The 144,179-nt window shown below is 46.4% G+C and overlaps 1 protein-coding gene across 1 annotated transcript; it reads left to right on the forward strand.

The window, feature by feature from the left end:
- Positions 1–13,737: 13,737 nt before the first annotated feature.
- Positions 13,738–96,726, forward strand: apaf1 (apoptotic peptidase activating factor 1). Its single transcript, XM_056276509.1, has 27 exons — positions 13,738–13,872; positions 15,080–15,296; positions 16,693–16,897; positions 17,114–17,311; positions 17,761–17,950; positions 19,894–20,006; positions 20,739–20,870; positions 21,454–21,692; positions 21,795–21,962; positions 23,530–23,661; positions 23,793–23,906; positions 24,375–24,559; positions 25,349–25,475; positions 26,500–26,625; positions 26,805–26,945; positions 27,247–27,372; positions 27,733–27,885; positions 34,380–34,508; positions 44,056–44,181; positions 47,817–47,936; positions 49,775–49,900; positions 57,494–57,619; positions 60,734–60,865; positions 61,213–61,338; positions 63,677–63,802; positions 66,626–66,772; positions 94,914–96,726. The coding sequence occupies exons 2-27, from the start codon at positions 15,153–15,155 to the stop codon at positions 95,058–95,060; spliced, it is 3,798 nt and encodes a 1,265-aa protein (XP_056132484.1). The 5' UTR covers positions 13,738–13,872; positions 15,080–15,152; the 3' UTR covers positions 95,061–96,726.
- The last annotated feature ends 47,453 nt before the right edge of the window (positions 96,727–144,179 follow it).

Genomic DNA, 144,179 nt, shown 5'->3' on the forward strand with positions numbered 1-144,179 from the left:
AGCTGCTCATTTAGCGCATGCAGCTTGGCTCGGTTGACTGCGAATCACGTGACGCCGTGGGACTCGTTGAAAAGAGGGGCTCGTAAATGACAACAACACCACTAAGGACAACTTCTGGACATCTGAACACTGCAAAATCAACTCGATGTATGATCAACTTTTAAATCATCATGCACATTTTTAATAAGCCACTTTCTTATCGTGAACTCGCGCGTCTTAAACACTCTCGGTGCATTCTCATACACGCGACACAAGGCAGCCTGGGCGCAACTCTGAGGGTGCAGGCTGCTTGCTCACTTACATTTCCTTCAGCCCACAAATTAACAACTGACACACTGTTAACATGCAGGACAACGGAGTGTCTTTGTTTGGCTTTATTTCCTCTACTGATAAAATAGGTCGCTTGCAAGCCATTACTTGACTTCATCTGCACTTCCAAGTTGCTCTTCCCCACGGCGCCGATCAACTGCTCCGACCAACTGCCCCTGCCCCTGCCCCCTCTGACGGCGTTGCAAGTTGTGGTCACTCACATATGGACGCCCTGAGAGGGGCGCTCAGCAATACGCCCATTTCACGCCGCGGCCATCTTGGATTTAAAAAAAACCAAGCGGTGGGAATTTAGCCACGCCCCCTTCTTACTTAATTGAAAACGCTGCTGGAAGCAACATGTCGTACTGCTGTGTGTACCATCCTGCAACTCCTATCAAAGAAGGGAAAGAGATAAATCCTTGACGTTTCACCGCTTCCCCAAACGCCTGCACACCCATAAGGCATGGGTGGTGAAAATTAAGAGGGATACAGGGCCACATTTTCAGGTAACTACCAATACCTTCACCTAGCAACGTTGTTAGCTAGCTTTCTGGTCTAACTACAACCATAACAGTTAACATGTTGCTGACAGTAACGTCAGATATCATTTGTCATTATAGATCACAGACAACACCAGGGTGTGCTCAAAGCACTTCACCGAGGACTGTTTTCGCAAGATGTTTCTTGGGCTGACAAAACTGAAACCGGGAACTCTACCGACCATTTTCCCATGGTCAAAGCAACCTACGCCGAGGAGGTAGCTAAGTGTACTAACTTTACTAGCAGACAGACATCACGGTAGGTCATGCAGAGCTATAATAACGTTAGCTGGATGTTGTCATGAAAATGATTTTAGGATGTTGATGAAATGAAACATAATACCTGCCATTAATAGCTTGTATTTTTAGGGTTCCTGTTCGTGGTGGTCAACCTGCTGGGGAGGTGACACCCGAGTCAGCAGATGAGTGAGTAACGTTTACAGTTGTGCACTCATGTTTACAACTAAATTCCACATTAAGATGCCATATGGCTAAATGTTTACTCCTCCTGCTAGTATTACAACAGACATTATGTACATGTAGGCCTACTGTATGCATTGAGCTGCAGAAGTTGCATGTACATTTAACGTTACTGTATGCATTGAGCTGCAGAGGTTGCACCATGTACAGCCAGTTAAATAATATTGGGGTGACCAGTTTCACTGTGACTACAACATTAGAAGGGAGACAGAAGTTTGACGTTGAAAAACGTTTGCTCCTGTTTGTAGTCGCATTGGTGACTTAATAGCGGATGAAGAGGAACATGAGGGAGATAGGTGAGTTGTTACTGTCGGTACAATACAATTTTTCAAACATGTACATTACTGCATTGTATAATATGTATATACACTACCGTTCAAAAGTTTGGGATCACCCAAACAATTTTGTGTTTTCCATGAAAAGTCACACTTATTCACCACCATATGTTGTGAAATGAATAGAAAATAGAGTCAAGACATTGACAAGGTTAGAAATAATGATTTGTATTTGAAATAAGATTTTTTTTACATCAAACTTTGCTTTCGTCAAAGAATCCTCCATTTGCAGCAATTACAGCATTGCAGACCTTTGGCATTCTAGCTGTTAATTTGTTGAGGTAATCTGGAGAAATTGCACCCCACGCTTCCAGAAGCAGCTCCCACAAGTTGGATTGGTTGGATGGGCACTTCTTTGAGCAGATTGAGTTTCTGGAGCATCACATTTGTGGGGTCAATTAAACGCCCAAAATGGCCAGAAAAAGAGAACTTTCATCTGAAACTCGACAGTCTATTCTTGTTCTTAGAAATGAAGGCTATTCCATGCGAGAAATTGCTAAGAAATTGAAGATTTCCTACACCGGTGTGTACTACTCCCTTCAGAGGACAGCACAAACAGGCTCTAACCAGAGTAGAAAAAGAAGTGGGAGGCCGCGTTGCACAACTGAGCAAGAAGATAAGTACATTAGAGTCTCTAGTTTGAGAAACAGACGCCTCACAGGTCCCCAACTGGCATCTTCATTAAATAGTACCTGTTAGAGCCTGTTTGTGCTGTCCTCTGAAGGGAGTAGTACACACCGGTGTAGGAAATCTTCAATTTCTTAGCAATTTCTCGCATGGAATAGCCTTCATTTCTAAGAACAAGAATAGACTGTCGAGTTTCAGATGAAAGTTCTCTTTTTCTGGCCATTTTGAGCGTTTAATTGACCCCACAAATGTGATGCTCCAGAAACTCAATCTGCTCAAAGAAGTGCCCATCCAACCAATCCAACTTGTGGGAGCTGCTTCTGGAAGCGTGGGGTGCAATTTCTCCAGATTACCTCAACAAATTAACAGCTAGAATGCCAAAGGTCTGCAATGCTGTAATTGCTGCAAATGGAGGATTCTTTGACGAAAGCAAAGTTTGATGTAAAAAAAATCTTATTTCAAATACAAATCATTATTTCTAACCTTGTCAATGTCTTGACTCTATTTTCTATTCATTTCACAACATATGGTGGTGAATAAGTGTGACTTTTCATGGAAAACACGAAATTTTTTGGGTGATCCCAAACTTTTGAACGGTAGTGTATATATTTTTTTTCAATAGTGGATAACTCTGTTCTGACACATCATCTTGATAACAGGAAAATGTGTGGATTTATATTGCTTCCCACATGTATGACATATCCTCATGCGTCCAGTGAGGTTTGGGCGACTCTACCTGATCATGACTACGATGTGAAGCCCCTTTCTGTGGAAGACCAGCTTGACGCAGTAAAGAAACGCATCGCTTTCCTGGAGGACGAAAATAAAAAGCTGAAAAGTGAGCGTTTTGGTCTAGAACGCTTCCAGTGTGCGCCCAATCTGATCAGGTTTTACACTGGTTTTAAGGATTACCACACCCTCAAAGCACTCTTCGTAGCTTTACAGCCTACTGCGGAGTCCATGGTGCGATGGACTCAAATGCAAAGGAACAGCCATAACCTAGAACACATTTCTGTGTCTGGCTTACATGCAGAGCATTTATCGCTGATTGATCAGTTTTTCCTGTTCTTGTGCCGTGTGAGGCAGGGCTTTTTTGCTCTGGATTTATCTGTACGATTCAATGTGTCACCGGCCACAGTCAGCAGGAACTGTACGACGCGGGCCAACTATTTGCTCTTTATGTTAGGGACCCTCCCAATATGGCCTAGTAGAGCAGCAGTAGATGAGCTAATGCCACCAGTATTCAGGGAATTCTACCCAAACACAAGAGTGATACTAGACTGCACAGAAATCTGCATCGAGACAGCTAGTTTGAAGGTTTTGAACACCATGACATACTCCCATTATAAAAGTAACACTACACTGAAATCCCTAATTGGGATCACTCCCTCAGGGTCAGTTAGCCTGGTAAGTAACCTATACACAGGATGTATTTCTGATAAGGAGGTAACTAAGAGGTCAGGTGTTCTGGACCTCTTAGAGTCAGGTAATGAGGTCATGGCCGATAAGGGCTTCCTTATCAAAGACCTGCTCGATGAAATAGATGTAAAACTTGTCATCCCTGCATTTTTAGGCCAAAGTGGACAGTTTAGCTGTGATGAGCTCACAGACACACAGAGTATTGCTGGCTTGAGAATACACGTCGAACGGTCAATAAGACGCATAAAGGAGTACCACATTTTTGATGGAGTCATACCCCTTTCACTAAGTTGAACAGTCAACCAACTGTGGACTGTGTGTGCTCTCTTAACAAATTTTCAGGGACCACTGTTTTAAACCTTTGTTAAATTCAGCCGACAAGAAAATAGTGCACACAAACCTTAGATAGATTGAAACATATTTAACTTCATTTCAGTACAGTCCCATTTTTAGCCCACACCTTGAGATGAGCCATCACTATCTTAGTTTAGTAAACAATTGATGATTTGAGTTGGTAGCCAGTTCCAGTTTATTGCTACAACAGAATGACAGTTGACCGAACATATTTTAGTTTAAAATGAACCAACAGTGTTGTTAAAGGACAAAGAATTAAAATATTGAAGATGGGACAGTCTAATGTATAAATATTGAATGTACAGTATAAAAATGAAATGTATCTTATTTTTTATTTTATTGTGATTAAACAGCTTCTTTGAATACAGCCCTGTGTGTGTGTCTCTCCTCACTGGCACAGGAGAGGCAGAAAGTACTGGAAAAAGAAAAGATCCAGCTTAGTTTTCATATTGTGGTAAATGACGGTAGGTGCTCGAGGTTGGTAGTCCAAACCATGTTTGCTGCTGCCTGCCCCGGCTGCATTGATTCCCGATTGAGTAAGAAGGGGGCGTGGCTAAGTTCCCACCACTTGTTTTTTTTAACCCAAGATGGCCGCGGCGTGAAATGGGCGTATATCCGCTCCTCGTGAACGCGCGGTCGTTCCTCTGGTATATTAACTATGTGCATTTCAATATGTCCCGGAATAATCATAATCTAACTAAAAGCTTCTGTATTATGAAATGCTCCGCCTGCACGGCACAGCACAGGTGCGCCGTGCATGTGGATGGTTTCTTCCGTGCTTGTTTAAGAAACAGGCGACAAAGAAAACACAAATGAGATCCGACACGTGAAAACTCAGTCGATAGATTTGCCTCGTCGGCACTGACCCGTCTTTCTTCGGAAAGTCCCATTTTCCCACACTTGAACTGTTGTAGACGTGCTACACTTCAGGCCGTCGGTGGCTTAGTTTTGACTCTGTCTGTTCTCCCACTTTTTACAGTCCTGCTCTGAGCTGAATACAGAGGACAGTCCTGCTCTGAGCTGAATACAGAGGACAGTCCTGCTCTGAGCTGAGGAAAGAGGACAGTCCTGCTCTGACCTGAATACAGAGGACAGGCCTGCTCTGAGCTGAGGACAGAGGACAGTCCTGCTCTGAGCTGAATACAGAGGAAAGGCCTGCTCTGAGCTGAATACAGAGGCCAGTCCTGCTCTGAGCTGAATACAGAGGACAAGCCTGCTCTGAGCTGAGGACAGAGGACAGTCCTGCTCTGAGCTGAATACAGAGGACAGTCCTGCTCTGAGCTGAGGACAGAGGACAGAGGCAGTTCAGATGAACAGATGTTTGCGTCTCTGTCATGCACATGAAACTACAGAGTGCTGTAGCGTAGTCACATTTTACCACAATGCACAATGCTCTATGGAAAACAAACCCAAGCGTCATAGAGTCACATACTGGCACAACTCTCGGCAAAAACGCATAGTAAAACTTTTTTTTGGGGGGGGGGTCCTCGCGCCTACTTGGGGGGGGGGGGGTTATTGATTTATTCTTAATTTATGCCCGTCTGCCATTTTATAGGCTTTGCCACTGCCACTTTTTTTCACGCCATCGGAATAATGTGTGTGTGTGTGTGTGTGTGTGTGTGTGTGTGTGTGTGTGTGTGTGTCTGCAGCACTACTTGGTCCACTGAGTTTAAAAAAAATGTGTGTCAATGTGTGTCAGTGTCTTCTGGAGGTTTTACAGTTTAGACATTTAACTCACTCACTCACCCAAAGGGTACAGCAATTGAAGATTTATTTCCTAGATCAGAAACTTAAGCCACCAACAGGGCGGGGGTGAAAGTTATAACCCGTTCATCATATTCCTGGGACATCACAGCTCTTTTATTAAATGAGGGCACACTGAAAATACTCAAGCATTCAAGTTAAAGGGTGTTTTACCTCAGGAAAATAAAACGGTACAGCAAGTAGATGAGGAAGAGGAAGATTTATTTCTGTTATGCCCTTTCTATGCCAAGCCAGTCCTTGTGCCTTTTTACTGTCTCCCTCTGTGGCAGGTGGGACAGACAGTGAAGGAGAAAGGTGACCAGATACAGAGCAGACTGGAGAGGATCTGGACCAGCCTCTGTCTGCCTGATGCCCACAGATTAGACATGGCCGTCAAGTACAGCCTGCAAGCACACAGAGACGAGCTGGAGGAGGTAGGCTGGCTCGTCTTATATGGTGATGAAAATGTTTTCCGTGAATCCTCACTTTTTAAAAGCCTAAATGTAAGGGGCGTCCGGGTGGCATGGCGATCTATTCCGTTGCCTACCAACATGGGGATCGCCAGTTCGAATCCCCTAGTTACCTCTGGCTTGGTTGGGCATCCCTACAGACACAACTGGCTGTGTCTGCGGGTGGGAAGCCGGATGTGGGTATGTGTCCTGGTCACTGCACTAGCGCCTTCTCTCATCAGTTGGGGCGCCTCTTCGGGGGGAGGGGGAACTGGGGGAATAGCGTGATCCTCCCACGCGCTATGTCCCCCTGGCAAAACTCCTCACTGTCAGGTGAAAAGAAGAGGCTGGCGACTCCACATGTATCGAAGGAGGCATGTGGTAGTCTGCAGCCCTCCCCGGATCAGCAGAGGGGGTGGAGCAGCGACTGGGACGGCGCGGAAGAGTGGGGGTAATTGGCCGGATACGATTGGGGAGAAAACATTAATAAATACATAAATAAACAACCTAAATGTAATCAGGCACGGACGCTATGAGCACATTATTACTTGCAGAAATGCCCTGGCAAGAAATTCACATCTAGGAAACTACCCAACACGATGATCTTAATGCTGTTTGGCCCTCTGGCTCTAAGTCGTGTGCTCTAACTTGTGAGGCACTGCTTCCCTACGCAAGTTAACCTGCCAGTGCTCCCCCTCACACTACAATGTGCTGTTAACGCAGAATTATCACAGTCTCTTCTTATATTTTTTTGTTTTTTACATGAAACATCAGCTGTGTATGTGTGTGTGTACTTCAAGGCCACAGCAGCCTGGGAGCATGCTGCACATCTGATCCAGCAGAGGGAGACACTAATGGCTTGCCTGGAGCTGTTTGAGCGAGAAGCCTCTGACCCTGACAGGTTCTTCCAACATGGTATGCCACACTCATAAATGACAAGATGGAGCAGAGCACGACAACTTGTTATGTGGGTATACTGTCATTCCCTTCGAGTGGACACCCAGCGAAATTGCACCTAAGATGAAGTGTTTATAGACTGTTGGTTCATCACGCAGTTGTATCCGTCTAAGTGTCGATGGTAAGATACCAAGAATTTGTGTAGGACAGATAACAAGGCTAGTGATGCTGCCAGGTTGCTACAATATCTCCATGTATCTGAGTCCAAGACATTTTGTTAGCTTGTTTCGTTTCAGTGATTTCATTTGTAGTCTGTCAACTTCCTGTTTGGTTACATTTTATGCCTGTGCAGAAAGAATGCAAACAAAAAGGCATATGAATGCCATTTATAACTGCAAAAGTCGTTTTCCTATCATTCATTACTAATATTGTGTATTTCAAACAGTTTGTTTTTTAATATGTTTAAATGACATCTCCTTCTCCTGTTTTCCCTTCTCTCTCATTCACACCATACCCAACCCTGTGTTTTCTCAGGCTTTAAAGGCTCCTCTGCAGCCAGGATGGAAGAGTCTCGAAAGAGGAGTAAGCTGGACTCTCAGATCCGCTCTGTGGAGGAGAATTTGTCCCAGATCATCAGGGACATCGCTGAGTGCTTCCATGACGTCGTGTCATACAAAGTGAGCAGGAAATAGAATCAGCAGCACTTGTTCCATATTCAATGGACAGTATTTGGGAAAGTACTTTCAATGTTTTAATTTTACTAGCTATTAGATACTTCCCATTGGAGGACAGGGAACTACAACAAAGCTACCGTTATCACATCTACACCTACAATGCAATGTGATACAAAATCGCATGCATACAAGTTGCAGGTTTTCTTGGTGAAGCTCAGTGGATGTAGATTTAGAGGGCTATGGAAGTTAGTAACTCACAAGGGAATCAAATCTTTTTATGACATGTTAATAGCAACACTCAAAATCTAATGCAAGAACACCAGGAGTTGAGAGACACTGGGCAATCTAATCTCAGTGGGTTAGGCTGAGCACAGTGTGTTGTCTGGACATGCCTTCACAGCTGTCAAGCTGCCAAAAAATGGTGTGGGGGTGGGAAGTTCGAAAGAATCAAGAGGAGAGACACAATTGATTTTAATATATAAAAAACGGGGGGGGGTGTCTAGGTGGCATAGCAGGCTATTCCATTGCCTACCAACACAGGGATCGCCAGTTCGAATCCCCGTGATACCTCCGGCTTGGTCGGGCGTCCCTACAGACACAATTGACCATGTCTGTGAGTGGGAAGCCGGATGTGGGTATGTGTCCTGGTCACTGCTGTGGTTGGTCGGGGCGCCTGTCTGGGGGGGAGGGGAAACTGGGGGGAATAGCGTGATCCTCTCATGTGCTACGTCCCCCTGACAAAACTCCTGACTGTCAGGTGAGAAGAAGCAGCTGGCGACTCCACATGTATCGGAGGAGGCATGTGGTAGCCTGCAGCCCTTCCCGGATCAGCAGAGGGGGTGGAGCAGAGATCAGGATGGCTCGGAAGAGTGGGGTAATTGGCCGGATACAATTGGGGATAAAGGGAGGGGGGGGAATAAAAAAAGACAAGAAAAAAAGACAAGGAACAATAGAATAAATGGACAAAAAAGGAATTTTCATATTTATGGCAAAAAAGTAATATCCTCCCAATTTTGAATTTAGATTGGCACCAAGCTAGTACTTTACAAGTTTCACAAACTGAAACTGCTACTTTGCATTGACAGTGGCACTGCTGCAATCCACCTTACAAAGGAGAAAATGGCACTTTCAAAGTACAGTGGTTTGAACAAACACAGAGCACGGCTCGAGTGTTCTTATCATTTTAACCTTTATTTATCCAGGCATGGCTAACTGGCCACGCATTTCTGAGCAGCAGTCAGTCTCACACACAAGCAATGCAGTTGGCATCACAACGGGGTACAGCCCAGTGCAACCACAGACCTCTATGACTGGCCACTGATTTGCTCCATAACCTTCAGTGGGATCTTTACACCAGTTTCTCCTACATCCGCTGTCTTTCACTCCACAGGGCAGGCCATACGTGGATAAGATGCGCAGAGATCGTATTGAAATGCTCCAGGGCCTCCGGCAAGAGAAGAGGACTTGGAAAATACTCGAGCATTCAAGTTAAAGTGTGTTTTGCCCCAGGAAAATAAAATGTTACAAGTCGAAGAGGAAGATTTATTTCTATTATGCCTTTTCTATGCAAAACCAGTCCTTGTGCCTTTTTACTGTCTCCTTCTGTGGCAGGTAGGACAGACGGTGAAGGAGAAAGGTGACCAGGTACAGAGCAGACTGGAGAAGATGTGGACCAGCCTCTATCTGCCTGATGCGCACAGATCACAGTCTGTGGTCACACAGTCCTCCATGGCTAGCCACTGGTTTACTCCATAACCTTCAGTGGGATCTTTACACTGGTTTCCCCTACATCCGCTGTCTTTCGCTCCACAGGGCAGGCCATACATAGATCAGATGCGCAGAGATCGTATCGAAATGCTCCAGGGGCTCCGGCAAGAGAAGGAGAAGAGGGTTCAGAATCTGGAGAAAATGGTAAAGGGTGGTGTGGCCCAACCATTCAGACTGCCCCCCCCTGCAACCCTGCCATATGGAAAACTCAACCTCCCACTCCAGCCTACAGGGACTCACTGCCTCTCTGAGCCAGCATACACAAGAACACATCAATACTCCTAATGCCTTGTCTGTATCCAGCATTTCTCTACAGGCTGTTTAGAAATGAAGGAAACACTCTTTATCTTTATACTAATGCATTATATCGTAAAAGGAGTGGCACCTAATCAATCAATCAGTCAATCAAATCTTACTTTATTCAGACACAGGTCCATATTTAAAAAAACAACAACAACAAAATACAACACAGGACAACAACACAAAAATATAGCTAAAACAGCAGTTCACAAATCCACAATGATTAAAACCTATACAGACATTTGTTCCATGTTTCCAGAAACAAGAGGAGCACCTTGTGTCTCTTTGTGTAGGCTCAGTTAAGAGCATTGTAATTACATTCTTGGAATCAATTAATTGACACATAAATTTGTACATAAAATTCCTCAACACAGCATGGAAAGTGGGAACAATACCAGTCACAAACGGATGACTTGCACTTGTCAATCTTGGAAACTTGAGCAAGATTCTGAATGCATCATACAGTGGTGTGAAAAAGTGTTTGCCCCCTTCCTGATTTCTTATTTTTTTGCATGTTTGTCACACTTAAATGTTTCAGATCATCAAACAAATTTAAATATTAGACAAAGATTACACAAGTTAACACAAAATGCAGTTTTCAAATGAAGGTTTTTATTATTAAGGGGGAAAAAAATCCAAAGCTACATGGTCCTGTGTGAAAAAGTGATTGCCCCCTAAACCTAACAACTGGTTGGGCCACCCTTAGCAGCAACAACTGCAATCAAGCATTTGCGATAACTGGCAATGAGTCTTTTACAGCGCTGTGGAGGAATTTTGGCCCACTCATCTTTGCAGAATTGTTGTAATTCAGCCACATTGGAGGGTTTTTGAGCATGAACCGCCTTTTTAAGGTCATGCCACAGCATCTCAATCGGATTCAGGTCAGGACTTTGACTAGGCCACTCCAAAGTCTTTATTTTGTTTTTCTTAAGCCATTCAGAGGTGGACTTGCTGATGTGTTTTGGATCATTGTCCTGCTGCAGAACCCAAGTGCGCTTCAGCTTGAGGTCACGAACAGATGGCCGGACATTCTCCTTCAGGATTTTTTGGTAGACAGCAGAATTCATGGTTCCATTTACCACAGCAAGTCTTCCAGGTCCTGAAGCAGCAAAACAGCCCCAGACCATCACACTACCACCACCATATTTTACTGTTGGTATGATGTTCCTTTTCTGAAATGCGGTGTTATTTTTACGCCAGATGTAATGGGACACACACCTTCCAAAAAAAGTTCAACTTTTGTCTCGTCAGTCCACAGAGTATTTTCCCAAAAGTCTTGGGGATCATCAGGATGTTTTCTGGCAAAACTGAGATGAGCCTTTATGTTCTTTTTGCTCGGCAGTGGTTTTCGTCTTGGAACTCTGCCATGCAGGCCATTTTTGCCCAGTCTCTTTCTTATGGTGGAGTCATGAACACTGACCTTAACTAAGGCAAGTGAGGCCTGCAGTTCTTTGGATGTTGTTGTGGGGTCTTTTGTGACCTCTTGGATGAGTCGTCGCTGCGCTCTTGGGGTAAATTGGTCGGCCGGCCACTCCTGGGAAGGTTCACCACTGTTCCATGTTTTCGCCATTTGTGGATAATGGCTCTCACTGTGGTTCGCTGGAGTCCCAAAGCTTTAGAAATGGCTTTATAACCTTTTCCAGACTGATAGATTTCAATTACTTTGTTTCTCATTTGTTCCTGAATTTCTTTGGATTGCAGCATGATGTCTAGCTTTTGAGAATCTTTTGGTCTACTTCACTTTGTCAGGCAGGTCCTATTTAAGTGATTTCTTGACTGAGAAGAGATGTGGCAGTAATCAGGCCTGGGTATGGCTAGAGAAATTGAACTCAGCTTTCCAAAGATGTGATAAACCACACTTAATTTATATTTTAACAGGGGGGGGGGCAATCACTTTTTCACACAGGGCCATGTAGGTTTGGATTTTTCTTTTCCCTTAATAAAAACCTTCATTAAAAAACTGCATTTTGTGTTTACTTGTGTTATCTTTGTCTAATATTTAAATTAGTTTGATGATCTGAAACATTTAAGTGTGACAAACATGCAAAAAAATAAGAAATCCGGAAGGGGGCAAACACTTTCACACCACTGTATATACTACCTGCAGCTTTTTAATTTTTGCTTTGCTATAATTGCACCACAGGTGGGCTGTATAGAGTGGAGTACAGTAGTTCCTACAAAGAGCAGTTTTAACATCATCCATACACGTGAAATTTGCATGCCAGCATATCAGCTTGTGCATATAGTTTGCAACACTGGTGCTGCACATCATCGTCATCACATTAATCATTCCTGATGATGGGACCCAGACATCTTACTTTGTTCATCACATTTAGTGCTTGGCCTGCCAAGAAGAATGAAGGTAAAATTTGCTTCTGATCCTCCTTGGTTTTAGCAATCATGACAACACTATTTTTAGAGTTAGATTTAATGTCATGCTGCACACCATGACTTGAGCAGACTCTCAGCAGTTGCTGTAAGCCAACACTATAAGGGAACAGTATGACTAAGTCATCCGCGTACATCAGATGGTTAATAAGACTATCCCCCACCATACAGTCAGTCTTACACTCTTAACTTTTTGGAAAGATCATCCATATACACATTGAAGAGAACAGGTGACAGTATTCCACCTTGTCAGACCCCATTGGTCACTGAGAAGGGTACAGATATACTCTTAGGCCATCTAACTTGCATGGTTTGATATGAATACCAAAAAGGCAAGATCTTTATCAGATTAGAGGGGACCCCTCGGTCTTGTAGTTTAACAAACAATTTTACCATGATTAATGCGGTCAAACGCTTTTGATGCATCCAGGAAACACAAATACTGTAGTATTACATCTTCTATACTTATTAACAACTTCCTTCAGTGCATATATGCACAAATCTGTGCCGTGTTTATTTTCAAAACCAAATTGATTGTCAGTAGTTGATATGTATTCTTGAAGCCTATCCAAGAGAATTGGTTCTCATACTTTGGAAAGTATGCTAGCCAGAGCAACTGGCCTGTCATTTTCTATACTGGATATTTTATCGGTTTTGTCTTTGATTACTGGCACTAACAGGACAGACAACATAGAGTCAGGTAGTATAATAAATAAATAGATAGAAAAAAGAGATGGTGTTTGAATTTGTTTTTCATTTCAGAATGACATATCTACCATTTCCTAAAACATATTTTCAGTGTTCGCTCATGTTGCATAAAGTGGATGTTATTAAGCATTAAGAGACTTATTATTATGCTTAAGATATAGTGTGGCAGGAATGAGGAAAAACACAGGAGACCAAGGCGAGTTTGATGTTTATTCCTCAACTCCAAAAACCAACTGCAGCAGGAACAACCCTGCACCGGCGAGCCCGGGAACGTAAACCACGCCCCCAGCTCACAGTCCTGCTGGGTGAGAGGCATAGCCTCTAGTGTCCGCCACAATAATAGCATTATTAAGGGTGAAATTGTATTTCTGAAACTGACCAATTTAGGATTTTTTTTCTTTTATGTGTGATGATTTGGAAATAAATCCTACACGCTTGTACAGAGTCTTTTATTTGTACTTTTTCCATTTACCTGCTCTTTATTCCCTTAATTGGCGTCACATTGTAGGTCGCGTTAACAGGTTGGCTTCGAGCCACCGTAGACGGTGAGCGCATTAACCACCGCCGCCAATGCAAACAGCACGCTCTCACCTGTCGCTGGGCAGCATGCTCCCTTTGCCCAGTGACAGCCCAACGCGTCTTAGCTCAGCCCGTCACATGGTTGAAAAATCGCCATCGGATTGGCTAGTCCCCGCCGGGGGAACTTGTTTTTGTTGTAACCAGGAAGCTAGCTGCCTTACTACGAAATTGCCCATCTGGGCGTGTAGTTCCGCGCGGCGCTGGCAGATCTGTTTCATTCAATTAACCCTCGTCGAAATGAGGTCGTCTTGTCACTGTTGACAGCTTGGTACCAGGCTCCGTCACTGAGGACGAGGAGATATTTGTAAGTGTTCGACTTTTGGTTACTTCCTTTGTTTGCTTTTTTTCGCGCAGTGTCTCAGCTTGCCCGGCAACACTAGTGTCGTTATCGTGATGTTGCTGTAAACGCTGCGAAGTGTGTAAATGTAACAGTCGCATTTTAAACCGACTACATGATCTGGTCATTTTCGTTCATGGCAGTGGCAAGTATGTACTGCCCTGCTGTCAGAGAGTACTGTAGCTAGTTACACAACATATTGCTCGAAGCAGCCGCTTGATTGGGTCAAGTTTACAGAGAAGTAAGTCGTCTGATATTTAACTGTTTTGTCAAGTCATTTTCGTTGACTAAAGCGAATGTTTGTTAAACAACAAACAAGATGTGATTCTTGGACGTGTAAGTTGAGCAGTATCTAATAGTTCTGGTGAGAACTCCCAAATAGCGGTGCCATTACAAACTCAGTGCTGTCTTTAACTAACTCCAAAATAAGCTTTCATTTCACTTTCTCAAGCGAGAATATGGGATAGTCCTTCGGCGTCATTAAGGAACGTTACTGTTGTTTTTAAACACACCATGACTTGTGTCACTTTATTTAAATCCCTTTCAGTTCAAGTTTACTGTGCGCCAGGTGAGTACAGACGAGTCAGTGACGAACATAAAGCCACAGGGCATGTACTGTGCATAACGTTTTGAATTTTGAGAAAAGCTAAAAAACATCCAACCGCCAAATAACATTATATAGAGATACTGAACTATCTAATTTGCATGTAAAGCACGGGGCGAGTAATTTAGCAGCACATAATGCAGATGTTTAGCACGTGTGGTAGACATATTGTAGTGATATGAAAACGTCTTAACGTTTATACAAAGGAGAAATTACCTAGTTGTCTTTGAAAAGGGCTTTTAAAATGTAATTCTTTGTACAAGTACAGAGCAAGAGATACTGAGTATTTACACAGCCTGTAATTATACTAGTTATGCTAATTATTTTTAATAGTGAAATATGTTGGTGGATGCTGGGAACCTGCAATAGGAAGTAAATGTCCTTTAATGTCCGTTAGTGTTTGTGCTGGTGAAGAGCAGTTTGGTGTGTGTGTGTGTGTGTGTGTGTGTGTGTGTGTGTGTGTGTGTGTGTGTGTGTGTGTGTGTGTGTGTGTGTGTGTGTGTGTGTGTGTGTGTGTGTGTGTGAAAATGGGAAAGCAGGCTGTTTAATCTTTACATTTCCACTGCACAGCAACAGAATCCAGTTGGAAGCATCTCCTCTGCACACTTTTCCAGAGGCCGCATGATAGTTGTGTCTTGTTGCCATGGCAATGGAGGAAGGGGCACTAAGCTGTCTGCTACGCTCTCGTGCCATCCTGGAGCAGGACATCAAGGCTGCCTACCTGATGGACCACATGATCACCGATGGCGTGCTGACCGTGGATGAGGAGGAGAGAATTAAGAATCAGGTGAGAGTGTAAAGATACTGTGAAACCCAAAGTGGTGCTTTTTTCATTCAGCCAACTAAATCTTGATACCATCACTGTATCAAACTCTTCAGGAGATGTGGAAAGAATCTAACTGTGTGATCTTGTCCTGCTTTCCCCATTTATTTGTTTTTCACTGGGCTCCAACTCTCTGACTCCATCTGTCCACTGAGTAATTTTTTCTCTGTCTTCCTACGTCTTACACTTATCATAAGCAAGTGTGTTTTTATATCAAGCAAATCAGGAGTATTTTAGTGACAGCACTCCTTCCTATTTCTGCTTTCTGAATTTTTATTTCTGCTCTTTTTCTGGCCCTCTGTAATTACAAGGCAATGAGAACCTGGTGGTTCTCATTGTAAGCACCAGGTATAAATGCAAAGGTTGTGATCAGATCACTCATTATCAAGATAATGTAATTTCAGATTGTATGTTAAAACCAGGGCGGCATGGTGGCGCAGTGGTTAGTGCTGTCGTCTTAGAGCAAGAAGGTCCTGGGTTTGAACCCCAGGGTTGTCCAACCTTGGGGGTCATCCCAGGTCATCCTCTGTGTGGAGTTTGCATGTTCTCCCCGTGTCTGCGTGGGTTTCCTCCAGGTGCTCCGGTTTCCTCTCACCGTCCAAAGACATATAGGTCAGGTGAATAGGATTTACTAAATTGTCCCTAGGTGTGAATATGTCTGCCCTGCGATGAACTGGCGACCTGTCCAGGATGTTTCCCCGCCTTCCGCCCAATGACTGCTGGGATAGGCTCCAGCATCCCGCGACCCTAATTAGGATAAGCAGGTTGGGAAATGGATGGATGGATGTTAAAACCAGGTATAAATGAGGTCATAGGGTAGCTGCTGAGGTAATAGGGTATCAGTGCCCCAGAGTGGGGCACTGATACCCATTGACACACCAGGCTACTCTTCAACATTTTTTTTAAAATTTATTTCTGATTTTTCTCCCAATTTAGTGGCTAATCGATCCCTATTTTAATTCAAACACCCACCCTCATACTGCATGCGTCCGCCAACTGCATCTCTCCGGCCGGCAGTCTCGAAGGAGACGCCTCGCCACTTCCGTGACAAGGCGACTCCAGGCCGAACCACTTTTTTTTCTGACACACCCAGAGACGCATTCATGTGATGAACACAAGCTGACTCCGCCCCCCTCCCGAAGACAGCGTTGCCAATATTGCTGCTTCATCGAGTCCGGCCATAGTCGGATCTGACGAGACCGGGGCGCGAACCCCAGTCCCCAGTGGGCAACTGCCTCTTCAACATTTTTGTTATGTCGATTATAGTGTTGCTTATTCTAATGTGACAGTTACTGTAAGCTGTATGAAACAAATTTTCCGCAAAATGGCTATGTTTAAAGTTAATGATGCTTCTCTCTAGCCCACCAGAAGGGATCAGGCTGTGGCCCTGCTGGAACTGCTGCTGAAGAAAGACAACAGGGCATACATCTCCTTCTACAACGCTTTGGTGAGGGAGAGCTATGGAGACCTGGCTGGCCTTCTCCACAACAACCTACCCCTCATGTCCCCTGAGGGCCACAAGAGCTTCTCTGATGGGGGCACACCCTATGGTGAGGAGGGTATGGGTAAGCCGTGAGTGCTTTGAGGAAAAGAAGGAGGGTGAAAAACCTAGAGGCCAAAATGTTCAGTGACTGCTGGCTGACTTATGGACATTTGTTGTTTTCACCTGAATGAAATGGTTTTGATATTTTTTGTGTCTGTGTCTACTGTGTGGTTAGACACTGCTTTTAACCTAAATTGTCTCCCTCTATCTTTGTCAATCTCATTCTTTTGTCCAACAGTGCAGACAGTTCTGAGCGAGGGTGGCGTGCCTCAAAGGCCTGTGGTGTTTGTCAGTAGACCGGAGCTGGTGAACCGTATCAGGGAGAGGCTCTACCGGCTCCAGAAACAGCCCGGTTGGGTCACAGTCTTTGGCATGGCTGGCTCGGGAAAATCTGTCTTAGCAGCTGAGGCTGTACGGAATCATGCTCTCATTGAAGGTGAATGGTGGTTTATGCCATGGACACTGACCACAGACACACAAGGGAGTGTGGTTATACTGATAGGGTTGCTTCCCAGTTGTGGAGAAATCAATCCAGAGAAGTTTGGGAGGAAGTTGTTCGGTGTTGATTATGCATACAGACAGATCTAATGTACTGTCTTTCCATTTTGATTTAACATATTATGAAAATTGGATCATGTGGCCTATGACAGAAAATAGTAGAACTGAACTTTGAAATAGAAAATGGTTAGAAACATTGAATTGACACACATCCTCAATGTGTTCATGGCTGAGCTTTCTAGATGCAAACAGGCTTTATTACATTTGAGGCTAGTTTTGCATAGCTAAAATCATTAAAATGTGTACATGTTAATAGAATACATTCACTGGCATATGTAAAGATTGCTCAGAACACCTTTTCCTCACTACTCCTTGTTCTGTCCACAGAGTGTTTCCCTGGAGGTGTCCATTGGTTGTCTATCGGCCAGCTGGACAAGCCAGACCTGCTGGGGAAGATCCAGTCCCTGTGTTTCCGTTTGGAGCAGAGCCAGGACCCCCAATCTCTCCACAGGCCCCCCAACTCACTTGATGAGGCCAAGGAATGCCTGCGCTTCCTCATACTGCGCAGGTATCCCCGGTGAGTGACTGGCTTGTTCTCCATTAGCCCACTTGTCATCCAGCCACACATAACAGTTGTAAATTGGCTGCGGGCTGTAACTGTACATTTCTAGGTTTTGTACTTGATGCAAAGTGCATGGGAATTTAGTTTGTTGAGTACAATAATAACTAGAGGAGTGCACTCATTAGAGTGCAAATCTCTGCAGGGCGTACGTATCTCCCTTTCTTTGGTGCTCAGACTTGGCGACAAACCACCCTTTTTTCCTCTACCGGGAGAAGGAACACACAGACAGACAAACCAGCATTTTTCCTGCCATTATAAGAATTTTATGCAGCGCCCAAGTCAATTGAACAGGAAGTATGGAGAAAGAAAAACTTAATATGCAGCGCTCAAGGTAAAAAAAATCTACCTAATAAAAACGTTTTGCTTGTCAAGTCTGTTGGTGCACAGCCTCCTTAGTGAACCCTCGTATGAAAGCAACCAAGTCTGACATGAAATCAGAGATCAGGCTATCATAATTTGAAAGCCCTTATTGAAAGACTTCAAATGGTTTAACCATCATGGTTTTCATGATATAAAATGAATGAAGCAGTAAGTCATTCTAAAGCAGTAAAACAACTATAAGAAAATACTTCAAATGTGTTAAACCTTTGCGGTTTTCATGTTAAATCAAGGCAAAAGGCTGCTCTGCTGATTGACTTTCATTCATGGAACAACGGTAAGAAAACATAGCTCAGCCCAGTGTTGTAGTACTCAAGTCCTGATTTTCAGGACTCGTGACTCGACTTGGACTTGAGCACTGATGACTCGGGCTTGGACTTGGACTCGAGCATTGACTGCATTCAGACCCGGAAGATGAGGACTCGGACTTGTTAATTGATAAAGACTGTTTTTTTGTTTTTGTTAGTTTTTTTTGTAATAGGCCCTAATAATTTGGTATAAGATATTGATAGCTATATTAATACCGTAACATTGATCACCACGTTCTAATAGAATGTGGTGATCAATAGTACGGTGCCAGAGTGGAGCACTGGACCCCATCTTGGAACTCGACTCAGACTCAACCTTGATGACTCAGACTCGGACTCAGGTAATGGGGACTTGACTCGGACTCGACTCGGACTCTTCTTTGGGGACTCGGACTCGAACACCGGGGACTCGAGACTCGACTCGGACTCGAGGTTTAGTGACTCAACTACAACACTGGCTCAGCCATGGGAAATGTTTTGTTGTGGCTACTGAGATGATTTCCTGCTGTGAGTGTAATTAATCCTACTCTTTGAAATTGAACATTGGAGACTATGTCACTTCCATGTGGTGGGGAGGTGAACAAGGTGAATTATTTTTGGTTCATCCATAGTTCCTCTAGTTCTCCTGTGCTGAGATCAGCAGTGAATGATCTGCTAGCTTGCAAAATTTGATTGACTTCTCGTTAACTGTCAAGACTCATACCCGATCCACCTTAACTGTAGATGTGAGTAGCACATGCACACAGTTGACTTAGATCGGGCAGCGGCGGAGAGCAGCGTTGGTCGAGCGAGCTAGAGAGTGAATGGAGAGAGGGGACGTGGATGGCGAGAACAAACGTTTTTCGAAGGTTTTGAATCACCGCAACCATGAGAGATTCTTTATCATACACTCGTAACTGTTCACAAAAATTTTAGACTGATAGAGCCAGTAGTTTGCGAGATTAGGCGCAGACAGACACAACACACACACACACACATACACACTACCAAACACATAATCCCCTCCGGGCTACTGCCTGGCGGAGGTAAACATTCATGACTTTAGTCGGAACAGATTTGTGTTCAGATTGCTCATAGTCTTTTGGAAGATACTGCTGCAGAACCTTGTTGTTCTGGTTTGATTGGTACCCAGCTACTAGATGTATTGGTTTGCTTGGCGACTGTGATGCTTAATAGGTTTTCTGACAGTTTATTTCTGTGTGTGATTGCCAGGTCTCTGCTGATTCTCGATGACATCTGGGACAGCACAGTTCTCAAGTCCTTTGACATTCATTGTCGCATCCTTCTGACCACCAGAGACAGAAGCCTTACTGATTCTGTTAGTGGTATGTTTGCGTTAGTTCACATAGTGTTTGTTTTTTCCTGTATCTCTTAAGTATTTGTTCACAAATTCCTTTTGTAAATTTGAATAAAGACATTAAAATAAGCCTCAGGGGCGTCCGGGTGGCGTGGCGGTCTATTCCATTGCCTGCTAACATGGGGATTGCTGGTTTGAATCCCCGTGTTACCTTCGGCTTGGTTGGGCGTTCCTACAGACACAATTGGCTGTGTTTGCGGGTGGGAAGTCTGATGTGGGTATGTGTCCTGGTCACTGCACTAGCGCCTCCTCTGGTCAGTCGGGGTGTCTGTTAAGGGGGGAGGGGGAATAGCGTGATCCTCCCATGCGCTACGTCCTCCTAGCAAAACTCCTCATTGTCAGGTGAAAAGAAGCAGCTGGCGACTCCACATGTATTGGAGGAGGCATGTGTAGTGTGCAGCCCTCCCCGGATCGGCAGAGTGGGTGGAGCAGATACCGGGACGACTCGGAAGAGTAGGGTAATTGGCCAATTACAGTTGGAGAGAAAAAGGGGGGGGAAATCCACAAAAAAAAGCCTCAAGTTTTTATTTCATTCATTTCATTATTGTGTAGCAGATTAAGTGCAGCACATGTAAAAAAAATCCTGTAACTGATTAATTTAGTCTTATGTAGCTTTTCGACTAAGAGTCAAGTAAAGACTATTTGATCTGCAAAATTGGTACGTAGGTTTATGAAGCGGGGGGGGGGGGTTGTCTTGCAGGTGGTAAGTATGAGGTGGCGGTGGAGAGCGGACTGGATGAAGACAAGGCATTAGAAATCCTAGCTCTGTACACCAACAGCAAACCCCTGAATCTACCAGAGCAGGCTCGAAGCATCATCAGAGAGTGCAAAGGTAGAGAAACACACACACACACACACATGCTACGAGTAGTGGAAATCAATCAACCATTGTTGGCTAGATTAGATGCAAACAGGCATAAATAAATTATAAATTGATAAACAAGCACATAATGATAAATTCACAACTAAACTGAATAAATCCTTTGCAGCGTAATACAATATAATAATGTATCTTCAATATGATAAATTTTTGATTTGAAATGTATTTATTCTCTTGCACTGTTCTCGCTTCCGTACACCGCGGTTCAATTCACCATCACTTCTATTGAAATGAGGACACGGTCCTCTTCTGAAGATGTCGTGTCCCATGTGTCTACTTCACTGCGCTTGTCTTTTGGATTGTCCAACCATCTACAACGTTGCTCTAAATGAGCACAGAAAGTAAATAACATGATAATTTCTGCATCCAATTCTCATTGGTTTGACAATACAGCTTCTCTCAACAGTCAGCATCAAAATCCCCTTGTACTGAAATGAGAATTTATTCATAATGTTGAAATGAAGCTGGATCTGTTTAATTTGATGTTAACGCTTCAACTCCACCCTCCTCTCTGGTGTTCTCTCGTGTGCACCAGGCTCTCCTCTGGTGGTCTCTCTAATCGGGGCTCTGCTCAGGGAGTTCCCCAACCGCTGGTCCTACTACCTGCAGCAGCTGCAACAGAAGCAGTTCAAGCGCATCAGAAAGTCGTCGTCCTATGACTATGATGCCCTGGACCAGGCCATGGACGCCAGTATCCAAGTCCTCCATGCTGAACACAGAGAGCTCTACAAGGACCTCACTGTGCTGGAGAAGGACGTTAAAGTACCCGCCAAGGTTCGGCTTTGCGTCCAGAGCACGAAGCAGAGAACCCCATATTCATGAATAGAACATTGTTGAGTTGGTTTGGCCATATGTTGATGTCCTTCTTCCCCTCAGGTGCTGGCAATTCTGTGGAACTTTGAGCCGGAGCAGGTGGAAGACGTCCTCCAGGAGTTTGTCAACAAGTCGCTGCTGTTCAGGGACTGTCACCACCGGCCTTACCTCTACTACCTCCATGACCTTCAGGTGGACTTTCTGGCTGAACAGAACCGCTCCCAGCTAGAGGTTGGACAGGATGCAATGTACCCCACACACACACTGCAGATTGGACCCAGGGAATCTAAATGTATTGTCACAAGGACCTCAATATTGACAACCAAATTTCCTAAGAAAGCATGTCTGAAAGCGTAGGCTGTACTATGAAAGCATGTACTGACTTGACTTAAAATGGACTATTTAGAAAACCTACCAATATTATTTTTAATCTGTGTGCCTTAAGCTGCAGGGAACTGGAAAAGCTTTGGCAACGTGTCATGACAAATAACGGAAGTTTGTTTTCATCCAATTCCTGTCTAACCACAACTCAGTCTTTCGTTTTGACTTACTTTGGGGGAAAAACGGTGGGTTAGACTTAAACAGCCAAGAACCACTTTCAGTTTGACATCAGAATAAGTGAATCTATTCATAGCTTGAAGTTGCACAGACAGTCAGACATCATCACTTATCCAGGCAAGAGCATTTAGTTGACTATGATGTATTACATTGCAGCCTAGCAAATCTCCCAACTTGCCTGTCTGATATTAAATCCTGGATGTCCCAACATTTTCTTAGATTTAATGATGATAAGTCTGAGGTCATTCTGTTCAGTCCCCCAAATTCCATCAGCCCTTTTGGTGCTAATTTTGGTGGGCTGTCCAATAGTATTAAGCAGGGCTGCTAGGACTCTAGGGGTAATAGTCAGTGCTAACCTCGGTTTTGATAATCAAGTCAAACATGTTGTTCGGTCATTTTTCTTCCAGCTCAAGGTAATCTCTAAAATTAGGTCATTTTTAATAGTTGCTAATCTACAAAAAGTTGTACATGCTTTTATATATTCTTGGCTCGATTATTTTAACGCACTTTTTTCTGGTATCAGCCAGAGCTCCCTCCACTGTCTCCAGTTGGTACAAAACGCCGCTGCTCGGCTCATTACCGGGACAAAGAGGCATGATCACATCACCCCTGTGCTTGCCTCCCTACACTGGCTCCCTGTTAGATTTCGAATTGATTTTAAAAGTTTATTGCTCACCTTTAAAGCCTTAAATGGTCTTGCTCCTAAATACATCTGATTTATTGACCTGGTATATATCCCCTCCACCATTAAGATCCGCAGATGGAGCCCTGCTGGTTATTCCCAGGTCTCGGTTTGTTACAAAGGAAATTGTTGATTAAAAAAGGACAGGTAAACTCACCAGTATGGCAATTTTGTTTGTTTTTTTTAAGCCTGACCTATTATCAAACCACCGTGGTGGTTAAATTCAAAACAAAGTGGTTAAATTCAACCGGTTTTCTGCTGGTCCTTGTTAAGACTAGGTCATTAAAAATGTGCGCCTCCTCTGGTCAGACGAGGCGCCTGTTCGGGGGGGGGGGGTAGCGTGATCCTCCCATGCACTATGTCCCCCTGGTGAAACTCCTCACTGTCAGGTGAAAGGAAGCAGCTGGTGACGCCACATGTATCGGAGGAGGCATGTGGTAGTCAAAAAAAATTAGCAGTATCAACCAAAATGAAGCATTTTATGGTGATACATTTTTCAGCGATTTCGCCCGGCCCTAGAAGGAACTGGTTTTGTGGGAATATGTTTGTGTGTTTCAGAGCCTCCACACCAAGGTGGTGCGTCAGTATCAACACTACTATAGAGAGGGCCCACCCACCTCAGGAGACCAGGAGTGTCTCTACTGGATCAGATTCCTTACCTACCACATGGCCAAAGCCAACCTCTCCCAGGTAACACACACACATACACACACACACACACGTCATCTTTCACTTTTTACTCCCTCATTCTTTCTTACCTTTATATCTGTTTTTTGCTTTTTCTCTTCCTCCTTTCCTCTATTTGCCCCCCGCCCCCCCAGGAGCTGTATTCTCTCATGTTTTGTCTGGACTGGATCAGAACCAAGGCTCAGATAATGGGTCCAGTTCACCTCATCAATGACTATGTGGAGTACGGAGCCATTCTGGACAAAGAGGTCAGGAGGCATCAAAACCTCTTCTATAATTAATTCAAACCTTTAATGTGCTTTAGTAGGAATACCTCTGGGAAACAGTAGGCTGAGAAGTGTGTCTGTTTTTACCGTCCCGCTTTTAAATACAGAGGGAACCTGTCTATTGGGTTTAAGTTATAAACCTGTTGCTGGTTCTTCCCGTGACAGAATTTCAGCACACCATATTGTTATTGTTTTCCAGTTCCCTTTCCCGTTTTCCGAGTTGTAGATGTGCTGGTTTGGCGCTCGGCAGACATGGTAAAGCCGGGGGCTAGTTAGTTTGGTGACAACTGGAACATCTGTGATGCACAGTACAAAGAAAGCTGGTGTATAATTGTCACTAGGAGCAGCAAGCTATTATTTTATTGAGATATTTAAGAGGCGTGCGTTGTGTTTGTCAGTCTGAATACATTGGTTTTCATGAAGTGTGTCTGTAATTTTCTGCGCCCTCAGAACAGCGACGTACGCAGCCAGTTCCAGGAGTTTCTGTCTGTGAATGGCTACCAGCTGGAGCAGGATCCATTCCCTGACGTGGTGCAGCTGGCCCTGTCTCAGCCCCACTCATCCGAGGTCTACAGACAGGCTCTTCAGCAGGCCCAGGACAGAGCCAGCAGGGGGGAACTCTACTTCGACTGGCTGTATGCAACCAAGCATTTGTCCCATGTGCTGCTTTATTTCTGGGCTTTGTAGAGGAGAAGAGATAATCAAGTTTTGTGTGTAACAATTTTCTGAGCTGTCCCGGTCGCTGCTCCACCCCCTCTGCCGATCTGGGAAGGGCTGCAGACTACCACATGCCTCCTCCGATACATGTGGAGTCGCCAGCCGCTTCTTTTCACCTGACAGTGAGGAGTTTCACCAGGGGGATGTAGCGCATGGGAGGATCACGCTATTCCCCCCCAGTTCCCCCTCCCCCCTGGACAGGCGTCCCGACCAACCAGAGGAGATGCTAGTGCAGTGACCAGGACACACACTCACATCCGGCTTCCCACCCGCAGACATGGCCAATTGTGTCTGTAGGGACGCCCGACCAAGCCGGAGGTAACACGGGCATTCGAGCCAATCCCCTTGTTGGTAGGCAACAGAATAGACCGCTACGCTACCCGGATGCCCTGTTATTGGAATTTCTGATGTCTCTTTGCCTCTCTCCCATCCTTTTCTCCCTGTAGGGGAATTATAATGTCTGATTAATTACCAATGCAGCACAATTGTAGCTAATCACTCAACCCCCATCAGGTGTGCTGCTGGTGGGATAGAGCCACTCCCCATTCTCCACATCCAGCTTACATATAAATCACACCGCGCTGCCACAAGCATTTAGCCTTATTTTAAGGTTTTTGGCCCTACAAAATAGTCAGAAAATAGTGGTTAAAATCACTTTAGTCTTTTGCATTCTGGTTCACACTGGTCTTTGTGTGTGTTTAATCCAGAAATAAGACCAGTCTGGAGAGTCAGTCTCGTCTGGTGGTCCAGCCCCACCAGGGGTGCATATACTTTGCCTGTTTCTCCCATGATGGAGCCAAGATCGCCTCCTGTGGAGCCAGCAAGACACTCATGGTAAGATAATAGGTGTCTCTGTGTATGTCTTTGAGTCTATTTGTTAGATGCTATACCTGCTGGTAGTCATCTGGTGCAGACAGCTGTCAGTCGCAGCCCTGACGGTCGACAGAGAAACAGGGCAGCCATTGAGGTTCTGAAGTCCTTATACGTGGCGTTCAAGACTGCCAGAAAATAACTGGTGGGCATTTTAATTTCTTTGTCCTCACAAGCTCACAAGAAGAAACACTTAAGCACCATAATTGTGAGGTTTAAGTCAAACCTGCAACCTTGAAGGTCTTATTGTTGTTTAACTTTATTGAATGTTGGTGATTTGAGGTAATTGCATCAGTGTTTGACCACTCCTTATCCCAGAGATTTGTTCAAAATAAATTACAGTCTCCAGCACCGTCATGTCCTCACTTTTCCAACCAGCACACAAAAAAACACAATATTGAGCCTGGATTTTAGTTGTTGATGTTATATTTTCTGTTGGTAAACGGAAACAACAACTTTGTTCCCTGAAACTCACTGTGACTCTCCATGTCCCCATTTCCCCCTCCCTATTTCCTATTTGTTATGAGTTCATGAAGCTGTCAAACACAATGTACAGTATTTTTTGTTTTCCCCAGGAGAATCCTGACATTAATTATTTATATGATCTGTCAGTAGGGTGAGATAATTCACTTTTTTATGAAGCAAATCAACCATCCTTGAGAATTTTCCTGAATGAAGTTACAGTATTGTACAAGTTACAGTACAAGTGGTACAGTCAATACTATTTCAGGAACTTGCCACTAATTTTTCCTGGAAACAAGTAAAAGTATCTCACTTCATTTGCAAGTTGTTTTTCAACTGTCATGGGGGAAATTAGATTTTATGACTCAATGCTGGGCTTAATTATTTGTTAAGGTGATTATTTCTTCATAGTAACTTTCCCCTGTATCCAGTTGGTTCATAATTCCACTGCAAGAGGAGGTAGTACAGATATTTAACACTGAATGTAGCGGTGTTTTCGTGTCTTAATTTTTATCTCCGTGGTCAGGTGTTTAAGACCACTTCAGGTGCGAAACTGTTGGAGATCCAGGCCCATGAGGACGAGATACTCTGTTGTGCCTTCTCCCCTGATGACCGTCTCCTAGCAACATGCTCCAGCGACAGGAAAATCAAGGTAACCCGACAATAGATGGCTAGTAAGCACAGCGAGTAGTGACTTCTCAGCTTTGCCAACGTTATACTCGAAACCTCTGAAAATGTGTGGTACTCTAAATCTTCCATTTGTGTGTGTGTGTGTGTGTGTGTGTGTGTGTGTGCATGCATGCATACGTGTGTGTGTGTGTGTGTGCTCAGGTGTGGAATGCTGAGCGTGGCACCCTTCTGAGGGTGTTTGAAGAGGAGCATGAGGAACAGGTCAACCACTGTCAGTTCACCAACACTACTCGTCGCCTCTTACTGGCCACCTGCTCTAATGACAAGTTCATGAATGCAAAGGTGTGTTTGTATGCTTGTGCATCGTTTTGTAAACCGACTTATCTGTGTGTCCATTCTCAAGAAACGTGGTTGTAAAAAAGTGGTTTATAATAGAGGACGTTACATGAAGATCATATTGGTTCATGCAAATGATCAGGCTACTAACTGCTGTGAAACAGTTATCCCTCTGTCCTTTCTCACGCTTTCTTTTTTTTTCTTTTAATGTAGTCTTTCTGTTTTAATCTAACATTTTTTTCTGCCTTTGTTCCCAATTCTGTCTGTCTGTCTGTCTGTCTTTCTGTCTCTCTCTCTCTCTCTGTAGTTGTGGAATCTCAACAAGCCGTCCTCCCAAAACACTATGTTTGGTCATCTGGAGCCTGTCAACCACTGTTGTTTCTCCCCTGATGACACCTATGTCTCCACCTCCTCCACTGATGGCACCCTGAAGGTGGCTGGCCAGAGGAACCTGGCTGCTTTGGCCAGCTTTTAGCTATTTAATGTTTATCAAGGCTGTTTACCTCAAACTGTAAACATTTTACTCGGTACAGTTGGTGTTACCTTGACATATGCTAGATGTGCATATGTATGTTTACAGCATGATACAACATGGATACCTATATAAGGTTTAAAGTCCCTTGTGTCAGGGCTGGGTACATTCTATTTTATAAGCCCAGTCCCAGTTCCCATAACTTAATAGTAACACAACACCCGCTTTAAACCAAATGAGACCTTGCATAATAAAAGTGTCGATAGATTAGTGGAGAGGTTGTGTACATTTATCTGTTTTTGTGCGGCTGTGTCTCTCCAGCTGTTTGAAGTCTCATCAGCTAATGAGTGGAAGACCATTGACGTTAAGGGCCTGTTCCAGGAGGGTGGTGAAGAAACCGAGGTCCAGGTCAAATGTAGCACCTGGTCAGCAGATGGCAAACTTGTTATGTGTGCCGCAAGGAACGCTGTTTTTGTGAGTACTTGTATTTGGGTAAATGTGTGTGTGCATGTTATTTGAAAATGTGTTTTTTATGTCAAACGACTGGTAATGACACTATTTGCTATACTGTGTTGGACTGTGCAAAGAGGGGCCTTTTGGGTGGCGCAAAATCTGGGATCGAGTCAGCCTGTATAGCTGTTTTGGATGTTGATACATTACCATTAATTTATCCGAAGAAGAACGCACACACCTGCACCGCACCCCCCCCCCCCAAAAAAAGGGTTACACGATATGCTCACTGAATTTCTGAGGCTGGCTGATAAAATCAAACTGACACGAAAGTTTATGATGCCAATCCCTGTTGGACAAAAACTGATTTATTTCTAAGTCCACGTGATATGAATATTAATGCTAATGAGGAGAAAAAAATATTTTTTTTTACTTATTTGCAAAAAAAAAGCGTATTTAGCACCTAAACCTTCTCATGTATGAGTCAGAGACCCAAGCAGGGAGATGTTATTTAACTACAGCCAACCCTAGCCCTAAAGGATAAAATTCTTTTTAAACATTGGTTAAAAAGCATAGAGAAAAGGGTGTCCGGGTAGCATAGCAGTCTATTCCATTGCCTACCAACATGGAGATCACCGGTTCGAATCCCTGTGTTACCTCCAGCTTGGTCAGGCGTCACTACAGACACAATTGGCTGAGTCTGCGGGTGGGAAGCCGGATGTGGGTATGAGTCCTGGTCACTGCACTAGCACCTCCTCGGGTCAGCCGGGGGCACCTGTTCAGGGGGGAGGGGGAACTAGGGGAATAGTGTGATCCTCCCATGTGCTATGTCCCCCTGGTGGAACTCCTCACTGTCAGGTGAAAAGAAGCAGCTGGTGACTCCACATGTATCGGAAGAGGTATGTGGTAGTCTGCAGCCCTCCCCAGATCGGCCGGGATGGCCCGGAAGAGTGGGGTAATTGGCCAGATACAATTGGGGAGAAAAATGGGGGGGAAATCCTAAACAAAAACAAACAAAAAAAAAAGTATAGGCAAAAGTGTTTCACAGACAGCATACCAATTTGTTTTGTGGTCAACATCTAGCAACTTCCTTCAGCGCCATCATTTAGCGTATGAGACTTTTACAGCAAAAATTCCAAGATTTTTAGCTTAAGGAGGAGGTCAGAAAACACTAGCTGAATTAAGTTTAAATGATTGAATTTGTGACTTTTTAAACCAAGCCACACCAAAACGAAAACTTAGATGGAGCATGTGTCAAGTGTGGATGGTAAAAGACAGATGAACTCCTGATGGAAATGAGATGTTGAACTGTAGAGCATCTTCAAGCAGTTCCAGCAAATCAAACAACCACTCATAGAAACCACCTCAGCATCATGTTTCCCTACCTCCCCTTTCTCCTCCTTGACCTTTTTTTGGACTTCATCCTGAAGAGGCTTCTCGGCCTCTTCTAGGAAGAGACCTGGGTCTGCTCAAGGTCCTTCTCAGGGACTTTGTTTATGGATGTGATGGTGATGGATGTGATGGACACATTTGACCTGCCAGCACTGGGTTTTCTTCCTGCCTTGGCTCTTAAGCAGTTTATGAGAGTCTCCTCTCCATACACATATTGCTAGTGATTGGGAAAATGGCATTGGATTCATCATGGGAGGACCAGCTGTCTCAGGCTCCTCATTCTCCTCAGCTCCCTTCTCTAAGGGGACCCATTAGCATCACTGAATTATGCTATTAAGGGATGGTGTTATGTGAGATGGGCTTATTTTAATTCCAATATCTCACTCAATGCCACAAGAGGCAAATTTGTCACAAATACTGTTATTAAGGATATTAATTTACCAGTGTAGGTGGGAAAAAAATGTCTCATCCTTGATTAAAATTTACAGTCACAATTGGTTTTGGTTTCAACTTTAATTTTCTACAAGATTTATCTTTTAAATTCATTAAGATTAAATTTAAAATGACATCCCTATTGAAAACCATATAAAACACAGGCTTCTATATATACACTACCGTTCAAAAGTTTGGGATCACCCAAACAATTTTGTGTTTTCCATGAAAAGTCACACTTATTCACCACCATATGTTGTGAAATGAATAGAAAATAGAGTCAAGACATTGACAAGGTTAGAAATAATGATTTGTATTTGAAATAAGATTTTTTTTACATCAAACTTTGCTTTCGTCAAAGAATCCTCCATTTGCAGCAATTACAGCATTGCAGACCTTTGGCATTCTAGCTGTTAATTTGTTGAGGTAATCTGGAGAAATTGCACCCCACGCTTCCAGAAGCAGCTCCCACAAGTTGGATTGGTTGGATGGGCACTTCTTTGAGCAGATTGAGTTTCTGGAGCATCACATTTGTGGGGTCAATTAAACGCTCAAAATGGCCAGAAAAAGAGAACTTTCATCTGAAACTCGACAGTCTATTCTTGTTCTTAGAAATGAAGGCTATTCCATGCGAGAAATTGCTAAGAAATTGAAGATTTCCTACACCGGTGTGTACTACTCCCTTCAGAGGACAGCACAAACAGGCTCTAACCAGAGTAGAAAAAGAAGTGGGAGGCCGCGTTGCACAACTGAGCAAGAAGATAAGTACATTAGAGTCTCTAGTTTGAGAAACAGACGCCTCACAGGTCCCCAACTGGCATCTTCATTAAATAGTACCTGTTAGAGCCTGTTTGTGCTGTCCTCTGAAGGGAGTAGTACACACCGGTGTAGGAAATCTTCAATTTCCTAGCAATTTCTCGCATGGAATAGCCTTCATTTCTAAGAACAAGAATAGACTGTCGAGTTTCAGATGAAAGTTCTCTTTTTCTGGCCATTTTGAGCGTTTAATTGACCCCACAAATGTGATGCTCCAGAAACTCAATCTGCTCAAAGAAGTGCCCATCCAACCAATCCAACTTGTGGGAGCTGCTTCTGGAAGCGTGGGGTGCAATTTCTCCAGATTACCTCAACAAATTAACAGCTAGAATGCCAAAGGTCTGCAATGCTGTAATTGCTGCAAATGGAGGATTCTTTGACGAAAGCAAAGTTTGATGTAAAAAAAATCTTATTTCAAATACAAATCATTATTTCTAACCTTGTCAATGTCTTGACTCTATTTTCTATTCATTTCACAACATATGGTGGTGAATAAGTGTGACTTTTCATGGAAAACACAAAATTGTTTGGGTGATCTCAAACTTTTGAACGGTAGTGTATATATATATATATATGTATATATATATATATATATATATATATATCGCGTTTTTTTCCGAAACCGTCAATGGTGTTGAGTGCTCGACTAACGAGGAGCGAAATATCAACGTGGATACAGGAAAAAAAAATGTTTTAATGCATGGCAGTACAGGCCTGTTTCGTGCATCTCGCACTCATCAGCTGCTAATGTTTTTTTTCACAAAGAATCGTACAGTCACATTGCCCAGCGTCACGCCCCTAATTTCGGTTGGACAGTGACCAATCAGATGGGGAAACATTCAAATTATAACGGCCAATGGGGTAGGAACTTATGATGCACAGCAACCAATGGAGGGGTAGAAAACATTACAACCAATGGGACTGGGGTTTGTTTTGATAAGCATTTAGGGGCCAGGGCACTGCTGAAATGGTGTACATAAAAAATATAACAAGGTAACTTATGTGAATTATGTATTGGGGTGGTATTGGGGCACAGTTGGGAGGACAGGTAGTTAAAAAAACCCAACCATATTTAAAAAAATAAAATTTTATGTACACTACCGTTCAAAAGTTTGGGATCACCCAAACAATTTTGTGTTTTCCATGAAAAGTCACACTTATTCACCACCATATGTTGTGAAATGAATAGAAAATAGAGTCAAGACATTGACAAGGTTAGAAATAATGATTTGTATTTGAAATAAGATTTTTTTTACATCAAACTTTGCTTTCGTCAAAGAATCCTCCATTTGCAGCAATTACAGCATTGCAGACCTTTGGCATTCTAGCTGTTAATTTGTTGAGGTAATCTGGAGAAATTGCACCCCACGCTTCCAGAAGCAGCTCCCACAAGTTGGATTGGTTGGATGGGCACTTCTTTGAGCAGATTGAGTTTCTGGAGCATCACATTTGTGGGGTCAATTAAACGCTCAAAATGGCCAGAAAAAGAGAACTTTCATCTGAAACTCGACAGTCTATTCTTGTTCTTAGAAATGAAGGCTATTCCATGCGAGAAATTGCTAAGAAATTGAAGATTTCCTACACCGGTGTGTACTACTCCCTTCAGAGGACAGCACAAACAGGCTCTAACCAGAGTAGAAAAAGAAGTGGGAGGCCGCGTTGCACAACTGAGCAAGAAGATAAGTACATTAGAGTCTCTAGTTTGAGAAACAGACGCCTCACAGGTCCCCAACTGGCATCTTCATTAAATAGTACCTGTTAGAGCCTGTTTGTGCTGTCCTCTGAAGGGAGTAGTACACACCGGTGTAGGAAATCTTCAATTTCTTAGCAATTTCTCGCATGGAATAGCCTTCATTTCTAAGAACAAGAATAGACTGTCGAGTTTCAGATGAAAGTTCTCTTTTTCTGGCCATTTTGAGCGTTTAATTGACCCCACAAATGTGATGCTCCAGAAACTCAATCTGCTCAAAGAAGTGCCCATCCAACCAATCCAACTTGTGGGAGCTGCTTCTGGAAGCGTGGGGTGCAATTTCTCCAGATTACCTCAACAAATTAACAGCTAGAATGCCAAAGGTCTGCAATGCTGTAATTGCTGCAAATGGAGGATTCTTTGACGAAAGCAAAGTTTGATGTAAAAAAAATCTTATTTCAAATACAAATAATTATTTCTAACCTTGTCAATGTCTTGACTCTATTTTCTATTCATTTCACAACATATGGTGGTGAATAAGTGTGACTTTTCATGGAAAACACAAAATTGTTTGGGTGATCCCAAACTTTTGAACGGTAGTGTATATGTATCAGTCAATCAGATTTTATTTGTATAGCACTTTTCATACAAACAAATGTAACACAAAGTGCTTCACACAATGAAACAATGAAATCAATAAAATCTCTCCCCCTCACAAAAAATAAATAAATACAAGTACAGGCAAATTCTAAAAAAGTACAAACAATTTTAAAACTGAGTTAGTGAAATAAATAAATAAAAGTACCATAAACACTGATTAATTAAAAGTAACAACAGAGCAGAATATATAAAAATAGCAAAATATATAAAACACACACACACTCACACACACACACTATGACTTTAGCTGTAGGCTGTTTTGAAAAGTAAGGTTTTTAACCTGCTATTAAATGTGTCCAGTGTGGGGGGCCTCTCTCAGGTCCTCATGCAGGGCGTTCCATCTACTTGGGGCGTGATTAGAAAATGCAGCTTTCCCTGCTCTAGACCTAGCATGAGGGATGGTTAAAAGACCACTGCCGTTGGCGGTTTTTTTCCGAAAACGTCAACGGTGTTATAAGTGCTCAACTAATGAGGAGCGGAATATCAACACAGATGTATTGCAGTACATTGCACTGCAGTACTGCAATGTACTGCAATGTATTAAAACTTTTTCTCCTGTATCTGTGTTGATAAAGTATATATATAAACATAAGAGTAATGGAATACATACATATGTGTGAATGAGAGGGAGTACAGTGGGGAGATGAGGATGCAAGGAGTAGAGGTGACGAAGGCGTGTGAGTTTAAATACTTGGGCTCAGCTGTTCAAAGTAACGGGGAGTGCAGAAGAGAGGTGAAGAAGAGAGTGCAGGCAGGGTGGAGTGGGTGGAGAAGAGTGTCAGGAGTGATTTGCGACAGAAGGGTACCAGCAAGAGTGGAAGGGAAAGTTTACAAGATGGTAGTGAGACCAGCTATGTTTTATGGCTTGGAGACAGTTGCACTGATGGAAAGACAGGAGGTGGAGCTGGAGGTTGCAGAGTTGAAGATGCTAAGATTTTCATTGGGATTGATGAAGAAGGACAGGATTAGCAACGAGTATATTAGAGGGACAGCTCAGGTTGGATGGTTTTGGAGAATAAACAAGAGAGGCAAGATTGAGATGGTTTGGACATGTGTGGAGGAGAGATGCTGGGTATATTGGGGGAAGGATGCTGAATATGGAGCTGCCAGGGAAGCGAAAAAGAGGAAGACCAAAGAGGAGGTTTGTGGATGTGGTGAGAGAGGACATGCAGGTGGCTGGCGTGACAGAGGAAGAGACAGAGGACAGGAAGAGATGGAAACGGATGATCCACTGTGGCGGCCCCTAACGAGAGCAGCCGAAAGTAGTAGTAGTAGGTTGAACATTAAGAGTAAACTACTGTGTGTATCTCTGTTTTGGGATTAGTTAGATTTCCACTTCATCAATAACCAATGTCTATCTTTAATGATGGAGTAGCATTTTAGCTGTCCCAATAGTCTCCACTTTTCCTTGCTTTCTCCTCTCCTCCCTTCCCACACTTCCATTCCTCCGGCCTGGAAGTGACTTGGAGGAGACAAGTGGTAGTCTAAAAGAGGAGGATGATAATGTTTCCCCCATATTTTTCCCCAGGGGTTTGCGGTGGAGACGACAGACATGCTGCTGGAGATCAGGACCAATCGTCTGAGCACAGTGCAGTACTGCCATGCCTGCCCCACCAGCAACCTGCTGGCTATTGCTGTCTCACACTACAATGTGGAGGTAACACACACACGCACGCATGCGCGTTTTTTTGTGTGAATGGTAAACGTAAGGAATGGAGTTTTGAAGCGCTGCCTTTATGCTGGCTCTATTCAGACTCTCTCGATATTACCCTCACAGTAAAAAGAAGAATTTTATGGGCGTCCAGGTAGCATGGTGGTCTATTCCATTGCCTACCAACACGGGGATCGCTGGTTCGAATCCCCGTTTTACCCCTGGCTTGGTCGGGCGTCCCTACAGACAACTGTGTCTGCAGGTGGGAAGCCGGATGTGGGTATGTGTCCTGGTCGCTGCACTAGCGCCTCCTCTGGTCGGTCGGGGTGCCTGTTTAGGGGGGAGGGGGAACTGGGGGGAAGAGCGTGATCCTCCCATGCGTTCCATCCCCCTGGTGAAACTCCTTACTGTCAGGTGAAAAGGAGCAGCTGGCGGCGACTCATGTATCGGAGGAGGCATGTGGTAGTCTGCAGCCCTCCCCGGATCGGCAGAGGGGGTGGAGCAGCGACCGGGACGGCTCGGAAGAGTGGGGTAATTGGCCAAGTACAAGTGAGGAGAAAAGGGGAGGGGGGAATATATATATATATATATATATATATATAAAACGGGAGTATATAGCATTGTATATGGACATGATGGGTTGTGGAGTTGTGGTAGTATAGTGTATGGGCAATATAGTATATAAGCAATGGTATAATATATGGGCATAGGTTGTTGATTACTCAACCATAATCAAACTCTGTATAATAGTGACATACCTGTTGTGCATACATGCTTGCCTCCAATGTACTGTTGTTATTCCATTTATTTCTCCTTTCTTTTTGTTTGTTTTTAGGGGTCCAAGCAGCGAAGCTGGTGGAACCCTATTGTATTTGTTAGAATTATTATTATTTTTCTCCGCTAAAAGTGTGTGAGGCTCAGCAACCGTAAGTCCTAGACCAGGGGTCTCCAACACGTCGCTCGCGAGCTACCGGTAGCTCGCGGCCCCTTTTCAAGTAGCTCGCCAAAGGGTTAATGAATCTTTCATAAATTTGAAAACTTTTTTTTTTATTATTTCTGATTTTCTCCCAATTTAGTGGCCAATCGCTCCCTATTTTAGTTCCAACACCCATCCTCGTACTACATGCGTTCGCCAACTGCATCTCTCCGGCCGGTAGTCTGGAAGGAGACGCCTCGCCACTTCCGTTACAAGGCGAATCCATGCCGAACCATCCCACCCCACACCACACACAGAGACGCGTTCATGTGACAAACACAAGCCGACTCCGTCCCCCTCCCGAAGACAGCGCTGCCAATTTTTGCTGCTTCATCGAGTCCGGCCATAGTCGGATCTGTCGAGACCGAAGCGCGAACCCCTGTCCCCAGTGGACAACTGCATCGACACAAAACCGACCGACGCTTAGACCGCTACACCACCGCGGACTATAAATTTGAAAACTTGATGAGTCAAATTTGTTTGGTCACTTGGAAAACCTGCTTACATTTCTAGCCAATCAAATTCACAGGTGTCCCGCCCCCTCCTTACACAAAATTATTATTGGCCAATTAGTTGTCAATCAAACAGTTGCGCTGCTGTCAAGCTTGATGAGTCAGTGGTGATGTGAGACGGACAGTAACCATGACCGCGGCAGCTGCCCATACCAGTAGGAGGCTAAAAACTTACTGTAGCGAATTCGGGGGACAACGCAACCACAGGAACTGCCGCGGCCGGGAAGCGAACCCGTATCGCCCGCACCGCAGGAGACATCGCTAACCGCTCGACTAAAGGGTCAGACCCACCAGCCAGCGGCCAGCTTGTGTACTAATCCATGCACGTTACACTACCCCCCCTCCTTCGGGAAGCGCGTCCCCGCGTTTAAGCATATCAGCTCCTTCACGCCTCAGGGCGAATACGCTTCCGATGGCCTTACGGTCGCTCCATCCCACTTCTGACACCCATGTAGCGAATTCGGGGGACAACGCAACCACAGGAACTGCCGCGGCCGGGAAGCGAACCCGTATCGCCCGCACCGCAGGAGACATCGCTAACTGCTCGGCTAAAGGGTCAGACCCGCCAGCCAGCGGCCAGCGTGTTGTCGTATTGTCTTACATGCCTTATCATTCCAGTAGGTGGCAGTAGCGCCTAGCACTACAGACTGTACGTGTTGATATGTGCATGTCCCTGAAGAAGAGTTCCGAGTACAAGAAGTTGAAACTACACCCTGCGTTGTCCGTCTGCTCTTTTCATGCTAACGGTACTACTCAACATATTGGCGACGAGGATGGGATAATTATGGCCCTGCTAGGTATTTCGCCACCTCCGGCATTTTTACACAGCCCGGGTGTGCCCACTGTCCACTTTGATACGTGGATTCGTATGTTTGATAACTACGTGATGGCTCTTGCTGACAAGATGGAAGACAAGAGGAAGCACGCCCTGCTAATTCATACAATCGGTGCGGAGGCACAATGCATTTTTTATACACTGCCAGTCGATAGTGACTCTTATGCAGATGCTTTGAAAGCATTGAAAACTTATTTTGTCCCGAAGTTGAATGTCGTGGCAGAGAGAAATAAGTTTCGACAGAGATCTCAGAGGACTGGTGAGTCTACTGCAGAGTTTGCTGCTGCCCTGCATGAACTCGTTGCTACATGTGAGTTTGGCGGGCTTGCTGACGATATGATGAGAGATCAGATTGTTGAAAAGACGAACAATGCTAGGATTAGAGAACGTATGCTGCTTGAGGGAAATCTGACTCTGTAGAAAGCCATTACAATTTCATGCCAGATAGAACATGCAGTAGCTGGGGCTAAAGCGATGACCACTACACACCATGGAGCGTCAGCAGAAGTCGGCATGGTGCGTGGGGGGTCTACGTTCCGAGGCGGGAAACACAGACGTCCACAGAAGCCTTCGCCCTCCGCTTCCCGCCCTCCTTCCAACGCGGCTGCTGCTGGTAAGAGTTGCTACCGGTATGGCTCCACAAACCACCTAGCAAATGACCCCAAGTGCCCAGCTAAATCAGCCATTTGTCGACAATGTAACAAGAATGGACATTATGCCAGATTCTGTAAAAGCAAGTCTGCGTCACAAAATGTGAGGGAAGTGTCCACTGCTTCCACTGAGAGTGTTGACACTGTGACAGTGCTACACATTGATGAGAATGACGTGACACAGTGCAATAAGCTGATGTGCTGTGTCTCCCTGGAGGCTTCCAGCGGCCCCACAATTACTACTGATTTGATAGTAGATACTGGGTCTGGCGTTTCCACCCTTTCTGAGCACATATACAGAAATCACTTCAGTCATGTGACCCTTTCAAAGCCCGAAAGAAGACTTACCACTTACACACAGAAACCCATACAGGTGCTTGGTTGCATGGAGCTGAAAGTGACTTACGAGACAAACAGTGCATCTACACGCATTCATGTGGTGCCAGCGGGAACGCCCATATTGGGCATGGACCTCTTCAATGCGCTATGGCTACAAATTTCAGATGGTAAAGTGTCTTAGTAAAACCCTACCTGTTACAAACCCTACTGTTCCCGTACACTACACTACTGTCAACATGGAGCCAACTGTCAATGCAGAGAGTACTGGGACAGTTAGAGGCTTCGTCCACAAAATGAAGGTGAGATCTGATGTGCAGCCTGTGCAGATGAAGCTGTCGCGCCTGCCCCTGCCTGTCCTTGACCAACTGGAGTTGGAGGAGGACACTATAGCGCTAGTAACTGTTGATCTTACCTCTCTTACAGCTGACCAATTACGCACTGCCTACACAGACTGCCCTGTTTTGCAGCAGGTCACCAAGCACGTTCGCCAGCGGTGGCCACGCACTTCTAAGGGCCTGGACCCGGCCCTGTTGCCCTATTATCGTGTACGCACTGAGTTGGCTGAGCTGGATGGCTACCTGATACGTGGCACTCACCGTGTGGTGATTCCCCCGGCTCTTCAGTCACAACTCATACAGCTGGCTCACAATACTCACCAAGGCATCGTCAGGACCAAACAGAGGCTGAGAGACCTCTACTGGTGGCCTGGAATGGACTCTGATGTTGAAACTGCCATCAAGTCGTGTGCTACCTGCTCCCAGCATGACAAAACAGCCAAAACACGAGCTGCTCCCCTGCAACCTGTTGCCTTTCCCAATGCTGCCTGGGAAAAGCTCGCTATGGATATAGTGGGTCCGTTTCACTCTGCTTCCCCTGACTGCCGGTTTGCTATCACATTAGTGGACTATTACAGCAAATGGCCAGAAGTGGCTTTCACATCAGATGTGACGTTTGCCACTGTCATAACCTTCCTGTCCACCGTCTTCAGCCGTGAGGGCAACCCCCTCGAACTAGTCACTGACAATGGCTCCTCCTTTGTGTCTGCTGAGTTTGAGGCTTACTTGGCAGCCCAAGGCATTACACACTGCCGCAGCTCTATCTACTACCCTCAGAGTAATGGAGAGGTTGAGAGGTGGAACAGAGTATTCAAAGACTGTCTCCAGACGGCTGACATCGAGGGCAAGCCCTGGAAGCCCTTTGTCACTGATTTTCTTCTGACGTACCGTGCCACTCCCCATGCAGTGACTCAAATCTCTCCTGCCGAGCTGCTACGCCGTCGTCCTTTCCGCACCATCCTGAACATCGAAGGTCTCTCACCCCCTCCTGCCTCTACTCGGCGTGACACCGTGGCGCTGAAGCAAGCCAAAGTGAAGAAATACACCGATGAGCGTCGAGGTGCACGGTCTCCTACATTCCAGTGTGGATCGTATGTGCGGGTTAGGAAGCCCAGGATCACAAAGAAAGGACACTTCATGTTCACACAGCCCTTCCAGGTGGTGGCTCAGAGAGGCCCTGCAACCTATGAATTGTCTGACGGTAGGGTGTGGAATGCCATGCACCTGTCACCTGCCTCTGTCCCAGCCTCTGCTGCACACTCACAGCCCACTGTCCAGCCAGAGGATGTTTACATGCCCCCTCCTGCTGCCCCGCCTCCTCGAGCATCTCCTGTTCCCCAGCGAGGCCGCAGGCAAGTTCGCCCTCCTGCTTGGTTGGAGGACTATGTACCCTAAGCTTTTCAGAGGGGCAGGTTGGGTGTGTAATGGACTGTGTTATGGACTGTTACACTTAATATGTTTTCACCTTAAAAAAGGACTGTTGCACTTTCATATGTTTGTAATATCAGCAACAAAAGAAGAAAAAGTAATTGGTATTGAAAAGGGAAAGTAAGCAAATATACTGTCTTGTATAAGGTGAATTTGAAAAAATAAGAAAGGACACCTGTCTTGTCTGTTTGTTGGTTGGTAAATACACTGTTCATGTGTTATCACGAAGTAATCTATGGCAAATGCACTGACATTCTGATAAGATGTTTTAGTTACAGTGATGACTGCACTTTCAGTTTAAAATTGATATGCAATATTTTTGACATATATTTGATATGCTATATAAGCTACTTTCAGTTACAAATGGTTTACAAGTCAGAGTCGTTTACTTAGTGTTCATTCAAAACACGGTTTATTGCAGGAACGTTATTCTTAAAAGAGAGGGATATGTGGTATTGTCTTACATGCCTTATCATTCCAGTAGGTGGCAGTAGCGCCTAGCACTACAGACTGTACGTGTTGATATGTGCATGTCCCTGAAGAAGAGTTCCGAGTAAAAGAAGTTGAAACTACACCCTGCGTTGTCCGTCTGCTCTTTTCATGCTAACGGTACTACTCAACACGTGTCTACTTATCCATGCACGTTACAATACTATTCTCACGAAGAGCGGGAAACAGAGTTTTGTTTCACGAATGTAAACGACAAGTGTGTGTGTCTGATGTGCGGAGCTAGCGTGTCAGTGGGTAAAAGATGTAACGTGGAGCGCCATTTCACCGAAGTCCACAGCAAGTTTTCACGGGACTTTGCTGCAGGTAGCAGCGTACGAAAAGAGAAGATAAAGGAGCTGAAAACTACGCTTCACAGACAACAGTCTCTGTTCACAAGACCAATGAAGAAGAAGGCCAGAGCAGCAACGGAGGCTTCGTTTAAAGTGGCGCACATCTTAACCAAGCACAAAAAGCCCTTCACCGATGGCGGGGTTGTAAAGGAGGCTATGACTGCGGTGGCTGACACGTTATTCAGGGACCATAAAAGTAAGACAGGAATGTTGTCTGCTATTGCCCATGTACAACTTGGTGCTAATACTGTGGCAAGGAGCGCGTCTGCGCTGTCTGTGGATGCGGGAAAACAGCTGGACTCGGACACGAACAGGTGCAAATGGTTTTCAATTCAGTGTGATGAGTCTGTCGACTCCAGCGATGCAGCCCAGCTAGCTGTTTTCTTTCGGATGGTGTTTGATGACTTTTCCACCAAAGAAGAGTTTTTGACCTTACTTCCACTGAAAACCACAACCAGGGGAGTTGATATTTACCATGCAGTGAAGGACTACTTTGTACGAAAAAAGATCCCTATTGAAAAGCTGGTGTCTGTAACAGCTGATGGAGCCCCTGCTATGACAGGTCGTCACTCAGGATTTATTGCGCACTGCAAAGCGGACCCGGACTTTCCAAAGTTTCTGAACTATCACTGCATCATTCACCAACAGGCTATATGCGCAAAAGTTATGGAATTTGACCGTGTGATGGCGCCTGTTGTTAAGATCATCAACTCCATTCGAGCAAAGGCTAAGCAACACCGGAGCTTCAAGCTGCTGCTGGAGGAATGCTCTGCGGAGTATGGGGATCTCCTCCTCCACTCTGAAGTCAGGTGGCTAAGTCAGGGTAAGATACTACAGCGCTATCTTTGCTTGCTGGGTGAAATCAAGGCATTTATGGAAACGAGGGAGGAGCATACCACCTTATTATCTGATGCAGAATGGCTACTTGATCTTGCTTTCCTGACAGATGTAACTGAAAATGAATGACCTGAACCTACAGTTACAAGGCAAAGATAAAAACATATCTGATATGATCAGTGCTGTCAATGCGTTCAGTGCAAACTGTCATTGTACATTCAGCAAGTGAAAAACAAAAGGTTTTAGCACTTCCCCTGTGTCTCAAAGATGTTGGAAAGTCACACAGGTGCAGCCAGCGTTTTAAAGGTTTCCAAGTATTGTGACCTCTTGTCAAGGCTTGGACAGGAGTTTGCAGACAGATTCAGTGACTTTGAGAAACTGGAGCCCTGTGTGACATTTATGGCCAACCCCTTCATTGATGTGGACATAAGGGAGATTTCAGGACAGATTGCTGAACTTTTCTGTGTTGATCCTGTAGAAATGGAAACTGAGGTAATAAACTTTCAAAATAATGTGCAGTTAAAGGCTCAACAGCATTTCTGGAGCTTAGTAGAGCCAGATAACTAACTATAAGAATCTTCACCAAGCAGCTCTGAAAATGTCTGCTTTGTTTGGGGCTACATACCTCTGTGAGTCGGCCTTTTCTGACATTAATGTCATGAAATCAAAATTCAGAACAAGACTGACAGATGAACATTTAAATGACTCCATAAGAGTGAACCTGAGTGGATACACTCCCGCATACGCCTCTCTTGTTGACTCCATGCAGTGCCAGTTATCTCACTAACTACAAGACTGAATACACATCACACATACAACTGTACATGCGAATACTCTTGTGAAGTGATACAGTGACATGTGGACAGATATAACAAAATGACAAGTGAGTAAGTAATAATATCTGTGTATTTGTAATTGGATTTTGTTTTGACAGCATTCATATTTTAATTTGATAGTGTGCCATAGACTAGAAAGAAATGCATGCAGAAATACAAAACGCACATGCAGGTGAATTAAATACTTTTTGTGATGTTTTAATACAAAATGTGAGTTGTGGAAACCAACATTTTGTGAATGTTCAGGCAAAACAAGCTTATTCAGTTTGTTTGGGTTGAAATAAGCTATGAGAATAAATGTTACAAAACACGAGTAGCTCTCGGCCATTTTCTTTTTGTAAAAGTAGCTCTCGGAGGAAAAAAGGTTGGAGACCCCTGTCCTAGACCAACCAACTTTGGTACGTGGATTCCTATGGCCCCCCACTACTCAGGCACCACAAATCACCTATGTCAGCCAGATGGTGGCGCTATAACAAAGGGTCATGCGTAATTCCCACACCATAAGTCAGATCAACACAAAACTGCACAGACCTATGCATCTGAATGTGCTCTACAACTTTGTTATGGGGACCACATATGTCAGCCATATAGTTTGCCCGCCATTTTGACTTGTATTAGTTTGGGCGCGGTTTCTCAGCTAAAAGTGTCTGAGGCTCAGCAACCGTAAGTCCTAGACCAACCAAATTTGGTAGGTGCATTCATACGGCCCCCACTACTCTGGCACTACAAATCACCCATGTCAGCCAGATGGTGGCGCTATAACAAAGGGTCATGCTTAAAAGGCCATAACTCCCACAGCATAAGTAAGATCAACACAAAACTTAATCGACCCATGCATCTCAATGTGCTCAACAACTTTACTATTGGGAACACCTATGTCAGTCATATATTTTGCCCACTATTTTGACTTATTTGGTGTGGAAGCGCTGCAGCTCTACATACCACATGCCAGGACACCTGGGTTTAACAACATACTTTTTCTTTTTACGGCAGTCGGCTAGGACACAAGAAATCAGACACCGTCTGGTCCAGTTTTGGAAACTCTGGCACATGTTTCTGAAGCAATGGAAGTGTTACGACATTTTAAAAAATTACGGTAATCGTCTAGGACACAGGCGACCCAAGTAATCCAACATTGTCATATCTAGTTGGAAACTCGGGTAGGCTACTGTTTCTGAAGCAAGATTCTTCAATCTTTATTACATTACCAACAGCGGTTTAGTTTCATGTTGAAACGGTAGTCTATTACAGGCTAGGTGTATAAAAGGCCCTACGTATCATAGCGTTAATTATTTACGTTGGGTGAAGGTATATGATCATGAGGACAAAACCATTCAAATTGCTCCATAGGGGGCGCAACAGTGCCAATGCTTGGACCCCTCCCAACGCCGCTTGCGGCTTTAATCTATTTTTTTGTTGTTGTGTGAGTCTGCAAGTGCTGGAAACTGCTGTGAACCAGAGTCAAATGTCCTCATGTGCATAGGCACACTTGGCCAATAAAGCTGATTCTGATTTTTTTGACCACAGCGTGAGCCTGTCTGCACTCATATCTGGTTCCTGGTGATCCAGTGGCACTGTGAGCAAAATGCAGATTTGAATTGACCAGATTTTAATTGACCAGACTTTTGAGCAAACACATCTAGATTCAAATGGCTTGCAAGATGTAATCCATGTGATTCTATTCTCTGATATGCTGCGTAGAAGATATCAGTACACTAGAGGATAATTGTGTGTGTATGTATGTATGTGTCTTCAGAGGAGAGATCCTTCCTCTGCTGCTCTCCCTGAGGTTTCTGTCTATTTTTTTTCTCCTGTTAAAGGTTTTTTTTTTTATTAGGGAGTTGTTCCTTATCTGATGCGAGGGTCTAAGTACAGGATGGTGTATTGCTGTAAAGCCAAGCCCCCTGAGGGAAATTTTTAATTTGTGATATTGGGCTAACTAAATAAAATTTACTTGACTTGACAGTTATGGGACTTAGAGGCCGATAAGAAGCTGGCTGACTTGACCGGTCACCTGAGTTGGGTTCATGGAGTTCAATTCTCTCCTGATGGCTCTCTGTTGCTCTCCTGCTCTGATGACCAAACAGTCAGGGTAAGTGTGTGTGTGTGTGTGTGTGTGTGTGTGTGTGTGTGTGTGTGTGTGTGTGTGTGTGTGTGTGTGTGTGTGTGTGTGTGTTTATACCTAGATTGGTTTAGAAGTACTATGCACTATGTTTCATTCTGTAATGAAAATTGGAACCGATTGGAATTGGTTTTAGCTTTGGATTCAAACATTTCAATTGATTTGATTTTAACTGAACAGGTTGTGGATTAGCCGTTACCACCTAATTATTCTCTCCGTTCAGCTCATCTTTTTTGGCAAGTGTTTACTGAATGGAAAGTTGGCATTATCATACAGTGCTGTATGTGTACATTTGTTGGTGACAATTGTGGATCTACTGAGTATTGCCATAGGTGCAGTGACACGTGCATCTGTAATACATGGAAACAAAACCCCCACATCTGTGAAAACACCATATTAAAATGTCTCCAATATGCAAATGCTCTCTAAAATCACTTTACCGTTCAGCCATTGAGGAAGATTCTCCATTATTGTCCTCGGTGACTTCAACAAAGAGAATCTCAGCCATGAACTACCTAAATACTGTCACCTGATTAAATACCTGACAAGGAAGGAGAACACTTTAGATCACTGGTACACTATAGACAGTGCCTATAACGCAGTCCCCGTGCTGTACCGGGACACTGACCACATCATGGTCAACCTTATTCCTGCACACAAGCAGAAATGAAAACTCTCTAAACTGTTGTGAGGACATTCAAGAAGTGGACCAGTGACACTAGGGAGGATTGTCGCGCTTGCTTGGACTGTACTGATTGGGATGTTTTCAGGTCTGCCGCCAACAGTCTGTATGAGTACACTGAGGCTGTGACGTCTTATATGAGCTTCTGTGAGGACAGCTGTGTACCAGTTACAACAACGACAAACCCTGGTTTACAGCTAAACTCAGACAGCTTAAGTTGGAAAGGAGGAAGCATTTAGGAGTGGGGACAAGGTCTGATTTAAAGAGTCTAAATACAGGTTTAGCAAGGTGGTGAGAGATGCTAAATGACTACTCTGAGAGACTTTGACAGCAGTTCTTAGAAAACAACTCAGCCTCTGTCTGGAAGGACCTCAGACAGATCACTAACTACAAACTGAAAGCCCCCCACTCCACAAATGATTTGCACCTGGCCAATGATCTGAAATAGTTGTATTGCCAATTTGAAAGACAACGGGACAGTCCTGACGCATCTCCCAATACTCCATCCACCAGCTTCTGACCACCAGCTCCTCCTCCCCCACCTCAGCAGGGGCCTGGGCATTTCTACAAGGATGACTCTCTCCATCCTTGAGGTGGACATTAACAGGCTGTTCAAGAGACGGAACCCTGTAAAGCTGCTAGACCAGACTTTCTCTCCCTCCACCCTGAAGCACTGTGCCGATCAGCTGTCCCCAGTGTTCAGACATTTTTAACACCTTACTGGACACATGCCATGTACCAGCCTGCTTCAAAACCTCTACCATCATCCCCATTCCCTAAAAAACCAAGGACCACAGGACTCGATGACTACAGACCCATCACCCTGACCTCTGTAGTAATGAAGTCTTTTGAGCACCTTGTTCTGTCCCACCTTAAAACGATCACTCACCCACACCTGGACTTCCTGCAGTTTGCCTACAGAGCAAACAGGTCTGTGGACGATGCAGTAAATATGGCGCTCCACTTCATCCTCCAGGACCTTGACTCTGCATGAACCTACACCAGGATCCTGTTTGTGGATTTCAGCTCTGCCTTCAACACCATTATCCCAGATCTGCTGCAGGACAAGCTCTCCCAGCTGCACATGCCTGTCTTCACCTGCAGGTGGATCATCGACTTACTACCTGACAGGAAGCAGCACGTGAAGCTGGAGAAAGACGTCTCTGACTCCTGAACCATCAGCACTGGTTCCCCTCAAGGCTGTGTCCTTTCCCCTCTACTCTTCTCCCTGTATATGAAGAGCTGCACGTCCAGTCACCAGTCAGTCAAGTTCCTGAAGTTTGCTGACGACATCACCCTTATTGGGCTCATCTCTGGTGGGGATGAGTCCACCTACATGTGGGAGATTGACCATTTGGTGTCCTGGTTCGACCAAAACAAGTTGGAGCTCACCGGTCTAAAGACAGTGGAGATGGTTGTGGACTTCAGAAAGTACTCAGCCTCATGCGCCCCCATCACCCTGTGTGGCTCCGCAGTCGACAATGTAGAATGCTTTTGCTTCCTGGGCACCATCATCACCCAGGATCTCAAATGGGAGCTGCAGCTCCTCCACCAAGAAGGCACAGCAGAGGATGTAATGTCTTAATGCATGCTCAGTAATCCAGGTAAGGAAATCCCAGAAAGTTGAATCAGTTCATCTGGACACAACAAGTATCCCCCAACCTTATAAACAAAACAGTTGCATAACAACAACAATTTAGTTTTGTTTAACCAATGATCAATTACATACACAAATTGCCGTGACCATTAACTAGAGTTACAGTGGCCATTGTAACTCTAGTTAATGGTCATGGCCATTTGCTTATGAACCCAATTGTTGGTTTCGGTCATTATTCAACTGTGCTGTTGTAAGGTTGGGGGATACTTGCAGTCAGTAGAGACAGACGCAGTCACTTGGATGAGTGATGAAACGTTTCTCCCACTAAACATTGTATCCAGATGAACTGATTCAACTTTCTAGAAGCAGAGGGGGTACTTCCTGCGGCAGCTGAAAAAGTTAAAGCCAATGGTGCATTTTTACACTGCCATCATTCAGTCCATCCTCACCTCCTCCATCACTAACTGGTACGCTGCTGCCACTGCCAAGGATAAAGGGCGTATCATTCGCTCTGCAGAGTATAATTCGCTCTGCAGACAGGGTGATTGGCTGCAACCTGCCATCCCTCTATGACCTTTGCGCCTCCAGGATACTGAGGCGAGCAGGAAAGATCATGGCCGACCCTTCTCACACAGGCCATGGTCTCTTGAAAACACTCCCTTCTGGCAAGAGGCTAAGGTCTATAAAAACCAGGACCTCACACCACAAGAACAGCTTCTACCCTGCAGCAGTAGGCCTTTTTTACAAGCCCCCAGACACCCACAGATCCCGACATTGCCGTCTACTCACCCCCCACCCCCTTTTACCTTCCCTTCCCTGCTCTCTGTATATGGTCACCCTGCATAAAACCTGCACTACCCTGTAAAAACTCTAATTCTGTAAATAACTTCTTAAAATTTTAATTTAACTTTTTGCAAATACAGCTCCTGCCCCCTGGTGTCGGGTATCAGAGGCTGTCATGTGGTCTCATGTTCAACTCTGAACCAGTGTTGATTGTACCTTATTGCACCTTACTTTCACTTTTATTTGATCTTGTGTATATATATATTATTCTTTTTAACTGATCTTTACCTCACCAACATACCAAGACAAATTCCTTGTATGTTCTTGTACTTTGCAATAAATCTGATTCTCATTGTTATTTTCCTTCGTTGATATTATCTCACCAAACCGTTATTACACGCTCGACATCACCTGCATGTTTTACTGAAGGTTTTGTCAACACTGAGTGCACATTCAGGCTAAGCACACATGCTACATTGGCTGTTTCTTCTTGTGTAATGTGCCCTATCAGAGCCTATGTGTTGACGTGTTGTGGTCCTTTAGGTATGGGAGACTAAAAAAGTGCACACCTCCTCAGCTGTGTCTCTCAAGAGAGACTGTGACGTGCTCTTCAACGGCGATGGCATCACTGTAGCAGCTGCCGACAACTGTAACAGACTTCAGGTGAGAGAGAGGGACAGGAAGAGAGGTGGACAGGTAGAGTAAAGAGGAGAATTAAAGGGAAACAATCACGATTTTCAAAATTATCTCTGTATAAGTTGTTGGGAGATCTCGCCATTAGCAGCCATAATGCTGAACAGTCTTCTGGTTGTCTCTGAAAGTGTGGAAATTGTGCAGAAAAGTGTCTGCCAATGACATCACTGGTGGACAATTTATGAATGTGAAAATCAAGCATACCTCCTGGTTTGCTTCTACCTTTAGTGGGCTACCCTGAAGTAAGCTACTCTGTATGAGGAAAATACAAATAATGCTACATATAGTAGTGTAGGCGGCACGGTGGCACAGTGGTTAATGCGGTCACCTCACAGCAAGAAGGTCCTGGGTTCAAACCCTGGGGTTGTCCAACCTTGGGGGTCATCCCAGGTCGTCCTCTGTGTGGAGTTTGCATGTTCTCCCCGTGTCTGCGTGGGTTTCTGCCAGGTGCCCCGGTTCCCTCCCACAGTCCAAAGACATGTCGGTCAGGTGAATTGGCCATACTAAATTGTCCCGAGGTGTGAATGGGTCGGCCCTGTGATGGACTGGCGGCCTGTCCAGGGTGTCTCCCCGCCTTCCGCCCAATGACTGCTGGGATAGGCTCCAGCATCCTGCGATCCTACTTCGGATAAGCAGCTTGGATAATGGATGGATGGATGGATGGTAGTGTAGTGAATGACATCTAATTCACCTATTGTCTTCCTGCAATGCCACTAGTGGACACTTTTCTGTGCCACTTTGGCAGCATTTCAGAGACACACAGAAGACTGCTTAGTAATGTGGTTGCTAATGGAATGTTATCCCTACATCTTTATGTATAGAGACAATGTTGAAAATAGTGATTGATTCCCTTTAAGGAGGAAGGAACCTTTAAAGTGCTTTTCCTTAAGTGTTTTATTTCTAAATCTATTACCGCATTGTCTACCTTGCTCAATCGACACCTCTTCCATGCTTATTACAATGTCTCCTCCATTTTATTTCTGGAAAGGTTTTTTTTTCCTTCGTCAAAATTGAGGGTCTTAGGATACAGGGTGTCATCCATTGCTGTCCACACTATTGACCGTTTTTGCTGCATGAATAAAAAGCTCTCTGAAACTGCATGATCTAGGGCTAAACAAATAAAGTTAAGGCGTCCGGGGGGTGTGGCGGTCTATTCTGTTGCCTACCAACATGGAGATCGCTGGTTCGAATCCCTGTGTTACCTCCAGCTTGGTCGGGCGTCCCTACAGACATAATTGGCCGTGTCTGCGGGTGGGAAGCCGGATGTGGGTATGTGTCCTGGTCGCTGCACTAGCGCCTCCTCTGGCCGGTCGGGGCACCTGTTCAGGGGGGAGGGGGGACTAGCGTGAGCCTTCCACGCGCTACGTCCCCCTGGCGAAACACCTCACTGTCAGGTGAAAAGAAGCGGCTGGTGACTCCGCATGTATCGGAGGAGGCATGTGGTAGTCTGCAGCCCTCCCTGCATCGACAGTGGGGGTGGCGCAGCAACCAGGATGGCTCAGAAGAGTGGGGTAATTGGCCAAGTACAATTGGGAGGGGAAAAAGGGGGGTGGGGGATAAAAAAGAGTTAATTTGACTTGAAGGAGTCCTAAGCTGCTGGGTCAGCCAGCCACATGTGGCAGATTTTAGCAGTGATGTGTTTGTGAGGCTGTGCTGCTGGCAGCAGGTGTGCGTTCGTCTGAATGTGCTGATGAGCATGAATGTAAGAGACAGGCTTGTACATAAATCACACCATCTTGGAAAGTGACTGTGTGTGTATGTGTGTGTGTGTGTGTGTGTGTGCGTGCGTGTGCGTGTGCGTGTGTCAGGTACATAATGGTCGGACAGGAGAGTTGATGTTCCAGTCGGAGGAACAGTCATCAAGGATCCGTTGCACCTGTATCTGTAGACAGCCTTCAGCCGTGGCCCTGGGCCAAGATGACGGGACTGTAAAGGTAGCACACACACACACACACACACACACACACACACACACACACACACACACACACACACACACACTGTTTTAACTACTAATTACATAGGCATCTTACATGGGCGTCTGTGTTTGTGTACTGCCGTGTTTGTTTGTGCGTATGCAGTTGGTGTGTGCACGCTTGTGTATGTTTGTCAAAGCTGGAACGTGTCAGTACGCTAAGCTTTGTGGCACATAAATGAGCTAATTTACTAGCCGCTGCCACTATTTCAACCATCCTACCAGGTTTTTAAGATAGGATAGCACAAGTTAGCTATCAGCTAGAGTAGTTGGTAGCCACAGGCGTAACATATTTATTATGGGCCCTGGTGCAAGCAACCCCCCCCCCCCCCGTCTCTTTCTCACTCGCTCACACACACACACACACACCACCACCACCATAGGTGGGTTTAGTAAGTAATTTTAGTAATTTATTTGTATAGCACCTTTCACAGATATACAATCACGAAGTGCTTCACAGCATAAAATATAACAAATAAAATAGAAATATCCAAGTAACAGACAAAGTTTACACAGATTAGTTATTGTAAAGGTCGGTACGTCAACGATTGGCTACACTTCAGAGCCACGGAGAGCGGACGCACCACGGACAGAGTTCGGAAACCTAAACAGACGGTCCCTAAATCAAATCAGTCGACAAGGCAATGAAACAAGTCAACAAAGCAACTAGGCTGTAATATAGCTAATAGCCTGGTCATTTGACAGTAACAGGGGAGCACACATCAGACTCAAAACCTGGTAGATTGCATGGTTTGGCACGCACGCAGCACACATTGCAGCTTTCCTTTTTTTCCTTGCTCTCCTTCCTCTTTTTACATCCACTTTTATGTGTGTAACTCATGCTTGCTTGCTTGATTTTATTTTTCTAATGTTACTTAGGTAGGCTAGATAGGTAAATGATATTGCGCGCGTTAAACAAGCTATCATCACATGCTCAAAACAGACACGTAACATTGGACTAGGACAATGCATGCAGAAATATTGACGGGCCCCCCCCTAGTGATGGGCCCTGGTGCCACTGCACCGGCTGCAACACCTATATTTACGCCAGTGTTGGTAGCTCAAATAACCAGCAACAACCAAGTCCAGTCGACATTTGGCAGGTGGAAGATGGTGAATTCCCACCGTGTGTGTGTGTGTGTGTGTGTGTGTGTGTGTGTGTGTGTGTGTGTGTGTGTGTAACACTCTCACCTTGCTGTTTGAGGTGCTCGATTGCCACATGCAGTAATAGGAGGTGATTGTGCTAACAGCCTCTGTATAGTCAACTCTCATCTACCTCTCTTTAATAATCTCGTTTTATTTGTCTTTTTTTTTTTTTACCATTTTTATCTTGACACTTAATTTTAGTTCTCAAATCTTTGCGCCTTTGTTTTTCTCTTTTGTGCATGTAGCAATTTACTCCTGTCTTTGTTTTTCATTTTAGTTATTTTCCCTCTTTTGTCACATCCTGTCTGTCCCTCTGGTCCCCTTCAACCGTCGCTGTTTGTCTTGCTGGTTGATAATCAATTGTTTCTTGACAGAGAAAGACGTCCTCGGTCCTCTTCATTATGCTCTTCTTGTATGTCTTCTTTCCTCTCTCTTGAAAACCTAAAGATATGTGAAGGAAGTATGAGTGCTTGAGAACATTAGAAAGTGGGAAAATGGGTGTTTATTCTGTGGCCTACCAACACAGGGATCGCCAGTTTGAATCCCCGCGTTACCTCCGGCTTGGTTGGACGTCCCTGCAGGCACAGTTGGCTGTGTCTGTGGATGGGAAGCTGGATGTGGGTATATGTCCTGGTCACTGCACTAGCGCCTCCTCTGGTCAGTCGGGACACCTGTTCAGGGGGGAGGGGGAACTGGGGGGAATAGCATGATCCTCCCATGCGCTACATCCCCCGGGCAAAACTCCTCACTGTCAAGTGAAAAGAAGCGGCTGACAACTCCACATGTATCAGAGGAGGCATGTGGTAGTCTGCAGCCCTCCCCGGATTGGCAGAGGGGGTGGAGCAGCGACTGGGACGGCTTGGAAGAGTGGGGTAATTGGCCAAGTACAAGTGGAAAGAAATAGGGGGTAAAATCCACACCAAAAAAAAAAAAAATCAAATATTTGAACCTCTGATGAAATAGACAGTCATATATCGATTCCCGTTTTCCTGAAACAAGGTGTTCTTTTCTGCGCAAAGCTTTCCATGCTGTGAACAACGACGCTCATCAGAAGTGACCAGAAAGTTGTCCTCGGTATCACATTGACTCTACAGCAGGGAGCTCCTGGCCTTTATTTTTCTGCAGTCATACATTAGATTTTTGCCTGGTGACTACAGGTGCAGGGTCAGTAGAGTCCCATTGAGAGGTGGGACACTGCAGAGACCAGGAAGCAGGACTAGTAGATGTGACAGTGCCGGTTGGTTGTTGTTGGACAATTACGTCCATGAATGCTGCAACCAAGAAATTAGAAGATGAACGTCCTGTAGTTTTCTCTCATGGGAGAAAATGACGACTGCCATCCATGTACTCCACACATCTTTGTAGCTGTTTACCAAAGAAGCCTGCGATGGTGAATAATGTTTTAGACGTTCAGGTTGTTAGAATTACTCTATGTTATTACCAGCAAATACAAATGTCATTAATTTCTTCGTAATGAAATAAGTCAAAATTGTACGGCTTGTCATGCAAACTCGTTTTCATTTATTTGTGTGTGTAGAAACAGAGATTTAATATAAGTTATTAGTCGGAAAAGTAACTCATTATGAAATCTGTGTTGTCAGGGTAAGTAGTTGCCAGCAAAGCGCTGTGTGAGTTGGACTGGAACACTACCTATTAATCACCGTCATTTGCTTGCACTTACAGACTGCTACACTGGAAACCTCTTGTGTAAGGTATTGGGTAAGCAATAGCCGATGACTGGGGTCATTTAAGAAAAAAAATTAAGATGTCAACAACTGTTTAGCATTTTAGGCATTTTGATGGCTCAGTTATGCAGAGCGACTTGAAATGAGGCGTTAAGTGTCATGCTCAAACGTATTTATGACTGGGATTGTATATGAGACCTTTGGGTCAGTCTGACCACCCCGTTAAACTAATCTGTCAGACTAATTTATCTTATTAGTGAAGCATTTGTGGTATTGTATGTTTTGCTAATTTTTACGAGCCAAATTTCACCAATTCATGCGCTCACTGCAAGAATCCTCTCGCCCCCCCATACAAAGCACGCTCAGCCCTTATCGCTGTTGTTCGCCCAGCTAACAGCAGGGGGAGCCCCTAACATTGTGTTTTACGTGCTGGAGACTGCAGTGGTGGACACTCAGCCTCCCTCTAACCTCGTCAGGACTTCTGCTCAGTAAAAACCACTCAGGGGAAAAAAAAGTTCCAAGTAATTCATCAACTTCAGTTCAGTACCCAGCTCGCATCGACCGTGTGTTTGGCATGCCAATTTTGTTTTTGTTCTCCATGTTCTCTGCAGATGTCAAACTGCTTTTCTGTCACAAAGAGAAGGATGGAGAGGCACAGGAGAGGAAAGAGAGTAAATGTGTGTGTTTGTGTGTGTGTGTGTGTGTGTGTGTGTGTGTGTGTGTGTGTGTGTGTGTGTGTGTGTGTGTGTGTGTGTGTGTGTGTGTGTGTGTGTGTGTGTATATTCACGTGTCTGAATATGTATGTGTGTGTTTTGTAACAGGCATTAGGGCAGCAGGCTAGGTGGGTAATGAAGACCTTGAGCTGGAAGATCCTGCAGCTGTTGAAATGCTACAGGGGTCTGGTGGTGACGATAGGGCTGGATGCAGGCAGTGTTAAGGTATGGTAGGGAAAGTGTTAGCATGTGTTTGAGTAGCGCACTCTAGTGTGTGTGTGTGCATGCGTCCATGTGTCCATTTTTTGTTTATTTTTGATTTTTTTGGTTTTGATATATTTTATTCATCTCCATCGGGAAATTTTTCTCTGCGTTTAACCCGTGCTAGCTGTGTAGCTAGGAGCAGTGGGCAGCCGCTGTGCAGAACCCAGGGACTAACTCCAGTTTGTCTTGCCATGCCTTGCTCAGGGGCACAGACGGGAGTATTAACCCTAACATGCATGTCTTTTTGATGGTTGGATAACCGGAGCACCCGGAGAAAACCCACGCAGGCACGGGGAGAACATGCAAACTCCACACAGAGGACGACCTGGGATGACCCCCAAGGTTGGACAACCCCAGGGTTTGAACCCAGGACCTTTTTGCTGTGAGGCGACAGCACTAGCCACTGGGCCACCATTCCGCCCATTATTAAAGTTGGACCAAAATTGAAACATTAATATTTTGTAAAAACATTTATTACTTTAATCGTCATACATTTTGTACTGTCCCTTCCTACTGAAATATAATCCAGTTTGAAAAAGAGGGATTCAGGTTTTCTATTTTTCATTTTCTGAAAGTACCCCCCCGATTCAGCTTCTCTCAACCGCTGTTTACTGATACTCAGGACCAAATGATTAAAATATGAAACCCCACCCACCCTTACCACCAACCTGTCACTCAAATATTACATCATGAATATTAATTAATGAGGACTTAACCACTCCCTCACAGTTCTCAAAACAAATGAGAACCGTTATGGATACAAGTATAAGAAATACAGTGTTAGGTGTCTACAAATAAAAGATTGTTGCTGACTATTTGAATATTATGTCGTGTTCAAGATTTTTAGACATGAAAAGTCGTATCTGATCACTGAGTCCGGTGTGACTCTAATTGGCACTTGATCACTGACGGAACAAGGGGCAGTTTAGCGACTGCTGTTATGTATTATTGAAGTCAAATCAAACAGCTTCGGACGTGGACCGTATCAAACCTAGACTGTTCTCATCCGTCTCTGTTTGATTTCAGAGAAGTTCAGCGCCACTTCAGTGACTTGTTTACTCCAGACCCCTTCAAACAGGATTTTAAATAAGCAACCGTCCATCCTTTCCTTTTTTATTTTTTATTTTATTTATTTTTTTACCGTACGGCCTTGGGGGCTCTCACCACAACATCCCATAATCCTTGAGTTGGGCGTGTGCAGCGCTCACCCGATTGCTCTCTCAGGCTTTGAAATGTGCGTCTCGAAACGGGAGTTCGACAAATGTGGTCGGTGCACCCCAAGGCTTGTTCACCCCTCTCCTCAGAGGTGTAAATATTGCAGCAGGCACCGAAGTCCCAAATGTGCCTGGATGGAAGATAATGTGCGAGGCAATTTATTTTTATTTATACTGCGTAGTAAGAGGTAAAAGTTTTTTTTTTGTCTCTTCCCAAGAGGGTTTTAACTTTTTTTTAATTTGTTTATTTTTCGTTGATTGCAATTCTTTCTAGCACTCCCTACAAGTCATTCATAACCAAGTATGACTTAATATTTTTCTCACTTTCTCAAGCCTAAATTATCATTATTATTATTTGTTTTTCCCCCCCTCTTTTTCTCCCCAATTGTATCCAGCCAATTACCCCACTCTCCCGAGCTGTCCCGGTCGCTGCTCCACCCCCTCTGCCGATCCGGGGAGGGCTACAGACTACCACATGCCTCCTCCAATACATGTGGAGTCGCCAGCCGCTTCTTTTCACCTGACAGTGAGCAGTTTTGCCAGGGGAGGATCACGCTATTCCCCCCAGTTCGCCCTCCCCCCCAAACAGGCACCCCGACCGACCAGAGGAGGCGCTAGTGCAGCGACCAGGACACATACCCACATCCGGCTTTCCACCCACAGACATGGCCAGTTGTGTCTGTAGGGACACCCAACCAAGCCGGAGGTAACACGGGGATTCGAACCGGTGATCCCTGTGTTGGTAGGCAATGGAATAGACCGCCATGATACCCAGACGCCTTAGCATAAATTATTGGGGGTGTTTGCAAGTTCCAATCATTAGTGGAGCTCAATTCGAATCGTTTTGATCATTATAGGACAGCTATATCAGGGGTTTATTAGGAAAAAGGAAGGTTTTGTTTAGTTCCTCGACATTACTATTTATAACACTTTCATAACTGCAGTATTCATCCATATCAATGTTTCATAACACAACAAAAATACAACTCTCTTACTAATCCCTCCCTTTACTGTTGACAGTCGGAAGATTTTTGGGTCGGGATTTTCTTTTTGTTGTTTATTTTGGTCCCTGGTGATTGTTTACAAAAATACACAATTCTTCTCTAGTTGGTGGTGGGATCTTTGATCAAATTAGCAATCCAACTATATTCCATTATTGTGCTGTCTTCTGGGTAATGTAACACTAGTGGAAAAATAAGCCTTGGTAAAACTGGATTCATCCTATGCTGTGGTGGTACATACAGTTCCTCAAGCCCCCTTGGCTATTCAGAGACCCTACTCTGAAAACCACCAATTGGGGTAACTTTTTTGTTTTTTTGACCCCCCCCCCCCGCCTTTTTCTCCCCAATTGCGTCCAGCCAATTACCCCACTCTTCCGAGTCGTCCTGGTCGCTGCTCCACCCCCTCTGCCAATCAAGGGAGGACTGCAGACTACCACATGTGTTCTCTGATACATGTGGAGTCGCCAGCCGCTTCTTTTCACCTGACAGTGAGGAGTTTCGCCAGGGGGATGTAGCACGTGGGGGGATCATACTACCCCCCCCGAACAGGTGCCCCGACCGACCAGAGGAGGTGCTAGTGCAGCGACCAGGACACATACCCACATCCGGCTTCCCACCCGCAGACACAGCCAATTGTGTCTGTAGGGACGCCCAACCAAGCCGGAGATAAAACGGGGATTCGAACCGACGATCCCTGTGATGGTAGGCAACGGAATAGACCGCCACACTTCCCGGGCACCGTGGGGTAACATTTTTGAGGATGTTCGCAATGTTATCTCTCTATCCTTCTGTTTTTTTCTCTGTCTTGCTGTCCCTTTCCCTCTCTGGGATGATCTCATTTGAAACCAGCACCACACAGTCCATCAAAGATTTCCATCCCAAGAACTTACTTATTAAAATTTGTTTTTTTACAGAGGTAGTGTTTCCTGAGTGAGAGCACACTGAAGTCCATGACCCAGGTCGAATCTTAAAAGCATCAAAGCGGTTTCAATTTTGGTGTCTGCCAGTAATGTCTTGGCGGGCCTTCACACGAGGCTGCCTAACCCCTGTCAGCTGTCCACGGTCTTCGCTGGACTGATCAATCGCAGTCTGCACCTGCTATGTTTTTTCCCCCACCTCGGTTCTTGTGTCTTTTAGATGTGCTTATCACCGTAAACCCGACATTAGCGTTAGAAGCTGTCTTGCTCTCATTCTCTCTCAAATCTGCTTCCTCGAACGTCATTCAAAGCTATTTATCCAGGGTCAGGGTGTGGTGTTCTTGCTCTCCTGCTGGAATATGTTGTTAGCGTTCCTTTCAGGTATTTTCTAAGACACCACATGTCAGCCTTGTGTGTGCATAGGAGTCAAATCATGCTTCTGCATGCACGGTATATGCATCTTTTCTTGCTGTGACTGCTGTCCATCCCTTACATGTACACACACACACACACACACACACACACACACACACACACACTGATCTGTCCCCTCTCTGACATTACTCCTACTCCGTAGAAGTTGATGATGGATGATGTTGTCTTGTTCTTCAGGTGTTGGAGGTACCGTCTGGGATAACCCTGGCCACCCTGCAGGGCCATACCAAAACGGTGCTGCACTGCCACTTCAGCCAGGACGGACTGACGCTTATCTCCTCCTCAGAGGACACCACCATCAGGGTGGGTGAACACTCTCTCTTTACACTTCTCTATCTGTTTATATGGACTCTCTTTTTGTTTCTCTCCATCTCCCTGTTACAATTCCCACTCTCTCCATACTTCTTTCCATACCTCCCTCTATGCCTCTCCATACCTTCTTCTATGCTTCCCTCTATGCTTCCTTTCTCTATACCTCGCTCAAGAGCTCTCTATACCTTCTCTCTATACCTTCTCCTGTAACTGTCTATATTTCCTTGTCTGTCTGTAATGAGAGGTTTACATTTCTCTCTCTCCCCCTCTGCCTTCTTTGTCACTTAATACATGGTGTAGGACCGCCCCTCCTCTTTTTCTTCCTATTGATTGTTCTCTTTTCCCTCCTCATTCATCACAGCGAAACTTCCTGCCGCTGAACCACTCACCCACATACAGTTCTGCTCGCTCAGGTGTTTCTACCCCCACCTGTTACACTCTACCACCTTTTTTTCTTCCCTTTTTCACCCCATCATCATTCACCCCCTCCCACCACCACACCATCCCTCCTCTCTTTGACTTTGGCCTCCCTTTTTACATTTAGCTTTCTATCTCCCTCTTGCTCTGGTGTTGACAGAAAAGTGTGTGTATGTGTGTGTGTGTTCCAGGCAGTTCTGCTCTGTTGCCCACCCTCACCGCTCTCCAGCATGCGTTCATGCCCCACTGCTCATTTCCCCATCTCCTCTCCTTTCATCTCCCCCCCCCCCTCCTCCACCTCCTCCACCTTTCTCCTTGCCGACAGCCCTGTCCGCTGCAACTCTCGGCTTCCTGCTCAGCAGCCCAGCCCTTGTTGAGTATTCACACGAGCACTTGCCGACGCCGTCACTATTCACGGCCCATGCACAGCTTATTCATGAGCTATTCAAATGCACACTGTTTGACACATGCTCTAAGGGAAATGGCGGCGCATTATTTAGATGTATATTGGGGAAATTTGCAGACACGGAGAGAATGTAAAGAGCTCTCCTGGTGTTGCCAGCAACCCGTGATGGATGCTAACCTTTCGGAATGGTGACGGATACTATTCAGAGAGAGAGGTTCGAACATGCACTGCGTGGCTGTGATTAATAGGATGATCTCATTCTCTTAGTCTCACCTCTCTCACCTGAACTCAGTTGAACCACTCCTCCGGCTAGTGTGACCATGTACACATTTCTGTAAACCCCAAAACCTGATGCTGAATGTAATCTATTTTTAAGTAGCCAGACCAGAGCTTTAAGGTTATCCCCACAAAGGGATACATGATTATATGCTCTGTGATTATATATAAACTGTAGCAGGGATGGGATTACCAACACAAACAAGCAGGGAGTTTTAGGTTGAAAATGCCAGACCTAGAAAATGAAATCAAAAATCACGTGTCGCTTCGGTGGCTGGCTGAAGAAAAACTTGCTCTGTGGAAGTATGGATGGCGCAAGACCACCACAGCTGCGTCTGCGCCCGCACCAAAAAAGAAGCCATTCATTACACATCACATCTTTCACATGATAATTTTGGAATGGGACATTTAACTGCCACTCAAAGGGTTTTTTTTTAATTTCATTTGTCACATTATTCAATTTTTGTCTTGCTGCTGTTATAGTTTCATTGGTAACCCGGGCCTTGACTGATCCAGTATGGAGATCTGATTTATGATCTGCATCTGATTTGGCAAAGGTTTTGCACCAGACGCCCTTCCTGACGTAACCCTCCCCATTTATCCGGGCCTGGGACCACTACTAAGAATGCACTGGCTTGTGCATCCTCAGTGGCTGAGTTGAAACCAGATTGTTTAACACAATCTTGGATAGTGAGAGGATGCCTGAGGAGTGGAGAAGAAGTACACTGGTACCGATTTTTAAGAATAGGTGTGATGTGCAGAACTGTAGCAACTACAGAGGTATAAAGTTGATCAACCACAGCATGAAGATATGGGAACAAGTAGGGGAAGCTAGGTTAAGAGGAGAGGTGATGATTAGCGAGCAGCACTATGGTTTCATGCCAGGAAAGAGCACTACAGGTGTGATGTTTGCTTTGAGAATGTTAATGGAGAAGTATAGAGAAGGTCAGAGGAGTTACACTGTGTCTTTTTAGGTGTGGTATTGTATGAGGGAGTTGGGAGTGGCAGTGGTGAGGTGTGCAGTAGGAATGACTTATGGGTTGAAGGTGGAGGTGGGATTACATCAAGGATCAGCTTTGAGCCCTTTCTTGTTTGCAATGGTGTTGGACAGGTTGACAGATGAGATCAGGCAGGAGTCTCTGTGGACTATGATGTTCGTGGATGACATTGTGATCTGTAGTGAGAGTAGGGCGCAGGTTGAGGAAAGCCTGGAGAGGTGGAGGTATGCACTGGAGAAAAGAGGAATGAAAGTCAGTAGGAGCAAGACAGAATACAGATGTGTTAACCAGAGGGAGGAGAGCAGAATGGTGAGGATGCAAGGGGTGTAGAAGTGATGAAGGTGGATGAGTTTAAATATTTGGGGTCAACTGTTCAAAGTAATGGGGAGTGCGGAAGAGAGGTGAAGAAGAGAGTGCAGGCAGGGTGGAGTGGGTGGAGAAGAGTGTCAGGAGTGATTTGCGACAGAAGGGTACCAGCAAGAGTGAAAGGGAAGGTTTACAAGATGGTAGTGAGACCAGCTATGTTGTATGGTTTTGAGACGGTGGCACTGATGAAAAGACGGGGTGGAGCTGGAGGTGGCAGAGTTGAAGATGATAAGATTTTCATGTGGAGTGACGGAAATTGACCAGGTTAAGAATGAGTATATTAGAAGGACAGCTCAGGTTGGACGGTTTAGAGACAAAGCAAGAGAGGCAAGATTGAGATGGTTTGGACATGTGTGGAGGAGAGATGCTGAGTATATTGGGAGAAGGATGCTGAATATGGAGCTGCCAGGGAAGAGGAAAAAAGGAAGGCCAAAGAGGAGGTTTATGGCTGTGGTGAGGGAGGACATGCAGGTGGTGGGTGTGACAGAGGAAGATGCAGAGGACAGGAAGAGATGGAAACGGATGATCTGCTGTGGCGACCCCTAACAGGAACAGCCGAAAGTAGTGTAGTATTAGTGCTGTTACAGTTTTGATAAACTGATAGTCAGAGGGTTGTCTTTGTGTCTCTGCTGCCCCCTGTAGGTTTGGAGGTGGAGGACTGGGGAGTGTAAGGTACTACAAGGCCACAAGGAGCAGGTTCGACGCTTCTCCCTTATGTCCAACTCTTCCAGCAATACCCATCTACTGTCCTGGTCCTTCGATGGCACACTCAAGGTACAGAAAAAACATACATATATGCACAGACAGAAGAGACTCCAGAGTGGCATACCATCAGTAAAAATATGGAAATAAATGATGATAGTAATGATGATATAAACAAAATATTAAAAAAAAAAGAAGAAACTTGCTACATAACATTGAAAGACATAGGAGAGAAAAGTATTTTGAGAAGGTTAGACCTCAGGATATGGTGGTATATATTTGAAGCCAGAGGTCCCAGAGGTATATGACTCAGGTATTCTGCTGAAGTCTTAGCTTGTTGATATTTCCTTTCCTTCCTTCCTTTCTGTTATGTTACCTCTGGGTCTCCTTTTTTCACTCTTCATCTCTCTGGTAAACAGGTGTGGGACATGGAGAGTGGTGAAAAGTTGCATGATATAGAAGGTCACCAGGAAGCCATCCTGGGTTGTCACATCTCACCAGATGGACGCCTCTTTGCCACCACTTCTGCTGACAGGACCGCTAAGGTCACACACACACACACACACACACACACACACACACACACACACACACACACACACACACACACACACACACACACACACACACACACACACGGGATTGCACATGTGATCTTGTGTAGCCAGTAAAAACACATGACCTCTTAACACAACGATGTATTGCCAGGATTTCCCCAGGTCTTCCTCATTCTCTAGAGCGCAATACACTTCAGTGGATGCTGCCTCCACCAAGTATCGTCATTGCTCTGGGCCATATCTCAGGTTAACCATCTTCAGCAGAGAGCTCATGGATCTTAGTGATCAGTGTGCAGCAGATGGTTCCTGGCATGGAGTCAAGATTTTGAGCTACATTGGGCCTTTAGGTCGCTCTGTCCTCGTACACCCACCCCCAGAGATGATTAAGTCTGACCGCAGCATATAGACCTGTTAACCTGCCTGCCCAGCTGTATGACCCACAACCCACCCACCTTGCTGGCTGGATATGGTGCATGGTCACATGGGTCTTGACAAGGTAGGCCTAGACCAACACTGCTGTGTTTGACTTTGGTCTGTCTTTCACAGACTCAGTTGGCTAGAGCAGTGTTTTCCTACCCTTGCCAAGTGTAAACCCCCAAAATTTAGCCAGTGCCAACTCATGGCCCTCAATTGTAGGTGTAGATGTGCTGATTGGTGAAGCTTTTCCATCAAAATTGAAAAATTTTAATGTCTTTTTTTAATTAATTATTGAAAAAAGCCTCAAGCTTGCAAGAGAAAGGTATTTGTCATACATATTAAAAAGATGATAAACGAACTAACAAGGTTAGTTCTGGGCTGTAGAGCGGGTTTAAGTTAATCCTTTTTTTTTAATTGATTCTGATACTTTCAGAGCCATTCTCTTTAATGATACTTGGTTAAAAAAAAAACTGTGGTTTTAGTGTCTGATATAAACTTCTTTGTGCCATATCCATCCACTGATGACAATGGGCACTCCTAAGTGTCCAGTCGTAAGACAATGGCAAGGTGGTCACTTGGTTTTAGAGCTGCATCCACTGAGTTTCACATGGGAGTACCGAGTTGGACGGCAGGCACCATGTCAACATCTGAACTGGCATCCGTGAATAGGACAGCAGCGAGAGAGCGTTAAATGGATTTGGCAAACCGGATAATTGAGCTGTGTGTGTGTTTGTTTAAGGCTGTGGTGGTGGGGAAGTAATTTAGCAGCCAGTTCTTCCCCTTCTCAGAACAGTTTTGAGGCCTTGTTTGAAAAACATGCAAAAATACACACACATGCGCACACACACACACACAAAAATCCCCACTCTTTGTATCTTTGGAGGTCGAATCAAAAAGCCTAGCCCCGAGTGTGTTTTGTCGAACACCATAAAAAGAACGAGGACGTTCTGTTCCACCCCCCACCCCCGTATTTCTCTGTATCTCCTGACCTTCAGATGAATGAATGAGACTTTGTGTCTGTCTGGACAGTCAATCACTTGCCAAATGAGGTCTCTAATTATGAGCCATGTTATTTGTTATTTTCTCTGCAGTGCAGGATGAGAGAGAGACAGAGAGAGAGAGACAAGAGACAGACAGAGAGAGAGCTCTTCTGATGTGGTACTCCAACAGCACTGACAGTGCATTCATAATGGAAAAGGGCGATTATTTGTCCTCATGTGACCCATTATTGGATGATCAGTGGTTTGAAGAAGAGAGCAAAATTCTGTGTTAGGATTATAATGATGATGAAGAATGATATTAACAACAAAAATATACCCTGGTTCACATTCCTCTGTTGAGCATAAACATCAGTGTATAATTGCATTTCATCCTGGTATGAGTAGCACTTACTAGGAGCCACGATACTGAAGATTTGCATGCAAAGCATGCAGCAAAAATGATACAGCACACATTGTTTTATAGAGTTTGAAGAAGACGCAACATTGTTGTGACAAACAAGAAGAGAAGATCTTAACCTCCAGATATTCTGTCAATAAAACCCATGTTTATTTGGTTGGGGGGTAGTACATATGATGGTGAATCAGTGGCACTGACCAATGTTTCATTTCAAATGGATGTCTGGGATTTGGTATGATCCAACACCAATATCATGACCAGTATCACCATGGGTGCTAGTTAATTCAACAAAAATGTTTTTCAGGAGTGTAGCATCAAGCACTTTATTGTCATAGCAATTTTTGGACTGAAACAAAGAGGTTTGAGGTACACATATCTGTTTCCGTCTGTTCATCTTTTGTTCATTTGTTTGTTTTTTGACAGTTTACCTCCCTTTTCTCGTTTTGTTTTATAAGACATTTTCTACTTTTTTTGTGTTGTGCTGATGCCATGTCCTGCTTTGGGCCCTCAGGTGTGGCGCTGTGAGTCGCGGCAGTGTGTCCACCTGCTCAGCGGTCACCAGGCTTGTGTCCGGAGCTGCCGATTCTCCTGGGACAGCAGGCGGCTTGCCACGGGGGACGACAATGGAGAGATACGGGTGTGTATAGAGGGATAGAGCGATAACAGGCAGAGAGATGGGAGGGAAAGAAACATTTAACCCCTGTTGCCTGGTCCTTATAGTATCTTAACCCAGCACTTCCTTATCACAGGCGTTGGTTTAAACAGCCCAGGACTGTTTGCTGAAATATATCGCCAAAGAGCTTTTTCTTCAGGTGAGCTGTTGTAAATGACTAAATGTACAAAAAAAAAAAAAGGAAGTGAAGAGGATAAAAGAGCAAAGAAGAGCAGATGAGTGTGGATGAAGGAGCAGACATGACATCCAGGTGGCGTGGCGATCTATTCTGTTGCCTACCAACATGGGGATCGCCGATTTGAATCCCCGTTACCTCCGCCTTGGTCGGGCATCCCTACAGACACAATTGGCTGTGTCTGCAGGTGGGAAGCCGGATGTGGGTATGTGTCCTGGTCGCTGCACTAGCGCCTCCTCTGGTCGGTTGGGGCGCCTGTTCGGGGGGAAGGGGAATTTGGGGGAATAGCACGATCCTCCCACACACTACATCCCCCTGGTGAAACTCCTCACTGTCAGGTGAAAAGAAGCGGCTGGCGACTCCACATATATCGGAGAAGGCATGTGGTAGTCTGCAGCCCTCCCTGGATTGGTAGAGGGGGTGGAGCAGCGACAGCGAGTGGGACGGCTTGGAAGAGTGGGGTAATTGGCCATGTACAATTCAGGAGAAGGAGGGGGGGGGATCCAAAAGAAAAAGAAAAAGGAGCAGGCATTTCGAAGGAGAGCATAGAAGAATATAGAGGGAAGCAGCAGTGCACAGGGTTTGAACGACTGGGTTGCTTTTAGTTTGGAGGGTGAAAGTTTACAGAGGAAAACAATAGAAGGAAAGATAAGTGAAGGAGAGGATGAAGAAGAAGAAGCAGGGAGGCTGAAAAGGAGAGATGAGGGGATAGAGACTGGGGGTCCTGCTCGGCTTGGCGGACCGAGCCGACCACAGTGTTGGGGATACTGTTCCCATGGGGGCCATCCATGCTGTGTAAGCAGCTCTGGTACTGTTAGGTATTTTGGATAAAAGCTTCTACCAGAAGGCATTATTATATTACCAGAGGGAGCATGTGCAGTAATGGGGTCCTCAATTAGGTCATTTGTTTTGCACCAAAAAAAACAAAACAAAACAACACAGTAAAAGCAGTCACTATTTACACCAGAAATCCCTCCATAATTACATCTCACCACTAATTAAGATGAAGTGCTTATTAATATGGCTAAATTGCACTGAGCGGAGATGGAATGAAAGGAGTGAATAACTGCTGAAAGAAGAGGAAAAGGAGAGATGGCTGCTGCTTCTCGGGAGGGGTGCAGGAATTGGGGCAGGTGTAGGGAGATGCTGGAGGGAGCGAGTGGAGGGGGAAGAGGTGGAGATGTATATTAAAGTGGGAGGCGAGGGAAAGCAGAGGGCTCGGCCCGTCTGATTGGATCCCTAAAGCCTTAGAAACTGCACCTCCCTGGGCACACTCACATATGAACACACAGCGAAAGTTACTGAGGACATGAGAGGGGAAGAAGGGGGGTGTTTCAGTTGCATGGGCTGATTGAGATAACGGCCCGAGAACAGGACAGGAGGCAGAAGTCACTGAGCATCGTCTGCTGTGCAGTGACAAACAGCTTTGCCGCACCAGTCAAAAACGGGTTAATCCCCTTTGGTGGACCCCACAGCTAAACTGCTCCATTTCCATTATCCAGAAATGGCAGAATCCATCAGATTCGCTTGCATAAACCACAATGAAAACACAGCTTTGTTTCTATGGAAACCAATGTGAGTCATTTTTTTCCTGTGAAGAATGCCAAGTTTTAAATATAGCAGGATGTGTGATGTGTCACTGTCAGTTGTAGATGGCATGTGCACGGTTGCATAATGAATGCGCTAGATGTATTTCACAGCATTTAGATTGTTTGCGACTCTTTTGTTGTTGTTGATGAATTACAACATATATAAGGACTGCTGGTTTACTCTGACATTGTTTATCATATAATCCTTTATTTACGGCGCCTTGTATTTACGAGTGAGAACAGAACCCTGAGCCAATTTATCTTTGCATCGTTTAACTGTGCGTTTCATATCTCTCACATATCCCAGATACTTTTCATGTCTCCATTTTCTCTGGTTTGGATATGAAGTTGTTTTCCTCCCCTGCGCCATTTTTCAAAGTATTAATTTGGTGATGAATAAAGATAGATAGAAACCATGCAAGTACTTGCAGGGCACATCTGATGTTCTAGTAATGACGCCTTTCTTGCTCCATGCCCATTGACATTGTAAACTAACTTAGAAGTCAATGTGGCTGACAACTGGGTGGCACGGTGGCCCAGTGGTTAGCACTGTTGCCTCACAGCAAGAAGGTCCTGGGTTCGAACCCCAGGCCGTCCCAGGTCCTTTCTGTGTGGCGTTTTCATGTTCTCCCTGTGTCTGCGTGGGTTTCCTCCGGTTGCTCCGGTTTCCTCCCACCATCAAAAAGACATGCATGTTAGGGTTATTACCCCTTTCTGTGCCCCTGAGCAAGGCAATGGAAAGAAGAACTGGAGTTGGTCCCCGGGCGCTGCAGCTGCCCACTGCTCTTGTACAATAGGATGGGTTGAATGCAGAGAACAAATTCATTTTAAGAATACAATTCCTTGTAAGAATACAGTGTCAAATAAAATGGCTTTCACTTCAACTTGACAGGCCTAAAACAAAGACAGAAGAGCTAGTGTCAGGTTCACGACAGTAAAAAAGCAGCATGTTCATCAAACATGGCCCCATCTCGTAGTGTTTCATGGCCACTGACTCTGAGTGTTCTTGGCTGTCTGTCTCAGCTGTGGAATGTCAGGGATGGCTCCTTGCTGAAGATCTGTTCCCGTGACACCAAGGATGCAATGGACTCACTCCACGGAGGCTGGGTGACTGACCTGCACTTCTCCCCAGACGACTCCCTTCTGGTCTCCACCGGCGGGTACATTAAGGTACTATGAGACATGCATTTTCAAATGGTTTGCTCATGGGTGCATTAGTTCTGACAAATCACAGACATAAGCGCTCCTAGTGTTTAAAGACAAAGAAACTCAAGGGAGAAATACAGTTGGGAAGATAATTATGATGTAAATTAACAATTTCATGCAAACGATTGAATATCAAGCGGTCGTACATCTAAGACAGCAGCTCAGAAAATCAGTTTTTAAGCAGCATTCTCTCATCTGCGATTTCATAAACGATACCATTTAAACCAATTCTACCCAATCGGTGAAATTTCTGGCTCACTTGTGTAAATGCTCTGATGTCATGTTGGCTCCGTACACGTCAAATAAGACGAAGCAATAGGGTTGCAGGCTATTGCATAACCATTTCCCTGAGCTGTTAGCCTAACACCTTGTCCTAACTGGGTGCTTATGAGCGGGCATCAAATGGAAAAACATGAGACTGTCATAAGTGTCAAAATGTAAAGCGACCACCTCTTTTCCCAGACGCCTTGGCCGTCTCTATTTTTTTAAAGCTCACCTCAGTGCATTGCTATGGTAATAAGGCAGTGATCTCCAGCGGAGGACAATCTGATTGGTCTGTGATTTGTTTACAGTTTGACTTCACCTGCCACCTCAACGGTTTTAGCGCAGACGGCCTAGTTGCACTGCGACTCAAAATTTTGATGAACGCATGCAGTTGTGGAAAGGTGTAATGTGTACGAGCTGCTTTCCGAGTCACTTCCTGCTCTCTTGTCTGTGGCTGTTGACTTTGGCTTACCAGTTTTGCCCCTTCTATATTGACTAATGATGCCGGTGGAGTTTCTCAGCATACGCACAGTTCTTCCAGCAGACAGTGTGGCACCTCTTAGTGGCATATGAACAGCTGGGCAAAAACGCTCACCACTCTCTCATGAATGGTTAAACATGCCTGAAAATTTTCTTACGGGTTCTCAAATTTAAAAGCTACTTGCGGGGGCGTCTGGGTGGCTTGGCGGTTTATAACGTTGCCTACTAACACAGGGATCACCAGTTCGAATTCCTGTGTTACCTCTGGCTTGGTCGGGCGTCCCTACAGACACAACTGGCTGTGCCGTGTCTGCGGTTGGGAAGCCGGATGTGGGTATGGGTCCTGGTTGCCGCACTAGCGCTTCCTCTCATTGGTCGGGGTGCCTGTTCGGGGGGGGGAATGGGGGGAATAGCGTGATCCTCCCACACCCTACACCCCCCTGGCGAAACTCCTCACTGTCAGGTGAAAAGCAGCTGGCGACTCCACATGTATCGGAGGAGGCATGTGGTAGTTTGCATCTCTCCCCGGATCAGCAGAGGGGGTGGAGCAGTGACTGGAATGGCTCGGAGGAGTGGGGTAATTGGCCGGATACAGCTGGGGAGAAAAAGGGAGGAAAAATCCCCCTCCCCCTCCAAAAAAAAGCTACTCGCACACAGTCATGCAGCATGACACTGTCCTTTCGATCAGTTAACCTTTAACCTCCAGCTCAATTTAATAACAGGTTAAAGAAAGCGAGGGGGTGAAATGCCAACTGCACAGGGGTATGTTTTACAAGAGGATGTAGGGAGACTCAGATAGGTGCAGTTTTACGTGTGACACACCCAGCACAGTATATGTGTAAGCAAGCGAATGATACATGATTTCAAAGCCTCCACTGGACATGATTGGAATTGTTTGTGTGAGAGTGTGTGTATGTATGCGTGTGTGTGTGCATGTGTGCCCCTGCTTGCTATCGGTCTGTATCACTGATAGCCTGGGTGTGTACCCATCCTCTCTCTTATTGCTTTCAGTTTTACAGGAGATGGGGTCACAAAGGGGGCAGCCTCAGCTGGGCTCCAATTGGCTGCTTACCATGTGATGATGATGTAATTCCTAGGGGACAGCCCTACTGATCGATGAGGCTTTATATCTCAGATGTCTCACATTAGTGTGTGTGTGTGTGTGGGTGGGAGCATTCATGTATGCATACATGCATGCCTGCCTGTGTGTTTACCTGTGTGTTTTGCTTAGAGAGTAGGCGTTAGTTTCAGCAAAGATATCACTCGCCAATGGTTGCTGTTGTTTTAGCTTTTCTCAACGGATACCTGAGTGTACTGCTGTCCATTCTCTCATTATATATCTCTCATTATACAACCAAATGCCAAGAATGTGATACAGTTTATCCACAGAAAACTTTTTTGTTTCTCAGGTCACCACATTTTCTTATCCATCCATTTGCTGTAGTCCTTTGCCTCAGCATTTACCTCAGTTGGGGCAGCCAGTTTTAAGGGCAAATTAAAAGTCTCAAGTACACTACTGCTACTTCTTTCAGCTGCTCCTGTTAGGGGTCACCACAGCAGATCATCCGTTTCCATCGCTTCCTGTCCTCTGCATCTTCCTCTGTCACGCCAGCCACCTGCATGTCCTCCCTCACCACATCCATAAACCTCCTCTTTGGTCTTCCTCTTTTCCTCTTGCCTGGCAGCTCCATCTTCAGCATCCTCCCTCCAATATACCCAATATCTCTCCTCCACACATGTCCAAGCCATCTCAATTTTGCCTCTCTTGCTTTGTCACCAAAACCGTCCAACCTGAGCTGTCCCTCTAATATACTTGTTCCTAATCCTTTACTTCTTCACTCCCAACGAAAATCTTAGCATCTTCAACTCTGCCACCTCCAGCTCTACCTCCTGTCTTTTCATCAGTGCTACCGCCTCCAAACCATACAACATAGCTGGTCTCATCACCATCTTGTAAACCTTTCCATTCACTCTTGCTGGTACCCTTCTGTCACAAATCACTCCTGACACTCTTCTCCACCCACTCCACCCTGCCTGCACTCTCTTCTTCACCTCTCTTCCACACTCCCTGTTACTTTGATCACCTGACCCCAAGTATTTAAACTCATCCATCTTTGTTACCTCTACTTGCATGCTCACCATTCCGCTGTCTTCTCTCTCGTTCATGCATACATAATTATGTATTCTGTCTTGCTCCTACTGACTTTCATTCTTCTCTGCAGTGCATACCTCCACCTCTCCAGTCTCTCCTCAACCTGCTCCCTACTCTCACTACAGATTACAATGTCATCCACAAACATCATAGTCCACAGAGACTCCTGCCTGAACTCGTTTATCAACCTGTCTGTTACCATTGCAAACAAGAAAAGGCTCAGAGCCGATCCTTGATGTAATCTCACCTCCACCTTCAACCCATCCGTCATTCCTATCGCACACCTCACCACTGTCACACTGCCCTCATATATATCCTGTACCCCTCTTACATAGTACTTCTCTTTCCCGACTTCCTCATACAATACCACACCTCCTCTCTCGGCACCCTGTCATATGCTTTCTCTAAATCTACAAAGACACAGTGTAACTCCTTCTGGCCTTCTCTATACTTCTCCATCAACTCTGAAAGCAAACGTCACATCTGTAGTGCTCTTTCATGGCAAGAAACCATACTGCTGCTTGCTAATAATCACCTCTCCTCTCAATCTAGCTTTTATTACTCTTTCCTATATCTTCATGCTGTGGCTGATCAACTTTATACCTCTGTAGTTGCTACAGCTCTGTACATCACCCTTATTCTTGAAAATCGGTAGCAGTACACTTCTTCTTCACTCCTCAGGCATCCTCTCACTTTTCAAGATTGTGTTAAACAATCTTGTTAAAAACTCCACTGCCATCTCCCCTAAACACCTCTATGCCTCTACAAGTATATCATCTGGACCAACCACCTTTCCACTTCTCATCATCTTCATAGCTGCCCTCACTTCATCCTTGCTAATCCACTGCACTTCCTGATTCACTATCCCCACATCATCCAACCTTCTCTCTCATTTTCTTCATTCATAAGCCCCTCAGAGTACTCCTTTCACCTTCTCAACACATGCTCCTCACTTGTCAGCACATTTCCATCTCCATCCTTCATCACCCTACCCTGCTGCACATCCTTTCATACTCGGTCCCTCTGTCTAGCCAATCAGTACAAGTCCTTTTCTCCTTCCTTAGTGTCCAACCTCTCGTACAACTCACCATATGCCTTTTCCTTTGCCTTCGCCACCTCTCTCTTCATATTACACCGCATCTTCTTTTACTCCTGTCTACTTTCTTCATCTCTCTGACTATGACACTTCTTCTTTGCCAACCTCTGTATACTTTCCTGTACTTCCTCATTCCACCACCAGGTCTCCTTGTCTTCCTTCCTCTGTACATATCACGCACCAAATACCTTCCTAGCTGTCTCCCTCATCATTTCTGCAGTAGTCGCTTAGCCATCCGGCAACTCTTCACTACCACCCAGTGCCTGTGTTAGCTCCTCCCTGAACGCCACACAACAGTCTTCCTTCTTCAACTTCCACCATTTGATCCTTGGCTCTGCCATCACTGTCTTCCTCTTCTTGATATCCAGAGCCATCCTACAGACCACCATCCGATGCTGCCTAGCTATGTTCTCCTCTTTCATCATCTTGCAGTCTCCAATCTCTTTCAGATCATGCCTCCTGCATAAGATATAGTTCACCTATGTGCATTTTCCTCCACTCTTATACATCACCCTGTGTTCCTCCCTCTTCTTGAAATATGCACCACACCGCAAGAACTGATGTTAATTTCATCCATCGCACTGGACTCAACATAAGGATTTAGCTCATTCAGTGGAGTTCTGCAGATGACATGTGGAGGGCAGCAATATGTCTTTGCTTCGTTGAGTCTGCTGAAAATTCATCAGAAGAAGAACATTGCCGCTGCAAGTGTCTCAGACAATATCTTGTGAAATGCGTTAGAAAATGCAACGTTGGAGACTTAAAAGAGCTGCAATATAGTCAACAAAGAGCTGAATGCTGAGTACCACTGTTGCATATTATAGTTATTATCTGACAGGAACCATCACGTCAAGCTCTGGAAACAAGTTTTTGACTCCCGGTCTCAGCACTGGTTCCCCTCAAGGCTCTGTTCTTTCCCCTCTACTTTTCACCCTGAATAGAAACAGCTGCACCCCCAGTCACCGGTCAAGCGCCTGGAGTTTGCTGATGACATCACCTTCATTGGGCTCATCTCTAGTGAGGATGAGTCCACCTACAGGTGGGAGATTGACCATCTGGTTTCCTGGTGCGACCAAAGCAACTTGAAGCTCCACACTCAAAAGACAGTGGAGATGGTTGTGGACTACAGAAAGTACCCAGCCCCACCTGCCCCCATCACCCTGTGTGGCTACCCCGTCGACACTGTGGAATGCTTCCACTTCCTGGGCACCATCATTACCCAGGACCTCAAGAGGGAGCTGAACCCCAGCTCTCTCACAAAGAAGGCACAGCAGAGGCTGTACTTCCTGCGGCAGCTGAAAAAGTTCAAGAAGTTTAAAATCATCACCTACGTTCCCTTCACCAACATGTCCATTAAAATCCGTCCTCCTTGGGTACACTCTCCACCATTTCATCCAACTCACTCCAGAATTCTTCTTTCTCTTCCATCTCACACTCATCTTGTGGGACATATGCGCTGACCACATTCATCATCACACCTTCAATTTCCAGCTTCATACTCATCACTCTGTCTAACACTCTCTTCATCTCCAACACACTCTTGACATACTCTTTCTTCAGGATTACCCTTACCCCATTTCTCCTCCCATTCACACCATGGTTGAAGAGTTTGAACCCACCTGCGATGCTCCTGGCCTTACTCCCCTTCCACCTGGTCTCTTGCATGCAGAGTATATCTACCTTCCTTTTCTCTATCATATCAGCAAGCTCTCTCCCTTTCATCCAAAGTTCCAACTCTTACCTCCACACTCCTACCCTTCCTCCTCTCCCACTGCCTCAGGACATGCCCCCCCTCCTTCTCTTTCGCCCTTACAGGAAGATTTTTTTTCCTTGTTCTTGTTCTTTTTTCTTTTTTTTTTACTAATTTTTTTTCAAGGAAAACAAATCGAATAGAACAATTTCAGTTGAAAGACTGATTTTATTTTAACATCCCCAAATCCCATTTACCCACATCCTGCTCCCCTCTATTTCTCCCTTTTTCTCTCCAATTGTATCCAGTCAATTACCCCACTCTTCCGAGCGGTCCCAGTCACTGCTCCACCCCCTCTGCTGATCCGGGGAAGGCTGCAGACTACCACATGCCTCCTCTGATACATGTGGAGTCGCCAGCCTCTTCTTTTCACCTGACAGTGAGGAGTTTAGCCAGGGGGATGTAGCGTGTGGAAGGATCACGCTATTCTTTACAGTTACCCCTACCTCCTGAACAGGTGCCCCGACCAACCAGAGGAGACACTAGCGCAGCGACCAGGACACATACCCTCATCCGGTTTCCCACCTACAGACACAGCCAATTGTGTCTGTAGGACGCCCGACCAAGCTGGAGGTAACGCAGGGATTCGAACCGGCGATCCCTGTGTTGGTAGGCAACAGAATAGATCGCCACGCCACCAGGATGCCCTTACAGAGAGAATTAATAAAGAGGTAAGGAGATAGGTGGAAGGCATATTTTTATTTGATGAAGGCAGATTAGATGTGGGAGCGTGGATATGATTCACAGGGGAGAGGGCGACGTGAGGTACTTCTTGAAAAGATGAGGGCTTGTTTACCCGAGCCTTTCTGATCTCAGAGGCGCTCTAGACTCAGAGCTGTGAATAGCAGCAGACCTTGCATGACTCAGTGTGTTGCTATAGATACTAAACGAAATTATCCTGTTACTGGTCGGATAAGAGCAGGAGAAGTGGCAGTGGGTGATGCGTCCCATGGCGCTCGCTAGTCGGGCTGAGGTGATGCAACATGAGGTCAGTAGCCTGAGAAATCTCTATTGTGTGCCACTGTCAATTTGTCTCTTTGCAGCTGGATCAGCTCCCTGTCTCGAAGATGTCTCCTTGACTTGTCTTGCGCGTTCCCTGTTACCCCTTCTTCCTTGTCAGTCCTCTTTGTTTTTCATCTCATGACCCAAAACTGTCCCATCTTTCTCTCTCTCTTAGTTCAATTCAGTCTTTACGAGTCGGTTTGCAGCAAGGTTCAAATGCAAAAAGGTGTCTTTCCACGGTCACCATAAAACCACAAGAGCAAGCCGATAAGATTTACAACTGGGGTACATAATAATGGCTCAAAACAAGTGTCACAGGAACATGTCTCGGAACATAAAAAAACCAGAAGTGACTTTGCAGTGTTCAGCCCGTTGATTGCCCGGGAAACAAAGTCATTATTGTGCCGGGCGTCTAGAACAGCAGCCTGAGGGCAAGGGCTCATATACCTTCTTTAATGGCTGGTTTGTGAAAGCCTTGCATGGCATTGGCCTTTGTAAGCACCTGTTTATAGTACTACATGTAGTACTACATGTCTAAAAGATGGGTCTGACTTATCCCTGTCATCTTACTTGCCTCTATGAGGAGGCCCCCACGGCTCTTTGTGCTCATTATTAAAGTAATATTTTCAAATCATGCAAAAAGTTAAGACTAAGCTAAGTTAACTGTACTATTAATCATGCTTAAGCTTCCTCTTTTTAGCATATTTTCTCTCAGTGTGTCTCGTATCTTTCTCCGACTCCCCCTTTCTCTCTGTCAATCTTTGTCTTGATCTCTCTCGCTTTCTCTCTGGTCGGATGAATGGTGTGAGTGTAATTAAAAGCAGCGGGGTTACTGTGTGGATGTGTGCCCCTCCAGTCCTCCCACTGTGTGTCTCTTTGTGCATTCAGTAATGCATTTTTATTGCCTGCTCTTCACCAGTGACCACGTTTGTTTTACTCTGGCCGCGACAAATGGCGTAACAAAGAACAGAACCCAGCTTGTGTGGGTGCATTTGTTTGCAAGACTGTGAAGCGTACGTGTCTTGGTACGGAAAGGCTGTGTGTGTGTGTGTGTGTGTGTGTGTGTGTGTGTGTGTGTGTGTGTGTGTGATATAGTGGTGTGGGCCAACCCTCTGAGAAAGGCTGTTACATTACTAACTAACTCTCATCAAGTCCTCCTCACTTTTGCTCTGGGGCCTGCCAGAAAGTGCTCTACCTGTCTTGCACCTGGCCTGAATACAATCTCACACACACACACACACACACACACACACACACACACACACACACACACACACACACACACACACACACACACACACACACAAGCATCCTGATACGCTTGCTCAAAAACGCACAGTGCAAGCAACACCAAGTGCCAGTTAGACAATCTGTCACAGTGCCATGATCCAAGAGGAGGCGGTAGGTGTGAAAAGGCTCACCCTGACTGCATGCCACACACACACACACACATAAACACACACACACTCACTTGGTGGCACAGAATAATTCACACTATCCACCATTTTCTTTTTTATTTATTTATTTGTTCGTTTGCCCCCTTTTTCTCCCCAATTGTATCGGGCCAGTTACCCCACTCTTCTGACCGTCCCGGTTGCTGCCCCCCCCCCTCTACCGATCTGGGGGGGGGGGGCTGCAGACTACCACATGTCTCCTCCGATACATGTGGAGTCGTCATCTGACAGTGAGGAGTTTCACCAGGGAGACGTAGCGTGTGGGAGGATCACGCTATTCCCCCCAGTTCCCCCTCCCCCCTGAACAGGTGCCCTGACCGACCAGAGGAAGCGCTAGTTTCCATGGAGTCAGAAGTATCTTTATCCTTATTTAACCTCCAGTCATATCCCCAGTCACGCGCTTTCTCCAGCTCTGTCTCTCATTAAGCCATGTGCCACTCAAAGCAGACTTCGATGCCATCTCATCAGGGAAGATTGGCGATTTGATTGGTGCTGTTAAGCCTCACACTTCAATTGGATTTGACTGACCGGCATTGGAACCAGTTCATGTAATGATTACACTGCTGCCATTAAAGGGGGGAAAGTTTCTTCAGTTATCTCTTGTACATCAACTTTCCAAAAGTTGAGAAAGTGTGAAATGGACTTGTGACTCACTCGTTGCTGGTTTGAATTCCACATGGACAAGGAAAATCCTGGAAAGTCCAGGGAAAGTGAATTAGAACCACCCCCACCCCCCGACACACACACTATTATCGGCGGTCACTTTGGAGCGAATATGATCATCCTCCCTCTGGGTCCTCGGGTGGGTGTAGAGGCAGATCCTGTAGCCGCATAATGGGAGGACGCCTGCATGTGACAGCTTTTTACATGGAGTGCACCTGCAGCCACTACATGGTCCTTGGGAGAGGGTGGCCAGAGTCCAATGGCATGGAGAACCAAGACGATTGGGGACCACTGCCTGTTGCAGCCTTCATCCTCCTTCACTGCCGTTGTGACCTGGAGACATCTTCCACCAGTTCTGCTGTTGAGGTCTTTGTTGGATCGTGGTTCATCTGTAACCTTGACCTATCCGCCTTGCGTGACACTACCTGGAGCCAAGCGCCGGACGGCAATAGCACTTGGGATCATCAGTACAAGCTTCTCCACCACGGCAAGGTGGCAATCCAGGAGAAGACACACACACACACACACTCAGACACACACACACACACCCTTAATGACTACTGCAGATATGTGCTTAAGCAAGGCATTAAGACATTCAACTCACAGTGGTGGTGGGGAAATCAATCACGATATTGTGATATTCTGATGTACATTTTCTTTGGATTAATGCAATTTTCACATTTTATTGAAGATGAGCAGAGATGGAACCTTAAAAATAAAGAATTATTCTATCGTATCACAGTATTTGATATTGTGATATTTGTGAAGCCTCAAAAGGGGACCAGAGGGTATGGTCCAATTATCGGGGCATCGCATGGCTCAGCCTCCCTGGGAAAGTCTATTCTAGGGTGCTGGAAAGGATGCTCTAACCGAACCTTTGATCCAGGAGGAACAATGCGGATTCCATGCTGGCCGTGGAACAACAGACCAAATCTTTACCCTTGTGGAAGTAGTCAGGGAGGCATAGGAGTTTGACCAGCCATTCTACATGTGTTTTGTGGACTTGGAGAAGGCTTACGATCATGTACCCTGGGGCACTCTGTGGGGGGGGGGGTACTGCGGGAGTATGGGGTATCAGGGCAGTTGCTACAAGCCACCCGGTCCTTGTATAACCAAAGTGAGAGCTGTGTCAGTATTGTCGGCACGAAGTCAAACACGTTTTTGGTGGGTGTCAGTACCCTGCCAAGGTTGTCCCTTATCTCCGATTCTGTTTGTGATATTCATGGACAAGATCTTAAGGCACAGCCAAGGTGAGGAGTGTGTCCATTTTGGGAACCTCAGAATTGCTTCTCTGCTCTTCACAGATGATGTGGTTTTGTTGGCTTCATCAGAACGTGACCTCCAGTGCGCACCGGGGTGGTTTGCAGCTGAATGTGAAATGACTGGGATGAGAGTCAGCACCTCCAAGTCTGAGGCCATGGTTCTCTACCGGAAAATGGTGGATTGCTCCCTCTGGGTTGGGGATGAGTTGTTGCCTCAAGTGAAGGCGTTTAAGTATCTCGGGGTGTTGTTCGTGAGTGAGGGTAGGATTGAGCGGGAGATTGACAGGCATGTTGGTGGAGCATCAGCAGTAATGCGGATGTTGTACCGGGCCGTTGTGGTGAAGAGGGAGCTGAGCCGGAGGGCAAAGCACTCAATTTACCAGTTAATCTTCGTTCCAACCCTCACCTTTGGTCTTGAGCTTTGGGTAGTGACCAAAAGGGTGAGATCATGGATACAAGCAGCTGAAATGAGTTTCCTCCATTGGGTGTCTTGGCTCAGCCTTAGAGATAGGGTGAGGAGCTCGGACATCTGGAGGGAGCTTGGAGTAGAGCCGCTGTTCCTTCGCGTTGAAAGGAGCCAGTTGAGGTGGTTCGGGCATCTAATTAGGATGCTTCCTGGGCGTCTTCCTTTGGAGGTTTTCCGGGCATGTCCAACTGATAGGAGACCCCGGGGTAGACCCAGAACTCACCGGAGGGACTACATGTCCAATCTGGCCTGGGAACGCCTTGGGATCCCCCAGGAGGAACTGGAGGGCATTGCTGGGGAGAGGGACATCTGGAGTGCCCTGCTTACCTTGCTGCCACTGAAACCCGACCCCAGAGAAGCGCTGATGATGAGATGAGATATTTGTGAAATTGCAATAATAATTCGAATATACATTAAATTAGCGCTGATTGGGAGATACCTCCCAATTCCCAGGCCTAAAATTAACCCCGACTGTCTCTAGTGGGGTGTTGGAGTGCCTAAAACTAGTTATGACTTTAAAACAGATGAATTATGTCTATAACCATCTGTGATATGAATTTTAGATGTGTGCAATTAGTTTGGGGTTTCATGAACCGCTGCACTGTGGAACTTGATGAACCTATCAAATGCCACCAAGCCTCAATGCAAGTGAGATATCAATAACACACACACACACACACACACACACACACACACACACACACACACACACACACACACACACGCGTGCGTGCAATATCTGCATCCTCCAGATGAATGGGAGTGTTTTCTATGACAGCTCTCCCTTGCCACCAGTGTTGTCAGACATGACTTATGAGCCCAGCCTGTGTTGGCTATCCCTTGGTGATGGAGGGGAGAGACAAAACACAATTCCACCTTATCTCACTTCCTCACACACCCCTCGCTCTGTTGTTGCTTTTTTTCATTCTATTTTTTCCCTCCCTCTTGTTCTCCGAGTTCCCACCAGACCTCCTCTCTCTCTTTCTCTTTCGCTGTTATCTCTCTCATCCTCACCTTCATTTATTTTTCAGGCTTTGTCGGTTCCCTCGTCTGTTCACACTTTGTGATCCTGCTTGTTTCTGGCATAGGTGACATTCTCCAGCGTTTTTCCATCTTCTTTCTCTGTCTCGGTTGGCCTTGTGCGTGCGTACGCGCACGCACGCACGCACGCACGTACACACACACACACACACACACACACACATACATACACACACACACACACATCTGCCCATGCATGTTCAGTGTCAGGTTTAGAGTAGTCATGTCTTTATGTACAAATGAGTAGTTTTGGTAAATGAGAGCTTACTTTTTTAATCTGCATCTCATCATGTCTCTTGTTCTTTTTGTTGTTTAACCCCGCTCCCCTTCTCTCTCTCTGTCCTTTCAAGCTGTCTCATTCTCAGTTATGGCCTGTTGACAAGGCTTCACCAGCCCATGAGCAACTGCGGCCTGTAATTCTGAACGAGAGTCAGAAGTGATGGAGTGGTAAAGGAGTCATGGTTACTCTGCCCTTTCCCTCAGAAGAGAGAGGGTGTGAGAATGAGAGAGCAATTGAGGAAGTAGTTTAATTGAGGGAGTACTCGATGGGAGGGCAATCAGGAAAGATTAAGAAACAATTGTGTGGGAGTGAGCAATGAGGGATCAAGCCAAAAAAAAAAAAAACTAAAGGGGAGTGAATGCGATCACCTCTCAGAAATAAATGGAACATTTGGCAGCGGAGAGTCTTGTACTGAGACCACCTGATTTTCATCTGAGCAATCGTCCCTCCCCGCATCTTTGCAAAAAAGCCAACCTTAAAAGTGCAGTCAGTTAAATGTTTCTCTAGTGACCACCATCAGCGACAGGTAGGAATTCAGCAATTTCTGCAACTGTTCCCTTTAGCAATGGTGTCCTGCAAGTGACAAGAATAACAGCAGTAAGAGCCGGAGAGTTCGCAAGCTACCTAACGCAGAGATCCTGCACATATGTCAGGTGGAGGGGTAATATTAGAGGTATTGGAGGTAAAACACCGTACACATTTTATAACCTATGTTGTAAAGCATTGTACAATATTCATATCACATGGCTAGTTATATATTTAATGACAATGAGGTTTATCTGCCCTACAATAGCACAGCCAGCTCAGCAGAGGTGGCAAAAGTACACACATTGTCTACTCAAGTAGAAGTACAGATACTTATGTAAAAATAGACTCTGATAAAAGTAGAAGTACTGACTCAATGTCTTGACTCAAGTTGAAAGTAAAAAAGTACAGGCTCTGAAATGTACTCAAAGTAGACGAGTAAAAAGTACAGGCTCAGCCATTTCACCATGTCACCTTTATTTTTAGTGAAAGTTACATTATCATTGTGTTTTAATTTAGTTGAAGGCACAGATTAATTTGAAAAGTCTAGCCCGAAAATAGTCCTTGGTGAAAAGATCGTTTTATGAATTTAAACGTCCATGACTTCCATCAAGGCACCGTGAATATTAGCCAGAGAAGTAGATCGTTTTATGATAGGTCTATCCCCTGAAAATATGAATTAAAAAAAACAACAACAAACATGCGACAACACCGGTACAGTCCTTTTCCCCCCCAAATCATTCGGCTCTATTATTATCTTAACCATTCCAACTTCGAATAAAATTACGTCCGTCTGGTATCGCGAGACTATCTGAGATCATTGCCGCTAAGCGTTTAGAGACTGACTTATGAGTCAAGGTTATAATGTTCATAATCGATAATTCCCCCCGAATGCATTAAAACTAAAGTAACAAGCCTGATTTGAAAATGTAAGGAGTAGAAAGTACAGAAATTTGTGTTAAAATGTAGGGAGTAAAAGTAAAAATAAATATTCAAGTAAAGTACAGATACTTGAAAAATCTACTTAAGTACAGTAACGAAGTATTCGTACTTCATTACGTCCCACCTCTGCAGCTCAGTTTTCATGTCTTTATAGTAGCACAGTTTTCACCCCTTCCCAAAAGTGATCATTCTATTAATTTTACTTTTTGAGTGGCATTCATCGTGTAATTTTTCATGCTGGATGAAAAGGCTTCTTAGATTCTTTGAGTTGTATTGCAAGGCTGGCTCCTCCATGTTGTAGTGCTGAAACGCACAACGAGATGAATGTGTGAGGAAGTTTTTATAGGAGGACATTGGATTTCTAAAGGCAGGATTTCTCAGCACCTGACGAAGCTGTCACTTTGCAGTCCCCCCCCCCCCCCGATATATGATGGTCATGTTTTGTTATGATAAAGTCAGAATTTTCCTGATAGCAGCTTTAATTCTCTACAGCGCGATGGTCAGTCAATGCAAATGTTGGTTCTTCTTGTGCAGGCTGGAGTTCAATATCATGCATATTCGACCTGCAGGAAAATTAGTTATTAACCAGAACTGAATCCCATTTTCTGCTTTTTATCCCCCCCCCTTTCTCCCCCTTTCTCCCCAGTTGTATCCGGCCAATTACCCTACTCTTCCGAGTCATCCCGGTCGCTGCTCCACCCCCTCTGCTGATCCGGGGAGGGTTGCAGACTACCACATACCTCCTCCGATACATGTGGAGTCGCCAGCCTCTTCTTTTCATCTGACAGTGAGGAGTTTCACCAGGGGGACATCACGTGTGGGAGGATCACGCGATTCCCCCCAGTCCCCCCCCCCCAAACAGGCACCCCGACTGACCAGAGGAGGTGCTAGTGCAGCAACCAGGACACATAACCACATCCAGCTTCCCACCCACAGACACAGCCGATTGTATCTGTAGGATGCCCAACCAAGCCGGAGGTAACATGGGGATTCGGTAATCCCCGTGTTGGTAGGCAATGGAATAGACCACTATGCTACCCACACGCCCCCACTTTTTGCTTTTTATAGAGAAATCAAACATCAATATTCTAATTAGAACTTAAACCCATTTGTTTTTTAATGTCTTGTATTACACTGAATGAGATCAAAAGCTGCTTGAATCTTATACCTTTCGGGGGCGTCCGGGTAGCGTAGCAGTCCATTCCATTGCCTACCATCATGGGGATCGCTTGTTTGAATCCCCGTGTTACCTCCGGCTTGGTCGGGCGTCCCTACAGACACAATTGGCTGTGTCTGCGGGTGGGAAGCCAGATTTGGCTATGTGTCCTGGTTGCTGCACTAGCACCTCCTGTAGTCGGTCAGGGCGCTTGTTCTGGGGGGAGTGGGAACTGGGGGGAATAGCGTGATCCTCCCACGCGCTACGTCCCCCTGGCAAAACTCCTCACTGTCAGGTGAAAAGAAGCGGCTGGTGACTCCACATGTATCGGAGGAGGCATGTGGTAGTCTGTAGCCCTCCCTGGATCAGCAGAGGGGGTGGAGCAGCGACCGGGATGGCTCAGAAGAGTGGGGTAATCGGCCAAGTATAAACTGGGGAGAAAAAAAAACCTTATACCTTTCAGTTTGCTCCTCCTTCTCAGCAGATTTGCCACCAAATGGGGAAAAAAAAATCATGCGTTCTCCCCTTTTATATATATATAATATATACATATATATATTATATATATACACATACAATGGCTTTTTAGTGAGGCTTGCGAATGGCGTTTCCAGATGAAAGTAACACGTTCTGATGTGGCCCGTCTTCCAGAGACGTGTGGATCAGTCCACGGTACCAGGCTGCCTCACTGCGTAAGGTGCGCTTCAAGAGCTTTGATTTGACTTGACATGTTTCTGCCGCGGCGCTGTCTTAGTGGGAGTACCCTGCCGAGCCACCCTGCACCGCTGTGAGCAGAGACCTGCCTCTAAAAATACCTGCACACACACACACACACAGACGCACACACACACAGATGCACTAACATAAACTGCAAAACAGTTCCTTGAAGTATGCCGGCGTTTTCCTCAGAATCAGTGGTTTGTCATCTCTCTTCCTGCTTTTCTTTTCAGTTCGGAGTGCAGAAAATACAGAAATTTCCATTTTAATACACTCCTGTTCAATGTCATTCATACTCGGAGCACAAGCAGGGCTGATTACTTCTACACAGATTTCATTCCTCACAGATTTCATTCCTATTTTAACACCTCTGACCTTTCGGCAACATCCCTGTTTACAAAAACGTGCATGCAGCCAAGCAGCCGGGATGCGTGTGTCCTGGAACCTGTCCTGGTTTACAAGCCGGTGAAATATTCCTTCCTCCCTCAGAGGCAGTTGTTTCCTCTCTTGCTTTGCTCATTAAACCCAGGTTAATTGTCTTCGGGGGGAAAAGAAGGGCCCCTTTGTCTGCAAATCACACTGAGATGGAAACGAGACATGGAGAAGACAGGCAATTAAAGACGGAGCAGGAGAGCGAGGTGGAGGATGCTGGACTCAATAATGGTGTCCACAGAGACATGCATGCTGGTGTGTGTTGTTGAATATGCATGGAGTCACATGCATGTGCGTGAGCACACGCCGTCTCTCTTTTTCTCGCTCTCCTGGTCCTTGTCATTCTCTCACTGCCTTACTCTGTCTATACCAGCCTTTTCTTCCATCTCTCTCTCCCGCTTTCTCTCCTCTCTCTCTCTCTCTCTCTCTCCTCTCTCTCTCACTCCCTCTTCTCTCCCTCTCTCTTCTCTCTCTCTGTCTCTCTCTACCTCTCTTCTCTGTCTCTTCTCTCTTCTCTCACTCACTCATTCCCTCTCTCTCTCTCTATCCCTGCTCCTTCTCTCTCTATTCTCTCTCCTCTCTCTCTATTCCTGCTCCTTCTCACTCTGCTCTTTTCTCTCTCTATTCTCTCTCTTGCTCTCTTGCTCTATCCCTGCTCCTCTTCTCTCCGCGCTCTCTTCTCTCTTCTCTCTCTCCTCTCTCTCTCTCTCTCTCTCTCTCTCTCTCTCCAACACTAGAAGGCATGTATAAACAAACAAAGCTGAGTTCAGACGATGACCCATCCTTGACAAGCAAAACAGAGAGAGGTGAACCATGAAAGGGATGGAAGGTGAGGAAGAGGGACGGAGATGGACATGAGAAAGGTTGAAGGTGAAGAGAGCCAGAGGGGATCGGGGCTAGAATCCAAGATTTCCCTTTGTTTTGTCTTAATTGTTTCTAATGGGGAAACCACGGTTTCCCGGCTAGTGTGTATACCTGGTCTCACATCCACGAGGAGCGGAGAGTTGCTAATGGGAGCAGGGTGAGAAAGGTGGGAGAAAAGGGAGGGATGGGGCGGAGGGGCTGGATAGTCTGAGCATCAATATTTCAGTGAACCCTGGATGAATAATTCAACCTCTGTGTCAGAGTGTTTTCCCCTCAGCAAGGGTCTGGACACACACACACACACACACACACGCACTCCTCTGTGTGCCTCTTTTTGTTTTACTCGTTCTCTCTTGTCTCTCAAATGGAGATGGCCTGTTAAAACCCTTCAGATGGGCACTTTGTGCTATCACCTAGTTTTACCCCCTGCTTACCCAACCCCATTGTCTCCACAGGATGCAGTGATTTTGAAAAGTGGGGTAACCACACCCTTTCCTCGTGGACGTTGTGTCTGAGCTATTTATTTGTGAGGAAGATGAATTATCCCCACACGGCAGTGTGCTTATTCACACCCTGATGGTGCGCTGGCTCTCATTACAGCACACACACACACACACACACACACACACACACACACACGCTCTAGCATGCACGGCCAGGTATTTCAGCTGCGTAACCCGGCGCTGAATTTTCCCCAGGTAGCCTGAATAAGCAGACCCATTTAGCTGCGAAAGAACCGAGGTTTACATCAGAAGTCTGTCAGAGCAGATTTAGGTTATGCTCCTCTAGTTGAAGTTGGGTGACACACATAGTGGCTATCATGGTGTGTGCAAATGGGGTGCTGACCCAGGTCAGTATACAGATAGCCATAAATTCAAAAATCACTATTCAAAATGGGTTATTTTCTCCGGATAACTTCTTGTATTATAATTTTTATGTGCTCTCACTTGTTGTAGGTATCTCCTACTATGTGCATGTAAAAAAGACAGGAAGACCAAAAGTCAAAAGAATACAAACCAGAAGAGTGCACTCGGTAGAGTGCAGATCTCCCTCAAGTTTATCTCCCCTTCTCTGATGCTCAGACTTGGCGACAAACCACTCCTTTTTTCACCTATCGGGAGAAGGGAAAATACAGAGGCACTGCCTGCCTATCTCCCTTTCTCCAGTGCTCAGATTTAGGCGAAAAAAACAGCTGAGGGTAGTGCTCAATTGCGGTATAAAACCGGTTTTTCAAAGATTTTGAATCACCGCAACCACGAGAGGTCCTTGATCATACAGTCATAACCGCACCAAAATTATTAGACTGACAGGCAGCAGTAGTATGGGAGAATAGCAGCGGAGAGATACACACACTGTCAGAAAAACCCGTGGACTTCAGGATTAGGAACGAGTATATTAGAGGGACAGCTCAGGTTGGACGGTTTGGAGACAAAGCAAGAGAGGCAAGACTGAGATGGTTTGGACATGTGTGGAGGAGAGATGCTGGGTATATTGGGAGAAGGATGCTGAATATGGAGCTGCCAGGCAAGAGGAAAAGAGGAAGGCCAAAGAGGAGGTTTATGGATGTGCTGAGATGGGACATGCCTTTGTAGACTGCGCCCTTCGAAGGGATGCGGCCTATGGTTGACTCAGATCAGGCAGTGACAGCAGCGTTGGTCGAGCGAGCTAGAGAGTGAATGAAGAGAGAGAACGGCGGTACAGAGAACAATCGTCTTTCAAAAGTTTTGAATCACCGCAACCACGAGAGGTTCTTGATCATACAGCTATAAATATGCAAAAAAATAAAATAAAATATATATATTAGGCTGATAGGCCAAGCAGTATGTGAGATTAGCTGCAGACAGATACACAGACAAACACACACACACACATGCGACCAAACGGCAGGGTTGGGTAGTAACAGATTACATGTAATCAGGATTATGTAATCAGATAAAAAATAACAATCAGCCCAGATTACATTTGAAAAAAAACCCATTACATTATAGTTATAGTACACCTGTATTTTTTGCCAGTACTGTATTTGTAAGGGTAATTTGATTTGACCAACCATAAATTCTGAATATGCAAAATGCATTTTATTTGCATTGAAAATGTTTGAGACGTTTAAAGAGGTAAAAAAAGAATATTTGTGGAATTCAGATTTTTGTGGCTCTATCTCTTCTTTTAGTATAAGGTGCAGATTTTTTTCAGTGTTTGATTTTGAATGAATCAAATAGAATAAAGTATTCTGATTCTGATTGAAGTAATCCAAAAGTGTTCAGATTAGATAACATATTTTGTAATCCAATGGATTACGTTACTAATTACGAAACTTGCCATGTAATTTGTATTGGGTAACTGACTACATCTCAAAGTAATCTGACTCAACCCTGCCAAACACAATATCCCCTCCAGGCTACCGCCGCCTGGCTGAGATAATGAACCAGGATGGTTTAAATTATGGACATGGCAGATATCAACTGGACTATAATTACAGATGTTGTTTAGTCTTGTCCCCCAACCCCAATTCTCCCAGTAAAACCAACTCAGTTTGAACAATGCTGAAGAGAGAGCATTTTTGAAAACGGAGTTTCTTCAGCAGTGAGCGGGGTCATGGAAAGCTAAAGCTGCACTGGCCCTCTCCAAAACACACTGATGTACAACAACGCCTTGTACGTGCTGTAGATTTATGTGGCTCATCCAGATGCTTACAAGGTAGTTAAGCCATGCTGCACGTCTTTATGGCTGTTGGCACCACAAAAACTAGAGCAGTAAGTACTTTGCTGTGTTGGCAGCAGTTGGCGTGGCTTACATCATGACATTTTCTTTTGCATTTTGCCTCTACGCTTAACCCCCACCTCCCCCACCGTGTGTCGCTTGCATTGGTGTGCATGCACGCAATGCTCCGAATGCCCAAGTGTGCACCTTCATCTGCCTTCGTCGCAGTTAATTTTAGCGGCCAAGTCAGAGAGGCCAGCGCGGAAACAAGAGAGGAGGTTTAGTTTGCAGAGAGAGCCCAAGATGGGCTAATGGTAAACAGGCCCTCAGGTCCCGCCGCTATCTGTCTCTCACTGAAACCTGTGCACGCTGTTGTTTTGTGTCAGCGCACATCACTGTCTCTCCCATAAATCAATGGTCTCGCAGTGATAGTGTTATATCAGCACATAAGCCATCTGCTCTGAGGATATGGAAGCTCTGTGTGACACACACATACACACACACTGCTGCATGTTCCCACAGGAGAGACCAAAATTTGTAAATGGAGACTTATTTTGTGTGTGTGTGTGTGTGTGTGTATATACACTACCGTTCAAAAGTTTGGGATCACATTGAAATGTCCATATTTTTGAAGGAAAAGCACTGTACTGTTCAATGAAGATAACTTTAAACTAGTGTTAACTTTAAAGAAATACACTCTATACATTGCTAATGTGGTAAATGACTATTCTAGCTGCAAATGTCTGGTTTTTGGTGCAATATCTACATAGGTGTATAGAGGCCCATTTCAAGCAACTATCACTCCAGCGTTCTAATGGTACAATGTGTTTGCTCATTGGCTCAGAAGGCTAATTGATGATTAGAAAACCCTTGTGCAATCATGTTCACACATCTGAAAACAGTTTAGCTCGTTACAGAAGCTACAAAACTGACCTTCCTTTGAGCAGATTGAGTTTCTGGAGCATCACATTTGTGGGGTCAATTAAACGCTCAAAATGGCCAGAAAAAGAGAACTTTCATCTGAAACTCGACAGTCTATTCTTGTTCTTAGAAATGAAGGCTATTCCATGCGAGAAATTGCTAAGAAATTGAAGATTTCCTACACCGGTGTGTACTACTCCCTTCAGAGGACAGCACAAACAGGCTCTAACCAGAGTAGAAAAAGAAGTGGGAGGCCGCGTTGCACAACTGAGCAAGAAGATAAGTACATTAGAGTCTCTAGTTTGAGAAACAGACGCCTCACAGGTCCCCAACTGGCATCTTCATTAAATAGTACCCGCAAAACACCAGTGTCAACATCTACAGTGAAGAGGCGGCTGCGGGATTCTGGGCTTCAGGGCAGAGTGGCAAAGAAAAAGCCATATCTGAGACTGACCAATAAAAGAAAAAGATTAAGATGGGCAAAAGAACACAGACATTGGACAGAGGAAGACTGGAAAAAAGTGTTGTGGATGGATGAATCCAAGTTTGAGGTGTTTGGATCACAAAGAAGAACGTTTGTGAGACGCAGAACAAATGAAAAGATGCTGGAAGAATGCCTGACGCCATCTGTTAAGCATGGTGGAGGTAATGTGATGGTCTGGGGTTGCTTTGGTGCTGGTAAGGTGGGAGATTTGTACAGGGTAAAAGGGATTCTGAATAAGGAAGGCTATCACTCCATTTTGCAACGCCATGCCATACCCAGTGGACAGCGCTTGATTGGAGCCAATTTCATCCTACAACAGGACAATGACCCTAAACACACCTCCAAATTGTGCAAGATCTATTTAGAGCAGAAGCAGGCAGCTGGTATTCTATCGGTAATGGAGTGGCCAGCGCAGTCACCAGATCTGAACCCCATTGAGCTGTTGTGGGAGCAGCTTGACCGTATGGTACGCAAGAAGTGCCCATCCAACCAATCCAACTTGTGGGAGCTGCTTCTGGAAGCGTGGGGTGCAATTTCTCCAGATTACCTCAACAAATTAACAGCTAGAATGCCAAAGGTCTGCAATGCTGTAATTGCTGCAAATGGAGGATTCTTTGACGAAAGCAAAGTTTGATGTAAAAAAAATCTTATTTCAAATACAAATCATTATTTCTAACCTTGTCAATGTCTTGACTCTATTTTCTATTCATTTCACAACATATGGTGGTGAATAAGTGTGACTTTTCATGGAAAACACAAAATTGTTTGGGTGATCCCAAACTTTTGAACGGTAGTGTATATATATATAGTATATATATGTACACCTGGTAATTGTGTTGCCTGTTTAAGCAAATGCAGAAACCTCCTTGCTTTAACCCTACACCTCTCAGCTCTTACCTGTTCTGTTTGTGCTCAGCATTCATTATTTTCCATTATCTTCCTCTCACCATTCCTTTTCTACTGATTCCATTTCCTTCTAATTCTAATGTCCACACATTTGAACTCTGCACTTTTCTGGCTTCACTCTTCTTCACCCTTCTTCACACCGATTCTTGAGGCCTATTCTTGCCGTTGTCAGTCTGGTTGTTGTCTGGCAGCAGGCAATAGCTTCACATCCTCAGTGCTTACAGCTCTCATCATCCCTCCATCCAGCCTACAGACTCTACCCAGCCATTCAACCATTGATCCCCCCCCACCCTCTCTCTCTCTTTCCTCTCTCTCTCTGCCTCTCTCTGTCGCTTGTGCTCTCTCTCCTTTCTCTTTCTGCCTCTCTCTGTCGCTTGTGCTCTCTCTCCTCTCTCTCTCCTCTCTCTCTCCCTGTCTCTCCCTCTCCCTCTCTCTCTGTCTCGGTCTTTCTCTCTCTCCTTTCTCTCTCGCTTGTGCTCTCTCTCCTCTCTCTCCCTGTCTCTATGTCTCTCTCCCTATCTCTGTCTCGCTGTCTCTCTCTCTCTCTGTGTCCTACAGACATCAAATCTCTGATCCGTGGTGATTAGTTTTTATCATAATGACAGGTTGGATGGAGGTGTCCTGTCTTCTCCTCTCTCTTTCTCTGTAGTGTTTCTCCAGCCACCTCCTGTTCTCTCTTGGTTTGTCTGTTGTTTGAACCCCTTTAGTTTCACCCCGGCCTTCTGCTTTCCCTTCGTGCCTGCCTGCCTGTCTGTTTCCGTCTGTCTGCTCAGTGCTTTTCATTTGTGCATTCGCACCAGTGTGTTTCTGTGTGTCACGTACCATCACGAAGGCGTGTCTTCATTTGAGCCGATGGGGCGAGCTCAGTCGTCTCTCCTCCCAGTCAGATGTAATTACACTTTAACTTAGTGTCTCCCACTCCCTCCTTTTAAATCTGCCCCACCTTTTTTTTCTTATCGATCCCTCGCTGTACCTCTCTCCATCTATCTGCCTCTCCCCATCTCCGTACCAAATCACCCTGCTTTAATCTGTCATAACTGATCCATATCTAACAGCGCCCATATAACGCCTCCTGATGGCGATCTTGTCTTGGCGAGCCCTGAGGTAATCGAGACGAGTGCCGCCTGAAGTGGGGTAAATAAGAATGAAGTCATTTTCATTTCATGAAGTTATTTTCATTCAGGGCATTTGGCAGACGTCTGCGGTGAGCGAGCAGGTCGGCACTTTGATGCATGGCTGGTAGATAGTACTTAAGCTGTTGCAGGGGATCAAACCTGTAATATTTTATTTACAGGGAAATCTCTAAAACTACCAGGCTAGTCTGTCTACCCACAAGACAGTCGGAAACTTTAATAAAGTGTTACAAAAAACCATATATATATATATATATATATATATATACACACACACACACACCATCGGACATATTTTTACAGGGGGAAAACTTTTTTTTTAAATGTTCCCCCCTTTTCTCTCCAGTTGCACCCGGCCAATTACTCCACTCTTCAGAGCCGTCCCGGTCTCTGCTCCACCCCCTCTGCTGATCCGGGGGAGGGCTGCAGACTACCATATGCCTCCTCCGATACAGGTGGAGTCACCAGCTGCTTCTTTTCACCTGACAGTGAGGAGTTTCACCAGGGAGACGTAGCGCGTGAGAGGATCACACTATTCCCCCCAGTTCCCCCTCCCCCCTGAACAGGCACTTAGACTGACCAGAGGAGGCGCTAGTGCAGCAACCAGGACACATACCCACATCCAGCTTCCCATCCGTAGACATGGCCAATTGTGTCTGTAGGGATGCCCGACCAAGCCGGAGGTCACACAGGGCTTTAAACCGGCAATCCCCGTGTTGGTAGGCACTGGAATAGACCACCACACCACCCCGACACCCCAGGGGGAAAGCAGTTTAACTTGATCACTTCAGAAGGTTGTCTGTGTATGAAACTTAAATGAAAGCTGCGGTATTTTTTTAACATAAGCCCAATTTTCCTAGTATTGGGAGTCAAACCCAGCGACGGGTAGCAAAATCCTCTGAAGTGATTCAGTACCAAGTGAGCTCATGTCATCCCACTGCTGCGCGCCAAGCTGCGATGTAATCCTTCACTAAATAACATCCTGCAGAAGAGCTGTTTTTTTTTTTGGCACCAACAGGCTCCAGATACTATATGAAGTGTGTGAAAACACCATCCGTTATGAAGAGACAAGCCCAGTATAGTCAGTCAGTCAACATAGTGGTGCAGCTTTTTTACTTGTTCTTCTTTGCACTTCTCTCTGACTCCCACACTTCCACTGTCATCTCCCTGCAACCACTCACTCCTCTCTTCATTACAGAGCAAGACCTCTGCTCTGCAGGGTTAGAGATGTATTGATAAACGCGTCTTTTCATGATAGATATCGTAGATAAGGCTCTTCACTCTTCTCATCATATTCTGAGTCTGTTAGTGTGACAGAACGGCTTGTGTAGTGGACGTTATTTGGCGAGTGCTGTTGCCCCAGAGGAATGTATTGCAGCTTGGTGCACAGCGTCGGTTAACACTAACTCACTTAATGCTGAATCCGTCTAAGAGATGCCGTTACAAAAATTTTCTCTGCTCCTTTTAATATACGCTTTTATACAGAATAACCCTACTTTACCCGATATTGGTACACTGCCTGGTGCGATCCTCTAATTATTATTATTTTTTTGGATTTTTTCCCCTTTTTTCTTTCCAATTGTACTGGGCCAATTACCCCACTCTTCCTGGTCATTGCTCCACCCCTTCTGCCGATCCGGGGAGGGCTGCAGACTCGTGCTGCACAAAAAGTTATATTGCGATTGCGATATTAATAAACAACTTTATACGTATACTAATAATACAAATTTGTCATGTTGCCACGACATGTAGTGGCTTTCATTTTGCATGTTTTACACAGTACCTCTTTCTGCGCAATGTTGCTGAGCTTGAATCCAATAATATCGCCATATAACAGAGATTGCTTCTTTTTTTTGCCACCAGTTCATCAGGTTTAACCTGCTCGTTGTCATGGGTATCCATTTTGTCCTTCTTTCTGGTCTGCACACAACACACAGGATAGTCTTTTGACCGTAGACTGCACATGTTTCACTGGCTAAACGGGGAGTGATTGGTCATCTCTTAATTATGGGTGTAGATATGCAGACTGCACACAAACCGATGTTCACATACGCACATTTTATTATTTAACTAAATCCCAGCCTTTTGTGGTTATATAATTGCACAGGCTGCCATCGCGGTTGTGATTAGATGAGTCGTGCAGCACTACTGCAGACTACCGCATGCCTCCTCCGATACATTTGGAGTTGCCGGCCACTTCATTTCACCTGACAGTGAGGAGTTTCACCAGGGGGACGTAGCACATGGGAGGATCACGCTATTCCTCCAGTCCCCCCCCCCCCCGAACAGGTGCCCCGACCGGCCAGAGAAGGCACTAGTGCAGCGACCAGGACACATACCCACACCCGGCTTCCCACCCGCAGACGCGGCCAATTGTGTCTGTAGGGACGCCCAACCAAGCTAGAGATAACACGGGGATTCGAACCGGCAATCCCCATGTTGGTAGGCAACGAAGTAGACCGCTACACTACCCGGACGCCAAATCCTCTAGTTATTACAGGATTGAATAAACTGCCACCCACAACCACCGATGTGTTAAATTTGGACCTGTGAAACAGGCTCAGACCTGTGGAAGGATGGCGGAGGATTTAATTTTTTCCCTTCATCACTTAATCAAATGCCACAGACACTTACTAAGTTTCCTAGGCCCACGAGGGTGACTTTATGCACCTAGCCAAGTGGTGTGCATAGAAATTGGAGATTAAGAATTAAAGATTCAATGTGGTTTATGGAAACATACCCAAAAATAAGTAAAAACTCACAACCAACGATCTGCATGTTGTGTAGGTCTTTGTGTTTAGCTAGCATGTAATTATCTGTTTACTGTATAAGATATCATCACCAGGTTGCTGTGGTCCATTCTAAACTAATTATAAATTGATGTAAAACTTGAGACTTCTTGCAATGGGCTAGCAATGAGGACCACTGATTTCTTTAAACATTGCTCTGTGCAAGACGTTTTTCATGGTCTGGTTCATCGAAGATGTTTTGTCATTCAGTACCGTGTACTGGATGGGGACTGGGGAGAAACAGAGGGTGAGAGAAAGGAGAGGATGAGATAAGAGAGAAATGTGAGGACATGCAGAGAGAGAAGGCTGACTGGTTTGAAATATTAATAGCCAGCTGGCCTCGGACCTATACAAGTTATGCAAGTGTGTGTTTGTGTTTGTAAGTGTTATGCTACCTTAGTGAGAACCACCCATGAGGTCATGTTCACCCTGTGCTCTTTCTCAAGCTGCCCCCCCCACAAAAAAAAGACACTACTGAGGTAATATATGGGCATGTTTCTATTTCCGGCCTTGTCAGTGAGTTGACAGCCGGGCATGTCTCTTAGAAAAGGTGACGCAGCTTGACAAACTCACTATGAAGCCCCCCAGTCCTAGCAAGCAAGCTGTACCGCAAGGGTGTGTATGTGTGTGTTTGTGTGTGTGTGTGTTGGTGGTTTCAGTGGAGACAGTCCAGTCAGCATGGCAAACCCTTCTGCAAGGATAGAACCCATATTGAGTCACTGTCATAGCACAACGACACACACACACACACACACACACACAAACACACACATATACACACACACACACACACACCGTACAGACAGGAAGTCAAACTGACAGGAAAAAGGGACACATTTAGAAGGACACACATATCAAAGGACACACAAACACACACACACACACACAGTTGTTTAATCAACTCTCCACCTAGAATTTATGAATTCCATAGTGGCGTTATTCAAAGATGCTCCACTTAGTGCTGCTGAGGCATTTGTATGATTAATGAATATTGCTTGTGTGTGTGTGTGTGTGTGTGTGTGTGTGTGTGTATGTGTATTGGCACAGTGGTGTAAACTAGACATCTGTTGCCGCCACTACTTCAGTTCTATATCTATGGCCTGCTTTCTTTCCAAAGTGCACAGTCTCTCGCTCTCTGCCTCTCTCTCGCTCTCTCTCGCTTTCTCTCACACTGCACATAGTCATAAATCAGCTGGCAATTAAGATGCAACACACAGCCTCTGATCCACTTTATTAAGCTGCTTTGTATTATTCCACATTGTACTGAACTGATCCACAAAGTGCTGTTTTTAGCACATTGCTTTTGTTGTGGTTATTATATTGTTGTGGTCAATATATTGATGTGGTCAATATATTGTTGTGGTTAATATATTGTTGAGGTTAATGTATTGATGTGGTCAATATATTGTTGTGGTCAGTATATTTTTGTGGTTAATGTGTTGTTGTGGTTAATGTATTGTTGAGTAGAAGTGACTCCAGTCTTTACAATTCATTATAGCATGGCTTTCGGCTGAGTAATTCTATAACTGAAATTGTAAAGGGTTTTCATGGCCAAACTCAAGTGTGTTGTTAATGTGTATGACACAGATGCATACAAAGATATACACACTCATTCTCGTGCCACATCATAAATTATTGACTTGGGCGGCACGGTGGCCCAGTGGTTAGCACTGTTGCCTCACAGCAAGGTCTTGGGTTCGAACCCCAGGCCGTCCCAGGTCTTTTCTGAGTGGAGTTTGCATGTTCTCCCCGTGTCTGTGTGGGTTTCCTGCGGGTGCTCCGGTTTCCTCCCACCATCAAAAAGACATGCATGTTAGGGTTAATACTCCTGCCTGTGCCCCTGAGCAAGGCAGTGGAAAGAAGAGCTGGAGGTGGTCCCCGACGCTTCAGCTGCCCACTGCTCCTAGCTCCACAGCTGGGATGAGATACATGAGGAGATGCGTTTCCCCACAGGGCTTAATAAAGTACATCTTCTTCTTCTTGATGCACCTTTGATGCTTCATGCCCGAGAGGAGGAGCGCCAGTGGAAAATGTCGACTTTAAACTGAGATTAAACAGAATCACTCAGCTTGCTGCTGCACAACAACGACCGGGGCTGTGTGTTGTCAGTAGACTGGGCATCAGTTTGAATGTGTGTGTGTGTGTGTGTGTGTGTGTGTTCGTTCCTCTCATGATGACAAGGTGATGGTGTGCAACCTTGCATGATCACATACAGGTGTGATACATGTATGTTTTTGTGTACGTATATGTGTTTGTGTGTGTGCGTGTTTGTGTGTTTGGTGAGGGGGACCAAAGAGCATGGCTGATGAGATGATGAGACGGCTGTGTCTCAGGAGGACAGGGACTCCAGCCTGTCAGTGTGGTGGGACTGGTGCCCGCTGCAATGGAGAAACGTGTCAGTCATAACAGAGCAACAGACTTCTCCTGCAGACCAGAACGTGTCAACAGACAAACATTCAACTGTGGTTATGTCTGTTTATTTTTCAACTGAACACTCGCTTTTTTTTCCCTTTCTCTCATGTCATTTTTTCTCTCTCCTATCCATCTGTATCCATCTACGGTATACTTTGTCTGTCCTACATCCATCTGTCTCTCCTCTCTTTCTTTCGCTCTCTCTATCTCCTAGTGGTGGGACGTGGAGAGAGGCGAGGCCCTCCAGACCTTCTACCTGACAGGCACCAGTCTGAAGAGGATCCACGTGTCGCCCAACTTCTCCACCTTCGTCACAATCGACAACATCGGTACTCTCTACGTCCTCCAGAGGGTGGCGTGAGGGAGGCGGCGGCGCTCTGAAAGTTTACTTGGTGGCAGGTCCTAAACGGGGAAATTGTTTGTGGCTTAAATGGGGAAGAAAAACAATGCAAGCTGTTAACCACTTTACACAAGCTTTAAATGAAAAATTCAGCAAAAAAGCACCTGCCTGCTTTGCTGTGAGCTGTTGATATAAGCTATTGTGTGCACCCAGTAATTTGTCTGAATTAATGAACTGCATCAGCCTTACCTGTCCTGTCAAATCTACAAGTCTCTCTTGCCTTTAGACTGCTCCAGTTTTCTATGTATTGTCAGGGATTCAATCACCATCGATGGCGAAGTTTCTCCAGGCTGATTCATTCAAATCTTTGTCATGGGCGTCCGGGTGGCATGGCTGTCTATTCTGTTGCCTACAAACATGGGGATCGCCGGTTCGAATCCCCGTGGTTCGAATCCCGCTGGTTTGAATCCCCATCCACAATTGGCCGTTTCTGCGGGTGGGAAGTCGGATGTGGGTATGAGTCCTGGTCGCTGTGCTAGTGCCTCCTCTGGCCGGTCGAGGGCGCCTGTTCAGGGGGGAGGGGGAACTGGGGGGAAGAGCGTGATCCTCCCATGTGTTCCATCCCCTTGGTGAAACTCCTTACTGTCAGGTGAAAAGGAGTGGCTGGTGAGTCCACATGCATCAGAGGAGGCGTGTGGTAGTCTGCAGCCCTCCCCGGATCGGCAGAGGGGGGCGGAGCAGTGACCGGGACGGCTCAGAAGAGCGAGGTAATTGGCCGGGTACAATCGGGGAGGAAAAGGGGGGGGTTCTAAAAGAAAGAAAGAAAAGCTTTGTCATGTGAAAGCCAAAACCTGGACATATTTGTATGAACAGTTTTATTCTATGCTTTAGTCTGAATGGGAATGTGGGTCCAAGCTTGTTTCTATTTGTGACACAGGTCCTCTCCATTAGGATCACACCGAAAAACCACTTTTGCACTTAACTCTACATGCAATGAAAATCTATTGATTCCAAAATCTTTTGTGAGGCCATTTGTACTTGGACTTTAGATCACTGGTAGATGTTTTGTAAGAAATAGAAGACGAAAATGCAGTCCTTGAATACGGTTTACAGCTCTTTTCTAATTTTGTTGTTGGATGGGTTTTTGTGCTCTTAACCCATCAACATTGCTCACGTTTCCTTTTCTGTATCAATGAGCCAGTCATGTGTATATACTGCTTTTATGAACCTTTCTATCCCCCAGGTGGTCTTCTTACTGAGCCAGTTCCTCGGTGCACTTTGCGGCAGACACTACAATCGTTCACGCAAGGCCTTTGTTAATGTGGCCTGGTTCCAACACCTCCAAAACGAATCCTTCTGTCGTCTCGGTATATCGGTTTAATGGTCATTCCTAAATCACGGGACGGGAAAATCGAGCATTCCTCCACCTGATCCATCGAACCTGTCAACTCGGACAACTCAAAACACAAGGATGCGTTTTGGCGGTGGAATCAGGCCTTTGTCATGTCCAGAGTGTGTGCTTCAAGGTCAGTGTTTTGAATCAGATCTGCAGAGAAGTTTCCAGATAATCAAATCACGGAAGTTCTCTGCCAGGCGAAGCGTAAAACATTGAGAACTGTTCAGGATATATTTGTACTGTCATACGTTAAAGGTGCATGGTGGGTGTACTTCATAGCATTAAACATGCTGCGACTTTCACTTGTTCCTGCCTCTTATTATGTTATGTTGAGCAGAAATCGAATCCAGCAGTGACAGAGATATGGCAGGCAGGGGGCTTATCTGCCTATGAGGGCACATCCATGCATGTTTTACCCGCAAATACATTCTGTACAAGGACTCTGGGTGTAGATGGTAGGTGTAGATGGTGTCGGTGAGTGATTAATACTGATTTACAGTAGAATAACTTTACACAGCTCATTCATCCTCCTCTTTCTCATGTTTGAGCGGAGGTGTGCGGCCATGTTTGAGATTCATAATGGATAAGAAAGCCTCTTCCTGAAGAAGCAAGCACCACCCTTTAACCAGCAACACACACGAAGAGACACCGAGACTGTACTTGCAGCACGGTCCCTTATTCATTAAGGGGGTTTTGTTGTGCACCAACGCTGTAATATCGATCCAAGGCAGTCAGGACTACACAGGCCTCTTAGCTTAATGGGAACAACCTGGAAGTCGTGTGTTCAAGCCCACGTAGAGGAAAAGTGCCTTTTAAGATTCTGTACTGAAAGGAAATTGATATATTCGCACACGTCAAAAACGATTTGTTCACCGTTTTCTTACCACACACAGATAAACTTAAGCAATCAGGAAAACTTTGTCGTTTCATTTCATGCACTTGCGCACACGAAATGAAATATAGTTTCCTGCAGCCCACATTAGTGCAACACAAACACACATCCAAAAACTACAAGAACACATATCCAAACTAAACAAAAAAAAGAAAAAAGAAATCACTGTCCAGGAGAATGAACAACAGCCAGGATAACTGTCGGAACTGCCGGTCTGCATGGGCTTGCAGTTAGCTTAGCCTGCCCTGCTTCCGCGTCCTGTCAGACCGCCCTCGATGTTTCCGCTCCGGGCAGGGCTGTGGTCCTTGGGCCCATCGGATACAGCAGACCAGGCTCCCTCAGCCGATCCAACGCCAGCTGTCCCAGCCAGACACCCTCGACACACCTCCCCGCATGACGACACTAAAAACAGTCAAGGCTAGGCGAGGCCGTCACCAGCCCAGCCTCCGTGTTATTGGAACTGTCAGTCTGCATGGGTTAGCAGTTAGCTTAGCCTGCCCCGCTTCCACGTCCTGTCAGACCGCCCTCAATGTTACCTCCTCGGCCGTTGCTCCAGGCAGGGCCGTGGTCCCTGAGCTCACAGGACGCAGCTGACCAGGCTCCCCCAGCCGATCCAGTGACAGCTCTCCCAGCCATTGAACGAAGACAAACTTATACGCAGACGTCAACAAAGACGCTGCATGGGGGCATCCAGGTAGTGCAGCGGTCTATTCCATTGCCTACTAACACGGGGATCCTGGTTCGAATCCCCATGTTACCTCCACCCTGGTTGGGCATCCTTAGAGACACAATTGGCCGTGTCTGTGGATGGGAAGCCAGATGTGGGTATGTGTCCTGGTCGCTGCACTAGCGCCTCCTCTTCGTCGGGGCGCCTGTTCAGGGGGAGGGGGAACAGCGTGATCCTCCCACGCACTATGTCCCCCTGGTGAAACTCCTCACTGTCAGGTGAAAAGAAGCGGCTGGTGACTCCACCTGTATCGGAGGAGGCATGTGGTAGTCTGCAGCCCTCCCTGCATCGGCAGGGGGGTGGAGCAGCGACCGGGACGGCTCGGAAGAGTGGGGTAATGGCTAGATACAATTGGGGAGAAAAAGGGGGGGAAAATCCCTCCCCAAAAAAGACACTGCATGGACGGTACTGGGTGAGGCCGCCACAAATGTGAATTCATGCTGCCATGAACACAACTTCAACTCAAAACTTGTGTGTGTCCACAGGTTTGCTGAGCTGATGGCTCACTGGGTGAAATAACTGCATAAAATACCAATAGGTTATAGATTATAGGTTCAATTCCCGCATATGTGTCCGTTTCTGAAAACATCCAGGGAAATAACTTGCAAAGGAGAAACAAGGACGAGTTAAAGTCAATAAATTCACGACCTGTTTTGAGGGCCAACGTCCAAAGGAGATATTGAAACGCTCAATGGCGGTGAAAGACCTAAAAAGACTTAGTAGCTCGGTGGTTATCGTTATTTTTAGACGTCGGTCATGGGTTTGAGGTCAAATTGAAGCTGTGTGTTTGCCACGTGTGTCTTGGCTTGTCTCCAAAAACCCTCCACGGTGAGGCAAAAATGAATAGGAATGATGGGGGGAAAAATACTATGAAAAAGACTGGAAATGTCCTTTCACATTTGTTATCAGAAAATTACTCAAAGCATCAAGAGTTTCTGTTGGTAAAGTGAAGTCACCCATGAAAATATTAATTATCTTTACTTTTCCTCAAGTATGGATTTTGAGCGACTCTCTCCACCTCTGCTAATTCAATACGTTCTTTGTTCATCGTCTCTATGTCGAGAGTGCGCCGTCTGTGAATCGGACAGTCTGGATGCCCTCCTCCGGTGGGGAGGCCTTTGACCCAGCAGGGGTCCTGCTCCGTCTGCTGCCCACACGTTCCTCCAACCTCATGTTCTCCACCCTCATCGGGACAGGATGGACTGGAGCTCTGAGTGTCACCCAGTGATCCACACGGAACCGAACTCAGTCAAGTGCACCGCTGTTCAACTGGTCTAGAAGGAGCTACGATACGTTTAGTTCAATCGGAGTACTAAAAATTGAAAATTAACCGTCTATTTGTCCATCTATACCTGCTTAATCCAATTCAGATCCCAGCAGGCATTGGGCAGAAAGCAGGGAGACACCCTGTACACATCACCAGTCTGACTGACACACACACACACACACAGGTAATTTAGAGACTAATTCACCTATCGTGCATGATTGAGGGCTGTTGGATGAAACAAGCATGGCGGGGGGGGGGCATACAAACCCCACGTCAATGGGCTGGAATTGAACCCAGGACTCTTACCGTGCTAACCCACCCACAGAGTCAGAGAATTTCTAAATTCCTTATCGCAGAGGCATTATCCCGGTTTGTCACAGCCACCATGTGCAGCCGAGAGTGTAATGAATTTATTTTAATAAGGTTCAAATGTGAGACACTCGCAGCTTTTACTGTTTAGATACTAAAATGGATATATACCGCGGAAAAAATTTAGTTTTTTTGGAGTTGAAATCTGCAGCACCAGTAGCGGCTTTCAAGTTTTGTCTTCTTTGCCTTTTATTTTCCTTTGCCCTTTGTTTCCGAGATACGGTTACTGTTATGGTGCTGTGAGGGCAGCGCTGCACAGCTGTGAAAAAGAGAGCCAGATGTTTTTCACCACACCAATTACATTTTCCCCTGATTATAAGACAGAGTGACTTGGTACGCTCAACGTTTACCCCCACAGTTTTGACTTCATGTTGATGCAATTATGAGTTTGCGGTAATTTGACAAAAATACATGGTCATTGTTTTGGTCTGCAAAAAAAAAAAAAAGCATCTCTGGCAGTTTTTCCCCCCCTAAATCGTCTTCTATTTTGCAGCTGAATAAAAACAAGATACCCCGGTGCTAAAGATTCACTCTGATCACATAAAACTACTGTGCAGCAAACAAATGTCTCTATCTGACCCCGTTAAACAAAACACAATGACCGTAGCTTGTGTCAAATGTGACATGTCAAACAAAAATCAACACGTAAACCTGTCTTACTTGCAATGTCCCGCCATTTGCAATGACAGCAGTTAAGTATTAGAAAATGAAATGATGTAAATCTGAATACGTAAATCCTCGGTGGACTCAAAGCGGGCTGGAATGAAAAGTGGACTTCAGTGATTTGCAGGGAGTCTTAGGAAATACACCGATCAGCCAAAACATTAAAACCACTGACAGGTAAGTGAATAACATTATCTCGTCACAAGGGCACCTGTCAAGAGGTGGGATATATTAGGCAGCAAGTGAACAGTCAGATCTTCAAGTTGATGTGTTGGAAGCAGGAAAAATGGGCAAGTGTAAGGATCTGAGTGACTCCGACCTGGGCCAGGATTGTGACGGCTGGACAACTGGGTCAGAGCATCTCCAAAACGGCAGGTCTTGTGGGGTGTTCCCTGTATGCAGTGGTAAGTACCAGACAAAAGTGGCCCAATGAAGGTGAACTGGTGACGGTCATAGGCGCCCACTGATATGCATGGGGAGCGAAGACTAGCCTGTCTGGTCTGATCCCACAGAAGAGCTACTGAACTCAAACTGCCTAAAAAGGTTAATTCTGACAATGATAGGCAGGTGTCAGAACACACAGTGCATCACAACTTGCTGCGTAGCTGCAGAACAGTCAAGAGTGCCCATGATGACCCCTGTCCATTGTCAAAAGTCCCTACAATGGGCACATGAGCATCAGAACTGGACCATGGAGCAGTGGAAGAAGGTGACCTGGTCTGATGAACCACGGTTGCCTTTATATAATGTGGACAGCTGGGTGCATGTGTGCCATTTACCTGGGGAAGAGATGGCACCAGGATGCTGCAGTGGTCATTAACCCTGCTCCTGGAGAGCTACCATCCTGCTGGTTTTCACTCCAACCCTAATGTAACACATCTGGTTCAATTAGGTAGAATCAAGTGTGTTGAATTAGGGTTGGAGTAAAAACCGGCAGGATGGTAGCTCTCCAGGAGCAGGGTTGGTGACCATGGGAAGAAGGCAAGCCGGCGGTCTGATGCCCTGGGCTGAGCAATGTTCTGCTGGGAAACCTTGGGTCCGGGCTATGCCGGATCTACCATATGAAAAGGGCCCTCCTCGGGCTCCACAGATATATGACATAGCTTGACCCACTCTCTTGATAATTATCCAGTCAGAATGAAATAAAAGTTGTCTCCGAGACAGTTGTCTCATGATTGATTATTATAATTGGTGAGATGGCTGGGCAAGACAGCAAAATGAAACTGGGCCGGATCCGGGCCGGATGTATCGCAGCATCTGGCCCGTCATGACGCCGGTACAAAAATGTATGGCGGCATATTCAAGGAGTCAAGGATCGTAAACGTTCTTCCTCTTAGACAGTCCACTGAAATCTGTTTCTAAAAAAATGCTTGACGCGAGAAATAGGGGATTCAGGCGCCGACTCTTGGCTCATTTTAGATCCACAAGGCCCAATTTTAAAATGGGTTACGACTTTGGTAAGGAGGCCACACTCTGGCGGCCAGGGGTGGGCAATCCTGTCCACAAAGGGCCGGTGTGGGTGCAGGTTTTTGTTCAGCAGTTAAACACCTGATCCCACTAATCAACCAGGAGAGTAATACACAGTACAGACTGGCTAACGGTCAAGGTGGGTGCGCACAGAGAGCAGGTGGCTTACCAACACCGGTCGGCCATCTTGCCCCGGCCGCCCGTCGAGCCTTACATTGCACACATTCAAGATCAGTTTTTTCTTTAAACCAAGCCGAGGTTAAAAACAGTGGAATTGTGGTGATCCACATCTATATATCGAGAGACATTCACCTAAGAGGACGGTGTACCTTTAAGGGATGAGGCGAGGGGTCAGATAATGCACTTCCGCTTCCGGTTCACAGTCAGTTCAGTGTCGTCAGATGTATGACATGCTAAGTTGGAGCTAGTAAACTACCTCGACTACGTCTACTCTCACGTCTCCTGTCTCGTTGTTTTCTAACTCCACATTGGTGACCCCGACGTGATCGAACCACTAATACGAGTATGTCTGACAACGAAGACGCCGGGAATAATGCTGCCGTGGTACCCGCTCCCGACGCCGGTGCTAACAACATGGCTATTGCTAACGCTAGCATTTACGCCGCTACTGTGAAGCTACCCGACTTTTGGCAGCATAATCCACGGCCGTGGTTTCAACATGTGGAAGCCCAGTTCCAGCTGAGAGGGATAACGCAGGATGCAACGCAGTACTTCCACGTAGTGGCGGCGTTAGACGCATCGACAACGGCGCGAGCAATGACACTGTTGGAAGCTCCGCCAGCTGCTGGCAAGTACGATGCTATAAAGACATTCCTCCTGAAACTATTTGAACTGTCGGAGCTGGAGAAGACAGACCGTTTACTGTCCCTGAATGGCCTCGGCGACGGCAAACCGTCTGAGTTAATGGAAAAAATGCTGTCTGTGCTGGGATCGGCTGATCCGGCCTTTCTTTTCACACACATTTTTCTGAGGCAGCTCCCCGCACCTGTACGCACAGCACTGGCCAGTTCTCCTCTTGCCGCCTCCAAGGACTACCGTTCTCTAGCTGCTGAAGCAGACAGGGTTTTCCTGGCCAACCGGCAACAGTTTGTGCATGCCCTGCTACCCCACCAGACCGCCCCACCACCACCTGTGTACGACTATATGGACACCGCGGCTGCGGTGACAGCCCGCCGCCAACCTGATGACGGGCTCTGTTATTACCATGCCAGGTTTGGGGCAAAAGCAAAACAGTGTCGCAAACCCTGCAGTTACAGGGTTCAGGGAAACGCCAAGGCCGGCGCTCGTTAACGGCTATGGGCGCCGGCCGTGACTGCAAGCTGTTGTTCATCAGAGACTCCTTGTCGGGCCGGCGGCTGCTGGTTGACTCTGGCGCTCAACGCAGCATACTACCAGCACAAGCTGTGGACACGATGACCGACAGTCACGGCCCCCAGATGGACGCCGCCAACGGCACGTCCATTCGGACGTACGGTATCAGACATGTGGACGTGTGTTTTGGCGGCCGACGTTTCGGCTGGGACTTTGTGATGGCTGCTGTATCCACCCCGCTCCTAGGTGCGGATTTCCTCTGTGCTTTCAACCTGCTGGTGGATGTTAAAAACTGTCGCGTGATTGATGCCGTCTCTTTTGCGTCATACCCCTGCACGCTTGGGGGGGCTGGAGCGCTGTGCCTCGCTAACACACTCTCCACCGGGGATCCATACCAACGCCTGCTCGCCAATTTCCCCGAGCTCACCACACCCACCTTCTCCTCGGCGGTGGCCAAGCACGGCGTGGAACATCATATCACCACAGTAGGCCCCCCAGTTTACGCCCGGGCCCGACGCCTCGACTCGTCCAAGCTCGCAATAGCCAGGGAGGAGTTTTCGACTATGGAGCGCCTCGGCATTGTCCGCCGTTCTGACAGCCCGTGGGCTTCCCCTCTTCACATGGTTACTAAGGTCGACGGGGGTTGGCACCCGTGCGGGGACTACCGTCGCCTAAACAATGCCACGACCCCCGACCGGTACCCCATACCGCACATACAAGATTTCTCTACCCACCTGGCGGGCGCTGCCATCTATTCCAAAATCGACTTAGTGCGGGGGTATCACCAAGTGCCGGTCCACCCACTGGATGTCCCAAAAACGGCTGTCATCACACCCTTTGGGCTCTTTGAGTTCTTACGTATGCCTTTCGGCCTTAAAGGGGCGGCGCAGACGTTTCAACGCCTTATGGATTCTGTGCTCCGCGACATGCCATTTTTGTTTGTGTACTTAGACGACATCCTCGTGGCCAGCGCGTCGGCGGAGGAACACATGACGCACCTCAGACAGCTGTTCGACAGGCTCAGCGAACACGGCCTCATCATCAACCTAGCTAAGTGTCAGTTCGGGGAGTCGTCCATCACCTCCCTCGGGCACCACATCACTCCACAGGGGGCCGTTCCCCTCCCTGCCAGGGTTGAGGCTGTCACCATGTTCCCCCGCCCCCGCACTGTACAGTCGCTGCAGGAATTCCTGGGCATGGTGAACTTTTATAACCGTTTCCTGCCCCGTGCCGCCCACATCATGCGTCCCCTGTATGAGGCCCTGCGGGGTAAGAAGTCTAAGGACGTGCTGGACTGGTCTTCGGGGATGGACGAGGCTTTTGTGGCTGCCAAGACCGCGCTGGCCAACGCTGCGCTGCTAGCTCACCCGTCGCCTGCCGCCCCCATAGCCCTTACAACGGATGCCTCCGACTACGCCATGGGGGCCGTGTGTGAGCAGTGGGGGGGGGGGCTGGCAGCCGTTGGCGTTCTTCAGTAAACAACTCCGTGAGAGCGAGCGCAAATACAGCACCTTTGATAGGGAACTACTGGGTCTCTTCCTCGCAACCAGACGCTTTAGGTTCCTATTGGAGGGCCGACAGTTCACCGCTTTCGTGGACCACAAACCGCTGACGTTCTGTTTGGCCAAAACCTCAGAACCATGGTCTGGGCGTCAGCAGCGCCATCTCGCGGCGGTTTCCGAGTTTACCACGGACATACAACACGTGTCGGGCAAGGACAACTTCGTCGCCGACTGCCTTTCACGGGCGGTTGTTAACGCCGTTCACTTGGGACTCGACTACGCCGCTATGGCAGCGGACCAAGCCAAGGACACGACCGTTCAAGACTACCGGTCGACCCCTACGGCGCTACGGCTGGAGGACGTGACGTTCGACGCGGCCAACACCACCCTCCTCTGTGACATCTCCACTGGTCAACCGCGCCCCCTGGTGCCTACTTCCTGGCGGCGCCGAGTTTTCGACACCGTCCACGGCCTTTCCCACCCGGGAGTGAAGGCCTCGACCAAGCTGGTGAGCGTCAAGTTCGTTTGGCCTGGGCTCCGTAAGGGTGTTAGAGCCTGGGCCGGCTCGTGTGTGGCGTGCCAACGCGCCAAGGTGCACCGCCATACCAAGGCCCCTTTGGCGCCGTTTGTGGTTCCAGAGAGGTGGTTTGACCACGTCAATGTTGACCTGGTGGGTCCCCTGCCCCCCTCCCGTGGTTATACGTTCCTCCTCACTATTGTGGACAGGGCCACCAGGTGGCCAGAGGCTATTCCCTTGTCCTCCACGACGGCAGCAGAGGTAGCACGGGCGTTCATCGGCTGCTGGGTGGCCCGTTTCGGCACGCCTGGTGACATCACGAGCGACCGGGGCTCCCAGTTTACCTCGGAGCTCTGGACGGCGGTCGCTGAGCACCTGGGGGTGAAGATCAACCGCACTACGGCGTACAACCTGCAGAGCAACGGACTTTGTGAGCGGTTCCATCGGGACATGAAAGCCGCTCTGTGGGCAAGCCTCACTGGCTGCGACTGGATGGACCGGCTCCCGTGGGTCATGCTCGGCCTGCGTTCGGCCCCGAAGGAAGACCTCCAGACCTCCTCCACTGAGCTGGTGTATGGCCAGCCCCTGCGGGTTCCGGGGGAGTTTCTTCCGGATGCTACGGCTCCCTGGTCGGCTGCCTCTCACCTCAGTGTGTCCCGGAGCGCTGCCGGTGCCTTCGCTCCCGTTCCGATGTCTCAACACTGCCTCCCCCGGTCCTACGTCCCCAAGGATCTGCCATCGGCGAGGTACGTCTTCATTAGGCACGACAGCCATCGGTCCCCGCTGCAGCCCCCATACGACGGGCCCTTCCGCGTCCTGGAGGCGGGGGATAAGAACTTTGTGGTGGACATGGGGGGCAGGCCGGAGCAGGTCGCTATAGACCGTCTCAAGCCCGCTCACTTGGACATTGGGGAGCCAATGCAATTGGCCCTACCCCCGCGGCGGGGGCGCCCTCCTAGGTCGGCCCCGGCACCTGCCTCTGTTCCTGCTTCGGCCCCGCCTATGGCCCGGGTTTCGGCCCCATCTGTTTCCCCTCCTGTGAAGCGCAGCCGTTATGGCCGCAGGGTCCGCCCCCCGACTCATCACCTGTTTTCCCCGTGACTTTGCACTATGTCATTGACTGCTAACCAGCTCGCTTACATCATTGAGCTCACAGTCCCCTGGGAGGATGCAGTCGATGAAGCGTACGAGCGTAAGAAGCTGCGGTACGCCAACCTAGCAGCCGAACCAGAGGACAGAGGCTGGAAGGTGAAGGTGCGCCCTGTGGAGGTGGGTTGTAGGGGCTTTGTTGCCAGCTCCACAGCAAAACTCCTGAGGGAACTAGGAGTCAGGGGGCAGGCCCACAGGAGAGTGATCAAAGAGCTAGCCAACACTGCTGAGAGGACTAGCCACTGGATCTGGCTCAAAAGGAGAGACGCCGTCTGGGCTGCCAGGGTGAACAGCTAACCACAGGTCACACACCCAGGACCGATCAACCTGTGGTGGGCCTGCCTCAGCGGAGGGTGTCTTGTGATAAAAGGCCGAAACACCCTGGGATGCTGAGGAACACAACTGATGATGTGTCCTGGTGGTGGCAATGTCACCTTGGCAGACATCTCCAGTTTGATCTCCACTGAATCTGTTACAGTGCAAACACTAGGGATTTTAACAACCAGTCCTTTTTTTGAATCTTGAATATCTGGAGTAAACCAGTGACCGCTGCGAAAGGGCAGCTGACAATCAGGGAAAGACCAGATGACGGCCTGGAAAGACTGCTGACAGGAGGGAATAGACCCCAACGGGGCCGGTATGGGCTAGCGACTCATACTAGCAGGATCCAACGCTAGTTAGCGTTCCTGGATCCACCCAATATTGCTACGAAAACTTTAAGGAGAATACCCCCAGAGTCTGCGAGAGCGGGGGCGCAAGATGACTCACAGGTGGATCACACGGTAACGGAACAAGGAAAGGATTTGACAACGAGTCGGATGACCAGCACTGCAACCGATGGATCATCAGCACTGGCAGGACAAAAGCTGCACAGCTGCATCTGTGGCTGGTCAAAGGTTACATCAGTGAAGGGTCTTAAGATCCATCAAGGCAAAAAGAAGTGCCTTAGTGAGCTCGGTAAGGGGCCTCGCATTGACCAATACTTCTTAAGAAGTAGGCCAAATCAGTCGAGTGAAGCCCGGAGGCAGGAGAACCCCCACAGTCCTCAGGGTATCAGCACCCCAGACGAAGCTCAATGTTGCATAGTCCCTCCAGTGGACTCCGGTCTGGAGCCCGGCCAGCCACAGCCAGCAGCAGAGAGGAAGATGGAAGGAAGAAAACCTCAAATCCTGTGGCCCAAGTCCAGCCAGAAGATTGAGTGGGAGACCATCAACTCTGACCTTGTCCTCTTACTAGAAGGTCAAAAGGGAACAGTTGAAAGAAAACTGGAGAACATGGGAGCCATCATTTACAGCTATGGCGTAGAGAGATTTGGAGTGAAGGAGAAGAAACCCAGTAGGCAGAAAGACCCTTCAACTCAGCCCAAATCCAGGAGACAGCGGGAAATTGACAGGTTGGTGAAGGAGAGAAGACAACTGAGGAAGCAGTGGAGGAAGGCCACAGAGGGAGAGAGGGTTGGGCTTGACGCACTGCAGGCTGAAATAAAGCAGCATTTGACAAAGCTGCGAAGAGCAGAACACCTCAGACGACAGCATAAGAGGAAAGAATGGGCTAGGACTCGTTTCTACAGCAACCCTTACAGCTTTGTCAAGAGCCTTTTTGACAGCAAGAAAAATGGGAGCCTTAGAGTCCCCATACGAGATCTGGAAGAGCACCTAAAGAAGACCTACTCTGATGTCCGGAGACATGAGCCAGTCACCATCCCGGATGACATGCCACCAATTCACCCACCTGACCACCATATGGACACAAGACCCCCCACATGGAGCGAGGTGGAGAGGACGGTAAAGCAGGCAAGATCGATGTCAGCTCCTGGGCCCAATGGTATCCAGTATAGACTCTATAAGAACACTCCTGGAGTCCTGAAATACCTCTGGAAGCTGATGAAAGTGGCATGGCAGAAAAGAGTCATACCCAGGGCATGGCGAAGAGCAGGAGGCATTCTGATCCCCAAGGAAAAGAACTCTTCCTGCATCAGCCAGTTTCGCCAGATCAGCCTTCTTAATGTAGAGGGAAAGATATTTTTTTTTTAGTGTGATTGCCCAAAGGCTCTCCACATTCCTGCAAAGAAACAACTTTGTTGATACATCAGTGCAGAAAGCCGGGATCCATGGCTTCTCAGGATGTCTGGAGCATGCTAATATCATCTGGCACCAGATACAAGCTGCCAAGAAAGAACGGAGAGACCTGCACGTGGTTTTCTTAGACCTTGCCAACGCTTTCGGATCAGTTCCTCACAAGATCCTGTGGACGGCGTTTGATTTTTTCCATGTCCCCAAAAATATCACAGAGTTGGTCAAGACCTATTTTCAGGATCTCCAGTTCTGTGTCACAACACAGAACACCACCACCACTTGGCAACATCTGGAAATAGGCATTATGGCGGGCTGCACTATTTCCCCCCTGGCATTCATCATGGCAATGGAGCTCGTCATCCGTGCATCTCGATGGGTGGTGGGAGGCGAAAGGTCCAGGAATGGCCTGCGTCTTCCACCAATCCGGGCGTACATGGATGACTTGACCACCATAGCAACAACAAAACCATGCACCAGGCGCCTGCTGCAGAAACTCCAGGAGAACATCAAGTGGGCACGAATGGAGTTTAAACCAAGCAAATCTCGCAGCATCTCCATTGTCAAAGGCCAACTAGTAGATGAACGGTTCTGCATTAGTGATCAACCAATCCCCACGGTCCGGGAGAAGCCCATCAAGAGCCTCGGACGGTGGTACAATGCAGACCTCAAAGACACCCAGCAACTGGAGCAACTTCACCAGGATACAATCAGTGGCCTCAGGCAAATCAACAACACTGCACTGCCCGGGAAGTTGAAGCTTTGGTGCTTTCAGTTTGGGCTGCTACCCCGACTCATGTGGCCAATAACTATGTACGAAGTCTCACTATCTCATGCCAATCGCTTGGAGAGGCTAGTGAACTCGCAGGTGAGGAAGTGGCTTGGACTGCCAAGGTGCCTCAGCAGTGTTGGACTCTACGGCAATGGAGCCCTCGCACTGCCAATTTCCAGCCTGGTTGAGGAATTCAAATGTGCCAAAGTGAGGCTGGACATGTCCCTCACAGAATCCCGAGACCCAATAGTGAGAGGAGTTGCTCCAACCCTAGCAACAGGGAAGAAATGGACCCCGGCTGCAGCTGTACTGGAGGCGAAATCTGCCCTCCGCCACCGAGACGTAGTAGGCCATGTTAAACAAGGCAGAGGCGGCCTTGGCCTGGGAATAAAAACACCTACCTGGCAAAAGGCGACTACTACTGAACGGCGAACTATGGTGGTTGAGGAGGTCTGCCGACAGGAAGAAGCAGCCAGATGTGCTAAAGCCGTAGCACAAGCCAAACAGGGTCGCTGGATGAGGTGGGAGGGTGTTGAAAAGAGGAAACTCACATGGAGTGAGCTCTGGAGCATGGAATCAAACAGGCTGAGTTTCATCATCAAGGCCACATATGATGTCCTGCCCTCTCCCATAAATCTAAATCTCTGGTTTGGAGAGAATCCATCTTGCTCCCTGTGTACAGCCCCAGCAACCCTCAAGCATATCTTGGTTGGCTGCAAGACCAGCCTTACCCAAGGCAGATACACCTGGCGACACAATCAGGTGCTCAAGTGCTTGGCAGCTGAACTCGATTGCAAGAGGGTTTCCATCAATGCCCAACCCTTCAACAACCAGGAAGGGCCCCGGCGTTTCCCAGCTTTCATTCGAGAGGGGGATAAACTGAAGGCCAACCCTTCACTTCCCAACTTAGGCTCACTAAACTCAGCCAGGGATTGGGAAATGCGAGTGGACTTAGGCCAGAAGCTCATCTTCCCGACAGAGATCGCAACAACCACCTTGCGACCAGACCTCGTCCTCTGGTCCAACGCTAACCAGCTCGCTTACATCATTGAGCTCACAGTCCCCTGGGAGGATGCAGTCGATGAAGCGTACGAGCGTAAGAAGCTGCGGTACGCCAACCTAGCAGCCGAACCAGAGGACAGAGGCTGGAAGGTGAAGGTGCGCCCTGTGGAGGTGGGTTGTAGGGGCTTTGTTGCCAGCTCCACAGCAAAACTCCTGAGGGAACTAGGAGTCAGGGGGCAGGCCCACAGGAGAGTGATCAAAGAGCTAGCCAACACTGCTGAGAGGACTAGCCACTGGATCTGGCTCAAAAGGAGAGACGCCGTCTGGGCTGCCAGGGTGAACAGCTAACCACAGGTCACACACCCAGGACCGATCAACCTGTGGTGGGCCTGCCTCAGCGGAGGGTGTCTTGTGATAAAAGGCCAAAACACCCTGGGATGCTGAGGAACACAACTGATGATGTGTCCTGGTGGTGGCAATGTCACCTTGGCAGACATCTCCAGTTTGATCTCCACTGAATCTGTTACAGTGCAAACACTAGGGATTTTAACAACCAGTCCTTTTTTTGAATCTAGAGTCTATTTTTATGTTCATGACTTGCACTTTTGCTGTTTTGCATTGTTTTGTGTAGGTGAATTCTGGGGGGGCCTGTGTGGTGACCCACATCTATATATCGAGAGACATTCACCTAAGAGGACGGTGTACCTTTAAGGGAAGAGGCGAGGGGTCAGATAATGCACTTTCGCTTCCGGTTCACAGTCAGTTCAGTGTCGTTGTCAGATGTATGACATGCTAAGTTGGAGCTAGTAAACTACCTCGACTACGTCTACTCTCACGTCTCCTGTCTCGTTGTTTTCTAACTCCACAGAATCCATTTTTACCTGACCCGCTATCAGTTGGGTCGTATCAGTGAGAAGTGTACGGAGAAAAAATAGCCAAGCAGCAGAAAATGGACGGCGTTAACCAAAAGCCCAGCGGGGTTAACCAAAAGAAAGAAAAGTAAGTGAAAGAAGCGGCCGCAATAAAAAAAAATGTCCCGCTAATGAGTAGAGGATGTCGAGCTAGCAAGTAGTAACGATAGCCTGGAAGCGTCTACCATCGGCGGCAGCAACGCACAGCCTCAGCTAGCTAGCAACGAAAACGTTAGCCCGGAAATCTCCAGCTCCAGCAGCGACACGCTGCCTCTGCTGGGGGTACAACAAGATGGAGACAACGACGAAAGAAACGGATAAAGACGGGGATGACCAAACAGTGGAAAGTAACGTTACTTCAAGCTCATTTGCATTTCCCACAGGGCTGCCAACTTTTCAAAAAATCTTGGAGTGAGATTTGGTGGGGCCGACTAAAATTTTGCCACATACACACAAATTTTTGTTATCCCATTCAGCATCACAGCAAAAACGTTTATTCAGAACAAGAACATTTACAGTCAAGAACTGTCACAAAATGTGTCACGGTTACATGTGCATTTGTTGACAAGCCAATGACGCCAGCAAACTCTCCGAAGCAGGACTTTTGTGTGTTGGACTTCATAGTGTTGCTTTAAGAGCTGTGTGCCCTGTTATACTGGCTAGTGGCCTTCTTTGAGGCCTTGGTTATTGCTTGGGCGGGCTCCCACTTGAAGCAGGGTTCCTGGTCTTGGTCTTGTTTAGTCCCACCACAGAAAACACTCTCTCTGCATTGGAGTGGGGCAGCACCAAGACCAGCTTAGCAATGGTGGCAAGCCTCTGGAACAGGCTTACCCCTGTCACCTGTGAAGAACGAACCAAGGACACAGTGGAAATAAACTCAATGTTTTTTGTTTTCTTCTAGGTCGATGCATAATTAATTTTGTCTATCAAGACAAAATGCATGCATCTGTATGATGCATTAAATACACAATTTGAAAACAGCATATAGATGCATGATTTTGACATAATAGACCAAATTAATCTGTTAAAATGGAATAAAACTGACACTTGAGAGCTTATTTCCACTGTGTGCAAGAATAATTCTTACCTTATGTTTTCGGGTTGCCATTTCAGCCCAGAAGCTCTCCATCTCAATTTCCTCTCCGTCCTGCAGGGGTGGCATTGGCATTGTCTGGTATTCCAGGAACTCGTCGCTCAGTAGGTTACGCTCCTGTGGTCCATGGTAGGGGAGCAGGTGGGAGAACCTAATTCAAGAAAGCAAAATTACAAGTTATTTGTTTTTGCTATATGGTCATCAACCCAAAGGAGTAAGCATTTTAAAAAGAAGCCACTTAGGGATGGCTCATGTGCTTAGAGGCAAAATTCTGGTGTTAATGTGTCTTAGTATCAAATTTCCCTAGTGTTAAAGTACCTTAGAATAGAAATCAGGGTATTTAATCTCAGATAACAAACAGAAAATTGAAGAAAAAAATCCAAACCTCTCAACAAAGTAAAGGGCATCTTCTACGCCACATTCCAACCTCTGCCGAACATCCACGAATTTGGCATGCTTAAGCAGTGGCTCTTGTAGGGGCAGCTTCTTCAAAGCATAGTCCACAGCGTTGATCAGAAATGCCAAGGCAGCCTCATGGAATTTCTCCATCTGCTGTGGTGTGATGCCTCCATCATTCAGCAGCCTGTTGAGCTTAGCTCTGGTGGTGTAGCCAATGTTCAGCTTTCTTCCTGTCGAAGATACAACAAATCAGTTTAATAGAAATGCGGTGTCATACTGATCACTGGGCATGAAGTATAATGGTTTTGGGCTAACCAGAAGCTCAGCATTAATGGAAGATATGGATCAATAACTTCCTTTAACATTGAGCTTCCTACTAGAACATTACCAGGTTTTTCTCCTCATGAGATGAGAAAAGGCAAAGCATGATATGGGGTTCCCCTGTGGCCTGGTCTCATCACTTGTAAAATTAGAAGTATTAACAATAATGATAGTGGATGATAGTTAATGATCAAACACTGACCTGGTAAATGGTTTGCCTTTTCTTGAAAATTAATTTCGTGAGGCTGTTTGTGGCGCTGCAGCACTGAAGGCACCATGAACTTTGCACACAGCTTGCGAATAAAGTTTATCATCTACAACACAGACATTTACCGTACAAGTGTAAAACAGTGAGTGAAACATGTTTTACAAGCTCCTAGCAGATAGCAGCAAAACACACTAATCAGAAAAAAACACACAGCAGAAGCACATCCCAGCCTCCCATTATACCTCATCATGTAATAAGAATATTGATGGCTGTTCTCTCTGGAGCAGGAGGTTGAATGAGGTGAATGATGGCATGGTGGCCTGGAAGAACAGTAGGTATACCTCCGTCATGGGGTCAGAGAATGCCTCCCGAAGTCTCCTGAACCTCGCCTGATTTTCATCTTAAATAAAAAATGAATAAACAAGGTTGTCAATATCACAAGTATACAGTTAACGATCCTGTGCTATTTGTAGTAGCTGTATAATGAAAATGGTATAAGGGACCATACCAGCAGATTTGAAGTAGCTGGCCAGAGGGTCATATAGCCTCAGAATGCGGGTCACACAGCACTCAAGGCTTAACCAACGAACAGAGACATGCAGGAGGATCTCCATATACTCTGCTTCGTGGAGCTCACAAAATTCTGTCACAGATGTTTAATAATAAATCATATGTATTCAAAAGCACTGCACTTCAATATTATAAGTGGTACTGTCAAGAGTCGCATACCTGTCAAGTACCCCTTCCGGTTTGTGCTACCCTTGAACCAGTAGCCGACATCAACTATCAGGTCCTCCAGATCAAATCTGGACACCTGCAATATATGAATCAGACCATAAACATTCAGTTAATGCATTTAATCAGTACACAAATATAAAGTCACATGTAATGTACAATTAGGCCTATACTCACGTCCAAAAAACCGGCCCCCGCCCGTTTAGCCGTGTAGTGAACCACATGACATGGGCAACCATGGACATAAATGCTGGGCTGTTTTTTCAGCACCTGGATGCGATGGAGTTATGTGAACCTGTGTTCACAGCAGCATTATCCACAGAGAGACCGAAGCAGTTTTCCCATGGGATAGCCTTTTCTTCCAAGGTGGTGTTTATCTTACTGAAGATCACTTCTGCTGTCCCACACCTTGGCCCGCTTGTGGTGCACATCCCCAGGAAGCGGTGTACAACCTTATTTTTAGTTAAAATCCGGACAGTCAGGGGGTTCATCTTCTCTACTCCTGCAATGACATCATAAGCAAATAAAGCCTCCCATCTTCTTATATACATGTTTAAAAACTAACTCGTGCCAGATTATTGTGGTGGGGAAAAACATCATGTTCAATTCAATGGGAAATACCCGTGTCATTGGATCCATCTATGATGAGGCTGTATGGTCCTTCCCTCATTTGACCAACCAACTCATTCATGAAATGTGGTGCCAGCGCTTCGTTGACTATACATGCAGTTTTGGTTCTGCCACACCTGTAGTCCTGGGCTGTTTTTGAATCCTTGAAGCACTCCTTCAGAAGAGGCCCCAAGTGGTTAGCAACAGCAAGTGGCACATTGTGATGCACTAATGTTGCTGCCATTTTGACCTCAGCCCTCCTTGTCCGTAAGAAAAAAACGTTATTAGTACTCCCCAAAAAACACAGTTGAGTTTAAATTTGCACCAGTCAACAGGGCACAGGTGAACACAATGAGCAATTAAGACGTACATAGAACTAAGAAAACTACCTTAGCCACTTGATCTGACATCCCCCCAACACAGGGAGCACACACTGAAAACCTGTCTAAGGTAGCTGTGGACTGAAGGGCCCGTTGCTTTTCCTGATGGCTCTTGCTCTTGATGTGTCGCTCAACATCTGTAGCAGCCTGGTGGCAACATGTGTTTTCAACACGACACTCAGAACACCGGTAATGTGTGCTGAGGCTTCCTTTCGTGATGAATGGCCATGTTGTGGTCCACTCATTCTTAAAGGTGCACCTGTATGTTGCAGTTCCACATAAGGCTCTACTCTTCCGCCGCTGCTGTTCTTGATGATTTTCTGTCTATCGCTGTTCTGTCTTTGTTCTGTCTGTCGCTGTTCTGTCTGTCGCTGTTCTGTCTGATGCTGTTCTGTCTGTCGCTGTTCTGTCTGTCGCTGTTCTGTCTGATGCTGTTCTGTCTGATGCTGTTCTGTCTGTCGCTGTTCTGTCTAATGCTGTTCTGTCTGTCGCTGTTCTGTCTGTCGCTGTTCTGTCTGATGCTGTTCTGTCTGTCGCTGTTCTGTCTGATGCTGTTCTGTCTGCTGCTGTTCTGTCTGTCGCTGTTCTGTCTGATGCTGTTCTGTCTGATGCTGTTCTGTCTGTCGCTGTTCTGTCTGTCGCTGTTCTGTCTGATGCTGTCCTGTCTGATGCTGTTCTGTCTGTCGCTGTTCTGTCTGATGCTGTTCTGTCTGTCGCTGTTCTGTCTGATGCTGTTCAGTCTGTCGCTGTTCAGTCTGTCGCTGTTCTGTCTGATGCTGTTCTCTCTCTACAGACTGTTGTTCTTCTGTCTGTCTGGCTCTTTTCTTGGGTGGCGGATCTTTTGAAAAATAGAACAATAGGCTCCTCTTTTCTCCTGCTGCTGGCCCTGCCAGATCTTTATGGGGCATCCTTGAAGCCTCTGAGGATTGAAATGGTCATTTTGGTTTATTAATCTAGACTAATGTACCAGTTACAACATGCTATGACTTAGTTGAATACACAGTATATTCTCATTGCTTCACACACACTATGCTTTGTCTCTAAACGGGTTACTATCTCAGGCCCAAGTATGTTTTAATTTGATCTATTTATCTGTCTAAAATGTTCTTAACTCTTTCCCCGCCAGCATTTTTTTTAAAAGTTGCCAGCCAGCGCCAGCATTTTTGACAAGATTCACTGATCTTTCAACGCCCCCAGAATATTTAATTCTACGAATATGTTAACATGGAATACGTCACAAGAAAGAACATACCTTCTAGTTTTAGACACAAAACCCGTTTTGTTCTCGGTTAATTTGTTGTTTTTTTATAAGCAGAGAAAACGTTTGTTTGTATTTTTCTTGACTTTCATTACATGTGTAATGTTAGCACCACCGTCATCAGTGTAGTTAGCATTAGCAGCTGGTCAGTAGCAGCTGTGTGTGTGTGTATTCACCGAGGGGTTGAGCGGTCTGTGCCCGCCTGCAGCTCACTCTCCACCGGCCGCTGAAGGGCTCAGAGTCGCGGGGGGTACGCGCGCGCGCGGTGGTCCTCGCGGGCGCTGTAGCGCTGTGTTCCGCGGATCTGCACGGGGCACCGGCCGGCGTGTTTCATGCCACGTGCGCCTTAAGGGCTGTGTATAACATAGATACAGGTGGTTTATACGACATCCGTTTACTTCTCAGCTGGATAACCGGAGGTGTTCTTCCTCTTTGAGTGACCAAACTTTGTCAGATGATGCGCCAGAGTGCTGCCCCCCCCCCACCATAAAACAGTGAGAACAGCCATACGCGTCAAAACTCGTCAATGGCGGGGAAAGAGTTAGCAAACGTCATTTAAAGTTTAAGAGCAGAAGTACTCAAAACATACACATACCTGAAGGGGGGGCGGACACACTTCTCAGGGAGCTCTGTGAAGAATGATGCGATCAGCGTCAGCGGCAAGCAGAACTAATCGATCACGGCTGCCTTTCCTCGTGCTCAACAGGTCAGGTCTATTCCGCTTTGAACTTAAACCTTACACTTTAAAACAAACCACAAAATAATAACTTGCTTCACCGTGAGATATTGAGGGTGTGGCGTGAGAGCGTGTGAAAAGTGTCAATTGCGTGAGTCTCACGGTCAATGCGTGAGAGTTGGCAGCCCTGTTCCCATCATTTGCGAAGACCCCAGTTTGGGTCTCTTGTCAGCACCGAGCAAGATCCTGCAAACCTATTGCAAGTTGTGCTGAGGAATGGACTCCAGACAACTTCCTCCAACGTTTTTTGTTGCACTCAGGTGTTTTCTCACACTGCCTGTATCCAACTGCGAGGGGGAGAAGACATTTCCACAACTGAAACGGATAAAAAATGAACTCGGAACAGCCATGGGTCAGGAAAGGCTTTCAGCACTCTCTTTGATGGCCTTCGAGTCTGAGCTTGTGAAGGAGCTGGATTTTGAGGACTTGATCAGAGTTTGCAAAGTCAAGGAAGAAGAACTTCTAAAGGTAAGAACCATCTGATTATGCTGTCTGTGCACTGAGCAGTGTTATCTGTTGTGATTATGTTGCAGTATATTTTGTGGATGAGTTTAGCTGATATGCTGTGTAACCAATTATGTTCTTGCCCGGTTCGGGATTCGATACGAGGTGTACTGCACCACAAGGCGACATCACTAACCGCTCGGCTAAAGGGTCAGACTCGTTAGCTAGGGACTAACGTGTCTTATTAGTAGTTTACAGTCGTCACCCTCCCCGGAAGCGCGCCCTCGAGCTTTGTCATTCCGCGCTCCGAAGAGACTTCTGAGGATCTGCACACTTCCGGATCCCACCGCTGCCACCAATGTAACCGGTTATTTTCTTGCCCGGTTCGGGATTCGATACGGGGTGTACTGCACCATGAAGTAATACTTGGGGTAGTATTGGTCGAGGATCAATGACCACACCGGGTTATAGAACTCAGGTTTAATCGTGGCTAAGTAGGCAGACGTAATAACCATACATGGTAGTGGTGTAACAATAATAACAGTCCGGGTAGTACATAACACCTAGTGTAGTTCCAGTGGATATACATGGCATTATATCACTACATCCCCCCTGTTTAGTTTTCAATTTTTACAGTATCAAAATACTCTAGAACATTCCAATGTGGTACAATCATTGATCAGCATTGTACAGTCATTACACAGAGGTTGCCTTCTCTCTTTTTTTTTTAGACAACACACTCAGAATTGTCCATCTCAAAAAACAATAAACATATTCAGAGCCCTCCTTTTGTGTGTGATTGTCTCTACTCATAGTCCTTGTAGCTGGTTTGGAAACAGCTCTTCCATATCTTGTGCGTACTGTCTTGTGTGTTTCACAGGTTTGGCTGGAAGAAGTTCCAGCTGCATGAGTGTCCCGTTGAGGTTCGGTTAAGCGGGTTCTTGCGCTCCTCAGTGCATGGGGGTGGTGAATTTCCCGCAGGTGGCTCCTGCCACGTCTGAATTTGTTCCCATTTGATGTTTGCACAATGTAGCTCCTGTAGCTCCTTGGCTCATCGCACTTTTGTACGACGGTGGCTGGATACCAAGTCCCTTTTTCCTTGTTTAGGACAGATACGTGCTGTCCGGGACCGAGTGGAGGTAGTTCTCTGCCACTGCTGCGGTCATGATGTTCCTTCATGTTTGCTGTTCTCTGCTCCAGGTGGAGTCGGTTTTCCTCCTTGCCTGGGTCCTCTCGACTCGGCAGCAGGGTGGTGACCGACCTTCCGAAGATCAGTTCTGCTGGTGATGGTAGTTTACTGTCGATGGGTGTTGCTCTGACCTGTAGTAAGGCCACTTGTATGTTACCTCCTTGTCTCATGGTTTTCTTCACAATGGATTTGATGTGTCGCACATGCCTCTCAATGAATCCATTGCTTTTTGGATAGTGGGGTGAGCTTGTCACGTGCCTGATTCCCCAGTCAGCCGTGAATTTCTGGAACGCGTGCCCTGTGTACTGGGGTCCATTATTTGTAAGTATCTCGTCAGGCCTTCCAAAAAGAGACATGTACATTTCCATTTTTTGTGCAACTGCCCGGCTGGACACAGGCATGGGCATTTCATCCACTAGAGGGAACTTAGAATATCTGTCCACAATCAGTAAATACTGATATCCATCGATCTCGAATAGATCAGAAGCTAGTGATTGCCATGGTTTTGATGGTGTGTTGTGTGGGTTGAGAGGTTGCTACATGACCTGCAGACTCTTTCGATGTCATCGTTCATTCTGATGTAGTAGACACTTTCTCTCGCCAGTCGCCGTGTCTTTTCGATGCCCTGGTGTCCTACATGCAGCTGTTCGAGTATAGAATCAGTCATGGAGTCTGGGATGAGCACCTGTCTGCCTTTGAATATGACTCCTGCTTCAACTGCGAGCTCATCTCTGAATGACCAGTACTCACGTAGTTGTCTTGGTAGAGCTTTGATGTTGTCTGGCCATCCCTGGTGGATCAGCTCTTTCAGTGCATTGAGTCTGGGGTTGCTGGTGGTTTCCGTGCGGAGTGCGTCCTGTTTCTCGGGAGAGAAGTTTATCATTGCAACAGTGAGCATCTCTGGATCCTCGACTTCTGCCTCTATTCCGTCAATGCGCTCGTCCAGCTCGATGTTGCTGTTGTTCTCAGGGTTGGGTAGTCGGCTGAGTGTGTCTGCCAGGACCATCTGGTTTCCTGGTCGATACGTGACCTCGTAGTTGTATCCTTGTGTTTTTATCAGCTTTCGCTGAAGCCGTGGCGGGGCGGCATGCAGTGGCTTTGTGCATATGGTAACGAGGGGTTTGTGGTCTGTAACTACAATGAATGACTTCCCATACAGGTACGTATGGCATCGCTGCATTCCATAGACTATGGCCAGCATTTCTCACTCTATGTTGCTGTACCTGGATTGGCAGTCGTCCAGTGTCTTTGAGCCAAAAGCTATGGGTCTTTTGTTCTGCACTAATGCCACGCCCAGTCCTTTCTGTGATGCATCGACCTCAAGTGTCAGAGGTGTGCTTGGATCATAGTACTTCAGGCAGTCATGTTCGTTGATAACTGATTTCAGGTCCTCAAAGCTCTTATGGAGGTCAGTGTCCCATCTCCAAGGCACGTCACTTTTCAGCAGCACCCTCAGTGTGTGTGCTTTGTCTGCGAACTTTGGGATGTAGGGTGACAGGTAGGTCAGCATCCCCAAGAATCTGCTCAGTTCATCTTTGTTCTGGGGTGTCGGCATTTTCTGGATGTCCCTGATTTTGGCTGGGTCAGGTTTGATACCTTTGTCTGTGTACAGGTTGCCAAAGAATGAGATGCTTGTCTGTTTGATTGTGCACTTGTCACTGTTGAACACAATACCTGTCTTGGCTGCTTTCTCCATCAGGTTGGTCAGGTTCCTGTCATGCTCCTCTTCGCTTGCTCCATAGACTGCGATATCATTGGCTATGCTGACGGCACCGTCGAGCCCCTCCAGGATTTGGTCCATCTTTGCCTGGAAGAGATCTTGAGAGACACTGAGACCAAATGGCAAACGTTTCCAGCAGTATCTACCAAATGGAGTTTGGAATGTGGTTAGCAGTTGTGACTCTTCCTCTAGGTGTATTGACCAATATCCAGCTTTTGCGTCAAGTTTGCTGAATATTTTTGCATTTGCAAACTTCGGGTTCAGTTCCTCCACAGTAGGAATCTTGTGTGGGCGTCTCCTAAGGCTGGCATTGAGCTTTTGGGGGTCTAAGCATATGCGAAGGGAACCGTCTTTCTTTGTGCTGTATGCCAGACTCGAGCACCAGTCTGTGTGCTGTTCTACTTTTCTTAACACATCTTGTTCGACTAGGTTATTCAGTTCATCTTTCAGTTTGTCTTTGATGTGAATGCTGCACTTATGTGGTGGGTCTATGAATGGTTCAGCATCCTTTTTCAGGAAGAGCTTGGCCTTTCCACTGAAGTTGCCAATTTTGTCAAACTGGTCTGGGTATGCTCTCTTTAGGTCTGCACTGTTAGATATGGTCATTTTGGGTTTTGTCTGTCTTGTGTTGACTTTTTTCTGGTTTGCATGTCCTTTCTCGGTCACTGCATCTACATTGACAGTCACTAGGTTTAACAGTTCACATGTTGGCAGCCCAACTATGGCTGGCCCTGGTACGTCTACAACATAGAACTTTGCATTGATCCATTTGGATTCTTTGTACTGGCATGGAATGTCAATGGTGCCTAGGCAGGGGATGGCGTGACCACTGTATGCAGATAGCCTCCTGTTGTTTTTTTTCAGTCGTTTCTGGGTGCATGCATTTTCACCGTACATCTGCTTGAAGGTACGCAATGGGAGTGTGTTGCCTGACGCACCTGTGTCTATCTTCAGACGTAGTGTGTATCTACGACCAGGTAGGTCAGGTGGTGTCACCTTCAGGACTGTGTACGCCTCCTCTCTGGCCGGCTTGCTGTCTATGCTATGCATGCACTTTTCACTGATAGTTATGGAGTGGAACTGTTTCTGGTAAGTACTTTCGTTCTCACTGTTTGTTTCACTGCTACTCTCTACAGCAGTGGTTCTCAACCTTTTTGGGGTCCTGGACCCCCTGCGTATTTTTGATCTACCCTGAGGACCCCTCCACCTGATCTTGGGGGAGGGGGGGTTGCAATTTGATAGAAACAGTAGAAACTGCATTTTAAATTGCATTATAGTATTTATTCACTCTTTTGGGCAAAAATAAGAGCTTTCAGTTGTAACTTAGATATAGTTGACAAAACAGAATTCTTATGCAGTAACTTTCAGATATATGTAACAAAACAGAATATGTATTCAGTAACTTTCAGATATATGTAACAAAAGAATTTTTATGCAGTAACTTTTAACAATGCAAACGGGAGCGAGATCTCTTATTAAAATACAATAAATTACACTTGTGAAACAGATGTAATTAGAGAAAAAAGTCCTGTTACCCTTTATAGTTTAGGTAGATAAAGGTCTCAGTCACATTTGAGTAAAATAATCCTATTTCTATAAATGTCATAGGATCTTTTTTTTAAAGATATTTTATTTTCACGGACCCCTTGCAATTACACCACGGACCACTAGGGGTCCGCGTACCCCCGGTTGAGAAACACTGCTCTACAGCATGTATGCGAGTCCTGCTCTGTTGCTTTTTGTCTATATAGGTTTTGCGCTTGTGCTGTTTGTCTTGTGGTGTGTGGGACTTACTTCCCCCGCTCCTGCTCTGGCTGGAGTGTTCCTGGCGCTCTCGTTTGGCCTTCCTGCAGCACCGCTCCCAGTGACCTTTTGCACCAGACGCATTGCATTCATCATCGTATGCAGGACATCGACGTGGTTTGTGGCTTCTCCCACAGTTACGACATATGCAGTCCCTGTCCACAGCGTGGATTCTCTCATTGTGTGACAGGCTAAGTTTGTCTAACTGTTCATTGCCTGCTGTCAGGGCTTCATATTTTCGTCCCTCGGCCAGAACCTCTGCTAAGGAATATCCTTTTGGTTTGCTGTATAGATCATTCCTCAGGGCATCATGGGGAGTGCTCGCAATAATAAGCTCAATCATACGCTCGTTAAGCTCTTCGTCTGAAAACTGACATTTCTGTGCTAGTGTTCTGGCTCTGGTCACAAAATCATCAATATTCTCATCTGGTTTCTGTCTGTGTTGCATCAGTTGCAGTCTATGGATTCTGAAATTTACGTTCAACTTTAGCTGTTTTTCAAAGAAGTCCCATAGTTTGGCAGGCTTTTTCTTTTCATCATCGGTGAGACCACTGGCGTTCAGTCTTTTTAATCCTTCATCTCCGATTCCACGACATATTTCCCTAGCTTGTTTAGCTGCGCCATTTATTTCTTCATTTTCTAAATACAGAGTCATTTTCTGTTTATACAGTGAAATTGCCGCACCCAGGTCCGGGTCTAACCAATTCATCGTCGGTAGATGCGATGCCATGACATCTCCTGTTACCAGCTAGCTAGTTAGCTTTGCGGCTAGCTCAGCTCCGGCGCACTCTTGCTTGAATGATGACAGAAATTATCCACGGACAATTTTATCAGTCTACCTTCATTCTTCATAGAGAGTACTTTACCGCTGCCACCATGAAGTAATACTTGGGGTAGTATTGGTCGAGGATCAATGACCACACCGGGTTATAGAACTCAGGTTTAATCGTGGCTCAGTAGGCAGACGTAATAACCATACATGGTAGTGGTGTAACAATAATAACAGTCCGGGTAGTACGTAACACCTAGTGTAGTTCCAGTGGATATACATGGCATTATATCACTACACACCACAAGGCGACATCACTAACCACTCGGCTAAAGGGTCAGACCCGTTAGCTAGGGACTAACGTGTCTTATTAGTAGTTTACAGCTGTAACGTGTATTGCATCAATGTGGTGTTATGTTGCTATAATATTGTATTGGAATCCGTTTGTCAAGTTCATTATATGTTGGTTTTTGCAGTTCTGTGTGAAGTTGCCTAGCTTAGTGAGCCTTATTTTGAAACCTGCATCATTCAGCTGTGCTGTGTGATTATTTTAGGATTGCATTGTAAACCTATTCCTAGTCGGTCACATTATTATGTATCGTGTGTGTGTGTGTGTGTGTGTGTGTGTGTGTGTGTGTGTGTGTGTGTGTGTGTGTGTGTGTGTGTGTGTGTGTGTGTGTGTGTGTGTGAGTAATAACTGGTGTGCTGTCTGCTTGGGTGGTTTTCCATGAACACAAATATTGCCATAGTGTAGAGCAGGGGTGGGCAATCTTATCCAGAAAGGGCCAGTGTGGGTGAAGGTTTTTGTTCCAACCAAGCAATTACACAGGCTTCTCCTAATCAAGTTGCTCAGCAAAGACTCTACTGGTTGATTAGTGGGATCAGGTGTGTAACTGCTTGGTTGGAACAAAAAAAACCTTCATCCACACTGGCCCTTTCTGGATAAGATTGCACAGCCCTGGTCTAGAGTTATACACTGCCTCGGGATGATTTAATCCATTGTTTCCTTGTCTTGGGATTTGTGAGTAAAATGGCAGTAGCTACTTGGTCTATTGAACTTTATAGGCATACCTGCTCAGCTGGACTGGTTATTCAGCCTTTGGTCAATAGGTGTGTGATTCACCCTCATATTTATATAGGTGTGTGATTCAATAGGTGTGTTAAAAAAAAATTTCCCCTAGGGAGTTGTCCCCTATCTGATGCGAAGGTCTAATGACAGGATGTTGTGTAGCTGCAAAGCCCCCTGAGGCAAATATGTAATTTGTGATATTGGACTATACAAATAAAATTGACTCGACCATAAGGTCTGGATTTGACATACCAGCTTGACTGGAAGCTCAAAATAATTGAGGTGGGGTTTAATGGCTGGGGTGTCGGGTGTGTGTCTGTGTGTGTGTGTGGGGGGGGGTATGAGCTTCAGTGCCCAGGGGCCCCTGGGGGTACTAATCCAGCCTTGGGTCTGGGCCATTCATGTGGATGTTATTTTGACACATGCCACCTAGCTAAACATTGGTACAGACCAGGTACACCCCTTCATGGCAACAGTATTCCCTGATGGCAGTGGCCTCTTTCAGCAGTATAATGCACCCTGCCACCCTTCAAAAATTGTTCAGGAATGGTTTGAGGAACATGACAGAGTTCAAGGTGTTGCCTTGGCCTCCAAATTCCCCCGATCTCAATCCGATTGAGCATCTGTGGGATGTGCTGGGGGGGAAAAAGTCTGATCCATGGATGCCCCACCTCGCAACTAACAGGACTTAAAGGATCTGCTGCTAACGTCTTGGTGCCAGATACCATAGGACACCTTCAGAGGTCTTGCCGCAGGTCAGAGCTGTTTTGGCGGCATGAGTGGGACCTACACAATATTAAGCAGCTGGTTTTAATGTTTTGGCTGATCGATGCAGTGGGCTATCAGCGCTTTCTCTGCTGGCCCTGTCAAAATCACAATTTGTTTTTCATAGTTTAATTGAAGTGCGTCTGAATTCAATTACTTGTTTTCTCCTGTGGCTGAGCAGGGATTTCCTAAATGTATCACAGCTCCTTGGACCGGTGTAACAGCCCAAGATATACCCCCTGGCCAGACTATACCTGGGGTTAAAGTGGGCTAGCCTGTCTTATATCCCGGGTATATTATGGGGTTGTCCAGTTTATACCCTGGGATTTTATTTAGGCTAGGCTATTTCATACCCCCCCCCCCAGGCCAGATTATACCCCCCCACACTCAGACCCGGGGTTAAAGTGTGCTAGCCTGTTTTATACCAGCAACTGTTTTTAGCCCCTTTAGTTAAGCTAATTAATATTTTAGCTTAAAAATTTCAGAAACGACAGCAAGAACTTGCTTTTTAACACATATATGTTCACTGGGAACCTCCCTAACCTTGCTCTACCGATCTGAAGGACATTTGTATGCATTAACGGGGGGGGGGGGGTATAATCTGGACTAGAGGGGTATAGTCTGGCCTAGCCCAAAGTATACCCCCGGGGTATAAACCAGCCTGGGCTCTTTTATACCCTGGGGTATATTTTAGGCTAGGCCAGACTATATCCGGGTATAGTTTGGCGGGGGGGTTAATGTGGCCTGCTACACCAGCACTAGTGGTATAACCTTTCGTTGAAGGCCGGAGCTGCTTTGAACTGATTACAACTTTGAGTGACCGTATCAACCAATCAAATTTTAATATGTAGTGAGAGAATGCCCCAGGGCCCTCAATTTAGAGTTTGAGCCTTTGGCAGGTTGTGAGCGAACTAAGGGCAATGGCCGCCGTATTCAGAGCTACTGACGATGTTGTTGCCGACCTACTTCGTGTTTTTCTGCGAATCTGGTAGGATTGTCTGCATTTTTACACGGTTCTCCCAAACGGACTAAATTACTGGACGAATTCTAATCTCGCAAACTCCTGATTTAAAAAAATATATCTTCGGATAACGTTTGTATTGTATTTTTAAATCACTTCAGGACACAGCAGGACACAGCGCTGTCGCTCGACACAACCTCTCCGTGGCATTCTTTATTTAGACTGACACAGCATCAAAGGCAGACCCGATCACACAACCCAGAGCCTGCAGGCATCACCAATCGATCCCAGCACAATAGAACAGCACCAAATCAAATGCAGCACTGTCGATGTGTGCAGACATAACATTCCCCCCCCCCCCGGCAGGATTTCAAACATGAAAGGTTGACACAAAGTCCTCTAGATGGCCAGGGCGTAAACGTGTGCGAACAGGTCGCGAGGCGGCCTGAGGCTGGGCAGGCCGAGGTGGGGAGGGAGAAGGCAGGGGAAGCTGAGGCCCAGGAATGTCTGGGGCCCGTGTAGGAGCTGCATGAAGCCCCGGGGCGTCTCGCCATGCTGAGGGAATGGCTATGGTTGTGTCACCAGCTGTGTGTGGCGGAGCTGACACCTTCCGTAGATGACTGGAGTGCCACCGAGTGCCATCGCTGAGGAGGTAAGTGGCTGGGCCCAGCTGACGGGTGACTTGGAGAGGAGAGGACCAGTATGAAGCCATTTTATTGTCCCTGTGGGGCCTGCGGACCCTGACCCAGTCTGACACATTGATGTCTGGCACCCTGGTTCGTTTTGACTGGTCAAACCGTTGCTTCATCCGCGTCTGCTGACGAGTGACTGAGGCTCTGACCCCAGAGGGAGGTGCCTGAGGTGTGGAGGGGCGGAGCCTGTCAAGGGGCATGCAGAGTTCCCGGCCTAGCATGAGAGAGGCTGGGGAGACGCCTGTGGTCGAGTGCTGTGTGGCCCGATAGTGCAGCAGAGTGTGACGGATGGCCTGCGTGAAAGAGCACCCTTGGGCCATGTGTGCTCTGAGGCCGTTCTTCAGTGACTGGTGAAAACGTTCAACGCCGCCATTGGCCTGGGGGTGGTAGTACGCAGTGCGTATATGACGGATGCCCTTGCTTTCGAGATAAGCAGTGAACTCAACAGAGACCAGCTGAGGGCCGTTGTCAGTGGTGATGGTCTTTGGGAGGCCCCAGCGAGAGAAAAGAGAGTCCAGGAAGTCGATGATGATCTGTGAGGTCACAGTGCCGGAAGTGGTGAGTTCAGGCCATTTTGAGTGTAGATCGTAGGCGACCACCAACCCAGCCACTGAGGATGCACAAGCCAGTGCATCCTTAGTGCCGGTCCCAAGCCCGGACAAATGGGGAGGGTTGCGTCAGGAAGGGCATCCGGCGTAAAATCTTTGCCAAATCAAATATGCGGATCATAAATAAGACTTACATACCGGATCGGTCGAGGCCCGGGTTACCAACGACCGCCACCGGTACTGTTAACCAGCAAGGTGTCGGTGGAAACTATGCTACTGTTGGGCAAAGGAGAAGGAGAGGGGGAAAGCATGTCCAGAGGCAGCTAGAGAGGAGGAAGGGTAGGCATGTGGAGGTGAGAGTTGGAACTTTGAATGTTGGCACTATGACTGGTAAAGGGAGAGAGCTGGCTGACATGATGGAAAGAAGAAAGGTAGGCATACTGTGTTTGCAAGAGACCAGGTGGAAGGGGAGTAAGGCCAGGAGTATCGGAGGTGGGTTCAAACTCTTCTACCATGGTGTGAATGGGAGGAGAAATGGGGTAGGGGTAATTCTGAAGGAAGAGTATGTCAAGAGCGTGCTGGAGGTGAAGAGAGTGTCAGACAGAGTGATGAGTATGAAGCTGGAAATTGAAGGTTTATTGCTGAATGTTATCAGCGCATATGCCCCGCAAGTTGGGTGTGAGATGGATGAAAAAGAAGAATTCTGGAATGAGTTGGACGACATGGTGGAGAGGGTACCCAAGGAGGAGAGAGTGGTGATTGGAGCGGACTTCAATGGACATGTTGGTGAAGGGAACAGAGGTGATGAGGAGGTGATGGGAAGGTATGGAGTGAAGAAGAGAAATGTGGAAGGACAGATGGTGGTCGATTTTGCGAAAAGGATGGAAATGGCTGTGGTGAATACATATTTCAAGAAGAGGGAGGAACACAGGGTGACGTACAAGAGTGGAGGAAAGTGCACACAGGTGGACTATATCTTATGTAGAAGGCGCCATCTAAAAGGGATTGGAGACTGCAAGGTGGTGACAGGGGAGAGCATAGCTAGGCAGCATCGGATGGTGGTCTGTAGGATGACTTTGGAGACCAAGAAGAGGAAGCGAGTGAAGACACAGCCGAAGATCAAATGGTGGAAGTTGAAGAAGGAAGACTGTTGTGTGGAGTTCAGGCAGGAGTTAAGACAGGCACTGGGTGGTAGTGAAGAGTTGCCAGATGGCTGGAAAACCACTGCAGAAATAGTGAGGGAGACAGCTAGGAAGGTACTTGGTGTGTCATCAGGACAGAGGAAGGAAGACAAGGAGACTTAGTGGTGGAATGAGGAAGTACAGCAAATTATACAGAGGAAAAGGTTGGCAAAGAAGAAGTGGGATAGTCAGAGAGATGAAGAAAGTAGACAGGAGTACAAGGAGATGCAGCGTAAAGCAAAGAGAGAGGTGGCAAAGGCAAAGGAAAAGGCGTATGGTGAGTTGTATGACAGATTAGACACTAAGGAAGGAGAAAAGGACTTGTACCGATTGGCTAGACAGAGGGACCAAGCTGCAAAGGATGTGCAGCAAGTTAGGGCGATCAAGGATAGAGATGGAAATGTGCTGACAAGTGAGGAGAGTGTGCTAAGAAGGTGGAAGGAATACTTTGAGGGGCTGATGAATGAAGAAAATGAGAGAGAGAGAAGGTTGGATGATGTAGGGATAGTGAATCAGGAAGTTCAGCGGATTAGCAAGGAGGAAGTGAGGGCAGCTATGAAGAGGATGAAGAATGGAAAGGCAGTTGGTCCTGATGACATACCTGTGGAGGCATGGAGATGTTTAGGAGAGATGGCAGTGGAGTTTTTAACTAGATTGTTTAACACAATCCTGGAAAGAGAGGAGAGGATGCCTGAGGAGTGGAGAAGCAGCATACTGGTACCGATTTTCAAGAACAAGGGCGATGTGCAGAACTGTAACAACTACAGAGGTATAAAGTTGATCAGCCACAGCATGAAGATTTGGGAAAGAGTAATAGAAGCTAGGTTAAGAGGAGAGGTGACGATCAGCGAGCAGCAGTATGGTTTCATGCCACGAAAGAGCACCACAGATGCGATGTTTGCTTTGAGAATGTTGATTGAGAAGTATAGAGAAGGCCAGAAAGAGTTGCATTGTGTCTTTGTAGATTTAGAGAAAGCTTATGACAGAGTGCCGAGAGAGGAGGTGTGGTATTGTATGAGGAAGTCAGGAGTTGCAGAGAAGTATGTAGGAGTGGTGCAGGATACATATGAGGGAAGTGTGACAATGGTGAGGTGTGCGGTTGGAATGACAGATGGGTTCAAGGTGGAGGTGGGATTACATCAAGGATCGGCTCTTAGCCCTTTCTTGTTTGCAATGGTGATGGACAGGTTGACGGACAAGATCAGGCAGGAGTCTCCATGGACGATGATGTTCGCGGATGACATTGTGATCTGTAGCGAGAGTAGGGTGCAGGTTGAGGAGAGCCTGGAGAGGTGGAGGTATGCACTGGAGAGAAGAGGAATGAAAGTCAGTAGGAGCAAGACGGAATACCTATGCGTGAATGAGAGAGAGGACAGTGGAATGGTCAGGATGCAAGGAGTGGAGGTGACAAAGGCATTTGAGTTTAAATACTTGGGGTCAACTGTCCAAAGTAACGGGGAGTGCAGTAGAGAGGTGAAAAAGAGAGTGCAGGCAGGTTGGAGTGGGTGGAGAAGTGTGTCAGGAGTGATTTGCGACAGAAGGGTATCAGCAAGAGTTAAAGGGAAGGTTTACAAGATGGTTGTGAGACCAGCTATGTTATATGGTTTGGAAACAGTGGCACTGACGAAAAGACAGGAGGCGGAGCTGGAGGTGGCAGAGTTGAAGATGCTAAGATTTTCACTGGGAGTAACGAAGAAGGACAGGATTAGGAACGATTATATTAGAGGGACCGCTCAGGTTGGACGGTTTGGGGACAAAGCAAGAGAGGCAAGATTGAGATGGCTTGGACATGTGTGGAGGAGAGATGCCGAGTATATTGGGAGAAGGATGCTGAATATGGAGCTGCCAGGGAAGAGGAGAAGAGGAAGGCCAAAGAGGAGGTTTATGGATGTGGTGAGGGAAGACATGCAGGTGGCTGGTGTGACAGAGGAAGACGCAGAAGACAGGAAGAAATGGAAACGGATGATCCGCTGTGGCGACCCCTAACGGGAGCAGCCGAAAGTAGTAGTAGTAGTAGTATCGTAGGCGACCACCATGAAGCGTTGGTGGTGGGGAACTCCATGGATCTCACTACAAATGTCCAACTGCAGGTGTTCCCAGGGCTGAGAGGGCCAGGCGAGACGTTGCAGGGGTGGGGGAGCCTGGTGACCAGTCTTGCCACTCACAAGGCAGGCAGAACAGTCCTTCACCAGAGCCTCAATATCTCTGTCTATCCCCGGCCACCACACCAGGTCTCGGCAGCGCTGTTTCAGTTTCACAATGCCCAGGTGGCCTTCATGCGCCGTATTCAAAACACGTGCACGGAGAGCAGCTGGGACCACTGTGCAAAACCCACGTGCCACGCAGGTGTCGTTCCAGCAGGAGAGCTCCTGTCTGACTCGGGCGAACGCAGCCAGCTCCTCTGGGACCTTGTGAGGCCAGCCGTTCTGGATGTAGGTGCGGAGCTGGGAGAGGACAGGGTCCTGTCCGGAGGCTGCCCTCAGCTCCTGCAGAGAGACAGTGGCCTGGAGGGGTGTGTGTAGCATTTGGACAATGTCCTTTTCCACACAGTCAGTGTCCGTCTGTGGAGCTGGGGTGGAGACAGAGCGAGAGAGCAGGTCGGCAACAACATTGTCTCTGCCTGGGGTGAACTGCAGGCTGAAGTTGTACTGGCGGAGGCGGTCAGACCAGCGGTGCAGCCTCAGGGGTTTGTGGCCTGTCCCAGATGTGGACAGCAGCGCTGTCAGGGCCTGGTGATCTGTCCTGAGGGTGAAGGAGCGGCCATAGAGGTAGAGGTGCCACCTTTCACAAGCCCAGATACAGGCTAACGCCTCACGCTCACCCACGGAGTACCGCTGCTCGGTCAGGTTGAGGGCACGGGAGGCGAAGGCGATGGGCTTCTCCACACCGTTCTGGGTTTGAGACAGCACAGCCCCTATCGCTGTGGCTGATGCGTCACAGGTCACAAAGGTGGAGCTGGAGATGTCGAAGTGAGCCAACACTGGTGGTGAAGTCAGTTGAGTCTTGAGATCACGCACAGCGTCACTGCATGCCTTTGACCACACCCATGGCTCGTCCTTACACAGCAGCTGGCGCAGGGGGGCTGTGGTCGCAGAGTACTGGGGAAGAAACCTCAGGTAGTAACTTGTCATACCCAGGAAGGAGGCGACCTGGGCGGCCGAGCTGGGCTCAGGGATGGCCTGAATGGCGTCCACGTTGGATTGTAGTGGAGTTACACCGCTCGCTGACAGCCGGAACCCCACGAAGTCGATGGCTGGCACAGAGAGGACACATTTCTCAGCATTGAGAGTTAGCTTGTGCTTGGACAGGGCTGCGAAGACCATGTCGAGGCACTTGTCGTGGATTTCACTGGTGGGCCCGTGTACCACTATATCGTCCAGATAAATGGCCACGCCCAGTATGCCAGCCAGCACGGAGACCATGATTTTCTGGAAGCAGCTAGGGGCGGAGCTGAGACCGAAAGACATCCTGGTGTAGCGAAACACTCCTGCATGTGTCACAAAGGCTGTGAGGTTTCGGCTGCTGGGGTGGAGGGGCACCTGTAAGTACCCCTGTCTGAGGTCGAGCTTGGAGAACACCTCAGAGCCATAGAACTGAGCAGTGAGTTCTTCTGAGGTGGGCAGTGGATACTTATCAGGGACCACTGCCTTATTTACTGCACGTAGATCGACGCAGACACGCAGGCCCCCCGACTTCTTCTTAGCCACCACGAGGTTTGAGACCCAAGGTGACGCGTCCACCGGTTCAATGATGCCAGCTTCCAGCAGTTGTTGCAGCTCGGCGGAGACCCCATCACGGAGAGCCAACGGGATGCGGCGCAGTGGTTGGATGACAGATTTCACAGCAGGGTTGAGGAGAGGTTGATGGGCGAAGGCGGAGAGGCAGCCCAGCCCCATAAACAGCGATGGCCACTTCTGCTGCCAAGGTGTGGCAACAGTCAGGATTGCTACCCCCCTTGTGTCTAAGAGGGAGAACAGGTCCAGGCCCATCAGGTTGGCCCCACGGCGTGCCACATGAAAAACTGCATTGGGCACCAGCTTGGTTCCATAGCGGACAGTCACTTGGAGAGAGCCAACCAGATCGATTTTGGAGTCACCATACCCACAGAGGACAGCTGAGGGTGCGGACAGTGGCAGTGAACCGAAAAATTGACTGTAGGTATCAACATTCAGGAGAGACACACTTGCACCGGTGTCCAACAGCAGGGGGATGCACACATCATTAATGTTGACTGTGCATGATTTGAATGACACTGGCCCAGAGCTCACCTTGTGAATGACGGCGGTTGAAGACTGGGGGGTGTGGCCCTCTGACCCAGCCGGGGAAGATCGACAGACGTCGGCAAAGTGATTGTGCTTACCGCAGCTACGGCATGTCTGGCCACGGGCAGGGCAGTTCTGAGCCCTTGAAACATGAGACCGAGACCCACAGTTACCACAGGACTGTTGAGGGCGGGGCCGAGAACGCCGTCGTTGCAGTTGCAAGACGTCCCCAGTGGAGTCGGCGCCCGCCTCGCTCTGGCTGGGTTGCGTCCCGAGGGGCAGCCGTGAGTAGAGGGAGGAGTCGTTGGCAGCTTGACTGGAGGTGGCCACTTGCTGTGTATTTAGCACAGCAGCACACTCAGCTGCTCCCTCAACCTGTAGTGCGATGGTAATTGCTCTGGACAGCAGCAGATCGTCGTTTTCCAGCAGGAGAGTCTCACGCACCTTTGCGTTGTTGGTGTGTTCGATTAGCTGGTCGCGAACCATCTCGTCCTGAAGCGCGCCAAACTTGCATGAGCTAGCTAGCCCTCGCAAATTAGCTACGTACTGCCGCACAGACTCACCAGGCAGTTGGTGTCGCTGACGGAATATAAATCGCCGAAGGAGGGCACTCTGTGGAGCAGCGAAATGGGTGCTCTTAAGTCCCACAGCTTCGTCAAAGCTTGTGACGTTCCCCAGAGTCCCGAGTACACGATGACCCTCTGCTCCCAAGCAGTGTAGCAACAAAGCCGTCTTCCTAGCCTGGCTCACGTCGTCGAGCCCTGAGGCGATGATGTAATTTTCAAAACTATTTAGCCAGCGAGTCCATGGTACCGGAGGCTCGCCAGGTAATGCCAGGAAGGGGGCAGGTGGTGGGAGAGAGATATCAGCCATCCTCGTCGTCAATATTGTATTTTTAAATCACTTCAGGACACAGCGCTGTCGCTCGACACAACCTCTCCGTGGCATTCTTTATTTAGACTGACACAGCATCAAAGGCAGACCCGATCACACAACCCAGAGCCCGCAGGCATCACCAATCGATCCCAGCACAATAGAACAGCACCAAATCAAATGCAGCACTGTCGATGTGTGCAGACATAACAGTTTGTTCTCGCTATCGCCGCTCCCTCTCTTCATTCACTCTCTCGCTCGCTCGCTCGAACAATGCTGCGCTTTGTAGCTGCACGCATGCGCAGTTGCCTAGCTCGGGCAGCGACAGTTGTTTCAGTTCATGACACTGTGTTCAGGTGTGTGTGTGTGTGTGTGTGTGTGTGTGTGTGTGTGTGTGTGTGTGTGTGTTGAAAGTAAACAATTCACCTCGCCGCCATGTTTAGTTTACATCATGAGGGGGATTAGACGCGGAGGTTCCATAGACTCCAATGTTAAAACTCTTGCTATAAAAATACCATTTCAGGTGTAGGATTAACCATGGTCACAACTGGAAATCACCTCAGTAACGACAATAAAACATTTCCCATGGCTGAGCTGTTTTCTTACCGCTTTATTGCTTTGGAATGAATGAAATTCCTCCGCCTACATTCATTTTATGTCATAAAAACGGTTAAACACATCTGAGGTCTTTTTTAATAAGGGCCCCTTCTCCCGGGAGACGGAAAAAAGGATGGTTTGTCTCCAAGTCCGGGCACTGGAGAGGGGGAGCTACGCTAGAAGAGTGCCTTCCACGTTGTGTTTGTGCCATGTGGTGTGCGTGTGCAGTCTGGTTGCTGAGTGACATATAGGAGGATCTGATGGTGATGCTGCTATAGTGCACAGTGGTGCGAGTTGTGGTTGCTGAAGATCAGCTGTTGTTGGTGTTGATCCAGTTGTGTGTGTGTATATAGTGCTTGATGGTGTATTTTGTATGTGCCTATGTTGGTTGTATTGCCACCCATATGAGAGAAATTTGTGGGATGGGGGTGCAGTTCGTTACTGATAGTCCATGGGCTAGAGCCCAAAATGTCCTATTTCGGAACACTCAAGGTGGCAAAACTTACTTATAATTTTTGAAAGTATCCATGTCTGTAGATGATATTTTGGTATGATAACCATTCCTGAGTGGCAGCTGTATCACAGTTATCAGCTCATGAAGTTAACCACTCCCCTAAAGTAAATTGCATTTTAGACACTGGTGCATATCCTGGTTTAGCCTCATGGTCAGGACATTTTTCAATGTTCTATAATATTGTCTTTGGTATCATTTTAAAGGGGACCTTCTTAGCTTTCATTCAAGCCCTGTTGTGGATATTTCTCACAAATATAGAGGTCACTTGAGCTCTTCAACCCGTCAATAACACACATCTTTCTGCAATGTTCGCCGAAACTATATACTTTCTTTTAGCCCTGTGGCATCTAGGAATATCAGGGACACAAAACACAAAAACTGGAATACTCACAGAACTGTAAAGATTCAGGAAATGTATAATATACCCATAATATTTCATTGTGTGAGGTGATTGTGAACCTTAAATTAGAAGGGCATTATTACTAAGAAACTAACTAGACCAAAGCCAGTTAGTCCATGGGTCAGACCAGATATCGATATCACCCAAGGTGACACAACTTCACTGGTGCCATTTTATTTGGTACACTAACAGAAGTAAAATAATACATGATAACCTTTCCAAATGAGCAGCTATTTCATTTTTCTTTCAGGAAACCTGTTTCTGTGCCTCTCACGATTGTGTATTTGCCCAGATTTTTACAAATATAGCATTTCAACACCCCTGGTACTGATTAGCCTAGCTTAAACTCTGGGACAGTTCTTAGTTGGCCAACAACCAAGGATAACCAGTACTGTGTACTTCCATTCATTGTGCTAAGCTAGGCTAACGTGCAGCCAGATAGCTTTCTACTAAACACATATAGAGGAAACTGGTATCTATCTTCTTGTCTCACTCTGGAGAAGATTGTAAGCTAATTTCCCATAATGTTAGCATGCTATTTTAATGTATATGTTAATATGATTAGTTAAAGTGGCTACGAGGAACTTTCATCTTGTGTTGATTTTAGCGGCCTCATGTGGACAAAATACAGCTGTTGCATAGCAACTAGGTAATGTATCTATTTGTGGCTATGTAAGATAAATAATGGTAATATGACGCTGGTGAAGCAAAGTAAACTTTGTTTTAGTAGTGTTCATACACCTAAGTTACATGTATTTGTTTGTATGTGGCAGGTGAAAACTGACTGAATATGGCCACTGGTGAACAAGCAAGTTTTTACCCAATACCAAAGCGCCCACGGGTGGAGTGCATTATCCACTGTTCTGATGATACAGATAAGCTGGTTTCACTACAAAGTGTCGACTCATGGAGAACTCTGCTCAGGGCAGCTCAGATACGAAATCTTGCACCAGTTTTGAAACTGGCAAAAGACATTCCTGAGGGACAGATTCCAGCAATCTACTACCACAGAAAGTGTCGCAGTATCTTCACTATGAAGCAAATTCTTGATGGCCTCCATGCAAAAGAAAAGAAAAGTTGTGTCTCTGCTGAAGAGAAACAATCTAAGAGAGTAGCTCGACATGCTCCAAGTACATCTAGGACTTATGATGCAGAGTGCATATTTTGTCAGAAAAACAGCAAATATTCCAAGAGACAGAATACGAGAGAAGTACTGGTGCAGTGTCGAGAACTGCGAGCTGATGCAAAGATCAGGAGTGCAGCCACAAAGAAAAGGGACAGCAGAATCCTTGCCATTGTGAGTAGAGACCTTGTAGCAGCTGAAGGGCACTACCACAGGTCATGCTATAGACTTTACATCAAAGAAGAGGTTTCCAAAGGAGATGTTGCCAGCAATGAAGATGATGATGCTGCAGCCCAGTATGTGAATAAGGCATACAATGAGCTGTTCCTCTTCATCAGGATGGAGCTTTTTGGCAATCCTCAAGTGATGACAATGACTGATCTCTCTTTTAGACTGGTAGCTTCAATGAACTCCCAAGGCATTGCCCAAGTCAAGGAATCAACCAAGAAGCACATAAGGCGAAACCTGGAGAGCGAGTTTGCTGGAGCCTTGCAGATATTCCCTGATGAGAAAGGAAAATTCCTCCTCTATCCCGATAACTTGTCCATGAGGGAACTTGCCAAAGAAAATCAGTCTCTCAAAAGGGAGCTGCAGACCCTGAAAAGTGTCAGTGCACAAGATGTTATAGCCAACGCAGCCATCAAATTGAGAGCAGACATTAAAAGTCAAGATGTTCCTCAAACCTGGCCGCCTGAAGTCAAACCAGAAGCAGAATGTCCTACCATTCCAGAGTCGCTCATTATCTTCCTGTACTCTCTACTCACAGGCTCAAATGATCCTGATCATGCATCCCAGAGAGTGCAGTGCCTTCTGCAGTCATTTGGCCATGACATAGTATATGCAGTGACATGTGGAAATACCAAGCCTTCCAAGCACATTGTTCTGCCATTCAGTGTCAAATCGTTGACAGGAAATGTAGAGTTGATAAACATCCTCAACCGACTTGGTCACAGTGTGTCCTATTCACAGATGGAAGGGATCAACACTACCCTGTGTCTCCAGAAACTCTCATCATCAGGGAGTGGCATTGCCCTTCCAGCTAACATCTATCCTGGCATATTCACAACTTTAGCCCGGGACAATATCGACCGTCTTGAAGAAACTGTCAGTGGTGAGGGAACATCTCACAGAGTCAATGGGATTGCTGTCCAAGCAAAGCCAGTCAACCCACTTCCTGTCCAACCCATGCCCACTGTTCCCAAAACAAAGAAGAGAAGCATTGATGGACCCCCACCAATGTTACCAACTTACAATGCTGGACAACGGGTAGGGCCACCACAAAGCAAAAAGTCAGATGCCGATACTGCAGCCAATACTAAGCTTGCCAGAGAGAAAAACCTTCTTTGGGTCCTAGCACGCATGTCACAACAAGAAGAACAGTCAGTCGGCAGCTGGACAGGCTTCAACATCCTGACTCGAGGAGAGATGACGGTCATCCCCGACAATATAGGCTATCTGCCTACCATCAATGCTCCAGCGACACAAATGTCTACTGTCAACGAGGTGCTTAACCAGTCACTGAGCATCATGCAGTGCTTAGGCCTGAGGAAGATTGTCTGTGTCTTTGACCAAGCCCTGTATGCGAAGGCTGTCGAGATCACATGGAAACACCATGACAAGTTCCATGATATCATCGTTAGGCTTGGGGTATTCCACACCATCTGCACACTGCTGGCAATAATAGGAAAGCGTTTCCAAGATGCTGGACTCAAAGACCTCTGTATTGAGTCTGGCATGATTGCAGAAGGCTCAATTGCTGGTGTTATGGATGGCCGCAAGTACAACAGGGCAGTGCGACTACACAAGCTCCTGTGTGAGGCTCTCATGCGACTGACCTTGAATGGTTTCCTGTCCTGGTTTGAAGAAACTCACAGGAATGACATGGTTCACGTGAATGAGACACTGAAGACCATTGACAGCCTTGGGAAAGAAGTCTCACAACATGCTTTGAAGGAGGTCCTCGAGAACAGCTCTTGTACACGCATCATGGATCTATTTGAAGTCTACCATGAGTTCCTTAGAGGTGGAAACAGCAGCCTCTCGAACTTCTGGATGTCCTATTTGGACATGGTTGAAATCTTGTTGGGGCTCATCCGAGCATCCAGAGAGGGAGACTGGATGCTACACTTGGCTAGCATTCGAGCAATGATCCCATGGTGCTTTGCTTATGACAGGATGAATTATGCATGCTACCTCCCCTACTACTACGCCCAGATGTCTGAGCTGCCCATCACACACCCAGATGTGTACACAGAATTCATGGAAGGAGGCTTCTCAGTCCAACTGGGCTCCACCAATCCCTTTGGCCGAATCCCTGTTGACCAAGCTATAGAAGAAACGGTGAACAAAGACACCCAAACAGCTGGAGGGACAAAGGGATTCAGCTTGAAGCCAGGAGCTGTGACCAAATATTATCTCACAGCTGAGTATAGAAGCATGTACCTCAGACAGCTGAGAGACCTGACAGGTCAAGGCAGGTGCAAATGGTCTCATCCAGATCTACAGAGTCCAAGGATCAAGAGAGATGAAGCAGATGTCCAGTCTGTCATGGACCTTATGGAGAATAACTGGCTCAATCCTATGTCCCCTGATGAGATTGATTTGGTTAGCCTCTCCACTGGCAACATGGCTCCACCTGATGTGACCATAGATCTCTTGAGAGCTCTTGAGAAAGGAGAAGAGGCCTACCAAGCATTCCAGCAAACAAGGTTAGATGCAGACCCACCACCTGTGAAATTCCACGACAAGATGACCAAGCAAAGTCTGAAAACATTCTCCAATGTCAGCACAAAACAAGCTCACGGAAAGAAAGCACAGGATGTGGTTCTGAAGGCAGATAGAAACCTTTTCAGTCACATGATCCTGGTGGCTGAAAGCAGGAAGGTGAATCTGAAGGATGTCCTTGCCTACCCATTGGGCCCACTACCATGGGCACTGGCAAATGCTGATGGGTCCTTACGAAAAACAAACAAGGCTGCACTTGCCAGAGAGCTTGAAAGGAATGTATCTCCTGCAGAAGACATCCCAATCCCATCTACTTCCATCATTGATGGGATGAGCCTGGTCCAAAAAATGAATGGCAACAACAAAACCTTTGCACAGGTGGCAGAGTCAGCCTTGACCCAGGTCCTCCATGAGGGAGCACAGAGTGGGAGGATTGATGTTGTTTTTGATGTCTATCACCAGACTTCGATCAAAGATGCTGAACGACTGAACCGGGGTGGAGACATCACTCTCCAGTACAAGAATCTTGCAGGGGGACACCACGTCCAGCAGTGGAGAAAATTTCTGTGCAGTTCCTCCAACAAGACCAGTCTCATCAAGTTTCTGGTGGAAGAGTGGAAACTCCCACGATACAGAGCTATGCTGCATGGCAAGGTGTTGTACATGACCTGTGAGGAAACCTGCTACAAGTTGACAGAAGATGGGTGTGAGGAAGCAGCAGAACTGCACTCCACACATGAAGAAGCTGACACCCGTCTGCTCCTGCATGCATTGCATGCAGCAAATGTGGGCTCAAAGTCAGTTATCATCACAGCTGAGGACACTGATGTCATGGTGCTTTGTCTTGGCTTCCAGAAGGATATCACCTGTCCCATCTACCAGAGGTGTGGGACTCAGAACCGCGCATGGTTTGTCGACATCACCAAACTGGCAAGTTCACTTGGAGACAGCATCTGTGACAGCCTAATTGGCTTACATGCCTTCACAGGCTGCGACACTGTCAGTGCATTCGCTGGTCGAGGGAAGCTGAATGCCCTGAAGATAGTGAGAAAGCACACTTCCTGCCAAGAGACTTTTAGTCAACTGGGACAGACATGGAATGTGAGTGATGAGCTGTTCCAGAAAATTGAGCAGTTCACCTGTCGGATGTATGTTGCTAATAGCAGCACTGCTGAGGTGAACAAACTGCGTTACCAGCTCTTCTGCACCAAAAGGGGAGAGGTTGAGTCCAGCCAGCTGCCACCATGTAGAGACTGTCTCTTTATGCATGTTCAACGAGCCAACTATAAGGCAGCAATATGGAAGTGCTGTCTGCAGGCTAACCCTGTGGTGCCAAGCCCTACTGAGTATGGATGGACAGACGATGAAGGCAAGCTGGCCATTTACTGGATGCGCTCCCCACCTGCACCAGGTGGAAATGCTAACATGCAAGTGTGTGCATTCATGCAAAATGCCAAGCTGCATGTGCTTGTCAAATGGACTTCCATGCACAGACATGTGCAGGTTACAGACCTGCAGTAACCAAAAACAGCAGGATGGTCCAGAACTGGACTTTGAACTTGGGGAGTAAGATGATGAGAGAAACGAGCAGTTTGATGAATGACAGTGTGATGATTCTGATGGTATTACTGTGGTAGTAGTCTATTGATGCACAGGATGTTGATTCTGGACTTGGTTACCCAGAGCTTGATAACAATAATGTAACCATATTCACATATACCCATTACCCTACCCATTACCATTACATATACCCACTAATGATATGGGATTACATGTATCATTGACTAAGTATATGTAAATGTCAATGTTGTTTAAAATATTAAAATAGTTCATTACCTCACTATGGTATTCCTTTTTATCATGTATTTTGATTGTGTATTTAAACAAATGTATAGAGACCAGTTTGTGACCTAACTGGCTTTGGTCTAGTTCTCATTTAAGGCTCACAATCACCTCACACAATGAAATAGTATGGGTATATTATACATTTCCTGAATCTTTACAGTCCTGTGAGTATTCCAGTTTTTGTGTTTTGTGTCCCTGATGTTCCTAGATGCCACAGGGCTAAAAGAAAGTATATAGTTTAGGCGAAAATTGCAGAAAGATGTGTGTTATTGACGGGTTGAAGAGCTCAAGTGACCTCTATATTTGTGAGAAATATCCACAACAGGGCTTGAATGAAAGCTAAGAAGGTCCCCTTTAAAATGATACCAAAGACAATATTATAGAACATTGAAAAATGTCCTGACCATGAGGCTAAACCAGGATATGCACCAGCGTCTAAAATGCAATTTACTTTAGCGGGTGGTTAACTTCATGAGCTGATAACTGTGATACAGCTGCCACTCAGGAATGGTTATCATACCAAAATATCATCTACAGACATGGATCCTTTCAAAAATTATAAGTAAGTTTTGCCACCTTGAGTGTACCGAAATATCGTCTGGCCCATGGACTATGAAGGCCCTGACTGAAACCCCACGGTAGGCTACTGACTGTGAGCAATGTGTGTTTGCGTACAGTGTGATCAAGAAAACATTGTGGTTTGATAAGACGCATCTCTCTCCTAAATTCTAGAGAGGATTTGTTCTGTTCTGTGATAAGGTGCAAGCCACTTGGAGTTGTGTGTAGACCAGCTGTCATGCTGACAGTCAGATAGGGGTCTCTTGGCCCGATCATGAAAATATAGTTGGGATGTCTAGTTAAGACAATGTAGTACTTGGAATAAATATCATGAAGCCTGAGTTGAAATGAACCGAGCAGTGTCTGTTGGATTTAATTAGCGGTGTATCTGCTTACAGCTGAAAACCTTGCAGTCCCAGAAAGAGTGAGCTTGTGTATTCTCCCACTTCAGAAACAGAGGAAGAAACTCAACTTTACAGCATGACCCCTTTCCTTGTTTCTGTGCCATTTTGCGTTTATTTTAAACACTCGCAGTCGCCTCAGGAGTGGTGTGAAGTTCGGAGTCTAGGTTGAGGTGCTCGCTAGGCTCATTAATTCAGCTCCCTTCCCACTTAATTAGGGGTCCAGGTAATATCGTTTATTTTATTTTCTACCGGTAAATGTGGTACTGCAGCATACACCGTAGAAGTTATGTAAATAAGATTTTCAGGGGAGGTGTAGAATGGTGAACACGCCAGACACCAGAAAGGACACATGTCTACCAGTAGGTGACGCTACTGGTGGACTTGTGTCATTAAGGTAAGTGCGTTTTGGCCAGTAACTCCCACATTCAAGAAAAACAAAAAAACCCTTAGATGCATGCACTCCCTAATTGAGCTGAATCACGAGATATAGGCTACGCCCATTTCTTACATCATTTTTTTTCTGCAAAATTGCGAAATATGTGAAACTTCCTTCCTTTCCTACGCTGCAAGTCCGATCTGCACAAAACTTTGCAACTAGAATCTGTGGACCCTCCTGATCAGAAGTTATTAAGAGAATTTTGATGGGCGTCCGGGTAGCGTAGCGGTCTATTCCGTTCCCTACCAACACGGGGATCGCCAGTTCAAATCCCCCTGTTACCTCCAACTTGGCCGTGTCTGCGGGTGGGAAGCCGGATGTGGGTATATGTCCTAGTCGCTGCACCGGCTCCTCCTCTGGTCGGTCGGGGCGCCTGTTTGGGGGGCGGGCTGGGGGAATAGCTGATCCTCCCACGCGCCACGTCCTCCTGGTGAAACGCCCCCCTGTCAGGTGAAAAGAAGCGGCTGGCGACTCTACATGTACCAGAGGAGGCATGTGGTAGTCTGCAGCCCTCCCCAGATTGGCAGAGGGGGTGGGGCAGCGACCGGGATGGCTCGGAAGAGTGGGGTAATTGGCCGGATACAATTGGGGAGAAACCCCCCCCCCAAAAAAAGTCTACAATGTTATTAAGTAGCTTGTTATGGTAAACGATCTCTGAAAGTTATCTCTGCACGCAAGTTATTCCTCTGTTTCGTTTCTATATGCAAGGAGGCTGCCCTGCTGACAACTCAGATGTTCATACACTTGCCAATAAACGCACCAGTTTATCACGGTCAGCCATTTTTTCATTTTTTTTTGCTTGCATTGTGTACCTGGTACGCTTAGAGGTCAGAAATGGAAATTCCGACCTCAGTCTTTGAATGTCTGCTTCCGTAAGACCAACCTACGCTGCATGGATAAGGACACTGATTCATAAACCTGGATCGTGGTATGACAAAACCGTCAGTATTTCGCTGCAACACGCCGTGGGACTCGTCTGGACTTATTTAGGACTTAACAAAAGGACTGATTACACACCGAGTTGTGAAATGTCAGTTTATTGTGTTTTGGAGTTTTAAGCTCCAGCGTCCGTGACCCTGGGAGCAGGATAAGCGGTTCAGATAATGGATGGATGGATGGACGTTTTATGTCTGAGTGCTATTTATAAACTTCTCTGATCCTAGACTGGTCCCAGCTATCTGTAAAATCCAACGGTGCTACACGAGCACCGGCGGAGACACGCCTGGCAGGGGTCTGCGCTCTACTGAGTGCACTCTTCTAGTTAAACACCGGGGAAGTCAAATTAATTGGCCACCTACTCCAGTAAACCACAAGTGCTTTTTAATGGCAAACCTGGATGTGCCTTCTCATGTGAAGCTCGTCTTTTGAATATGGTTTCAATGACGGATAGCGTCTGTAATACAGATAGCATCCGGTCTCTCGGGGTGTTATGAATAAGCCGGGTAGACGCTCCCCTCTGGCTATCTATGTCTGCTGTCTGAGACTTTCATTAAGTTTTTAGTTTTCCTCTCTGTCTGTCTCTTTCTCTCTCTTTCTCCGTCTCTCACTCTATCCATTGCTCCTCATTTATTTTTCATCGTTTTCCATTTTTCAAGCAGGTGGCTGGGCTCTGCGCGATAGAGCTTGCAGATTTTGGGTTGGCAGCCAGACGGACTCTCTCGCACACATTTGTGCGAAGGTCTTAGAGAGCCACAAACACACGTACAAAGAGGTTGAGAGGGTTCAGGCCATTTTTAATTTAAGCACTGGAAGTGTGTGTATTTATTTGTGTGTGTGTGTGTGTGTGTGTGTGTGTGTGTGTGTGTGTGTGTGTGTGTGTGTGTGTGAGGTGAAGTTTTGTGTGCGTTAGTGGATAGAGAATGAATGCAAACCAACAGAATATTGTGACATCTGGTACTAAGGATCAATGGATGGTACACGAACAAAAAAAAAAGTTTTGGTATCTGCATATGAAAAAGGAGAAAGCTGAATGCTTGGCTCCCACAGTGAGGGGGTCCAGGGGCTCTGTTATGCTGTGGGGGTCTTTTTCCTGGCATTGTTTGGGTCCACTTGTCCCCTTAGAGGGAAGGGTCAGTGCAAATCAATACAAAGTTATTCTGAGTGATCACCTGTATCCTATGATGAGACATCTCTATCCTGATGGGAGTGGTCTCTTCCAGGATGACAATGCCCCCATCCACAGGACACGAGGGGGCACAGAATGGTTTGATGAGGATGAAAATGATGTAAATCATATGCTATGGCCTTCACAGTCACCAGATCTCAACCCAATTGAACACCTATGGGAGATTTTGGACCGACATGTTAGACGGCGCTCTCCACCACCATCATCAAAACACCAAATGAGGGAATATCTTTTGGAAGAATGGAGTTCATCCCTCCAGTAGAGTTCAGAGACCTGTAGAGTCTATGACAAGGGGCACTGAAGCTGTTCTGGAGGCTCCTGGTGGACCAACATGTTACTAAGACTCTTTATGTTGGTTCCC

The sequence above is a fragment of the Lampris incognitus genome, chromosome 3 (genome assembly GCF_029633865.1).
Source record: "Lampris incognitus isolate fLamInc1 chromosome 3, fLamInc1.hap2, whole genome shotgun sequence".
NCBI lineage: Eukaryota > Metazoa > Chordata > Actinopteri > Lampriformes > Lampridae > Lampris > Lampris incognitus.

What these genes read in the sequence shown, in the direction of transcription:
- apaf1 (XM_056276509.1), top strand. Translation starts at nt 15,153, where the DNA reads ATGGCAATGGAGGAAGGGGCACTAAGCTGTCTGCTACGCTCTCGTGCC. An exon ending in CTATGGTGAGGAGGGTATGG is followed by an intron (nt 16,898 to 17,113) that starts GTAAGCCGTGAG and finishes TTTGTCCAACAG; the next exon opens with TGCAGACAGTTCTGAGCGAG. An exon ending in CCAGCGACAGGAAAATCAAG is followed by an intron (nt 26,626 to 26,804) that starts GTAACCCGACAA and finishes GTGTGTGCTCAG; the next exon opens with GTGTGGAATGCTGAGCGTGG.